Source organism: Hypomesus nipponensis, chromosome 8 (assembly GCF_054491055.1).
Source record: "Hypomesus nipponensis isolate SF chromosome 8, ASM5449105v1, whole genome shotgun sequence".
Taxonomy (NCBI): Eukaryota; Metazoa; Chordata; class Actinopteri; order Osmeriformes; family Osmeridae; genus Hypomesus; species Hypomesus nipponensis.
In genome coordinates, this window is record NC_140368.1 from 10,513,584 (window position 1) to 10,629,916 (window position 116,333).

The following is a 116,333-nucleotide window of genomic DNA, read 5'->3' on the forward strand; positions in this document are numbered from 1 at the left end:
CCAGATTAGTGTGAAACGATAAAATAACTACCCCAAACCATATTTCGAAGTGTTATTATATTTGGGGAGAAGTTAGGGTGGGAAAACACATTCTTAAAAAACGAATTATTTTCCGTGGGTCACACATTCTGACGGCCGTCAGAAATGTTGACCTATGTGGTACAGGCTCTATGATGACTCTAAATCCCGAGAAAATTGCTCCAGATTAGTGTGAAATAACTACCCCAAAGCATCTTTCGAACTTTATATACATATGGGAAGCAGTTTGGGTGGGAACACGCATGCTTAAATCTTTTTGTTTGTGGGTCACACATTCTGACGGCCGTCAGAAATGTTGACCTATGTGGTATTGGGTCTATGATGACTCTAAATCCCGAAGAAATTGCTCCAGATTAGTGTGAAATGATAAAATAACTACCCCAAACCATCTTTTGAAGTGTTAATACATTTGGGAAGCAGTAAGGGTGGGAACACACATTCTTAAAAAAACGATATAATTTTTTGTGGGTCACACATTCTGACGGCCGTCAGAAATGGTGACCTATGTGGTACAGGGTCTATGATGACTCTAAATCCCGAAAAAAATGCTCCAGATTAGTGTGAAACGATAAAATAACTACCCCAAACCATCTTTTGAAGTATTAATACATTTGGGAAGCAGTAAGGGTGGGAACACACATTCTTTAAAAATGAATTATTTTCCGTGGGTCACACATTCTGACGGCCGTCAGAAATGGTGACCTATGTGGTAATGGCTCTATGATGACACTAATTCCGAAAACATGGCTCCAGATTAGTGTGAATTGATAAAATAACTACCCCAACCATCTTGCGAAGTTTTAATACATTTGGGAAGCAGTTAGGGTGGGAACATACATGCTTAAATCCTTTTGTTTGTGGGTCACACATTCTGACGGCCGTCAGAAATGGTGACCTATGTGGTATTGGGTCTATGATGACTCTAAATCCCGAAGAAATTGCTCCAGATTAGTGTGAAATGATAAAATAACTACCCCAAACCATATTTCGAAGTGTTATTATATTTGGGGAGCAGTTAGGGTGGGACCACACATTCTTAAAAAAACGAATTATTTTCCGTGGGTCACACATTCTGACGGCCGTCAGAAATGGTGACCTATGTGGTACAGGGTCTATGATGACTCTAAATCCCGAGAAAATTGCTCCAGATTAGTGTGAAATAACTACCCCAAAGCATCTTTAGAAGTGTTAATACATTTGGGAAGCAGTAAGGGTGGGAAAACACATTCTTAAAAAAACGATATATTTTTTTGTGGGTCACACATTCTGACGGCCGTCAGAAATGGTGACCTATGTGGTAATGGCTCTATGATGACTCTAATTCCGAAAACATGGCTCCAGATTAGTGTGAATTCATGAAATAACTACCCCAACCATTTTTCGAAGTTGTAATACATATGGTAAGCAGTTTGTGTGGGAACACACATGCTTAAATCCTTGTGTTTGTGGGTCACACATTCTGACGGCTGTCAGAAATGGTGACCTATGTGGTACAGGCTCTATGATGACTTTAAATCCCGAAAAAATTGCTCCAGATTAGTGTGAAATAACTATCCCAAAGCATCTTTCGAAGTTTAAATACATATGGGAAGCAGTTTGGGTTGGAACACACATGCTTAAATCCTTTTGTTTGTGGGTCACACATTCTGACGGCCGTCAGAAATGGTGACCTATGTGGTATTGGCTCTATGATGACTCTAAATCCCGAAAAAAATGCTCCAGATTAGTGTGAAATGATAAAATAAGAACCCCAAACCATCTTTCGAAGTGTTAATATATTTGGGAAGCAGTTAGGGTGGGAACACACATTCTTAAAAAAACGAATTATTTTCCGTGGGTCACACATTCTGACGGCCGTCAGAAATGGTGACCTATGTGGTAATGGCTCTATGATGACACTAATTCCGAAAACATGGCTCCAGATTAGTGTGAATTGATAAAATAACTACCACAACCATCTTCCGAAGTTTTAATACATTTGGGAAGCAGTTAGGGTTGGAACAAACAGAAAAAAAACAATGTATTTTTTATGGGTCATACATTCTGACGGCCGTCAGAAATGGTGACCTATGTGGTACAGGGTCTATGATGACTCTAAATCCCGAAAAAAATGCTCCAGATTAGTGTGAAACGATAAAATAACTACCCCAAACCATCTTTTGAAGTATTAATACATTTGGGAAGCAGTAAGGGTGGGAACACACATTCTTTAAAAATGAATTATTTTCCGTGGGTCACACATTCTGACGGCCGTCAGAAATGGTGACCTATGTGGTAATGGCTCTATGATGACACTAATTCCGAAAACATGGCTCCAGATTAGTGTGAATTGATAAAATAACTACCCCAACCATCTTGCGAAGTTTTAATACATTTGGGAAGCAGTTAGGGTGGGAACATACATGCTTAAATCCTTTTGTTTGTGGGTCACACATTCTGACGGCCGTCAGAAATGGTGACCTATGTGGTATTGGGTCTATGATGACTCTAAATCCCGAAGAAATTGCTCCAGATTAGTGTGAAATGATAAAATAACTACCCCAAACCATATTTCGAAGTGTTATTATATTTGGGGAGCAGTTAGGGTGGGACCACACATTCTTAAAAAAACGAATTATTTTCCGTGGGTCACACATTCTGACGGCCGTCAGAAATGGTGACCTATGTGGTACAGGCTCTATGATGACTCTAAATCCCGAGAAAATTGCTCCAGATTAGTGTGAAATAACTACCCCAAAGCATCTTTAGAAGTGTTAATACATTTGGGAAGCAGTAAGGGTGGGAACACACATTCTTAAAAAAACGATATATTTTTTTGTGGGTCACACATTCTGACGGCCGTCAGAAATGGTGACCTATGTGGTAATGGCTCTATGATGACACTAATTCCGAAAACATGGCTCCAGATTAGTGTGAATTGAGAAAATAACTACCCCAACCATCTTGCGAAGTTTTAATACATTTGGGAAGCAGTTAGGGTGGGAACATACATGCTTAAATCCTTTTGTTTGTGGGTCACACATTCTGACGGCCGTCAGAAATGGTGACCTATTTGTATTGGCTCTATGATGACTCTATATCCCGAAAAAAATGCTCCAGATTAGTGTGAAACGATAAAATAACTACCCCAAACCATATTTCGAAGTGTTATTATATTTGGGGAGCAGTTAGGGTGGGAAAACACATTCTTAAAAAACGAATTATTTTCCGTGGGTCACACATTCTGACGGCCGTCAGAAATGTTGACCTATGTGGTACAGGCTCTATGATGACTCTAAATCCCGAGAAAATTGCTCCAGATTAGTGTGAAATAACTACCCCAAAGCATCTTTCGAACTTTATATACATATGGGAAGCAGTTTGGGTGGGAACACGCATGCTTAAATCTTTTTGTTTGTGGGTCACACATTCTGACGGCCGTCAGAAATGTTGACCTATGTGGTATTGGGTCTATGATGACTCTAAATCCCGAAGAAATTGCTCCAGATTAGTGTGAAATGATAAAATAACTACCCCAAACCATCTTTTGAAGTGTTAATACATTTGGGAAGCAGTAAGGGTGGGAACACACATTCTTAAAAAAACGATATAATTTTTTGTGGGTCACACATTCTGACGGCCGTCAGAAATGGTGACCTATGTGGTACAGGGTCTATGATGACTCTAAATCCCGAAAAAAATGCTCCAGATTAGTGTGAAACGATAAAACAACTACCCCAAACCATCTTTTGAAGTATTAATACATTTGGGAAGCAGTAAGGGTGGGAACACACATTCTTTAAAAATGAATTATTTTCCGTGGGTCACACATTCTGACGGCCGTCAGAAATGGTGACCTATGTGGTAATGGCTCTATGATGACACTAATTCCGAAAACATGGCTCCAGATTAGTGTGAATTGATAAAATAACTACCCCAACCATCTTGCGAAGTTTTAATACATTTGGGAAGCAGTTAGGGTGGGAACATACATGCTTAAATCCTTTTGTTTGTGGGTCACACATTCTGACGGCCGTCAGAAATGGTGACCTATGTGGTATTGGGTCTATGATGACTCTAAATCCCGAAGAAATTGCTCCAGATTAGTGTGAAACGATAAAATAACTACCCCAAACCATATTTCGAAGTGTTATTATATTTGGGGAGCAGTTAGGGTGGGAAAACACATTCTTAAAAAACGAATTATTTTCCGTGGGTCACACATTCTGACGGCCGTCAGAAATGTTGACCTATGTGGTACAGGCTCTATGATGACTCTAAATCCCGAGAAAATTGCTCCAGATTAGTGTGAAATAACTACCCCAAAGCATCTTTCGAACTTTATATACATATGGGAAGCAGTTTGGGTGGGAACACGCATGCTTAAATCTTTTTGTTTGTGGGTCACACATTCTGACGGCCGTCAGAAATGTTGACCTATGTGGTATTGGGTCTATGATGACTCTAAATCCCGAAGAAATTGCTCCAGATTAGTGTGAAATGATAAAATAACTACCCCAAACCATCTTTTGAAGTGTTAATACATTTGGGAAGCAGTAAGGGTGGGAACACACATTCTTAAAAAAACGATATAATTTTTTGTGGGTCACACATTCTGACGGCCGTCAGAAATGGTGACCTATGTGGTACAGGGTCTATGATGACTCTAAATCCCGAAAAAAATGCTCCAGATTAGTGTGAAACGATAAAATAACTACCCCAAACCATCTTTTGAAGTATTAATACATTTGGGAAGCAGTAAGGGTGGGAACACACATTCTTTAAAAATGAATTATTTTCCGTGGGTCACACATTCTGACGGCCGTCAGAAATGGTGACCTATGTGGTAATGGCTCTATGATGACACTAATTCCGAAAACATGGCTCCAGATTAGTGTGAATTGATAAAATAACTACCCCAACCATCTTGCGAAGTTTTAATACATTTGGGAAGCAGTTAGGGTGGGAACATACATGCTTAAATCCTTTTGTTTGTGGGTCACACATTCTGACGGCCGTCAGAAATGGTGACCTATGTGGTATTGGGTCTATGATGACTCTAAATCCCGAAGAAATTGCTCCAGATTAGTGTGAAATGATAAAATAACTACCCCAAACCATATTTCGAAGTGTTATTATATTTGGGGAGCAGTTAGGGTGGGACCACACATTCTTAAAAAAACGAATTATTTTCCGTGGGTCACACATTCTGACGGCCGTCAGAAATGGTGACCTATGTGGTACAGGCTCTATGATGACTCTAAATCCCGAGAAAATTGCTCCAGATTAGTGTGAAATAACTACCCCAAAGCATCTTTAGAAGTGTTAATACATTTGGGAAGCAGTAAGGGTGGGAACACACATTCTTAAAAAAACGATATATTTTTTTGTGGGTCACACATTCTGACGGCCGTCAGAAATGGTGACCTATGTGGTAATGGCTCTATGATGACACTAATTCCGAAAACATGGCTCCAGATTAGTGTGAATTGAGAAAATAACTACCCCAACCATCTTGCGAAGTTTTAATACATGTGGGAAGCAGTTAGGGTGGGAACACACATTCTTAAAAAAAACGAATTATTTTTCGTGGGTCACACATTCTGACGGCCGTCAGAAATGGTGACCTATGTGGTACAGGCTCTATGATTACTCTAAATCCCAAAAAAAATGCTCCAGATTAGTGTGAAATAACTATCCCAAAGCATCTTTCGAAGTTTAAATACATATGGGAAGCAGTTTGGGTTGGAACACACATGCTTAAATCCTTTTGTTTGTGGGTCACACATTCTGACGGCCGTCAGAAATGGTGACCTATGTGGTATTGGCTCTATGATGACTCTAAATCCCGAAAAAAATGCTCCAGATTAGTGTGAAATGATAAAATAAGAACCCCAAACCATCTTTCGAAGTGTTAATATATTTGGGAAGCAGTTAAGGTGGGAACACACATTCTTAAAAAATGAATTATTTTCCGTGGGTCACACATTCTGACGGCCGTCAGAAATGGTGACCTATGTGGTACAGGCTCTATGATGACTCTAAATCCCGAAAAAAATGCTCCAGATTAGTGTGAAATAACTACCCCAAAGCATCTTTCGAACTTTATATACATATGGGAAGCAGTTAGGGTGGGAACACGCATGCTTAAATCTTTTTGTTTGTGGGTCACACATTCTGACGGCCGTCAGAAATGGTGACCTATGTGGTATTGGCTCTATGATGACTCTAAATCCAGAAGAAATTGCTCCAGATTAGTGTGAAATGATAAAATAACTACCCCAAACCATCTTGCCAAGTTTTAATACATTTGGGAAGCAGTTAGGGTGGGAAAATACATGCTTAAATCCTTTTGTTTGTGGGTAACACATTCTGACGGCCGTCAGAAATGGTGACCTAATTGGTATTGGCTCTATGATGACTCTAAATCCCCCCAAAAATGCTCCAGATTAGTGTGAAATGATAAAATAACTACCCCAAAACATCTTTTGAAGTGTTAATACATTTGGGAAGCAGTAAGGGTGGGAACACACATTCTTAAAAAACGATATATTTTTTTGTGGGTCACACATTCTGACGGCCGTCAGAAATGGTGACCTATGTGGTAATGGCTCTATGATGACACTAATTCCGAAAACATGGCTCCAGATTAGTGTGAATTGATAAAATAACTACCCCAACCATCTTGCGAAGTTTTAATACATTTGGGAAGCAGTTAGGGTGGGAACATACATGCTTAAATCCTTTTGTTTGTGGGTCACACATTCTGACGGCCGTCAGAAATGGTGACCTATTTGTATTGGCTCTATGATGACTCTATATCCCGAAAAAAATGCTCCAGATTAGTGTGAAACGATAAAATAACTACCCCAAACCATATTTCGAAGTGTTATTATATTTGGGGAGCAGTTAGGGTGGGAAAACACATTCTTAAAAAACGAATTATTTTCCGTGGGTCACACATTCTGACGGCCGTCAGAAATGTTGACCTATGTGGTACAGGCTCTATGATGACTCTAAATCCCGAGAAAATTGCTCCAGATTAGTGTGAAATAACTACCCCAAAGCATCTTTCGAACTTTATATACATATGGGAAGCAGTTTGGGTGGGAACACGCATGCTTAAATCTTTTTGTTTGTGGGTCACACATTCTGACGGCCGTCAGAAATGTTGACCTATGTGGTATTGGGTCTATGATGACTCTAAATCCCGAAGAAATTGCTCCAGATTAGTGTGAAATGATAAAATAACTACCCCAAACCATCTTTTGAAGTGTTAATACATTTGGGAAGCAGTAAGGGTGGGAACACACATTCTTAAAAAAACGATATAATTTTTTGTGGGTCACACATTCTGACGGCCGTCAGAAATGGTGACCTATGTGGTAATGGCTCTATGATGACACTAATTCCGAAAACATGGCTCCAGATTAGTGTGAATTGATAAAATAACTACCCCAACCATCTTGCGAAGTTTTAATACATTTGGGAAGCAGTTAGGGTGGGAACATACATGCTTAAATCCTTTTGTTTGTGGGTCACACATTCTGACGGCCGTCAGAAATGGTGACCTATTTGGTATTGGCTCTATGATGACTCTAAATCCCGAAAAAAATGCTCCAGATTAGTGTGAAACGATAAAATAACTACCCCGAACCATATTTCGAAGTGTTATTATATTTGGGGAGCAGTTAGGGTGGGAACACACATTCTTAAAAACGAATTATTTTCCGTGGGTCACACATTCTGACGGCCGTCAGAAATGGTGACCTATGTGGTACAGGCTCTATGGTGACTCTAAATCCCGAAGAAATTGCTCCAGATTAGTGTGAATTGATAAAATAACTACCCCAACCATCTTCCGAAGTTTTAATACATTTGGGAAGCAGTTAGGGTTGGAACAAACAGAAAAAAACTATATATTTTTTATGGGTCATACATTCTGACGGCCGTCAGAAATGGTGACCTATGTGGTACAGGGTCTATGATGACTCTAAATCCCGAAAAAAATGCTCCAGATTAGTGTGAAACGATAAAATAACTACCCCAAACCATCTTTTGAAGTATTAATACATTTGGGAAGCAGTAAGGGTGGGAACACACATTCTTAAAAAAACGAATTATTTTCCGTGGGTCACACATTCTGACGGCCGTCAGAAATGGTGACCTATGTGGTAATGGCTCTATGATGACACTAATTCCGAAAACATGGCTCCAGATTAGTGTGAATTGATAAAATAACTACCACAACCATCTTGCGAAGTTTTAATACATTTGGGAAGCAGTTAGGGTGGGAACATACATGCTTAAATCCTTTTGTTTGTGGGTCACACATTCTGACGGCCGTCAGAAATGGTGACCTATGTGGTATTGGGTCTATGATGACTCTAAATCCCGAAGAAATTGCTCCAGATTAGTGTGAAATAATAAAATAACTACCCCAAACCATATTTCGAAGTGTTATTATATTTGGGGAGCAGTTAGGGTGGGACCACACATTCTTAAAAAAACGAATTATTTTCCGTGGGTCACACATTCTGACGGCCGTCAGAAATGGTGACCTATGTGGTACAGGCTCTATGATGACTCTAAATCCCGAGAAAATTGCTCCAGATTAGTGTGAAATAACTACCCCAAAGCATCTTTAGAAGTGTTAATACATTTGGGAAGCAGTAAGGGTGGGAACACACATTCTTAAAAAAACGATATATTTTTTTGTGGGTCACACATTCTGACGGCCGTCAGAAATGGTGACCTATGTGGTAATGGCTCTATGATGACACTAATTCCGAAAACATGGCTCCAGATTAGTGTGAATTGAGAAAATAACTACCCCAACCATCTTGCGAAGTTTTAATACATTTGGGAAGCAGTTAGGGTGGGAACATACATGCTTAAATCCTTTTGTTTGTGGGTCACACATTCTGACGGCCGTCAGAAATGGTGACCTATTTGTATTGGCTCTATGATGACTCTATATCCCGAAAAAAATGCTCCAGATTAGTGTGAAACGATAAAATAACTACCCCAAACCATATTTCGAAGTGTTATTATATTTGGGGAGCAGTTAGGGTGGGAACACACATTCTTAAAAAACGAATTATTTTCCGTGGGTCACACATTCTGACGGCGTTCAGAAATGTTGACCTATGTGGTACAGGCTCTATGATGACTCTAAATCCCGAGAAAATTGCTCCAGATTAGTGTGAAATAACTACCCCAAAGCATCTTTCGAACTTTATATACATATGGGAAGCAGTTTGGGTGGGAACACGCATGCTTAAATCTTTTTGTTTGTGGGTCACACATTCTGACGGCCGTCAGAAATGGTGACCTATGTGGTATTGGGTCTATGATGACTCTAAATCCCGAAGAAATTGCTCCAGATTAGTGTGAAATGATAAAATAACTACCCCAAACCATCTTTTGAAGTGTTAATACATTTGGGAAGCAGTTAGGGTGGGAACATACATGCTTAAATCCTTTTGTTTGTGGGTCACACATTCTGACGGCCGTCAGAAATGGTGACCTATGTGGTAATGGCTCTATGATGACTCTAAATCCCGAAAAAAATGCTCCAGATTAGTGTGAAACGATAAAATAACTACCCCGAACCATATTTCGAAGTGTTATTATATTTGGGGAGCAGTTAAGGTGGGAACACACATTCTTAAAAACGAATTATTTTCCGTGGGTCACACATTCTGACGGCCGTCAGAAATGGTGACCTATGTGGTACAGGCTCTATGGTGACTCTAAATCCCGAAGAAATTGCTCCAGATTAGTGTGAATTGATAAAATAACTACCCCAACCATCTTCCGAAGTTTTAATACATTTGGGAAGCAGTTAGGGTTGGAACAAACAGAAAAAAACTATATATTTTTTATGGGTCATACATTCTGACGGCCGTCAGAAATGGTGACCTATGTGGTACAGGGTCTATGATGACTCTAAATCCCGAAAAAAATGCTCCAGATTAGTGTGAAACGATAAAATAACTACCCCAAACCATCTTTTGAAGTATTAATACATTTGGGAAGCAGTAAGGGTGGGAACACACATTCTTTAAAAATGAATTATTTTCCGTGGGTCACACATTCTGACGGCCGTCAGAAATGGTGACCTATGTGGTAATGGCTCTATGATGACACTAATTCCGAAAACATGGCTCCAGATTAGTGTGAATTGATAAAATAACTACCCCAACCATCTTGCGAAGTTTTAATACATTTGGGAAGCAGTTAGGGTGGGAACATACATGCTTAAATCCTTTTGTTTGTGGGTCACACATTCTGACGGCCGTCAGAAATGGTGACCTATGTGGTATTGGGTCTATGATGACTCTAAATCCCGAAGAAATTGCTCCAGATTAGTGTGAAATGATAAAATAACTACCCCAAACCATATTTCGAAGTGTTATTATATTTGGGGAGCAGTTAGGGTGGGACCACACATTCTTAAAAAAACGAATTATTTTCCGTGGGTCACACATTCTGACGGCCGTCAGAAATGGTGACCTATGTGGTACAGGCTCTATGATGACTCTAAATCCCGAGAAAATTGCTCCAGATTAGTGTGAAATAACTACCCCAAAGCATCTTTAGAAGTGTTAATACATTTGGGAAGCAGTAAGGGTGGGAACACACATTCTTAAAAAAACGATATATTTTTTTGTGGGTCACACATTCTGACGGCCATCAGAAATGGTGACCTATGTGGTAATGGCTCTATGATGACACTAATTCCGAAAACATGGCTCCAGATTAGTGTGAATTGAGAAAATAACTACCCCAACCATCTTGCGAAGTTTTAATACATTTGGGAAGCAGTTAGGGTGGGAACATACATGCTTAAATCCTTTTGTTTGTGGGTCACACATTCTGACGGCCGTCAGAAATGGTGACCTATTTGTATTGGCTCTATGATGACTCTATATCCCGAAAAAAATGCTCCAGATTAGTGTGAAACGATAAAATAACTACCCCAAACCATATTTCGAAGTGTTATTATATTTGGGGAGCAGTTAGGGTGGGAACACACATTCTTAAAAAACGAATTATTTTCCGTGGGTCACACATTCTGACGGCCGTCAGAAATGTTGACCTATGTGGTACAGGCTCTATGATGACTCTAAATCCCGAGAAAATTGCTCCAGATTAGTGTGAAATAACTCCCCCAAAGCATCTTTCGAACTTTATATACATATGGGAAGCAGTTTGGGTGGGAACACGCATGCTTAAATCTTTTTGTTTGTGGGTCACACATTCTGACGGCCGTCAGAAATGTTGACCTATGTGGTATTGGGTCTATGATGACTCTAAATCCCGAAGAAATTGCTCCAGATTAGTGTGAAATGATAAAATAACTACCCCAAACCATCTTTTGAAGTGTTAATACATTTGGGAAGCAGTAAGGGTGGGAACACACATTCTTAAAAAAACGATATAATTTTTTGTGGGTCACACATTCTGACGGCCGTCAGAAATGGTGACCTATGTGGTACAGGGTCTATGATGACTCTAAATCCCGAAAAAAATGCTCCAGATTAGTGTGAAACGATAAAATAACTACCCCAAACCATCTTTTGAAGTATTAATACATTTGGGAAGCAGTAAGGGTGGGAACACACATTCTTAAAAAAACGATATATTTTTTTGTGGGTCACACATTCTGACGGCCGTCAGAAATGGTGACCTATGTGGTAATGGCTCTATGAGGACACTAATTCCGAAAACATGGCTCCAGATTAGTGTGAATTGAGAAAATAACTACCCCAACCATCTTGCGAAGTTTTAATACATTTGGGAAGCAGTTAGGGTGGGAACATACATGCTTAAATCCTTTTGTTTGTGGGTCACACATTCTGACGGCCGTCAGAAATGGTGACCTATTTGTATTGGCTCTATGATGACTCTATATCCCGAAAAAAATGCTCCAGATTAGTGTGAAACGATAAAATAACTACCCCAAACCATCTTTTGAAGTATTAATACATTTGGGAAGCAGTAAGGGTGGGAACACACATTCTTTAAAAATGAATTATTTTCCGTGGGTCACACATTCTGACGGCCGTCAGAAATGGTGACCTATGTGGTAATGGCTCTATGATGACACTAATTCCGAAAACATGGCTCCAGATTAGTGTGAATTGATAAAATAACTACCCCAACCATCTTGCGAAGTTTTAATACATTTGGGAAGCAGTTAGGGTGGGAACATACATGCTTAAATCCTTTTGTTTGTGGGTCACACATTCTGACGGCCGTCAGAAATGGTGACCTATGTGGTATTGGGTCTATGATGACTCTAAATCCCGAAGAAATTGCTCCAGATTAGTGTGAAATGATAAGATAACTACCCCAAACCATATTTCGAAGTGTTATTATATTTGGGGAGCAGTTAGGGTGGGACCACACATTCTTAAAAAAACGAATTATTTTCCGTGGGTCACACATTCTGACGGCCGTCAGAAATGGTGACCTATGTGGTACAGGCTCTATGATGACTCTAAATCCCGAGAAAATTGCTCCAGATTAGTGTGAAATAACTACCCCAAAGCATCTTTAGAAGTGTTAATACATTTGGGAAGCAGTAAGGGTGGGAACACACATTCTTAAAAAAACGATATATTCTTTTGTGGGTCACACATTCTGACGGCCGTCAGAAATGGTGACCTATGTGGTAATGGCTCTATGATGACACTAATTCCGAAAACATGGCTCCAGATTAGTGTGAATTGAGAAAATAACTACCCCAACCATCTTGCGAAGTTTTAATACATTTGGGAAGCAGTTAGGGTGGGAACATACATGCTTAAATCCTTTTGTTTGTGGGTCACACATTCTGACGGCCGTCAGAAATGGTGACCTATTTGTATTGGCTCTATGATGACTCTATATCCCGAAAAAAATGCTCCAGATTAGTGTGAAACGATAAAATAACTACCCCAAACCATATTTCGAAGTGTTATTATATTTGGGGAGCAGTTAGGGTGGGAAAACACATTCTTAAAAAACGAATTATTTTCCGTGGGTCACACATTCTGACGGCCGTCAGAAATGGTGACCTATGTGGTACAGGCTCTATGATGACTCTAAATCCCGAGAAAATTGCTCCAGATTAGTGTGAAATAACTACCCCAAAGCATCTTTCGAACTTTATATACATATGGGAAGCAGTTTGGGTGGGAACACGCATGCTTAAATCTTTTTGTTTGTGGGTCACACATTCTGACGGCCGTCAGAAATGGTGACCTATGTGGTATTGGCTCTATGATGACTCTAAATCCCGAAGAAATTGCTCCAGATTAGTGTGAAATGATAAAATAACTACCCCAAACCATCTTTTGAAGTATTAATACATTTGGGAAGCAGTAAGGGTGGGAACACACATTCTTAAAAAAACGATATAATTTTTTGTGGGTCACACATTCTGACGGCCGTCAGAAATGGTGACCTATGTGGTAATGGCTCTATGATGACACTAATTCCGAAAACATGGCTCCAGATTAGTGTGAATTGATAAAATAACTACCCCAACCATCTTGCGAAGTTTTAATACATTTGGGAAGCAGTTAGGGTGGGAACATACATGCTTAAATCCTTTTGTTTGTGGGTCACACATTCTGACGGCCGTCAGAAATGGTGACCTATTTGTATTGGCTCTATGATGACTCTATATCCCGAAAAAAATGCTCCAGATTAGTGTGAAACGATAAAATAACTACCCCAAACCATATTTCGAAGTGTTATTATATTTGGGGAGCAGTTAGGGTGGGAACACACATTCTTAAAAAACGAATTATTTTCCGTGGGTCACACATTCTGACGGCCGTCAGAAATGGTGACCTATGTGGTACAGGCTCTATGATGACTCTAAATCCCGAGAAAATTGCTCCAGATTAGTGTGAAATAACTACCCCAAAGCATCTTTCGAACTTTATATACATATGGGAAGCAGTTTGGGTGGGAACACGCATGCTTAAATCTTTTTGTTTGTGGGTCACACATTCTGACGGCCGTCAGAAATGGTGACCTATGTGGTATTGGCTCTATGATGACTCTAAATCCCGAAGAAATTGCTCCAGATTAGTGTGAAATGATAAAATAACTACCCCAAACCATCTTTTGAAGTGTTAATACATTTGGGAAGCAGTAAGGGTGGGAACACACATTGATGACTCTATATCCCGAAAATCGGAAAAAATGGCTCCAGATTAGTGTGAATCGATGACATAACTACCCCAAACCATCTTTAGAAGTGTCAATACCTTTGGGAAGCAGTTACTGTGGGAAAACACATACTTAAAAATTATTTTTGTTTTGGTGGGTCACACATTCTGACGACAATTTTTGGGCATTCATTTGAGCGCAAAATAGTTTGTTGAGCTCTATGTAAAATAAACCGCTGCTGTTTTCCAATTGGTAAAAACTTTGTCAATGAAGGTGATGTCTTTATCATTTATGGCTCCAAATTGTCGACAGGGGAAGCAGAAACATGCATGTAGCTTGACTGAGTATTCTAACCAAGTTTGAGAGCGATGCCTAGGACCTTGGATGAAAATGCGCATTGGGTACGTTTGCAGAACAGGCCGCATTGGATTCAAACCATGCTCGCCTTCACCCAGCAGCGGTAACGTTGGTACCGAAAGACAGGGAAGTGATTCCACTCGGACCAGCACGCTCTGCCTGCTCTGGAGTATGAGTTTAATATCCCTTGTCGCTGGGGCAGTAGTAGATGGTTTGGGATCAGAAATCGATGCATGATAAAAGGTTTTTCTTTGTAGGTACAAACACGCACGCAAGAATCAATGGCTAACGAAGCTAAAAGAAGCGACCACTGTTAACGTCTTTAATCCGTGTATCTCAAATAAAGATTACAACTGAAACAGAAGTATGACATTCCAGGGTCTAACATTAAACACCAATGCTACACTTTACAATTCGTCAAAAGCCCTCCACAAAAGACCGATTAACAATAACTTCGAGAACAAGTGAGTGGCAAGAGATTCGAGGTTGATTTAACTTTTATCGGTAAACGTGGATGCGGAGCTCTGACATACGTTGCCCATTATAAACCAGACAATCACTGGTAAAAAAAAAGAAGCATATTACTGAAAGCACTGACATACTTTTTCATAGCTTCAACATGTAACCATTTTGGCTGAAGTCAGAAGGAGCTTGGGGGGGGGGCGCGACAGAAATCTGGGGGGGCGCAGCAGAAATCTGGGGGGGCGCACCCCACCCCAGCCCCCCCCCTGGATCCGGCCCCGCAAAGAAGAAACATTTACTAGCTTTGACAGCAAGGGCATCCGTACTAGAAGAATACGGCAGCAAATATAGGCTACTGCATCTTTCATGACCCTGTACAAACCTCCAAAAATCATGTTTGAAAATGATGGCATTTAACTTAGTATAATTTGAGAAAAACATAATCTCAGTATGCCTGCATATTGTCCATTTATTGTATACAGCGAGACAAGTTATACTTTACTTCACAGCGTGAGAAAATAGTATCAAATGAATGTTCGTGTCTCGAAGGCTGACATTTTTACCAAGGAGATCTTGAGTTATTGGGCCAAATATGTTACTAAAAGAAGAAGAATACCATCAAACACAATAGGCTTTCTCTTGAGGAGGAATCCTAATAAAGAGGTGAAACTGGCCCTCAACTGTGTTTGCCCTTCACCAGTGACCCCATTACCTTACATTTCACTGGGCAGAGGTCAGGTGAGCAGAGTTGTGGAGAGAATAAGTGACCAGAGATTAGGAGATGAAGCAGACTGGCTAGGTTGACATAAGGACAGATGTACTGCTGCACAAGTTTACCTATCCAGAAACACACATCTGGCTTACTTTACTAGATCTATACAGCAAGGCACACACACATGCTCAAACACACTCTTAAAACACACAGTGCAGACACACAGTCTCAGGGTACACATACACGCTTGCAACACACACACACACATACACTGATGTTAGATAAAAGCACACTGGAGCACGGTATTTGTAGAGATGTTAGTCTATGATATTTCCAATGCTAATCTTTTGCTGTTTTCGCGTTCAGACAAAGGTTTCTTTGGATTTGACAACTGTGATGTAAGCCACATGCGAGGGGCATGTTTTAGACAGGAAACCAGGCCAAAGGCCAAAATCCTCTACTTAAGAGCCTGCTCCTCCACTCACACATGAAGAACAGCGCTCTGGAGGAGGAAACGATAAGTTTCCAGATAGCGTGTCAGGAATAAACACTAATGAAATGGACCAGGGCAACTATGTCATAACAACTGTCACACAGAGATTAGCTCTTTAGAAGAAGAACATCCATCGGTGTGAAGTAGAGATGCTCCACTGAGACCCAGAGTAGTACTCATATCTATATAAAAACAGCCATATGGTTTAGAGTGTGCTTTGCTCTGTGTGAAAATATCCTCGCATAGTTGTGTAGAATCATGGGTTGAGTCCAAGTACCTCTACAAACACATCATTTTATCCATCAATGTGTCGTCAGCGCCAACTGATAATGTGGTCTCCAAATGTTTATCATAAAGCATCAGTTACCTTCCGAGAAGCCGGCATCATACCAAGGCTTCCATCATTAAGTAAACAAACAGGCTTACAACCCATATGTGGGCCAACACACTTTAGAAACAGACGGCAACATTTTCTCTGTGAGACTCCCTCTCTTTTCCTTTAAGAGGCGAGAGGGGTAGAGGAGGTGAACCATCTGGTAAACCTTCTAAGTTTGGTAGGGAAAGCTGTGCTCAAAGTACACATTCTTTGAAATGTTCAACAACTTCGAATGATTTTGTTCTGTCCAAAATAGCATCAGAAGTCACACCTTAATCATAGAATAGATTTAAAATCATGCTGCAATGCTAAATGACCTAAATACCAATGTTTCAGTAGAAGGTTTAGATGGAGCTGATGTGGTTTCGTTCAGATCGTAATCGTTTGTGACGCAGCAGTGCCACCTAGAGAACAGATCTGAGCAGCATTGGTCTGTGGCAGATGAACATCTTCCGTTTCCCTGCATGGCTGTGATATGAAACATGATATAAGCTACAGTAGAATACATCCACATTCAGCCTAGAAAACTGTCCTCTTGAACTCACTTTGGGAGTGAAAAGGCACTGTGAATGTGGGAATTAGCTATATTGATATGTGAGGGGTCTGTGGGTTTATGCAGAGGTAGCTCTTTGAGGACCTCTGATAGACAAGTGCCATATCCAACCCAGTGGGTTTATGTAACTATTTGACTCTGCTTATGTAACACTGCGTGTTTAAAAGTCCTCTAGGTCTAAACTTTGGGAAAGGATTTAGGTGCTTGCTGTTTACATGACGTTTAACAATTGCTTTTGAACAAGTAAATGATACAAAACTGAGAATGACTTTTGGCAATAATATTTATTTGAATTTCCTCAAGATAGCGACACACAAGACAATTGGATGTTTGACAAGAGACTAGAATCTTTCATAACATGTTAATTCGTTGTTCCATATTCCATATGAACAAATAACTGGTTAGACAGAAGAAAAATATATTTTGTTTTCTTATGGCGCTCATGCTTTGTTACAGAGAAAGAACAGCGTACTTAAGAGGTCATGTGAGAAACTGGATTAGCAGGAGGGTTGAACTGGACAGTTTTCATACTATATTGGATCAAAGTGTAGAGTCTTGCAAAATCAGATGTAAATAATCAACGGGCATGACTAAATCAAAACACTAACATAACACCATGACACAAGTCAACATAATCTCTCAAACCGACGCACAGAACAACAGTGGGTAGCCAAGAAAACGGAAAAGCTCAGAGTCATCGAGATCGACTTGCTACCAAAGAGAGAAAGCCAAAGAGAGTTTATATAGAGCAGGATACAGAAGCGTTTAGAAAGGCATGCTTGGGATCTACACACAGAGGTTAGATATAGTTAACTACAGTCAGAGGGGCCACAGACACAAGCAGAAAGAGATAGATACAATAGAGAAAGAGATAGAAAGTTAGAAGCCCAATAAAGGATTATGCTAGGCAAGATTAGCATGCTTGCAGAGCGAGAAGCAGTAACTTTACGGGACATTGACAATATACAGAACAGTTGTAAAGGCTAGCGACAGTACACTAAACTACGAGCTAAGCTATTGATTGTGGGAGCTAAAGCTAGTAACAAGAGCTACATAGAATGTACAGTATATATATATTGTAGATTGTATTTCACAAGCTGGAGAAGCAAGGCGTTGCATGCACGTGCAAAGGAAGCAAGTTTTAGTATAGTAGCAGCAGCAGCAAGAGAAACAAAATGGCTGACTTTCCATGACTACCACAGTGAGATTCATCTGTTGTTTGTGTCACAGTGTGTTAGTCTATTACAACAGGGAAGGTTTGTATAATGTACTTTAGAAAGACTCTAGGATGGACTCTGTAAATATACGATGAAGTCATAATAACAGGTCATAGAGAAGCTACATCATATCTACAAACTACAAAATTGACAAAACAGCAAAAGCAAGAAGTTTAAAATCAAACCTCGACTTTCTTCTCCAACAGAACCTCAGAAGTTGCAACACACTCAAACTAATTATGTTTTGTGTCTTTTTCTCACCACTTATGAACAACCATTTGACATTGCACGTTATTAGATCATCTTATGCGTATACTCTAAAGTGCACAACCTCGCTTTTGAGGAGAACTAGACAATACTGGCGATCGATACTAAGGCAACACATTTACAGAACACACAAGTACACATTAAATCATACTGTCAAGTATCACATGTGCACAAAAGAACACAGGGCTTCAGTGTGGAAAAGGGCTTTGCATATTCATTTGAAATCCATACCACAGTCGTCAGAATCTGAAATAGTTTTCAAGGTGAATTCAGTTTCATTAACCAAGTGTTAAAGCCAGTCCCTGATCACATTTTTCTTTGAAGTAGCTAGTATGGGCTACACTAATAAAGTCAAGTATCGGACACACACACACACACACACACACAAATAAGCATTGTTGACCAACAGGATGAAAATACAGATATTCCTTGTTGGATAGAGAAAATATTAATAACTTTACCTCACATAATAGTCTCTGGTTAAATGCCTTATATACACATTTGTATACACACACAGATATGTACGTATGACATTTGAAAATTCTATTTACAGTCTATGATTAAAGTGATTGTACACTGATAAACCATGTTGAGCAAATTGTGCTTTTCTAACATGTGTTCTAATGGCAATGCTACAAAACCTCTGCTTGGCAAAACAGGGTTTGCATTACAGACAAATAAATGCCTTTGGCCTTCAATTTCAATCATGTTTGTGACTGACTACTTTCAATTGCTATTGATTCTACAATTTGCAGACTACTTTAAAACTTTTTTAGTAGACAAAATGCCCAAGTTTTCTTAAGAACAGACTTTACTTATTGTTTGTTAGCCATTAGATTGGACCCATATCAAAATATTGCTGGAGAATGAATACATTAGATGCCGTAACTATAGTAATAAGGGATGATCTTCTTTCCCCTGCTGTTTAGTGCAAGTGATGTCAGGTATGGCTGCAAATCTGGTGATGTGTCTAGCCTATACTGTAAACAAAATGCATGTAATTTACCTCCATCTGTAAGTTCTTTGTTATAAATCGACGGCTCAGACAGCTTGACTTTCTACTGCAGGCTTCAGCCCTTGAGCATGACAATAACACTCACAACCCTTAAAGCAGGTGTCTCCAACCCTGCTCCTGGAGAGCTACCTGCTGTAGCTTTCCCTCCAACCCTAATCTAGCACACCTGATTCTAATAATTAGTTGGTGGATTGGGTCATTAGTGTCAAACCAGGACCAATAAGTGTGGTGGGAGCAAAAACCAACATGCAGGTAGCTCTCCAGCCAGAAGGTTGGAGACCCCTGCCTTAAAGGGTAGCTTTGCTGTCTTTAAATATATGATGAGCCTGTCAACCTCCATATCTTCTTATTGACTGTTGACATAAATTTATGGCTCACATTCTATATCTACAATTAGAGACTTCGAAGTGCAATTAAATAATAGCTGAGGCTTTAAAAGCAGGTCATACAACACAAAGTGCATTCATAAAGAACATGAATATGCCTGGTGTGTTGAGGACATGGAACTCCAGGAGCTCCAGGAGCTCAAGTGACCGAGTGAAAATACCTTTTGCTGTAAAGGACTTGTTTCCATATATGATTATCCTTACAATCCCACTTTTTTCCGTATTCAACATTTTACGTTCTCCACTTATACATATTTGGAAACATCAGACACTGGAAAAAATCTATTTGGATTTGTAGACGTCTGATACAGTATCAGCAAATCACTCTTTTAGAGCCAAAAGACCAAGACTATTGAGACTACGGGTTGAAATATGCAATGTAAAGGCAGTTGACTGAGTTGAGGCAAGCTGAAGTGTTATTTTTTAACATAAACGACTACATTGTAGAGTACAATAGCACACAACCACATTTGGCACTTACAATATCTGGCAAATGAGAATGATTAGAAAATAACCTCCTCCTCATCAACCTATTGCACTAGCATCTTATATCACAAAAATACATAGAAATATTACATTGATTGCTCTACTTTATACTAAGAAAGGCAGACAGAAGCACTTTTACAGAGCTCTAGACCTAGTTGGCCCACAACATAGCTACAATACATAAATATGGATATTTCTATAGATCTTTTTCTCAAATATACTTTTTTTTTAATATATACCTTGGGACTTTGAAGGAAAGAAAAATAGTTACCAGTACATTCACGACAAACATTTCATCCGCCTAGAGGAAAATGAGGGGACAATTTGTCTTATAGGTCCTGCCCAAGCCGTTCGATTTCCTCAATTAGAAAGTCGATGTCCTGGAAGGTGGCTGCAGGGTTGGAGATGACCATGCGGAAAAAGTTGACCTTGTCCCCCTGTGGTTGGTAGCTGACCATGGTGGTCCCGTACTCCATCATCCTGGCCTTGATGACTGGAGCCACCTGGACAACACGACACACTTTTACCATTCATCCTCCGAACAAACCACCTGTTTAATTGAAGCTCCACTTAAGATTCATCTATGATGAATGAATGAACCAATCTGTGGATTAATCAATCAGAGCAATTTCTTTTCTGACCTTATTTAGGAACCAGGTTTGTGGGAAATCAAGTCATATTTGTTCAAATGGATCAAACACCTTCCTCAGCCACGGTATCCACAGATGCACCAATTACACTCCCCCATCTGCCCCCCCACACACACACACCTCACCCGCCACCCCCCCCACCACCCCCCTCCACCGTCCCCCCCCGCCACCAAAAAACAGCTTGTGACAGCAAGGGTGACGACTAAATCAAGCGCCAGGGAAGGTTCAGCAGGCACTGGCTGACATTGTAAAGTTGAAAGGTTATCTTGCAAGGAAAGTAATTTATTTTGCTCCCTACTTGGCCCCTTTGGTGGAGTGAAATCTCATCCCTGACGCTTAAAAGCAGATTCAATTACAAGTTTGCAGCCGATAGAGGAAGTGACACTCTGCTGTCATGTTTGTTGGCAGGACCACTCTGTGGCTGTAGAGCAGTTCTACCAGGAACACTATTTCAGCCACAACATGGGCCTTGACATGACTCACAGCTACCCTTTAAGTGTTATCTACCTTAAGTGTTTCTCAAAATAGAATGTAAAATAATTCAGTTGAGGAACTAAATAGTAATGCAGTTGAAACTTAGCTTTTAATAAAAAATAAGAAAGGCATCTATTTATAATGTAAAAGTGAAGTTTTTACCAGCATGTCTTTTTCCTCACAGTGACATTTTGAGTCAAGAATATAAAGATAAGAAGTAATATAGCTAGTGAATTACAAATGCTTTAGCTTCAAAGCTCATGGATATAAATTACTTTAATAACCTAAAGGTCTCGAATAATGTAGAATAGACTTATAGCATATTTGAGGTATTAAGTTCAAGCATGCAAAGAAACTTTTAAAAGTAAAAAATTATAATACTGCTAAGAGTGGCTATGCATACAGAACAAAAACATTTAAGGTTTACTTCGGTCCTTTCACTGTTCAAAGCCCACTGCTGTTGAGATACCCAGTCTGTATTTACAGGGCCAGCAGTGCTTGGCTAGCACAAAAGGCTGCCTACAGCTCTCATCACAATATAATTACAGTCCTTCCACCCCAAATTTGTTGCAGGTGTCCTGCTTCAGTTGGTACTGCTGCAATTATATAGAATAACAATAACTACCAGTAATCAACCTTACATTAAATTGCCCCGATTATATAAGTGCCCTGACAATAATTACACTTTTTTTTTCATTCACTGTTTAGAATATTTAGAATTTAAGATATCGGGTATAAATATAAGGTTTCCCTGCAGTGTTACCTTTTCTCTTTGTGGTCTTAATTGTTCTAAATAGGTATCAAAGGGCAATAATTAATTATGTTGATGTCCATGGAATACTCTGTACTCAGGCATTCTGGCTGATGAGTCTATGACAAGTGAAGCTATGTTTAGATGAATATTGGAAAATATGGAAGAAAGTACATTTATTTGAAAGATGGACGTGGGAGAATGAGAAACAATAAGGCAAAGAAAAATTGAGAAATCAACTGAGAGAGAAAGAGGGAGGAAAAGAGAGCAGGAAAAAAAGAGAGAGAGAGAGAGAGGCTCTTTGTATGTCAGGCACGCACACCATCTGTTTTTCCTAATTGTCGATTAGTGTGCCTTTGCTGCTCTGAGCATTGCTGCCTCTGAATGGCTGCCACGGTTACAGCTGACATCCAATGACTGAAGTCATAACCTCAGTCACCCCCATCCCAGGCCATTGTCATTTGAAAAAATATCTGAGCAAAACACTTACCAACCAACCAACCAAGATATGATGTTCCTAAATCCTTGGGCACACAATTTCAATTACCATCATTTTTTTTTATTTTTTACTTTCCTTCAAAACGACAACAAGCGTCAGCCATTTTGTTCCCGAGGCGAGCACGGGGTGAACGAGCTGCAAGGCCAAACAACACGAGGGTGTGAAGAACAGACGCCAGACTGTCTGTTCTTCACCAGACAGGTCTTCACTTCAGACCAGACGGGCCAGCCCTGTGTTTTTCCGTACCTTGTGCAATCGTTTCTTTTTCTCCTCCTTGTCCTCCAGAAAGCGCATCCCAGGAGGAAGGTACCAGAAACACACGTTGGTGTGCTGGGGCTGAGGAAGCACAGAGTAGACAGATGAGAAATTGTATTGGATAAACATGAAAATCAAAACACTACTAACCACACACACACACAAATGCACACACGTTCACAACCATGACCCCCCACCCACGCACATAGACACAAACACAGCAGGACAGAAAACAAAAGAAATTGATCCGAAAAACCACAGAATGGAAGGCTCTGAAAATAATCCTGCCAGTGTTTCAAGCCATTGTATTTTCTGTTTGCTGAAAAGAAAAAATCACACCCTGAACACATAACTCCATTTGCTGTTTCAGGTGGTCTGGCTAGTATGCCAGAATGCCTCTTAACTCTCTATTCTGGGAGAAAAGGCTGGAATTAGCAAAAGGGAAAAACCTTCAGTATACATGGCTGACTAGCCATGTATAGGACACTCATTTGCACAGCCTGTGTTGAGTCATGGATGACTCTACCAAATGTGACTCTCTTAAAGACAAGGCTAACTAAGCAGTAAGTCAATGCCCCGAGGATTGTTACACAGCATGTCTCTTTCATGGTCCTTGTTTTTGGCTGAGATAAAAAATGTTTTCATAAAAACATACCCATAAAACACACTTAGTAGTCATTCTACATAACTCTGTCCAAGTTCTACATTCACAGAGGTGCTTGGCCTCATAACATAATATCTAAGCCAAAGATAAATGTTTGCCATTGTGGGGGGGGGAGATTCAGTGGGGGACATTTCAGAAACAGGACTATTCATATGTATATGAGCAATTACACAGTCTATTATATGCTATCCATTAAACATGATAGCAGGCATATTATCCTGGCAAGGCATGCAATGGATGAAGCATTCATCCAACACAAAGAACTGGTTTACTTCCTGTCAATCAAGTGGACCATGAATGACACAAAATTTCCCAATAATAAGGACATATGTAAGTGACATACTATATTGAGTATATTATGTCAGTTGCAGGTCATTTTTGTATCTTCCATGTAGAGTATTGCCTAAACAAAGTAAAAAAAGAGGTGAACTTACTTTTCCATCAAAGACCATCTCGTATCCTTCTCTGTCTTTGATCTTGTTGTACAGGTATTCGGACAGCTCCAGACACATGTCAATCTGGGACTCAAACCCAATGGTGCCCTGCCAATCCAAGAGAAAACACTGTTAGCACCAAGGTGCTCACAAGGTGAAGGCAGTACTGATTTACTGTGACTGGTTTAACTGCATGATGACTTGTGGTCTATATCAAGAGAGAGAGAGAGAGGTCAATCGACACTTTTTGAAAAAAATACATATACTGTATGTATGTATGATACTGTATGTATCTATGATGCCACTTCCGTCCTGTTTTGGCCCCTGCATTTGGCTGAAGATACTTCTGTGATGCATCATATTGACAATAGAATCACTTTTTAATAATGCATTCCATCATACGCCTATTGTGTTGAGAAATTGAGTTGAGAAGGTCTAAATTACCATAAAATAAAACCAACACAACTGGCAAATGGCATAGCCATATCCCATATTTGTAGATTTGAAATTAAGCTGAAAAATACATAGTGATATCCAATATGAAACAGTATTTGAATATAAGTACACTGTGGTTCATTTGAAATCCAGAGAAAATTAATACCTTCTAAGTCATTTTACGTTAAATTAAACCATTACATGTTTTGTACACTCCAGCAACATTTTTTGTACACTCCTGCAACCCTTTGTACAAAATATGTCCCCCTCACCTCCCCCAAAAGCAAGGCTGCACCTGTGTCTTTGTGATGTAGGGGCTGTCAATTCCCCATTGTAGCACTTTGATTAGCTATTACCCCCTGGCCCTCAGCTGTCAGGCTGCAGGGGTAAGACCAGCCACCTCCTGCCTGGAAAAGGCCTCACAGACAGGCCTCATTGTCAGGTAGTGTTAGGACTGAGTGCTCTTTGCCTGGAACGCGCAAGCACACTATTTCACAAGAGCCTTTTTTAATGAAAATAGGAAGTGAACATAAGACTTCATCCTACCATAAACATGCTACTCTGGGAGTACTCAAATTCAAACAGTAAGTTTAGGCATCTTCATTTGATAGGAAAACCATGTAGCATAGGCTTGACATTCAAGTTGTACACCCAGGTGGCACATGTTAAGATGTTCCCTTTTACAAACTGTCCAAACATTGAATCACTGACAGGAGAGCCAGGGGAACCCCTCACCTTAGCTCTCCACATGAGCCAGAGCTTGAAGATGTCCACATGGCGACCACACTGCAAGGCCTTGTCCCCAGTGTCGTAGGACAGGTCATAGTGCTTGTCCTGCTGGAACAGGTAGCAGGCATGCATCTGGTTGCAGTTCTGCATCAAACCCTGGGGGGACACAAGGCATACAAGATCCGATCAGACGGCCAGGATTAAGCGGCATATGTTGCACAGACCGATCATATAGTATGTTGAACCTCAATTCATGACACTCTTTTACGATGTAGCCCTCCAAATAATGACCAAGTTCACAAACCTTTTTGAATTTTCACAATAAATGAGAACAATGTTTTTACCTCCTCCCTAACCAGCAAGGCAGAGCACTGGAGAGGAACTGACATCATCTTGTGAGGGTTCCATGTGACCGAGTTGGCCCTGGGATTGGACAGAAGCAGATGCATCAGATTACATACAAGCACACTGGACACAGGCAGGCTGGATTAAATAAATGTTGAGGAGCTGTTGAGAGGTGGAACTGACCTGTCCACTCCATCCAGCTTCCACCTGTGTCTCCTGGACATGAGCAGGCTCCCTCCCCATGCACCCTGGAAATCAAACCACAGTCAGATCAGAAAACCCCCCTTTGGGACACACCTTTGTGAAGTGCTGTACTATATTCGAAACGAATGACATCAGCAACATGACATGACAACGTAGTTCGTAATACTGCTTTAAAGTATTAGAAACCTGTATCTCTTGGAGGCTATACATGTTCCAAGTCCATGTGGGTTCTCATAGATGAATCATACAGAAATATGGTTCGTATAAGTCACAAATCACCCATGAAAAAACATCCCACGTCCGTAAGTATTTGTATCCCTCTCTTCCCTTCCACACAGGAAAAACATCTGACAGGGTATTTATGTTTTGTCACACTGTCCTCTCTGTTGCATTCCTCTCTGTGTCTTAATAGAGGTGTCCCTGTTGCGTGTCACGCCTGAATCACCTCCATTAACAGATAGAGACCTTCAGTCTGGGAAGGCCATGATGGGGAAGTCAGGGGAGAAGATGATTTACAGCCTCTGCTCCAGTTTCCTTAATCTGTGTGAGAGGAAATGGTTGGCTCCTATCTAGGTCAGCTACAGGCTGCGGAGGGGGATCCAGATAGATATGGAACATTTATCAAACTCAGCCGCCTGGTAGAAAGCGATGCCATTTTCCTGTCTGCACTGAAACACCTGTGGCGAAAAAGCTAACGATTTACAATTTACAGAGGTAATGGTAGGCGGAGTTCAACATGGTCTCCAGAAGGAGATGTTTCCTCCTATGCTAACGAAACAGCTAAGCTATTCTCGTCCTGAAGCGGCCTGGGTTTTGAATCTGGCCTTGGCCCTTTGCTGCATGTCTTCACCCCCCCCCCCCCTCCCTCTATATATATATATATTATATATCTCCTGTCAGACTTTACTTACAAACAAAACAAGCTCTTCAAAAAGAAGTGGTGTTGTTACTCACATCCACGTGCATCCAGACGTTGTACTTCTTGCAGATGTCCGAGATGGGGATAAGAGGGTCGAAGGCTCCGTACACCGTGGTGCCAGCAGTGGCACTCACAAAGAACGGCACAAAGTCCTGGAGGGACGGGAACGAGATCATGAACTGGTCAGCAGTCCACACTTTGAATGTCATCGACAATACAGGTTTTCATTCATTCCTGCTGCTTGCTACTGTGCAATTCCGTCCCACAATTCTAGAATGATCTCCATGATCATATTCGATTACATACAGTACATAAATAGGTAAAGCTGACGTCTCGTCTGTGTCATGATGGAGGTAGGGATCTGTCATAGGATTTTACCTTCTGTTTGGCTTCTAGTATTCTCCTTTCAAGGTCAGCTGGGATCATTTTACCACTGCGGGTAGGAGGGAGAAAAAGAAGAAAAAAAACACAGTTTATTGCCGCAATACTTTTGCCATCATGCATGCTCATCAGAGCAGCATGTACAGTTTGATCCTTGAGCAAGCTTCAGTCTAAGCACACAGGGGTTCTGTACCTTTCATCCACTTTGATGCAGATGACACTCTCCGTTCCAATGCCTAAGGCCGCGGCACCCTTTTTGATCGAGAAATGGCTCTGAAATCCAAAGACGAGAACATTTAGAAGGGATAACCTTTTAATAAGCCTACAGGTACATCAGTAGTAGCATTTAACAGCCTGTCTTGTTTTCGTAAAAATATATATATTTTATAGCTTAGTAAAGAAGTTGAGGACAAAGGAGATTTCTGCAATAAAAACAATTTGAATGTTGAATGCTCTAAAAAAGCCAGGGCTTTTGGGACGAAATACCATTTGGACTGTTGCGTCCTGCAGCTTTCAAATCAAATCCTTCAAATCCTCCGAACTGCTGCAGGGGGTGAAATATCACCTAGCATCCTTGCAATGTGCCACACATAATGTCAACGACACTTGGTGTGAGAAGGAAAGTGACATTTCCTACCTACAAACAAGTGGCAGACGCCACTAAGACAACTGCATCAAACTCAGCCCTGATTCTACAAAATCCATCAGTGCAGTAGATGCATAGTTGTGTATTTCAAAATGTTACCAATTAATCAATTAACTAATGTACTCCTACTTAACAAATTGAGCAAACAGCTAACTTAGCAAAACGTTTATTTTAAAAAGGCAAGAAGCCTTGATGGAAAGTAGGGATGGGGTGAGGAGCCTACATGTTCGGACGTGAAGGCCACCAGTCTGGGGACCGATGACATTCCTTTCTCCTTCACTTCAGGAAACATCTTGAAGCGAGCTAGCAGCATGGCGTACATGTTGGAAATAGCACCACCTGGAGGACAGAAGATACCCACAGTTCTCAATCACTTCAGCTGGCGTCCGTAGATTGTTCACTTGCGGGAGAAATATCGCCCCGCACTCCCCTTTTGAAAAGTAATCACACATAGCAAATGTGAAAATTGCCATGCTTGGGTTCTTATTGATAAACAAGGCCATTGAGCACTTTCACAGCGTGTTCAAAGTCAGGGAAATGCTAAATGTCTTTCAACACATGCAAAGGCTTTTCTACAGGAGTCTGGGTTTAAAACGAGTCCAGGCCATTTCCTGCATGTCTTCCCCTATCTTCTCCCTGCCTTTCCTATCACAGTCTCTATCGATAAAGGCTTAAAAAACATATATATATAAAAAATAATTCATTGCAATGCATAGTTGTGCTGTCAGCCACTGCTTTCAATATGAACGCCTGGAATCTCATGAATCTTATCATTCATTGTTCTCTTCTCCTCTGATTGGTGATTATTGCATGTCAACCAGAACTCCTCGAGGGACCATATGAGAGGTTGCTGGAGGTTGCCACAAAAAAAAAGATATGCTAATAAGCTGTGGAAAGTGTTCCATTATATCATCAAAATGCAAATTGACACGGACCAGTAAATGGACCAGACCATTTTCACCGAAGGTGTAGGGGGGAACTGAAAGGCAACATTCACTCACCAGGAGAGAAGATGCCATCCCCTCGTCCATCCTGCCAGCCAATGATCTCCCTCATCTTCTTCAGTGTGACGTATTCCAGCAGCACAAAGACAGGAGCCACCTCATAGGTGAACCTGGATTGCGCAAGTGGCATCACATGTTCAAGGTTACGCAAATAAGGATGTGTCTCAAAAAATAGAAAGAAATGGTCAGACGTCACAGAAACTGTTTTGCAACAGCTTTTCCTGAGCAGGTCTGTTTGTCATTGAAAAGGTTGATCCAGGGTTAAGACATGAGGGACAAGACTTAAGAAACTTTTCTAAGGCAGGGTGGCCTTTTTTTTCTCCTTCCTGTGAAGTTATTCAATGTATAAGGGGTATTTATGGAGGTCAAATTATTTTATTTCACATATCACACAATGTAATATGTAATACTTTGTCATACTTTCGTTGCAAATTACTACATATATTATGTGTTCATTAGAGAGAATTGGGGGCATTTGTGTTAGCATACTGTGAGTTTATTTTTCCTTTCAAGTAGAAGATTTTGTCATATTTATTGAAAGAGCAATAATTACATAAATAAGCATGGTTGTTAATATGAACTGAATGTTATGCAGCTGGCAGATTCCCAGTCCTCTTTCTATGACTCATCCTTGACTTAGGGTCCATTATCTTCCCCAGCTAACCCTCAAATTAACTGTGGATAAGCCTGAATGAAGAGAAATTTTATTCCACAGCTAATTTATCTCCTTGAATCACCACAGGGACATAGGAAAGAGGGAGGTGTGGGTTAAACTTATGTAGTATTGAGTCCTAATTTTCAGTTAAAAGCATAATTTTCATTTGCACCCATTGCTATCATTTTAAGCAAACATGGGGAAATGCATGTGGAAAGGAAGTAGATGTTAAATACGATCAGTGATTTATAATGTAGGAAAAGATACTCACATATTGGTATTGGCGGTGGACGTAAGCCAGTCTGCTGCTAGCCCAACCATGTCTAATCCTGTAGAGAGCTGATTGAAGTACCTGGGATGAGCTATAGACAGAAAGACCCAGAGGGGTAAATTGTGTGAAATAAAATATGGTTAATGTTGTTAATTTCCTTTTTTTGGTGAATAACATTTACACCTTTGAATATTGATTGTGTATGGATGTCTTAATGAACTTGATGTTCATGCCTGACATTGCATGTTAGAAATATAAACTAAGATTTACCACATCATCCTAGCAGGATCATCCACATCATCCTTACATATATATTCCACTCTTTACAGTTAGGTTTGATTGTTTTAAGGATTTTACAACATTATAAACAGCAAATATTTGGCAGGGAACACTGTTTTAGTTAAATTCGTTTTTAAATCGATTTTGGGTGGAGGCAATGAAGTGGGAATGAATTAGGGTTGTGTCATTTTCAATTTGCCCCATAATAGGAATGGCTTTTCTCCTCCAAATAGACGGTCACTAGGGAATAAGGAGGACTTGGCCCATTTAACTGATTATCATCTCGGTGCTTCTCATACCAGGTTTACATCACCTTATCGTAAATTACAGTCTTGACACTAGAAAGCAACGAGAACGGAATCAAAGCAAATCAAACAATTTGACAATAATTTGTTATTTTCGTCCCTTCAAATATAAAATACATTTAGAAATACCAACAAATAATGATATAGTTAATTTAGTCCTCGTAAATCAATACATGTTTTCATTGAAGCAGGTGCATAATAATGATTTACAATTGTACGTTTCCCTTTACAATAAAAAATATAAAAAGATTTGGGCCTAGCATTTTATAGGCTACCTGTTTTGATCGCGTATTTCAGTGTGGCACGACAGCTTATCAAGATATCATCCAGTGTTTCTGGTTCATCCGACAATTCCCAGTTGTTCCTCTGAAGTAATTCATTGGGATAGTGAAAATCAATAACTTTCGTTTCTCTGTCAAAAGATTCCACGATATATGCCAACAAAATATCCACAACTTCTTGAAGAAATGTCATTGTCTTTGTGTCCCCATTCAACGCGGGTAGCAGGTCTGTGGATAAACACGAAAGACAGTTTCAGATATTAGGCCTTGGAGTTTAACCTTGGCAAAAAAGGTGATTTTTTTCGGTCAGAAAATGTAGCATCCTTGTGCTACGCTTTTTGAGTGGATAAACAGACCACACAAATGGGCTAAAATAAATGTACGCTGCACATTTTGAATAAGTTGGTGTAAAAACATACAAATTGGGATTTCTGGCATGTATGAGGAGTGATAAAAAGCTTTTTTTTTTACTAAACGAAATTGATCACGCAATATAGGATGAAGGTGACCTTTAATATTTCTGCGAAATTGTCTATTGAAAATATTTTGTGGTATCATACTTTGCATTGGAATTTGAAAATGAACTCAAACTTGTTTGTACCTGTTGAGTAAAGGTCGGAAAAACCGACAGCCGCCTTGGAACAATTACACGGTTTATTGCAGCCGCAGGTTTCAGCCGTTGTCTCGGGCTCTTTGGCGGACGGTTCGGTGGGTTTCTCGGCTTCTCCAACATTGAGTAGAGCTTTAATCATTTACAGATCATACAATTAAAATGGGTGAATATCATACGAAAACAATGCTGAAATATTTCTAGTTTGCGACTAAATAATAACCCTACAATAATATCAAAGCCTTCCCTCTAACCTACCACACAATTTCGATCCAATGCCACCGGATCCGGATAATTTTTGGGCCGCCGCCTGGCACCAAGCCCTAGCTGAAAGGATCAAGTCAAACAATGATGAATAATAGACTACACGTTCAGGTTGTCTAACTTTAATATGGTAGCCTGTCGAGAGTCTGAAACACGATAAACATAGACAGATGCATGCATTTAGGCTATAGGCTCAATATGATATAAATCATCAGGCTGTTAGGGTACACTCGATTTTCTTTTGATATTTCAGCTGTTTGCTATTTCATGAAAATTTAACACGTCTATCGTTGTCTGAATGAACATATTGTAAAACATAATTTAAAGTAGCCTAGCAAACGCTGTAAAGCCTATACCTGCGTTCTCTATTTTTAGGGTTTAAAACCCAATATACTCACTCGTACTGGGGCTTTGATTGCCTGTATTGTCGCCCGCATTCTCCCCACCAAGAGACCAAAATCCGTGTGATGCCATTGCAAACAGTAGCCAGCAGTTACGAGCTATACAAGAGAAGAAGACAAATAGTGCCCATCCAGACGGAGGTAAACTCGCCGACGGGGAAAAAAGGAGCTATTCAAAGATGTGGTGCTGAATCTGTCCCCTCGAGTCCTTGACTGCAAAACATCCACCCGTACATTCAAGAGAAATTCTGGAAAAGCTGCAAAAACGGAGCACTTCGCAGTGAGTGTTCTCGGCTCGAAGGTGTCCACAGGTACAAAGACAAATGTACGGCTGCAGTTATCCAAGACAATTTGGTAACGGTTACCCAGAGCTCCACGCGATTAAGTGCAGAGCGCAACTACGCACTACTCACTGCTGACTGAGGCTAAAGGAAATATTCTGGGATATTCAGAGGGAGAGAATGAGGAAGACTAAACCTCTACCGAAGAAAAATATTGTTGTTGGACACAAAATATATCTCTTAAATGAACGTGCATATATTAGCCTATTTAAAAAAAATGTTCCAACACTGAAAGATGAGAAGTCTGCTCTACCCTATGGTTTCAATAATATCGAAATAAAAGAAAAATAAACGGGGATTTTGTCCTAGTTTCAAGTTAACATAGTTTTACGTCACTAGACATCGCAATGTGATTCAAATCATGACGAAGTGGGTTGCGTCGAGAGTCGTGACTTTAACCCCCAACTGTTGTCCCCTCCTGTCGCGTGAATCCCAACTCAAGAAACAATCTGAATAACTTTTTTTGTATAGTATAGCCACACTAATTCATCTACTCAGCGCTTGCTTTTCTGGCAGTCTCCTATAATTGCCCCCCTCCGGTTGAGGAAACACGCGGTGTGGAGACATCATTAGTATGAGCGCTTGGGTCCCTCTCTCTCCGCGCGATTTCCAGCCGAGTACTCTGTAGAGCGTGGCGGAAGAATCCGCGGTCCATTTATTTGTGCTCTCTGTCGTTCGCTCACCGCCGCATCAGAATATCTCCCTTGTCACCACAAAACATTAATAAAATGTAGGACATAAGATAGCTCATACATTTATCAACATGTTTTAAGTCTGAAATCATGGAAAATATTCCTGAGAAATGTGGTGAGGTAACAGACACACACAGGCTACACCACAATCTTTTGATTTCCACATGAACGGCACATACATATTCAATCACACTTACAATCAACACAGCAATTAAATATATGAAATAAAATATTATAGTTATTAATGGAAAGATTGACATTTGAGTAAGATGACAAGAACGAGGCTCTTAGGGGATAAAGGCGTGTTTGAGGTCATGTTGGATGATAGACAAATCTTTCGTTTGTGCCGTTATGCGCATTGAGACCACGCGGTTCAGTAACATCCCCTGTGGGCTTTTCTCCTTTAAATGTCACACTTGAAGGTTATGAGTTCAGTTCACTCTTAAGGAAATGGTGCTCGCCGATGGGTTTTTCTAAAGTACAGTCACAATCTTTTACAGACAAACATATGAAGGGGAAATACATTACTGTGTATTGATGGTTTTGCCGGACTCTGCAGTAGGCCCATCTGCAGTTCATATGTCCCCCTTCGTCACAATTCAGACATGTATCACATGGGTCTGATAAATAAAACAGAAAACAGCTGGATTCCCGTAAATTGTGTGTTTAAGACGTCAAAACAACCACATTAAAGCAAGCGAGCGCAATTGGTAATAGAAGACGACAATACAGATACCTTATCTAAACCTAAAAAGCGTTTATTAAACAGTCATTCTACAACAACGTTTCATGCTGAATACATGAATGCACACAAATGGCTTGCTTAGATTTGTAAAGTAACTTCGTATGCTATTACATTGTACAACTACTCTCAGTGCCGGTCCTTCCTATAGGCGACATAGGCAGTCGCCTAGCCCTTAATATTATTTGAGTATTTACATTTACAAGTTAATGGGCCAATCTGGTAAATTGCTGCCTAGACGAAATTGTTCAATTTCAGCTAATGTACAGCATGCTGTACACACCAAAACGTCATAAGCACAGTGAGATGGATGAACTTTCATCGGATTGACACACAACAGAAAGGCAGTTTACCAAGAGCCTAACTTTCACTTCCACAACACACTTCTAGTTGACCTTGTACAATCAGTTTGTCACAAAATTCATGAAACATACTAGAAGCCTATAGTATGTTAGGCTTGAAGGTAAGATTTAATGACAGAGGAAGACATTCAGCACATACACGCTGAATGCACAGGGTATTTACAAATTAATTGATACAGTTTCCTGTTCCCAACACCATGTACCTGAAATATACGTATCCCCTCCAACATGACATACCATCTGTTGAGACATTTTTCATACTTCTGATAATGACATAAGGAGCTGAGACCATTCAGAGACCATTCAGCAGGTTTAAGATGCCTGGTTGACCTAGCTTGGTCGACGTCCGTGGTCATCACTGTATCCCAGATCGTGTCGTTGTAAAGTATCATGGCACATTTTGACAAACGGTGGGTGATGCTGCTGGAAGCCTGCAGGACTTCTGTCAGGTGGCTGTGTGTGTGTGAGGGGGGGTGGTAAAGTCTTGTGTGTGTGTGTGTGTGAGGGGGGGTGGTAAAGTCTTGTGTGTGTGTGTGTGTGCTGGGGGTGGTAAGGTCTTGTGTGTGTGTGTGTGTGTGAGGGGGGGTGGTAAGGTTTTGTGTGTGTGTGTGAGGGGGCGTGGTAAGGTCTTGTGTGTGTGTGTGTGTGTGTGTGAGGGGGGGTGGTAAGGTCTTGTGTGTGTGTGTGTGTGTGTGTGTGTGTGAGGGGGCGTGGTAAGGTCTTGTGTGTGTGTGTGTGTGTGAGGGGGGGTGGTAAGGTCTTGTGTGTGTGTGTGTGTGTGAGGGGGGGTGGTAAGGTCTTGTGTGTGTGTGTGTGTGTGAGGGGGGGTGGTAAGGTCTTGTGTGTGTGTGTGTGTGAGGGGGCGTGGTAAGGTCTTGTGTGTGTGTGTGTGTGTGAGGGGGGGTGGTAAGGTCTTGTGTGTGTGTGTGTGTGTGTGTGTGTGTGTGTGAGGGGGGGTGGTAAGGTCTTGTGTGTGTGTGTGTGTGTGTGTGTGAGGGAAGGTGGTAAGGTCGTGTGTTCAGTAATGCTTGATGAGCCTCCGTCTCTGGGAGGTCTTCCTCAGCAGCCGTCGGTAGTCGTACGGATTGTCCTCCGCCTGGCTCTCGGTGGAGGGCATTCTGGGAACGGAGTGCCTGTCGGCGCGGCGGGGGGAGATAACACGAGACAGAGAGGGGGAGGAAATGAAGGAGAAGACAAAAACAAAGAAAGAGGAAAATAAGAGAAGGAGGAGAGGAATGAGAGCGGGAATGAGAGATGAGGAAGATACAGCAGGGAGGAAAGATATCCTGTGTTTTATTTGCGGTGGTGGCCACATTTATCATTCCTGTCTTAACCAAATGCTTTAAGGGTTAGGCCTTGATTTTCTTTCTTCTAAAAGGTGCTGCGAAATGGGTAAACAGTATCTGTATACATTTCCATTTATTTTGTAGTGTATATGCAAGCGTATACACCCACACACACACACGACACAAAACAAAAAACACAGACTCTGATTATATCACCCAGTGCAATGAAGATATACCGTTTGTCTTTGGCTGGTTTGGGGGACTCGGGTTCAGAAAGGGCCCTCTCTCTCGACAGCCTCCTCTCCATAGACTGCCTCCTCTCGGCCACCTGCCTCTGCTCCGTCAGCTGCCTCCGGTCCCTGGACGGTCTCCTGTCGGTGGAGCGCCGGCGGTCCGTCGAAGGCCTCCTCTCCACAGACGTCTTCCTGGAAGAGGCAGTGGAGGCGCGTCTCTCCTTGGGACTGCTGGAGAGGCCCTGGTAGTACTGGTCATCCACGTCCAGCAGCTTCCCAGGACTAGGCCGCCACCGACAGCAGGGAGGGTGGGGAGAAAAAGGGGAAAAGGGTCAGCCATACAGGCTTGTGTGAACGTACCCATAATGCAACTCCCTTAGGGGAAAACAATGAAGTAGTCCCTCAGCTGTGTTTAGTGCGCCGTTAAACGAGGTCACTGAGGAGTTCCCAACAGGGAGCTGAAGCAGTGTCCATACTGAATGTTGTATAACGTTTCATAGCAGGCTGAACGTGAATATAGACTCCCATTACCTCACTATGCCAGCCCTGAGATGAGCTGAGGAAGTGTATGAGAAGCGTGACCTTACAACCTTTGTTCTCCAGGCGTGGCAGATAGACCCTCTTATAGCTGATAAATCATAGCCTCCCCTCCTCCTTCACTGACAAACTCAGATGGAAATTTCCCCCTCTGTAGGTTTTTTATATCCCTCCTTTTTTATCCATGGGCGTACTGGCTGTGTTACGTAACAGAAAAACAGTAATCTATGGCGCAGGCAAGCCCCACTGCCTACAGACTCCCAAGCGTTCCACCAGTATTATGTCACTGTGTTACACAAACTAAACAAAGGGGATCTGCAGTGTTGACCTGAATCACGGCTAGTGAACGCCTTTACGACAGGAAATAATACAACAGATCTGAGGCTTTATCCATCCCAGGTTCCTACTCTACTTTACAGCGTTCCTCATGGCTTTTCTCTGTCTATTCCCCCCACAGTGTTTTACTGTGCTGATTTCCACCATTGCTTTTCCTTACTGGCACAGTGTCGCTCTCTGTCCTCCTCTTGCCAGCCTGTATGCCCCCCTGCTTCCCTCCCTCCCACCCCCTCGCTCTCCCCCTCATTCTCTGGGCTGTCAGGCCCAGCTGAAAATGCTATCTCTCCTCCTGACCTTCTCGTTCTTAATGATGCATGTAAACTGCTCCTGTCCATCGCTGGCTTTATTTATCTGCTGACGAGTTATTACCCTTGATGTTTAGAGTCTCATCTTGTCAGTAGCTCACAGTGTGTGTGTGTGTGTGTGTGTCTCCAAACTGCGATGACAAAGCACCTGGCCCCCTGCTTGTCCACGAGACCTATCTGTCTACCTGCCTGCCTTTGGGAACACCTGTCATCACCTCTGTAGGTGGGATGCTCCCCTTGTGGCCTGTCCCAACACACACAGACACATATGTACATGCACACACACACACACACTGTATCCAACCCATCCCACGTTGCAACAGCTACACACGTTAAGCACACTACCCCGTAGTCCACACCAGATAAGAAGCAATAATCAATGACTGGCATCTTGACAACTTCAATTCTGTACATCAAATCTTACTTTAACCCTTTTCTATCAACGTCCAATTTCACTGAACAAACCCAGCAAGGAGGGGAAAGATGAGACTAATTAATTCCATCTTAATAGTGTAACGCTACAGGCCGTTAAGTTTAGAACCACACACTATCCTTATGTTGGCCCTCTGCCACGTCCATTACCCGGGGCCACAGTGCCAGCACAAAGCAGATCCAGACTCCCAAAGCCCCTGCCAGAGAGGCGTTCAAACCAGATGAAATACGGGCCGTCAACTCACCCTTGTTTCCTCGGCCGGCGTTTGTCATCCTGGACAGACCTCTGAAGGAAAAAAGACAAAGAACAATCCTGTCATTCCAGTTTGCATGATGTCACACCAGTAGCGATTTTAGAGCCTTTTTAGGGGCGCTCAAGCACCCCTAAATTTCATCTCAGCACCCCTAAAAATTATAATACAAAAATTTAAAGTATTATTGTTTATTATCATTTGATCATTTATTGGTTCATGATCTTTAATAGATGTAGATTGGTAGATTGGTTGATTGATTGATCAGTTGACTTTGTTCATCCCACACTAGGGAAAATTCACCATTACAGCAGCCAATTTCAATAGATAAAAGCTGGCCACAGTGATGAATTGATTAATCGATTTGACTCCTTGACTTCTTGATTAATGATTGGATGATGGGATCAACTGAGTGAGACAGACGTTCTTGGCAGACAAACCTGCTCAGAGAGGGGATCTCCACGACCTACTTTTGCTAGTGTGTGCTGAAAATATCAGGTGAAAATATTTCAACCGACAGTTTAATGTCACCATGAGTCAAGTTCACATTTGCATGTGTATTCAGAGAGTTTTATTAATGGATTTTACTTGTTGTTAACTTGGCAAAACAACACAAAAAAGAGAAACTATTAATATTTAATTAACTTACATCCTAAAAATGCAATCTTATCTAATGCCTAAATCCCTCCTTTAGAACAATGAATTCTCTCATTGACATTCATATTGTGAATGTCAATACAGTAGCTACTATAGATTTTGATATTAGCTCTGGAATGCAAACATCTGTAGTATTTTGGACTGCTAAACTGCTAGACAGAGACTCACGTGAATCAGATTGTAATACGTGGCATCTTCTGGAGTGTTCAGCGTCTTTGGTTGCTGGGTTCTGCGAGGAGTTCTCTGTACCTTCAAATCTACTGAAGAAAAAAGAAAAGGAAACAATTAACTCATTGGTTTTAACTGTTAAAATCAACATCAGTGCATGAATGACACATACACTTTCATTATATATTATATATTCAGTATATATTATCATATATACCCACAGATTATCACAAAAAATATATACTTGAGAATTGATGGGACCATAATAGTGTGGTTGGGTGACTCTTTTCCTTCAACACTTTAGAAAAGGCCTTCTTCTTCTCCTAAAGGAGGCATGGAGAGGTGCTTCAGTCCCTGCTGGGAAACCCCTATTTACCTCCCACTGTTCCGCACAACAGGGACTCTGTGCTGCTCGATTGGTTCATTTAGACTTATAAGGCAGGCAGCTTGCAAATAACAACAGGAAGTGCATCAGAGTTTGCTGCAGCATGTTACAGTGTAACCTGGCATTGACTAACTATCTTAATGAACCATGTTGATGTAACAACAACATTGGGTTACATATTATTTTTAGCAGTTTATTTGGCAACGGCAGTGCAGTTTTATTCTCTTTCCAGACAATGTGCACTATAGCTCTGGTTGCTACAGTATGATTGATGCGCTTCATTACATGTTTCTAGGAAGTTTTACTATGAGCATGTAGCGAATAGAAGGATGGATTGGTGGTTAGGAGAGGGAATGGAGTGTGTAAAGTACCACAGACTGACCTTTTGAGCGCTAGTGTTCCATTGAGCTGGCCTACAGAATTTAACCCCGGGCCTTAACATCGTTTGAATTTTCCGATCCGGGATCAATCAAAACTCCTCTTGCCTGTCAAACACTGTGCCACCTTGGTGACCTACAACTTTCAATTTTCAGTATTGTATTGAGTGTGATGTTAGTGTGTATGTATGTATGTGTGTGTGTGTGTGTGTGTGTGTGTGTGTGTGTGTGTGTGTGTGTGTGTGTAGAAGTGAATGTCCATGCATGTGTGCTCAATTGTTGTGGTTTTACTGTGTGATTGTGTGCATTTTGATGTAGACTGTAGAGGATTATATTTTAGGATGAAGTCTGACTTCACGCTAGCAGCTAATCCAATTTATTCGTCACAAGTGATCATATCATAATATTCACCTCCATGGTTGGAACATCACATATTCCTTTCTTGACAATCAATATCCATCTGCATAACAATGACCTTTGATTCTGTTATTCTTATTCAACCCGTCCCACAGGAAATATAGCACGACAGAAAGTCCCGACAGTGCCTGACTGGCAGAGGGGTGAAAAGTCTGACATTATTGAACGCGTCTATTTAAAGGTCACCAATAATTTTCCTCTCCTGAAATAAGTAAGCTAATTGGAAAGTCCGACATTAATGTGTGCAGCAATTGTGTGAGCATTTCCTTATGAAACCTGATTACATTTTCATGACCTTTTCCACAAGGTGCAATGTGGCGGTGACATATCCCATAACTTTTTCTATTTCATTACCCATGTAACATATTATGATTATGACTGTTATGGTTATATGATAACAAGAAAATCATGATGACAGCTGATTGACTGTGTCTAATCGAAGGAGAAATGATCACGAAAAACAGCGCTGAGAAACGTTTCTGCTCCTTCTTCAGCCTTCAGTTACCTGTCTTCAGGCAACGGGTGGCACTTTAAAGGGCATGCCTGCCTAGGTTCGGGAATTTCATCACGTAAACTGTGTGTATGTCGTGTGTGTGTATGTACAATGCATGGTCAAACATATGTATACACCTGGTTACATGTGCTCGTTAGACACCCCATTCCAACCTCCCCCCCCCCCTTGCTTTAACAGCTTCCTGTCTTCTGGGAAGGATGGCCACAAAACCACAAACTACTGACTATATAATGCAGGCGTGTGTGCGTGCTTTTGAGTAACTATACCCTCCTACCAATGTGGTAGCAGGACGGTTCTCCCCCCCAAAAACCCTCACAGGACAAATAATAAATGTGTGGATGCTATGGTCTCCAGCTTGGAAAGTCATTATGACAAGCTAACCATGGGTGACATCATGATTACATTTTCCCTGGACACCTGGTAAACCCACGAAGATAATATAATTTCATCTGCCAGCTCGATTTGGCACAAAGCGTCGAGACGCCGAACTTTCACTCTGCAGCTTCCCTCGCCTGCCATCCCAAAGCAATTACACATATCACCGGAGAAAATCTAATGAACAAGGGATCCAAGCTGCGGAGAAAACTTTCTGATGACACATTGTTTCAAGCAGCGCCTTCCTGTGTTGACACTTGACATTTCCAGGCTTTTGTGATATAATCAAGTCTCACATGTTGTCCAAAGATAAAGTCGTCACCAGGCACAGCGAGTAAGGAAATAACAAAAGCTCTTCTTGTGTGTTGTTTTACAGAACAAGAGGCACAGCTCTGAGGGGCAGACGGAAATTGAAGTGTTTTTAGGTTTTACCTGATGGCTGTTTGACAGGAAGGCCATTGACTGCGTTTCCCTTCACGAACATGCCGTTGCTATCAGGATTGGACTGATGGGCCAGGATGATCTCGTTTAGCTTCTGCTGGAGGTTCACGTAGTCCTGGGAAACTTTCGTAATCTGTGAGAAGTCAACAATAACAACATGTGTGAATAGGCTCCTCTCACAAAACACAAGGTGGCTGCTAGCTGTAGTCCACGAGACGGGTATTTTCTACTCGTTCACCTCTTTAGAGAAGTCCTCCACCTCCTCCGCCGCTTTCTGAGCGGTGGCCTTGGAGGCTTTCAGGTTCTTCCTGTCTTTGTGGCCTCTGAACTGGCTCTGGATCTTCACGGCGGCCTGCTCCTCCTCGAACCTGTCCCCATCCGTCTGGGACTCACTCTCCCCTTTGTGATCCAGCTGGACGTCGGTGACCTCGAGCGGCTCTTCCTCTTCCCGGTCGTCTTCTGTCGTCGGCTCCTCGGCCACCGGCTCCACCCTCGTCGTCTTCTCCCCTCCTTCCCTCCCCGCCCTCAGCCTCTTTCTGTCTCGGTGGCCTCGGAAGTTGCTCTGAAGCACCGTCGCCGCCTTCTCTTCGTCCACCTCGGCCTGGCCGTCGGCAGGCGCGCCTTCTTGGGGCTCGGGCCCTCCTTCCTCCTCCTCCGGAACGACCTCCACCCTCGGAGGGTCTTGAGAAGCGGCCTCTTTCTTCTTCTTCTTCTTGGGGATCTTTCCTTCCTCCTCGAGCCGCTTGCGCTCCTTGTGGCCTCTGAAGTTGCTCTGTAGGACCACAGCCGCCTTGGCCTCCTCCTCCACCGGCCCCTGCTCTCCTCCGCCCGCCGACATGCCTGGCGTCTCCTCCTCTTTTGTCTTCTCCCCATCAGCTGGGCGCTCTGTCGCGGACTGCTCTCCCTCTCCCGGGGGACTCTTCCCTTTCTGCTTTCTGGCTGGGATCTTCCCTTCCTCCTCCAGCTTCTTCCTCTCTCTGTGACCCCTGAAGTTGCTCTGAAGGACCGTCGCTGCCTTGGCTTCCTGCTCGGGGTGGACCTCTTCCTCTTTGGCCCCCAACTCTTCTTCTTCGCCTCCCTCCCGCTCCCCGTCCTCCTTCTCTGCACCCCCCTCGTCCGCGACGTCTTCGGCGTCCTCGACGTCGATCTCTTCTCCCACCTCCGTGTGTTCCTCGTCGTCCTCGTCTTCCTCGGCCTTCTCCGTGCCGTCGTCGCTGTCGTCCTCCTCCAAGGGCCCTACGGCCCCCGCTCGCTCCTTCCCTTCCACGACGGCGGACGGGTCATCCTCCTCTTCCTCCTCCGGAATAACAGGCTCCTGTCCGCCGGCGTCTCGCTCCGCGTCAGCGGGCGGCGGCAGCACAAACTCATCTCCGCTCCTGGTCTTGTGGCGCTCCCGGAGCTTCTTCCTCTCCTTGTAGCCTCGGTAGTTACTCTGGAGGACCACGGCAGCCTTGGCCTCGTCTTCCTCACCTTCCTCTCCGGCGCCAGGAGCAGAGGGACTCGCCTTTACCTCCTCTTCTACGGCAACCTGGGCCTTCTCTTTCTGTTTAGCCTCCCTGGGAAAAAGTATGTTAGGACTGCAGGCTAATACACAGATTGCTCATTGGAAAGATATCACTGGTATCAATATTGTATGTCATGAATTAGTGTCGTGTAGAACAATTCTGGTTGGTGTTACTTTTTTCTTTTGAAGCTTTTCCTCTCCTTGTGTCCTCTGTAATGAGCCTGGATCTTGGCTGCAGCTTTGTTCTTCTCGTCCACCAGCTGCTTGTAGATCTTTTTAGCGAGGTATCCTCGACAAACTAAGGAATAGGACAATGTGACATTGTAATATCCTCCACTGACATGCAATGTACTCTCATTAGGATGAGTCTGTGGTGGGAAAAGTTTTGCCACACCAGCATGTTCTTACCAGCCTGTAACTGGATGATGAAGGCCTCAAACTTGGCTTTGCTTTTATCATCAGCAACTCTTTTCCGAACTTTATGCCCTCTGTAAGCTGGTGGAGATAGAAGTTCAAAAGAAATAAACACAGGTATAATGTTGCGTGGTTGCCTTTCACCCTGATTGGCAATGTTCTCACAGAGGGATTAGGTATCTGTTGCCATGGGGCTGGATGTACATTAGCTCTGTGGCATAGCTTCAGATTGTGGATCAAAAGGTACCAAGTTCAAATACCGCCTGTATGTTGCGTTGGATGAAATTGTCTGCTAAATGAGACGTTGTTATAATCCCTGCTGACCTGACTGGAGGACCATAGCACTCTGCTCTCTGCTCTCCAGGGTGCGGCGGTACCGCTTGACTCCCATCCAGCCCCGGACGTAAGCCTGAACCAGAACGATGCGATCTGTTGTGTGTCGCACCATCAGGTTTAGGTGTTCCACATGGTAGTATTTTAGGAACACCTGAGATTCGGAAACAATACGTAATTAGAATAAAACGATACACTTTTTCATCTATGCCACAACCATGCATAAGGTTTATTATTGTTTACTCATGATTTATTGTTAGACCTGCAGGAACTAAATTCAACTAACATTCAACTCAATTGAATGTCACCATACCTTTGTTTTGCCCAGGGCCCAGTTCTCTAGCTTTGCTTTCTCCAGGATGGTTGCACATGTCTCTGGGGTGGCAGCCGGCTCCTCATGGGCACGGAAAGCCAAAATGAAGTATCTGTAAAAGTCCAATCATTATTATATCAGGAGTCAATACAATACGAAAAAAAGGTATAATTGTGTGGTCCAATAACAGATGGCAATAACATAAACAGCAATAAACAGGAACACATTTTTTTCATTCGCCAACTCAAATTGATAAAACCACGAACACAAAAAAACTTTTCAAAAAATTCACAGCCCCTTAAATGACTATGTTTGCACAACACACTGACCTCTTGATGAAGTTGGCAAAGACAATACGATGTGAGTATCCTTGTCTGCGGATCTTAGCTGTCTCCAAAACCCCAGTGTAGCGCAGCTGCACCATAACCTTCTCCCGGTCAAACTTGCTTGCCTGCCGGTCGTTGTTGGGTTTGATGCAGCGTACAAAGTGAGGCTGTCCAGCCACCATCTTGGAGAGCAGGTCCATTAGAGAGTACTGGAGAATAGGAAGAAGGGGGAGGAAACCATTCGACATGAGATATCCCTTCATCAAGCTAACCACGAGATCCGGCTACTGTAAGGGGGAAAAACTACAGTTATTTACGTGGAAAGAGGCTGTTTTTGTGTCTTACTCTGAAGTAGGAAGCCACGGTCTGTGTTCGCATGTTGGTGGTCTCTCTAGGATGATGGCTGCTCTCTCCAGGCTCCCCCTGGTACAACCATACACAGCTTATCAACAGGACAGGGAAGACAAACAGCATCATATTGTACATTCTTTTTGGTGTGGCCTTTGGTGGTATGCTTACTGAGTTTGGGTTAATATGTTCGATAGAACATCACCATACAATGCACAGTCACTGATATCAGAAGAAGTATGATATTGAATGATGTATCAATTTGAGAAAGTATGGATGTTTAAAATGAGAGCTTTTAAGAGTCCCATGAATGCCCAGTGTTTACGTAAACTCATTTAAGATTAAATTTGATGTACATAAAAAACAGTTTTAATACATGGTCACGACCACTGTTATCACTGTGTCAAATCAATGAAAAGAAACGTGCGATCTCTTTTTGAAAATCTCCAATCACCATTTGCATATGTATATTGTGCTCAACTGGCACAGCAAGCGTGTGTGTGCGTTCAGAGATGAGCTTTAATTTCCGAGATGAAGGCTGCAAAAGAGATGCATAAAAAGTGTAAACAATCACTTGCCAAATACTGAGCAAAGTCTACATTTGAGAACTTGCTTCGAGCAATCATCCTACAGTACGTATGGTCAATTAGAAAAGAGCTTCAATCTGTAGACGCTTTGACAGATGATAGACATACTTGGAGGGGAGAAAAACTGTGGGGACTGTTTCTCATTTAAAAATAGGCATCGTGAAAAAATATATAATTACAAAATGTTCTCATTTGCAGAGCAATACAGCTGGAGCAAATTAGAAATGGAAATTTATGTTAATCTTGGACACAGACAAATATTAACCTTGAGACACAGCACATGTAAGGAACATTTGGTATAATTTTAACAGGCTTTAGTCACAATGCCAAGTGCAATGCAACTTCTCGAACAAAATACACCTATAAACCAGAGGTCAGATGAAGTTTCCAGGCTGTCGCTTTCACTTTCCAAGTGTCTTTTAAAGACAGACCCTTTGATGTGCTCTTCTGGGTCACATTTTTTAATATGCAGTATAATGGAAAAGCATTCGCAAGCCCCTCAAAGCCAGTATATTGCTGTGAAGTGTACAAATTGCCTCTAGTCTAAACCTTAGTCAAAATGACAATGACTTCAAATTACACTAGTGGCTTTGTATTTTTAGTTCATCTACTTTTGTATACTGTTACTAACGCTAACTTTTATTATTAATAATTGTTGGGTGGAAATGAAAGGGGAATACAAAAAGATAAGAACTGTTGGAAACCTCCTCTGACCATTAGTTCATTCCAAGGGCTTAATGCAAATAAAGCAGACAGTTTTTCTGAGCTTAATCTAATAGCAAAAGACCAGCCAGACACACACACATACGGCTAAAGACGAGTGCTCAAAGTCTCACTGCTTAGACTAATTTACCACTGTAAATAACCAAAGGGCACTAAGGATACTTGGGGTCCAGAGGAGAAACATCTACTGTACGTCTATTCTAGGGTCTTTGCCATCCATTACCTCACTGATTGACATAGAACTAAACAAAGGAAGTACTCCCATCTTTTTATGGAGAAATGCAGAAAGAAAGGACGAGAGAAGAAAGACATGCTTTGTGATTAGACAGGACAGAAAACATCACAATCCATTATGTCAAATACACCTTGGTGCCTGTGTCACAGAATACACACAGGATGTGATATATATCCAACAGTAAGAAAGACATAAAGAGCCAACAAGCAAATTGCTTGTTGGAAGATATTTGAAAGAGTTGAATGAATTCCTTGTTTTCTCCCAGTACCTTGGCAAAATTAATGGTGCGCTGAGGGGTTCGAAGCGTATGGGCTGTGGTCATGGCTTTCCCCTTGGTGTGGGCCAAGTTGCCTGGAAGATGGAGAATGAGAGAGAGCAGATATGAGAATCATTGAAGCGACCATGACAGCTGGCTGGCTTGCTCCAGGTGAAAGATTTGGCTTAATTGAATGTTTTTTACTATGTTTTTTTACTATGTTTTTTAACTATGTTTTAACAACACCAGAATGTATCTGATTTTAAACTAATGAAGCAGAAAATTCTGGGCAATCACATGGGTGTCAACCGCAAATAAATAATATTGTGGGTGAGGGATTTGGGGGAGTGAATATTAGATTACTCCTACTTAGTAGGAGAAGGTAGCAGAAATCAAAGATTGCTCCTGTTAGCAACTGCTAAACCGTAGTCAATATTTGAACATGGAGCATTTGATCATGTTAGCTTTCATGAGGTCAGTTTCATGATGCCCTCAAGGTGCAAGAAGTGGGTCATGGGCCGTTGCTTATCAAAACAGCTTTAGGGGGACATTAAAGGGTTATTAACCAATCATGGCTGACCATTTGATTTCATCACAGTTTGTTAAGTTCTTTGAACACGCCGGTTACTCACGCTGGAAGGGCCAGCTTTTTGCAACAAAAGCCTGGCTTCCAGTAACCTGAGATCGCACTGGAAAGAGCCACAGTCACAATTTTCTCACTCAGCATTGCAGGTAATACAAACTGCTCCCCTAACTTGTCCAGTCACTGGCAATGTCTAAGACAGGCTAACGCAAATTAAGTTAAGTATCTGAAGTAGGAGGTGGAACATTTAACGTTTGCAAGACTACTGAAGTAGGATGTATCATACAAAGTAAATCACTCTTACAAGATTCCGGGGTTCTCAAAGTAGCTAACATATGAATTACTGGAGGTTTGATCTGTTTTGAAATGCTAAACGCTGATTTGCCTCAATGGGTGCTTACCAGTCTTAGTGAGAGGATGGGTGACCAGTTTGCGGATCAGCTCATTTTCTGAGGACCTCAGCAGGAGAACTATATCAGCAGGGAGAGTATCTCTGTTTTTAGCCAGAAAGCCTCCAGCGTTATAAATCACCTGCAAGAATACAACAAAAGTCATTTTGGCTGCCAGTGCAGTGAGGAATGACACTTGATGAGATTTATTTAAAATAACATGTTGTTTCCTTAAGTTATTAGATCAATAATTAATACGTTGAACAAGTCCAACTAGATTTAACATTGAAAAACATGATCATACTCAGTCAGATGTACTTGTGTTTTTGCACTCTGCTTATATATGTCAGGTGGAGACATGTTTGACAGGACAAAATCACCTTTCCAGCATAGTGGTGAATGCCGAAGCCAAGGTCTACTCTCTTTGGTCTCCAGAAGTTTTTGGACTTCAGGTTGTCTTCAAACTTTTCTGCAATAACAAACCCAAGGTCAGGCTGGTTTACTAACTATTCCAAGCAATTCGAGATTCAATGAGTGACAGCTGTGCAGACAGATTTATTTGTAATTTTTCAAATACAATTTCCATTACACAATTTTCATAATAACCTTGAGGTTCTTCTAAATCCTCCACTGAAGTCATTGAGCTAAATAGTTTCATTTAATAAAATGTATGTAAACTAAGATTGTGAAAGACAAGTGTGTCTCCAGGGGCTGTGTATTCAACGCAGGAAAGGCCTTGGTGCGGTTGAGTTTAACCCTGCCTTATGCCATCGTTGCGGTGCTCGATGTTGCACTAGCGTCGATGGTTGTACTGGAGACTTGCCTACGAGCGTCTGGTCGGTGGCCTGAGGGAAGCGGCTCTCCTCGTCCAGCAGAGAGAGCATGCCCATGGGCTTCTGCAGGAACAGATCCAGGAGAGGCCGGTTGTCCTCGTACTCTATCACCCGGGCATCCACATCCTCGTTCAGGTACTCGTCCTGAAGGACACAGAAACCCCCACAGGGTGTGTGTAAGTGTGTGTGTGTGGGGGGACAAGGATGAAGATATGCCCTGCTGAAGAAAAAAAACGCGTTTTCAGATGAGGCCGAGCCCCTGTGAAAGGGTGGACGGTGGGTCAGCAACGCCACAAGACCCGCCCAGACCCTCCCCGGGAATGTGACAAGGGGGACAAGCACCTCAGCCCTGACGGCCACCAGGTTCCCCCGGAACAACCACACGCTGAGGCAGATGTGGCGAGGCGTGGCGAGGCCACAGGAGCAGAGGCCCCACACAGGAGCCGTCTGTGATATTTCTAATCTGGATGGCAGTGCTGCTGAAAGGATTCCCGTCGCTTAATAAATCACAAAACCCCTCGGGCAAACACCAGCGTCTACATGTGGCATCTGCATACAGACCAAATCATTCGATTCAGCAGATGCCTACGTGGATCATGAAAGCACAAAACAGAACATGTACACCGATGACTGTCTTGAAGGGACGAACATTATAGATGATATACTGTCGACAGTAAATGATGCAGTTACAGTAGCCGTTTGAAAAGCCTTCATGCTGACAGAATACAGAACTGTATATATCTGGGCCTCTAGCCAGACTATACCCCAGAGTAAGCGTCAGTCCCACACTAACTGTCTCCAACTTCTAATTGACCCTCATTGCTGATGATTTATGAAGCGTCTCTGTGGGTGAGACTAAAGCATTTAACATAAGCAAACTGTTCTCTGCCCCGGAGGCACGGCACCCCCAGGAGACCAGCGCTGGGGAATTGCAACCCCCTTACTCGGCTTGCCTTCAAAAAAACGGACAAAACGGCAGCACTTCACCCTTGCTGAGTCCTGTAAAGTGGGAGGTGACAAACAATGATGTGTTGTCACCATTCAGATTGAAATTAGGCAGTTGCAAGGTGAAAATGGACTTTGAAACAGGCTACCCAGGTGGTTGTCGCCCATTCAAGACTTTATTCATGGGGTTTTGGAGGCTACGATGTGAAAGACAGGGAGCTGTACCTGCTCCCAGGCGAATATGTGCTGGTTGAAGTAAAACTGGATCTGTTCGTTTGCGATGTTGATGCAGAGCTGCTCGAAAGAATTCTTCTTGAAGTTCTCGAAGCCAAAGATGTCCAGGATGCCAATGTTCAGACCCTTGTCCTCCTCCTCCCTGGTCGAGGTCAGCAAAAAAAAGAAAGCCAAAAGAGGATTTATTATGAGTCACCACTGTTAATGTAGTTATAGCTGGAATGAGGCTCGTTTAGGAGTACGCACACACGCAAAACACTCCCCCCTCGCCCTTCCTCCCAAACGTGACCCCCCCGTCGCCCCCCTCCCCCTCGCTGCCTCACCCCTGCTGGCTGTCGGGTCGCAGCAGGGTGTTGATGCGGTTGACGATCCAGCTGAAGAGGCGTCCGTACAGGGCCTTGCCCATGGCGTCCCTCACCTCGGACGCCTTCTCCACCGTGTTGGGCCGGACGATGGTCTCCCCGCGCGCCACCACGCAGTGGGACGTCAGGGCCTCCTGGAGCTCGTCCGAGCGGATGCACAGCAGGGAGGCCGCTGAGGACACACACGCACAGACGCGCGCGCGCACACACACACGTACACATGCGCACACACACAGACGCATACGCACACACACACATGCACACAGACGTATATGCAGAGACGTGTATGCAAGCACACATACAGATGGACAAACGCACAATACACAATTTAGAGTACATCAACCGTAACATATGCACACATACAGGCAGAGATATACACCCAGGGAGCCATGCTATAAGCACATACGCCCACAGACAGTAATACAACCACCCCTACTACCACGTTCTCCATTATGCTAACTGTCTAAGCCCCCCCTCCCCTTCTCACCTCCCCTTCTCACCTCCCCCCCCCACCTTCCCATCTCACCATTCTCCAGGACAGCGATGTTGGAGATGTTACTCTTGTCGGTTTGGTGCTCAGACACCACGGAGGCAAATTCAATGTCCCCTGAATTCAAGATGGCTGCCAGGGTGCTGTACACGCTGCCCAGTTCCTGAGACATCAAAAGGCAGAGAACAGGTCTCATGACGTATAAGACTGTGGTCGACTGCAGTTAATCCAAACAATGTAATAATACCATATGTCATACAAAGAAGCTCTATGAGAATGCCTGCTAGACGTGGTCACGGTCCACATTATGAAATGATCACAGCCTTTGTGCACTAGTGGAATTTCTGTCACTGTGTCTGTCTGCTTTCTCTGGAGCCCCTGTGCTATGCCATGTCCTATATGTCATTGCACGCTGACGAGTGTCACTAAAACCCAGAATGTCCCTGCTCTCTCTAGAGCCTGCTACGGTGCTAGCACGGTTTAGCATTGATCCTGTCATCAGAGAGGCTTTTAAGATCCACCATGTATTTGTGTGCGTGAGAAGAAGATGATGTACTTAGCTTCACCAGCTAAGTGCCCACTGATCACAGGCATAAGTGTTATTGGGGTGCTCATGTCCAAGGATGACTGTACATGCTCACAACATGACGTCATGGTGACTTACATAAATTTATGGGTGAGCTGTGATTACTGAACTTGAAAATGCATCCATTTTCTTAGAGGGCGTCTGCCTGGCGTCCGACACGCTCATTGCACAGCGTGTATCAGTTCATCAAAATCTATTTTCCTTTGTATTCAAGCATCCCCATTATTTCCCCCTCTCCAAGATGAAGTACTATACATATGGGCCATTTGCGCCTGAAAAAGGAATGTAATTGAACTTGGTCTGTTCATGCAAATGACTATCCGTTCTAAAACAGTAGAGTATTGAATCCACAACCCCAGGGTGCCAGATGTAGCCTGAACCCTAGCTCATAGAAACCGTACAAAACGCTGATCCTGTCACTGATGAAGGCTTTGTGTATAACCGTGTGACAGGGTGTGTAACCTTGATTCCAGACCTATTATGTGGTCTACTAATCAGTAATTGACCCAGTGTTCAGTACCTCCAGAGTGAAACCAATGACTTTGAAACATTGCTCCACAGCATCGAACTGCTCCTTGTAGAAGGTGCTGCTCACAATGTCAGGCCCTAATTTAATATGCTCGTTGCACAGATACCTTGGGGAGATAAGAGAAACAAATGCACAAATAAGGTCAAGATTAGGGGGTGTGCCGGGAAGTCAACGACTATCTAAAACTGGAAGGTGAATTACGGTAGTGAACAGGGACAAGGAAGGAGCTGTCCTCTGCTTACTTGGGGGTTTTGCTGTCAGAGAGCTTGTAGTGGGCTAGCTTCTTCCTCTCAGCCAGACCAGCGTAGACGTAGTTGAAGATGTGGAAGTTCTTCTCCCCCCTGCGTGGATGGACATACACAAACGTCTGTTGTTAGAACATTTCTGAATGTGGAAAATATGAGATTGAGGCCAACATTTGCATAATCTTTCCCTGCCCTCACAAACTCTGTTTGGATTTCAAGGTTTTGGGGGTGCTCTCTGGGATATAAGCCCATTAGTCTCCTATTTTATTTTTTACTTTGACCACAAGAATCATAAGTCCAATAAAGTGCACTAAACCTTTCACCCTCCAGATATTTCGTCATAGTCCCCGCTTTGAAGTCCCCATGAGGAGATTTGCAGGCCTTGAATCTTTGATCAAACAGGAAATAAGCCAGCCCTTTCACTTGACCCTGTGTGCTCCCCTCACCAGGATGAAATACAAGGATGATGAAGTGCACGGAGAAGGCAAATGTCACCCGCCTCGGAAGAACAGACGGAGCACATCACACACACAGAGTAACACTCACTCACTCAAACAGTCATAGAATGTGCAAACAGTCCTACACGCCACACACTGTGAAAACATACACACAAACGCATATGCTTGACCACACAGACTGGGGTAAATATCACACCACACGAGCGATGCCCTTTGAACACAGACATTGAGCAGTACACACAGGTACAGTCGCTCACTGTCAAGTGAAGACCTTGCGACGGCAGTCACTTACACAGCCTGGTGAATCACGCGGGATTTCTCCAGAAGGTATTCCGATATCTGTGCTCCGACGACGGTTCCCCCGCTTGTGAACTTCATCTCCAGGTACTTCCCAAAGCGGCTGGAGTTGTCGTTGATCGCCGTGCAAGCGTTCCCAAAAGCCTCCACCAAGTTGTTGACCAGCAGAATCTTTTCCTGCAAGGTCCTATTGTTGGCCTGTAAATACAAAAGAAACACTGTCAGCACGCAGGCTGAAAATCCACATTCCATGTGAAAGCAACTGACTGCGAGAAACACGTGCATCCCGTCCTTCTTTCCCATCAAGTTCCCAAACTATCATGCGATAAACATTCGGTTTGACACATTGTAAAAACCTTTGGCCTGAGCAACATCTGGTTTGACACAATCGAAGGGCGTGACCTTGCTGCGAGAAACACTGTAATGGAACATTGTCCTGTGTTCTAGACGTGTTCTGCTGCTGATGACTCACCTTGCCCAGCACAGTGAGCTGCTGGACCAGCAGGTGGGCACTCTCTGTCTTCCCTGCTCCACTCTCCCCGCTGATTACGATGCACTGCACCCAGAACAGAGAGAAGACAAAAGGCTGTTACGAACCCCAGCTTGATGTAACACACTCCAAACAAAACAGAGACAAGACACAGAGGTAATAGCTGTTACAAAACCAGACTGATGTAATCACGCTCCAAACAATGAGTTGAAGCCTTTTTTTTTTTACCTGATCTGCATTGTATGTCACCATGGACTGGTAAGCTATGTCTGCAACAGCAAAGATATGTGGAGGGTTGGCTGTGCGCTTGGCCCCTATGTACATCTTAGTGTACTGTGGGGCAAGAGAAGAACACGGTTTAGAACAAGCTGCGGATCTTATGTCGTTACGAGAACAGGCCATGCATTTCGATAAGACGCTGAGTGACGAATCTATCCACCGACCACAATGACTTTCCAGGAACTACAGCCTTATCACTTCCTGTTTCAAAGAGACGACCAGGTAACCATGGTAACACAGAGACAGGGAACACACACCTCGGAGCCGTAGATGTCCATCTTGTGGAAAGGGTTGACAGCGATGAGGATGTCTCCCACATACGTGTAGATGTGGTCCACTGTGTAGCGACCCTGAAGCTGCTCTGTGACTGCGTTCTGAGGGGAAACATACACTTTTAAGAGAGCCTTCCGAGCTCTGATGTATCAATGTCAAAATGCTATGAGAAAAAGTCCTTTCAAAGATACACTTAAATATCTTCCCATTTTTGCACGGTATAAATGGGCCTGGATACTTTTGGTTTATGTGTTGATGTATTATTAATGCATTTGGTAAATGTATTTGTAGTTTTATTTATGAATAACGCGATCAGTACTAAAACGATGAACAATGAATCATGTCCGTCCTACTTCCATCAAACTATGGCTTCATAAATTGTCCCCTCCTCCTTCTGTCAGCTCAGACAGGTACATTAACAAACCCAGCCGTCCCCCTCCTCCCCACCACACACGGCCTGTCTCCCTCCTGAAGGCAAAAATATCCGTTGGCTACCGAGCGATTTGTATCGTTCAATACGTCAATGGAGAACCTGGTATTGATAAATCACCCCACATGCATTTGTGACAAATAAAGCTATTTTCCAATTCAACTCACATCAGAGTGGAACCTTGAGACAATAGAAGCACTGTAACAACCACTGGTGATTTTTATATAGTATATTTTCCATTGCTTATCTTGTTAAGAGCATAGAAGGACAAGAATTGATTGTATTGTATTAAAAGATTGTGTACTTATGTACTTTGTTTTTACCCTCCTTTTAATATTGTGGACACTGTGTGTGCATGTTGTGAAATGATGTGTGTTTCTATTGTTTGCGTTTGTGTTTTAACAAACCGACAAATAGAGTTGAACCTATTCACTATATGAATGACATTTGTACACATGACGTGTCCAATGCTAAGGTATTCAGGAAGCAGGAAGGAACGTATTGGTTTACCTCATCAAGCACCTCCAGGGTCGCAAGGTCGTCCACTTCATTGGGGGTGGGGCTTGATGAATTCATGTAGCTGCCTTTCTTCGTGTGAATACGCTCATGTCTACACAAAGAAATGATAACGAAAATATTTTCTCACACTGAGAAATACATGAAATCTGAAACAGCGAAATGTTAGACAGCTATATGCACTCTTTTGTTTTGGGATGTTAGCATGATCACAATTAGTAATTTTGCACAATGATTTCATCCCTTCTTAACAATCCAAGCTCTCTACATATAATTGCACACTTCCTAAAATCACATCTACTGTAAACAAATCTACTAAAACCTATCAGCATGAAAACCAAATCGATCTAAAACGACTGTAGACCTAATCAGAATACAGTTCCTCCCCTCTGCGTGCTGAGAGGACCTCCGGGCTAACTGTCTGTTTCCTGTTGTTGACCGAAGCTGCACTGACAACACTTGAGCTTCAGTGGATCTTAACCTGTCTTCTTTAAACCGTCACCCTTATTTACAGGTCTCTATTCATACTGTTTATCTGGCCAGACAGCACACAACCATATGTCTTTCCACCTGGACAAGGACAAGCAGCCTTAGCACAGCGTGGTGTAATCCTCCACCTGACCCCAGAGAGAGCTTTGTCTGACTGGGCCTCACCAAGACCAGGACCTAAACTCAAGTCAGATGCTTTTGTGTTGCTGTGGAACCAATGGTTCTGTTAGTGACAGCGTGTTGATTTGTTGCGTTTATGGGAAACCACCTCATATCTATCATCTAATCATGTCCAGCTACAAGGATCCAATCGGAGGTGTGCACGATCAAATGCAGCATGTTAGAACTTTCCTTTGTGAATCAAATGTTCGAATTGGAGTTTGGGTTTGTTATGGTACTGCAGCAATGGGAGGTTAGACCAAACCAAGAGGGCTAAGGGAAGGCTCCCCATCCAACTGATCTAGCTGACAGAACTAACTTCTTCACACAACGGATCTACAGGTCTACACCAGGTCTACAAGGTGGATTAAAGGTGGTAGGGAAATATCTACAAGACTACAGTGAGGAATCTGATTGGAACAAAAAGATGATTAACGTGGCCTATGGCTTTTGCATAGATGTAGACTTCCCATACCTGTCGTTACTGTCTCTTCTGTCTGTTTTTCCATGATGGCTTGAATGACAGAAATAACATTTACATATCATAAACACGAGTTGAAAAGCTCACAGGGAAAACTAGGCCCTGTCATGTATTTTCACTGGACCAGTCTTTGTTTTGGCGGCCATTTTGTTTTAAGACTTTTGACACCCGGACTCTTCCTTGGTTGCAAGGCAGATCTTGGTATATTGCCAGTCTGAAGGTGACAGTGTCACAGACTTGCACAGTACCCAACAGAGAGAGTAATTTGGATTAACGTCCACATCTAGAGTTAAGCTGCTCGATGAGCCAATAAAAGACAGTTGTGCAACAAGCAGGTATTTTCTTTTAGGTTGTGAAAAAGAAGAGAAGCTTTACTCAACTGTAGAAAGATTTATTTCAACTGTAGTAACCATTCATGTTTTGACAGTGTACGACCAAGGAGAATCCAAAGATAAAGAACAATTACAACAGGCAATTCGCTGAAATACGCTGTAATACCCTGAGAACGCCATCTAAAAAAAAGAATCACCTGGCCCATCCATGGGCCGGCTAAGAGGGTCAGGGAGGTACCTTGTTTTCCCAGTGATGCCTATCTGCTGGTTGAGGTCTATGAACTCCATCAGCTGTTTCTGCAGGATCCTCTCTCGGCCAACAATCTGTTTGATGAAGCCATGCTGGAACAGATCTAGGACATTCGGTCTCAGCTCAAAGTCCTTTATCAGACATCTGTGTGTACAAGAGGAGGAGAACAGCTTTCGTAACCATGCTTGGATACATGGTGAAAGTGTGTGATGTGAGGTGTGATGAAGGTACGTTATGGTCCAATGATTCCTGTTTCTAACTTAGGGCTGAGTGGTTTATGTATACATTTAATGCGAAAGGGTAATTGGGTGATTAAGAATGCTGGATGTATTGTGTGTTTACTCGACACAAACGTTTAAGTCATTAAAGGAATGTTCCTTGATTTTCTGTCATCAAGCACATGCACACATTTGTCACATGTTCATCTACATATATGAACATGTGCGTGCGGTTAATGCATGATCCTTGGTGTGACAGACAGACACACACACACACACACACACAGACAGACACACACACACACTACAGTCACCCTGGTCCTCACCTGCAGATTATATATACACACACACACACACACACACACACACACACACACACACACACACACACACACACTACAGTCACCCTGGTCTTCACCTGCAGATTATATACACAAACACACACGAGAGTAACCCTGTTGCTCACTTGCAGATGAAGTCATTAAAGTAATCCGACCACAGCTCAGGTTGGTGGAGGGTGGGTGGTGGATTTCTGTGAGGAGAAAATCGAAAGGTAAATCGAAAGATAAGATGAGATGGAAATTTTGCAGATGCAGGGGAACAAAGGCTAACGCTGAAAGCAAAGATGATGGAGTGAAATCTCAGCCCAGAGGTCATTTTTCATTTTTCATAATATCTCTGCTCACATCATGTGGAGAAATTAACTGTCCACTCCCCACTAGGATCCAACTATGACAATCTTAAAAACGTATTTTCAATCAGTAAGAGCCAATACATGAATACACCTTAAGCATTGACGAAACATGAAACTGTGATAACTTAGAGCAGTGTTTCCCAACCCTGGTCCTCAGGGCACCCCTGTCCTGCATGTTTTAGATGTTTCCCTGCTCCAACACACCTGATTCAAATGAATGGGTCATTATCTAGCTCTGCAGAAGCCTGCTTATGACCATTCATTTGAATCAGGTGTGTTGGAGCAGGGAAACATCTACAACATGCAGGACAGGTGTTCCCTGAGGACCAGGGTTGGGTACCACTGACTTAGATTATGTTTTTTGCACAAACACACATCACAGAACATATCTTCTAAACCATTAACGCCTTGGTAGACGAGCAGCCATCAGAGAAAGCAAAAGTTAGTGCAAGACTACAAGCTAACTTCCTTGTTTAACAAACTCAACCAGACAGAGACAAACACAGCTGAAGGCCCTGTCTGATGAGGCTTCCCAGCTGAGGAAAAACCAACAGCGCCCGTTCGCTGTAATTCCCTGTCTTGTTTTTTAAGTGGCTTTTTACAAGAGGCCGCTTGGAAAAGGGTGCCGATCCCCCGCGCTAATGCACCAGGTCCTCTTCACGTACAAGCTGACAACGATTAATTGCTCTAATGGGGGGGCATACATCTCCCGGTTATCACACTTCACACCCCATATAGACAGCGTGCGTGTGTCAGCCATTTAAATGGAGTCTGTAGCGAAGGTGCTCCGACTATTAAAATGCATTCTTATCTGGATGACAAACAGGTCTTGGAAGGCAGGGCGCAACATTTGCTGTGGGGAGGTGTGTGTGTGTCTGTGTGTGTGTGTGTGTGTCTGTGGGTGGGTGAGTGAGTGGAGGGTGGTGAACAAGGACCCAAAATAGTAAAAAAATTGGACAGTTAAATGAAAGCATTGTCTCATTGTAATTCATGCACTTTGTGTTCAGTGTTGAGTGTGTGCAAGGACAGGCTTAGGGTTGGCTCATTTAGCTAGATGTGTGTGTGTGTGTTTGTATATGTGCCAGGCAGTGCCAGTCAGAGTGCAGGCAAGAACTCTCTCACAGGGATCAAAAGTAATCCGGAGCACCGGATCCAACCTGGCAACCTTCTCCAAGACCAGTTTTGGACACCTCTGTGAGCAGGGGCAGTTCCTGGATCAGGACCCCATTCTGCCCTGGTGTCTGGGTTTGGATGGTGAGTCAGAGGGGTGAATCATAGCAGAAACCAGTGCCTATTTGACTGCATGGATACAGCTCATTTACACACATATCTATACACGCTTCTTTAGTGGAATGTATTTATTTACACTAGTCTGCTGGGGCCGCCGAGGAATAAAGAATGATTGCAAACAAACAAGCGAAAAACTAACAGCTAGCTTAAAAGCTCAACCAGTGAAAAAACACTTTGGCAACTGAAAGAAATAGAAAATAATTGTCCGCAACGAGACTTTTGAGTGCTGGTTCACACCTCTTTTGGAGAACAACCCAAATTAACCCCTAATTGCCAATTATAGAAGCTTTCTCTTGCTCTCTCACATTAAACAGCCGAGTGAAGGAACCATGCATGTTGAGAGAAAGAGAGGAGTGTGTGTACAGTGCCTGCAGCTTTTCTAACAGCAGTCACAAAGATTAGGAGAAGGCTGGGTGATGACTGATTTGGACTGAGCCCCCCCCACCCCGACACCCCTTCAGCAAATACACAAGACTCTGAGGGAATGGCTTGTGTGTGTTTGTGTGTGTGCCTGTGTGTGCCTATGTGTGCCTGTGTGTGTGTGTGTGTGTGTGTCTATAGGATAGGGCTGTGCACATCCGTAGATGGACAAACTGCTGCACCATCAAGATGACAGCAACGATAAGCGTTCATGCAGAATCTCAGCCTGAATTCAATGGCCAACAATTTCCTTTCACCTTCTAACCACGACGGACGCAGAAAGAAAGCGTTTCACGTTAGTCCTCTCTCCTCCCAGCTCTGACCGAATAGGAGAGGGGTTTAGCTAGGATGATGGGAGGACTAAAAGCTTTTCTTCTTTTGACAATACCCAGACCCATGCCCACACGTAACATTGTGTGTGAGAGCAATTCATCTTTCTGGCAGAGAGCAGAAGTGTAGATAGAAAATGATTCGGTAAATTGCACATCTGCTCGCCCTCACTTTGACAATCCATTCCAAAAATCAAATACGCCCCTAAACAAAAATGTGTTGCCTGTGTTTCAAATGAATGTAGTACTATATAAGGGACTGTTTTCATCTGTGTTCGAGATAGGAAACAAGGAATTACTGAGCGAGCAAGGATTAGGACGCCCCAAAAATATCTGATGTTACATTTCTTCATGTAAAGATATATCTAGACCTACATGAAGAGGTTTTTGTTGACATTTGTCAACATTTACCTTATCTAGAGTTGGGTATGGGGTATAATATTAAGTCAGCTCCAACAACATCAGTTAAGTTCCCAATTGGATCCAGTCCTCTATAATCCTGGCCTTACCTCGGGATTTTGAAGAGAGCTCTCATTGGATGGAGGTCAGAAAGGGGCGGATCCCCATCTCCAAGCTCTATGGCTGTGATCCCCAGAGACCAAACATCACAGCGAGCGTCGTAAGTGGAGTCTAGCTGCTGCTCACAGGCGATCACCTGCAACAAGGTCATACAAGCACACACACACACAAACACACACACATACAGATATACACACATACACACACATTGCTGACACCATCAGAGTTTCCATCATCTTCCGCTGCAGGCAAAGTGTGACACACATGGTAATGTACCAACATATCATTCTATCAGGATCGCCAAAAGCTGAAAACACACACACACACACACAAACACACAAACATCCTCCCCAACTACAGTTTCCATCATCAATATCCTCAAGCCATCATGGTATCACGTCAACAAAATGAATCCTTCTCCAAAATCGACAACATCGTAAACCTCGACCTGACACCTCTATCAATATGGCCTGCCTGGGATAGACACCCACAATACATTGGGTCAATCCAAAGACACATGTAAAAGCACAGCACATTCACATCATGCCAAAACACAGGATGTTCCTTCACTCATTTAGATTATTCAGACAGAAGACAGAATCTAAAACTAAAAGCAAAAACACGTCACACAACCAAAGAAAACTTACAAATACGACAAAAGCATTACGAGCTCAACTTTCAACAAACTGAAATAATGGAACTGTCCTTACCCTTTGATATATTTCAACTGACAGTGTCAATCTTCCCTCCACAAACTTATCATCAAAAGACGACCCTTCACCAACGTGTTGAGGTTGCCTCAGCAAAGCCTTCCTACTTCAGACTCCGGCTGCTTGTTCTTCTAACTGTAATGTTGTTGTGTGTGTTTGTGGGTGTTTTATTCTATTCAAATCAGATTAAAATATCCTGAAGCACCATGAGACGTACCTTCATATCCATTTAATTTTAATATGGTCCGTATGCAAATGTCATGGAAAACTTAGAACCACACAACACTACACTACCCACACACACAGAGCCAGCAATAGGTTGGTGATTGTGACCACAGGGAAACAGCACAGATATGCTGTGGTGTAATGTAACCTAAATCATTTAACAGGTGCTTTTAATGCAAACGAGAGAATGAGGGGGGAGATTTGAACCTGGGACCACTTTATTTACAGTCAAATGCTCTAACCACGGAGCTGTACCCACTAACAGTTCCGAGACTTTCGGTCCTCTACATTACCTCGGGCGCCATCCAGAACGGAGTTCCCACCGATGTGTTTCTACGGAGACGAGTGTTGGTCAGCTGGGCGGAGACACCTGTGAGCAAACAGAGTACCCCCCTCCCAGTTAGCCTCAACTAGCAGCTGTCCCCCTGCAGACCAGAGACGTAGCTCTGTTTTGGGAGATAGAGGAGGAGCATGGCTGATGGAGAGGAGGGTTTGTCATGAGATAGATGGTGTCATCCGCCTTCCAGCTGGGAGGTGAACCCACTGATAGCACTGTAGGGGAAGGACACACACGCACGCACACATTCAGGCATACGCCCACACACGCTCCTACTCGCACACATACTGTACACACACACAAATGCAAACACACTCAGTTGATTTGTTATAGCCTTCAACCTTCAGGATGGCTTTAAATTACAAATAATTATGTAAACCCCAGGCAATTTAGCTGAGCATCCATGTTGAACAAGCTTTGGTAAAGGAAAAAGACGACGCTCAGACTTCGTCTATGCAGGCATTCAACACAGGCTGGTGTATTTTTATCAAAGCCAATTTGATAGAAACTATAGACGACTTATAGAAGTCTGACGTATTGTGCTGAGATACAAGTGAAAGCTCACCCAAGTGCATTTGAAAGTAAATATATTTACACTGCATTAGTGCATTAGCAATGGCCACTGTAATGGTTCCCTTTACCAACACATACATCAGACCCTGTGTGTGTGTGTGTGTGTGTGTGTATGTCTGTCAGTGTGTGTGTTTGTGTGGCCTATATTCCAATGTGGAAAAGATCTAGACAAGCAACTGCAGGCCGAGACATAGTCGTGACTCCTGTCTGAACCAATCAGTGTTAACCCGTGGTGGGCGTCACAGCGGCGTAGCAGCGAGGGTCTGGATGTCCTGACGAGCTCCAGAAAATAGCAACACTGGAGGTGCAGAGAAGCCTCAACACAAGCTCCTATGATTCCATTGTGTTGGTGTGTGCAGTGTGTGTCTGTGTGTGTGTCTTAAACATGTACTGGTAGTTCGGCCTTCTTATCTCCGCCAAAAGTGTCCTTCTCAGCCGAGCAGAGCACAGCCCAGCACTCGGACAACCTGGCCCGTGTGTGGTGTGATCATCCTCTCAGACGTGGTGTCGGAGGACGCGCTTGCATTGTGTGTCGGGGGGGTCGGGGGGGGAGGGGGGTCGGTGAGGCCTCCCTGGTTGAAGAGGTTGAAAAGCTGAGCGGAGGGGCCAGGGGGAGGCAACGGCAGATTCTCAATGCTACGGTGGCAAACATCAAAAGGGATTAGGGTAATGTGCGGGGTGGGGGGTGGGGGGGGGTCGTGGGGGGGTTGGGGGGGAGTACACACACAAGGCTGATGCGCACACACGCATGCGTACACAGACTCACACACAAACAGGCGCCCACTAATAGACACACGCACCGTTATAAATAAACCCAGTTTGTATCCATATAACCATATGTGAAGAGTTCACGAATGCACAAAGACGCCTCGTATAAAAAGTCCCCTGGCCATTCTCTTTCCACTACATTACCCAAAGGCAGGCCCGCGGGCCCCACTTAATAATCATCAGAGAGATAACACTGTCAATTAGAATATTCATGAGGAGTCTGAAAAGCCGGCCTCCATTTCTCTCCCTCTCGTCTCCTCCTTTTTGGGTTGTCTTTCCTCTCTCCTGGTGATGGCGATGACTAACTATGGGGTTTTATTTTTTTCAGCTGCTTCCTATAGTGTGCCCCCCCCCCCCACACACACACACACACACACACACTTCCCCATTCCCCCCCACCCCATGTATGATTGCAGAGAACGTCTGTATCCAGAGACGCGTGCCCCTCCGCCCTCATATTCTCCTTCTCTTCAAGCTCCATCCCCCTCTTTTCCTTTTCTTTCCCCACATCGCGTGTCCCTCGCTCTGTCACGTCCCCCCGCCGTCTCTCCCTCTCCCTGTTTGTTTTCTGCCTCCCTCATTATGACTCACTTTTCTAGTTCCACAGTTTTCTTCTTCTGTCCCTCTCAGTTAGTCTCTGCTGTCTCCAGGCCCGCTGACGCCAGTAGTTTGCAAACCTCTAGCCCAGGCCATGAAACTCTATCTTTTTTTTGTATCACATTTAATACAATATTTCAATGACATACTTAAATACAACTTCTTTGTATCAGTTCATTTTATGTATTTATTTGAATGACTAAGGAAGCAATTGAGGAAATACTGTAAAAAGAATCTCCTTGACTAATCGTTTATTGTATCCATCTCCTGTTTTCATATCTAAGAACTCAAGCTGACAATGTTTTCTGGTCAGTACATGATCTTTATCAAACAACACAGACCAAAGGATGTGCATGTCATATAGAGTTGGCCTTGTTTGAGCTTTGTGCGGGTCCCCGCCCCTTACAGCATTCCTAATGTGGCATGTTTTATTAGCATGCCACAGCCAGTGGCCACCTAGTTACATAACAAAGATTGTGGAATAATATATGTGTGTGTGTATATCTGTGTGACCTGAGGGAACTACATAATATGCTAATACAGACATCAACAACAACAAATATGAGAAACCATGAGTACATGTGTAACGTCAGTAAAAGAAGCTTTATGAAGCTTTGAGAGGAAGTGGGTGCACATCCCCAAAAAGCTCCATCATCAAGCTGCTCATGTGGAGGTCGGGAGTTGAGGCGCTCCTCAGCCTTAGGGGAGCAACTTGAGGGAGCTCATTGTGATGGCAGACTTTCTGAAATCGACAAAGCTACACTATGACTTTCTGTTCGCTTCTCTGCTGTCATTTCGACAGAACTGCATTACCTTTGACGCAAGAGTCATTCCAATACTCCCCTTCTTCCTCTCCTTCTTTCTCTTCCTACTCTCCTTCACTCTCTTCCTTCTTTCGTCCCATGGGCCATCACCCCCCTAGCCCCCCCTCTCCTCCACCCCCCCCTCCCCTTTTCCTTCTCCCCACCCCTCATCGCTCTCTCTCCCTCTGCTGAATGTCAGCTTTCCCGTTATCTCTCTACAACCCAGAATCCCCTGGAAGTAATTAGTGTCTTTACGTCGCCTCTGCACTGGGACAGATAGACTTTAGCTCAGGAAGCTGGGGGGCGTTGGGAGGGAGGGGGGGGGGGGGGGGGGGGGGTGAGGGAGGGTGCAGGGTGAGGGATGGGGAAGGCTGGGGGATGAGGGATAGCAAAGAGGGGCTTCGAGGGGGGGGGGGGGGGGGGGGCATGTTGGGCCAGGACAGGATCCAGAGCAGTGAAACTGAAGAGAGGAGGACTCAAAATAAGTGGAGCCTACTCTGACATAAATGTCGTCTGAATGGATATGTTAAACACGGGGGGCCACAAAAGACTAAGATAGAGCAGGAGTTTGGATTTTGAGGCATGTCTATGGGTTCGGACGACGTTTCACGGTAGACCTTACTTTCCAACGAGAGGGGCGGAGCATTGTGCTCACAAACGTAGGTGAAAGCTTTTAAGAGAAGGGGCCACTTAACAGCCTCGATGGAAGCCGGTCCAAAAAAAGAAAGAAGCTCATGTGTTGAGTGGAGATAGCTACAGTAATGAAAAGAGGCAGCCTGGTTTGGACGCCCTCAAGGAACTCTCTGAGTCACTCCAGCGAAAGGTCTGAATCACTCTCCTCATCGCAGGCCTTTCATATCCACCGCTGGTGTGCAGAAAGCCTCATTTGGTTAAGAAAAGCCCAAAAGCAAATCACTGCTAACTCGTAAGAATAACAACAATGTCCACCTCCCCAGCACCAAATGGAAATGTATTAAGGCTTCCCGCCTTCGCAGAATATGTAAACATCTTCCCCTCTCTAAAGAAACTAAGGGGCATATAATTTAAGTGGCAAACCACAGTAGGTAAACCAACGTGAGCCACCCATTTTCATGGTACCACAGCATGTACGCAATCGCTCGTCGCAGCTCTCACGCTCTCTTTCTGTCTCTCACGCGCACGCGCGCACACACGCGCGCACACACACATACACACACGTGCACACATGTGCACACAGACAGAACATACCAAAGTCCACCAGTTTTATTCCTCCTTGTGTGGTGAGCAGGATGTTGTTGCCTTTCACATCACGGTGGATGGTCTTGTTTATATGCAGGTGTTGTAACCCCTGCGGGGGTAGACGCCAACATATGTATATACATATTCAGTATGTACATGTGCAGTACGTATACAATATATACATACACACTGTAATGTCTTTGCATGATATCTTCTCATGACAGTATCTCTCTTCCTTTATCTCAGAGACCACTCTTACCATAAGGGCCTCGTGTAGGATGTAGGCAATAACAGGCTCATCCATCCTGTCCCCTCTCTTCAGCATTCCTTTGGCCAGATCTGTTACCGAGCCTCCATTGCAGAGCTGCAGCAGAACCACACAGAAAAGAACACAACTTTTTTCCTCAGCTTAAACCCTGAGCATGAGTCAGCTATTCGGTTCTGAAAACCAAGACAATGAGCTTCAAATCTTCAATCTTTAGAGAATCTAGACGTGCATAATTTCATATTGTGTAACATTTGATAAAAGCCTGGTATCAGAGCTGAAGATTTCAGAGGGAATCTTCCGGCATGTGTTTGGGGTATTCGATAATGTACTCTTCAATCTTCTGCAGCTTATCTTTCTAAAGCAGCTTAAGGGGAGGTGGGAATCGTGCCCTATAAAATAAAATGCAGATTTTGTGAGGGGGTTTAATCTACTTTGTGGTGACTTAACGGAATATTCATTAAAGATGTGTGAATCATGGCCCCTCAAATCAAGCACATCCTCCTACAGTGTTTGGTAAATCTACTGAGGTCTAGTGCAAGATCTTAAAGCTCTCCTGTAATACATGCCTGAGCCTTGGCCAAATGCATCGAGTGGTCTTGCGGAGTGTCTTCAAAGCAAACCGAATGCTGCATTCATTCATCAGTACAATGACAGATTTTACATGTATTACAGATTGTACGTGTACATGTATCATGTACTGTATCTAGGAGCATGCAGAGTCTAAATGATGGATTTTGTGTGTGTAGAAGTGTGCATCATCAGCTTTGACTTAGCTTTCTTGTCAATGGCAATCCCTCCCAGAAAATTGCTGAAAATTGCCCCAGGTGTTGCCTAGGCAACAACAATACCCTTTCATTTTGGGCTGTTTTGGCATGACCCCCGATAAAAGATAAACAGCATGCTATGGTGTGTCAAACAGTGGGCTATGGTAAAACGTTTTTCAGGCAGAGCAGATTTTGGTGTTTAATATTCAGCATTAATAAAACAAACAATTCTTTTGTTAACACGGTCCTTTAAATGGAACTTGCACTGTTCATGTTTTGCATTTGCAACTCACATTTTCATACGGAATAGCATACTTGAAAGCATTTTGTGTTTCGAGACAAGACATTTCCATTTGTCTAATTATACAGACAACACTTGCACTCCACACACATCCATATCCACAGAGCTCTTTCAGACTTGTGAACTAAAAGCATAATTAGGTATAACATGTTGTTGTGGAAAATCTGAAAAACACTCCTTTGATTGCCTGGCTAGAAATCTTTCACGATTCCATAGGTGGTCTCGCAAATAACGGGGCCTATTTATGTCACACAGGGGTTCCCAAACAGCATGCAAATATCAAAAGATTACAAAGCATACAATGTTTTGTAACATACATTATCCGGATGCTTGAATCAAAACAGTAGCCTACAAACATGACAACACAGGCCTACGGGGAACGTTCCAGCAACGAGGGATCTTTTTGTTTTCTCATTACAGTTCTGCCCACAGCATCTGTCCTTGTAGCATGTGATATCACCTCAGTTGTATTGGCCTACAGATAATTGAGCTAACCACAGGGGCCTGTCAATTGTTCGTTCTAGCCACAGTTCATCAGGCTACTCTATTGAAAAAGAAAGATGAAAAAAAGCAGAAATAGCAGGAAGATAACTGCGATGAAGTGGGTTATTCTAAATTATGCCAGAGACAGAAAGACCTCAAACTTTCCCTGGTTTGACCTTGACAGAGCTTTTCAGCATTTCATCTACACAACTGTCCGTCTATCCAAAATGTATCTTTGCTGTCAAGGTAGGGCTTCATCACTGCCTCGAAGACCCTGCCTCGACCTCCCATTAGACTGGCAGACAAACTGCGGATGAGCAGAGCGTATCGGAGAGCGCTCCCAGACAGAGACTGAGCCCAGCCTGACGTCAGCCATATCACTACCGGGATCACCTGTCATCATTAAATTACACAGGGCGAGAAGGCACACTCATATTAATGGGTGAAGCTCTGTTGCCCTGGCTGGCATTAAACTCGCTAAACGGTAAGCCGCAGTTTTTGGCCTACGTTGTCATGTTCAATGCACGCATTGATGATTTCGGAAGTGTAGATAAGCAGTCACAGTCCCTGCAGACTGGACACGTGTTACATTTCACACTTGTCCTTGCCAACGCTCGCCACACTTGGTCCTGAAGAAGAATTGATTACATCTGATAGACATGACAACATGCCACTATGAGTTTATATTTCATTGATTTCACTAGACAAGACTAGCCTGAAATTGTCATACTCATAATTCTAGTCAGAATATGAGTCTGAAAACTCTTTGTTGGGCTGTGACTATGGGGTGTGTTGCAACCGAACTCGTAAAACAAATGCCTCTTTGCTCAATTGGATAGACCTACAACCAATCAGAGCAACGTAATATGTTGTTTGTTGAAAAACAAATTCAACCAAAGGGCTCTTTTGTGACGTTGTTGATTACGTTACTGTTGATCATCTGTCCATCATCGTATAAAGCCAGCTCTGGCAATTTCATTGGTCCGCCCAGATCTTGGTTTGATATAGTTGTTCCCAATAGGAGACCCTCCAGACCCAACTTCCCAACCACATTTTTTTCTGGGTGGGACGAAGCCTTAGCCTTAGCCAGGCTAAGACAAGACATGACCTACAGGTGAAAATTCCTCATAGTCTAATGTCAGGGATGGGCAAACGTTTTTTAAATCATGCCCATTACCTCTCATTAGCCTCGACAGTGTGGGCACATAATTACTGTCAGCCTCAGACGGCGTCAACATCATTCCTCACGTGGATGTAGATGAGACTCAGGGATAATGCGACTGCCATCACCGACTAGGTTCGTCTTCCAGACTGACTGTGGCTTTAAAAGTATTTTTATCAGTCAGCTATTTATACCCCACTATCAAAAGAGAAGGGATACATTGAAATGCTAATACATGGTGATAGGAGTAGGCTAGTTAAAGGTGTTATATAAATTAGAGGATACAAAGTGGGTGCGACCAGTAAATCTAGCGAATCCCTGGATGATTCAGCATCTTAGTTTATAAACGCCCCCATCGGACAGAGTCCTAATGACGACAATGCTTAGTATGATGCATCAATTTAGGTTTAGCGATATTATGGCTGCAATCAGACATTACTGCCTATAATAGGAAATATAACTAAATCAATTATAATACGAGAAACGGTTCCTCCAGAATCTTGTCTGAACTTCTGCACTTTCCTCGACAGTGGTTTCATAAAATAAGCCAAGGAGGAAAACTCTCCTTGCAGAAGGCGATTGGCTGGAACAGAATTGCTGGAAAATAATTGGTTGGAAAGTAGCGGGCCGTTTCAAAGTTTGCAATTGACATTCCACTGGAACTGAGCTGTTTGTGTTACTAAACAATTCTCAGACGGCCTCATTAACTTCCACAACATGTTTATAGGGGACAGAACTTTTCTTTTTTTGTTCAGAAAAAATGTACCTATTGTACCTTTAAATGAGCTGCAACCAGCCTACACAATGGTATAGGATGTCTTCAAAAAGAACATAGAGTAATTATATTTCAATAAAAAGTCTTCAGATATAATTGGTTGTGGGGAACCAAAAACCAAGGACAGAGCAGGATATTTACCACAGCAGATCAGGTGCATGTTTAGTCATGTAAATTATTGGAACAGATCAAAGACCTGTGGAAGAAATAGATCAAACAAATATAAAGAAGAGTTGAATGGGGATGCCCACTCACTCATACCCAGATTTAAAATGGATATTGGTTAGGGGGAGGTTATCAGCAGAATAGCTTATAAGACTGCCCTAATGTCACACAGGTGCAGTGTTTCATCAAATCTCCAAGTGAATAGACTTTATCCCTCAAACTCAAAGTTAGCCTACCTCCAAAAGTGTGTTTGTGTGCTTGTTTGTGTGTGTGTGTGTGTGTGTGTGTGGTGTGTGTGTGTGTGTGTGTGTGTGTGCACTCATGTATTCTAGGCCCAGTCCAGAGCTAAACTCCCCCTTTGTTTACTGCGACCTTATCGTTCACTCTGGAATGAATGAGGTGTCTACTTTCCTACAGCGGTTAATGAAAGGCCTTTACAAACAATGTCATATTAAACCTCATTGTCAATTGATGATGGTTTGCCTTTGAGGTGTACTGGAGCTGGTCAGGGGAAAGACAGTTGCTTTAGAAGCTTTCAAAAAGATGAGTGGTAAGGGATGTTTTGATTGCCAAATTACACAAAACTGGACAACAACCGTAGTAAAAAAAATAGCTAAAATAATGTGACCTATTTTTGACTTATAGTTCCTCTTCCATCCACCACCATCAGATGTGTTTACTGGGTCGGTTCAAGGAAATAGGGCCACCGCCATCACTGATTAAATGCCACCATCAGGTATTTAAGTGTCCAGCTAATTCATCTACTCTAGTTCATTTCAGTGACTGGACGATTAACTTGGCCTATCATAGTGATTCCTGTCTAAATAACTGTCCTATGTCTTAATATAATGTGTTAATATAATTGAAACAAATATCGCTACAGGTTTCCAACTATTTATCTACATTAAGAGTCTCTAAAGTAATGCCTATACTTTAAAGTGTGACTGGGTTGTGTGATTGGATTATGTTCTCTCAACAGCTGATTAATTACAAATGTCAGGAAGCCGACATTAGGTCTGCACATACTGGTACAAGCCTTTCTAACCACGTCATGTTACAAAATACAGAGGCATGCTTGTTGGTCAAGTCAGCTCCGAGTCACAATTTGCACTGAGACACAGACAAAAACAACCTGGGCTATTTTAACGCATTGTTTGGGTCATTCAACACACTTCACAGGTGGCAGGACAGATGTGTAATGATAGTAAGAAACAAGAAAGTTGAAAAAGTAATCATTTCAAATTTTATACCATGGTCTGGGTGAATACTCGATTCTGATTGGCTGCAGGGGTGTCCATTATCCTGTGATATAGGGACACCTACTACGTAGGCTAGTTGCAGCAAATCAGTCTGTTCACCGTTGTAAATATGTAAAGGATAATGCCCGACTAGGTGTCCAATATCACCTGATAATGGACGATGTGGAGGCGTGAACCATCTGACGTTCTGCAGAGTCCATTATCAGGTGATATTGGACACCTCGAAGGGCATTATCCCACTTATACCATGGTCACTTGCCAACATTTTTTTTTACAAACATTAATTTATGTTTTCAGGCGTTTTGCAAAATAAATCAAACGTTTTTTAACATTAGCCAATATTTTATAGTCCGCTCAGCTCATAGAACCAACACCGGCTTTCCCTTGGCTGAGCTATTAGCCCGAAAGCTGACTTTATGCTAGTTAGAGTCAGAGGCAATAACATTGTGTACGGTTGACAAACAGTAAATGTAATTTTACAGTATGTTTGACAATAAGATTTGCTAGCTAACCAGCAATGTCACTGTCCCAAAATCAATATCAAGATTTTCACAAACAATATCGGCCATACACTAGCTACTAGGCTACACTATGGCCGCAGCCTGTGGACTCATCACTCATTGTTGTAAATACAAGTTAGCTTGTCAAAGTCTTTCAAAATTGTAAATGGAGGCTTTGACTCCGTCACTGTTGTTATGGTTACTTATTTCAGATATTTTGTACAGGCTCCTGTGTAACCAGCGGAATAATTTAGAAAGGTGAAAAGACAGTTTTGCTGCAATGTCCGTTATCACCCGATAATGGAGACCCCTGCAACCAGGATTGAGTATTCACCCAGACAATACGACATGCCTATTATTTTCTTCTTAAAAATCTTGATTTGAATTGGGGACATTGACATGCATGGATAGCTGGATAGTCTTGTTGTTAAACATACTGTCAAATTATAATTACTGTTTGGAGAATATGTAAACTTGATGCGATCATCTCACATCCATTTGCTCTTCAACTCGCTACACAGGCTGCGGCGGTAGCCTAGACTAGAACTAGGCTATGGCCGATAGCTACTTTGTTCGTGAAAATCTGGATATTGATTTTGGGACAGTGACATGGCTGGTTAGCTAGCTAATCCTTTTGTCAAACATAGGTTACTGTAAAATAATATTTACTGTTTGTCAACCGTACACAATGTTATTGCTTTTGAATCTTGCTAGCGTAATGTTAGCTTTTGGGCTACTAGCTCAGCCAAAGGAAAGCCGGTGTTAGTTCTATGAGCTGAGTGGACTAGAAATATCAGTGTTGGCTAACGTAAAAATAAAAAAAACACCTTAGATTTCTATTGCAAAACGCATGAAAACATAAATTAATGTTTGTAAAAAAAAAATTGTTGGCAAGTGACCATAGTATAAGCGGGATAATGCCCTTTGAGGTGTAGCTACCTGGGCGTCCGACAGTTCATGCCTCCGCATCATTCATTATGGAACATTGTACATCTCATCGTGCATTATCCCTTACATAAGGCTAAGGAATAAGCAGATATATCAGAAGTCATGCAAAATATAGGAATGTTGACTGTAGCCAAAAATGACTTAGTTACAGAAGTGACTGAGTTACAGAAGATGACCACAATGCAATTTAGACCTTATTACATAGTTTTCTACTGGTGGCCTATTGATCACAATAAAAAATACAACATTTAAGTGCAACATTTAATCAGCATCAGCAGCAATATACATTTGTGACTAATAAGCTACTGAAAAGGCCATTAGTTTCACACAAAAAATTATATATTGTATACACATGTTTTCATGTTAAAAGGCTGGTTTGCATATTGGAGATGTATATTGCATAATGCATAAAAAAGATACAGAAGTTGTTTTTAAAGACGGAAAGCCATTCCAGATACAGTGCCACTTGTCGCCAAGTTTACCAAGGCCACATGAACCAACAAATCAGAAACCCAGGTCCGTAATTGACACAAGTCTTAATTAGAGTATCACATTGGCGACATCCATGTCATCTTTGAAGTTTCAATACAAGCTTGAGGTCCCTGGACTTCAATGGGCCCAGATTGGGGACCAATAGATGAAAGCTCACTCATCTCAGCCCACATCCGCTAACAGGAAGAAGCACAGCACAAAGATGGGGGCCGTGAGCACAAAGTGGAGGATGCAATTTGTGCGGATCCTCGTCATAATGAGGGAAAGCCACGCACACTGCAGAGAGGGGCTCCTCTGATCAGCACGGCGACATGGAAAATTACTCTTTAGACAGATGGACAGTAACCATGGTGACTCCATCCCAACCGACCACCCCACCCTACCTCTGCTCCCAAACCCACCCTACCTCTTTACACCACCTACACACACACATATGCACGCACACATGCACTTATTACTGATTTTGGTCGGCAATACACATGGTCACAAAAAAAGGCATCTAGCAGCAGGTCTGGAAGGCAGTGATTTCAGCCTGAGGATAAGCCCTCAGATTTGGACAGCTGCCTGAGAACATTTGAATCAAGAGAGTTTGCATACAGATATGCAAAACTCTGGTGAAATAGGAGGTAAACAAACCAGCAAAGCTGGCTGAGAATGCCCAAACACTGGCCCTGCTTCTGAGACTTATATATCAGAATACTTCAGGGAGTCCGACTTTAAACAAAAGTCAGAATTGGTACAGTGCTGCTCCTCAAAGTTGAATTACAATAAAGCCCTTGGTTAGCATGCTTGTTGTTCACACTGTCTGTAAAGGTTTCTTGAATTATCATTCTGTAAATGGTAGAGGCCAGGGAAATGAACTAAGTTAGCTAATATTACAGCCCTTAAAAAGGTCACTGTGAAGGACGTTAAAGAAAGCAGACAGAAACACAAGCTGGCGATGTGAAAAGCTATCCTCCGGGCTTGTGGAACACGAGGGGTGTGGTGGGGCTGGGATGGGGGTGGAGTTCGGATGCTAATGTTGTTGCTGTGTTCTATGTGCTTGGATTACATAAATATGTGAGCTGGGTTCCTCTGCTACCTGACCTTATATTTCAGCTTGTAACACAGGCTAAAGTAATGGAAACAGAACACAGAACATAATAGCATAGATGGCATCAGCACTGGGGACGCAAGCTGAGAGAGCTTCTTCCCCAGGGCACTTTACTGTAGAGGTGACTGCCTGCATGAAGTGGATGTGACTCACAGCGTACACACACCAGAACACGTACAAAAACGCAGAAGTAGACCCACTCGCACACACACGCTTTCACTCTTACGCGGACAGACACTTCCACGCAAACACACACATGTCTATACACCCAACACTGCTGCCGTCTGAGGTCAGGACAGACTCCAGGTGTGATTCTTGGCCTTTTGTGTTTTCCTTTTCCTGCCTGGTGAGGCGGCGGACCAGTCACCAGTCACTTAGATATCTGGACCAGCCTCTCTGTCTTCTCCAGCCAGAGCACAAACAAGAGGGTCAAAGGTCAGGTGGCACAAAGAAAGGAACCCTCTGTGCCTCACCAGACCCCGACAAACACCTTTTGTCGGAGCAGGTTGACCTCTATTACACCTTTTGTCTGGAGGCTGACATTTCAAAGGGCTTTAAGAGGAAATGAAATATGATGGGAGGGCCACATCGTCCTCTCAAATGTAAGGAAACAAAACCAAGGTCCCCTTGAGCTGTGCTTTGAAATATGACCTGGTTCCAGCCATTGCATCATCATGGAATCATTCTTTTCCTTTACCAGGAACGCTAACACCTGATTATTTTCTTGCCCTACATGAGGTGCACTACTTCAGTCATATCAATGACATTGGCTCTCGAGCCGACCAAGAGTGCAACTGAAATCATGCACAGTAACACAATGCTTTTTCAGACACTAGAGTCGATGATGCCAACATCCCAGCAAACACCAGGATCCAAACCAAAAGAGGCGTGTTCTAAAACCCCAGCGTCTTAGAGCCCAGGTCTTAGAATAGTGTCCACGCTCCGCCACACAAGAGCAGCTCTGAAAGAAATCACAGACGTGTGCCAAATCCCCAAAGTGCTTCACTCAGCACGGTGCAGGTAGAGCCAGCGATACCAGACCTTAGGCTCCGACCTGAGGCTAAGTAGCCTCCTACGAACCCAACCAGGGGTCCAGACCCCCTGCTGGGTCTCAGACCGTTGTGTAACGTCCTCCACTTGTTCAGTCACTGACTCCACATGCATGTTGCTTGGCTGTGAGCTAAATGGATCAAATGTATGTGGTCAGACCCAATCAGGGTGAGACGCATGTGGCTCAGGGACTGTCATGTTGATGAGGTTGGTCAGAACGACCAATACCACTAACGGATAGAGGTTTAATGAATGTGTTGCACAGAATACAACGTAAATTGAGCAGCAATCCTAAGGGTGCATTCACAGCAATTGGAAATAGAGAAAAAAAACAGTAAATGAAATGTAAAACTAGACTTATAAACTTCTACTATTGATCTGGCCACATGGTTGTATTGTTTAGGTGAAGTGTCATTGTGTGTCAAATGCCACATGGTTGTATTGATTAGGTGATGTGTCATTGTGTGTCAAATGCCTACCTCCAGTACTAGCCACAACTGGTCGCCATTTTTCAAGTCCTTCATGTAGTACATCCCAAAGAACTTGACCACATTCGCATGGTCTGAGAGGGCCTTGAGGATGTTGTACTCTGCTTCAATCTCCTCATCTATATCCTGCAAAACAAGGGGATTGCTGTTACGTGTTACTGTGGAAATACTTTTTGAAGCCAGATATTGGCAACAGTGGCAATGTTGTATTCTTAGAAGTAGTACATAGGGTCATTTGAAGGTGAACATCACTGCACTAAAACATGTGTCCTCTGTCCTTGATCAGGTCAGCTGTTTAGATGGCACTCAGAATGACACAGACAAAACAACATTCCGGGCTGGAGAGAAAGCTTCCTCAAATACTGAAGCCTAACTGTTTGAAAGAGATAAACGGGCTGGTTTGAGATGCAGAATCCCACTACAGATCTGTGCCTGGTGAATCACCCGACTGAAGTTTCAACAGAATTACTGGTTCCTCCTGCAGAAGCCGATCAACCGATTGATTAAAACAATTTTTCTTTTAGAGAGCCCGTAGATGATTATGCCTTAATGATGAGAAAAAGGAGCAAGCTCTTTCATGTCTAATGAGACGATGATTATGATGAGGTTCCAATTTAATGGATGAAAATGTATCCTAATTAAAACAGTCTAGGTGACTGGTGCAGTTCATTTTACCTTAAAAAAAAACCCAGACATGATATTGAATGTACCATGATGGTCTGTCAACACATGTTTATTTAAACTTAAGTCATGGCTTATGCTTTGTAAATGGACGGAATACCGAAAAATGGAAAGGCTGCAACATTGTTAGTCTTTTAGATCATTTCAGACGTTACAGTAAATGGGTCCTAAGAAATGGCAGACAATGGTTGAATGCTAAAGATTGCTGGGTAACAAGACCTAATTTGATATGATTACAATGACCTTGATGCGTTCATTGAGAGAGGCTACAGAGGGATGGATGAACAGAGAGATGCAACGAGAGGGATGCAGAAAGAGGGATGGAGAGAAAGGAACACAGAAAGACAGAGAGCGAGAGAGAGAGAGAGAGAGAGAGAGAGAGAGAGAGAGAGAGAGAGAGAGAGAGAAGAGAGAGAGAGAGAGAGAGAGAGAGAGAGAGAGAGAGAGAAAAAGAAAAAGAGAGAGAGAGAGAGAGAGAGAGAGAGAGAGAGAGAGAGAGAGAGAGAGAGAGAAAAAGAAAAAGAAAGAGAGAGAGAGAGAGAGAGAAAAAGAAAAAGAAAAGAGAGAGAGAGAGAGAGAGAGAGAGAGAGAGAGAGAGAGAGAGGGGGGAAGACAGTGATAGCAGGGAGGAGGTGTACGATTGCACAGTCCCAGAGTAGCCATTTCTCTTTCTCATCAGGTGTCAGCTCTGTGGCCTAAAGGTATGGCAAGTTTTTGGGTTGCAAAGGATTTATAAACCCTCACAGGGAAAAGGATGTCACTCACAAACTGATAAGACTGACATTCACTGAGTACCAAAATGCCACACGTCTTACATGGATGGGGTCTAGGATCTTGACGGCCGCTTTGCTCCCATCGATCTTGTTCAGCACCTTGTAGACTTTCCCATAAGTCCCTTTCCCGATAGTCTCGATGATCTCCCAGGTGTCGGACGGGTCTGGGAAGTTGTCGAAGACGATGGATTTCCCTGATTGTGGAAACATCTTCATCAGAGATCTCCTGAGGAGGTAGAACAGACACACTGGATGACAGGAAGTACTGGCGATAGTTCTGAATAAACAGTGCAGTAACGTTGCAGATGTTATGTCACACTCCTCTGCAAACCTTTCCCCCGAGGATGCTTGCAGTGTGTACTGGGTATTCTGTTCAAGTACAAACTGTGTACATCAGCCAAGAACTTTATTTTGTGTTGGAAGTTTATTTGAATGCCAATTCATGAGTAATAAGCAAGACACCTGGTTTGAGAAACACCTATGCAGACTTTTGCAACACAAACTACCAGAAAGCCAAAAACCAGCAGTTTCTCTGAAACTCTGTAATGTCTTTCTTTTGAAAAGCTTTCTTGCATTTTGGCAAGTCACATTAAATCTACAAAGGACTTTGATAAAACGGACATGAAGGCACAAAGAGGATGAAGAAGACGCTAAGAAGCGTGTCCACATCCTTGAGGCGTTCTCCCACCAGCACACACACACACACGTGTGAAGTGAACAAAGTAATAACAGAGCACCCTGGCGGCTCACTGGATGAGTATGCATACCATATATTCTATCACCTCAGCCTTGAATCCAGCCCAGGCACTTTTGTGCTCGCTCTCTCCCTTACATTTCCTTTCACTCTACACTGACACTTGGAAAAATAATAATGGCAGCAATGCCCCACAAAATATATAATACAAAAAGAAAAGTAGTCACATGCAGATAACCGGTTGGAGAGTTCACAGAAAGGTTTCTAATCAACAAGACGGGAATGGAATAAAGCTGCAGAGGTAATCAAAATGTGGTTATCAGAAAAACTGCAAAAGACATTTTACTTCATTCCAAAACCAAAATTATATTACAGAACGTTATATGCCAGGACTAGAAGACTAAAAGTTTATTGGATGTCACATATTATTCACTAGATGAGAAGACCTGAAATATAATCACTGGATGAGTTAGCGTCTTTTGGATACTGGATGGATGATTTTTGAATATGTGAAGAAAAACAAGACGTTGTATAGGTCATCTTTCAAAAGTGTCCCATCACCTCACTAACAACGATCAGGAAGGTCCACGGTATACGTTTAGTAATATCAAATCAATTGGCTGCAACACAGTATATGGCCCTCAACCATCCCAAGACGGTGGTCATGTCCTCCTCAGTCGCAGGGTACTGCTGATAACCCTTGTCGTACTTTGAACTGTAACGAGGCACTATGAGCAAGAAGTCAGACGACAATACTTACACAACTTTTTTCTTGGTGTAATATTCCTATAAAAAGTCTGCTTAGGTTTATGTCAACGTCGTAAAATACTTAAATACATGACAAAAAAGACAAAAGAGGCTTTTAAATGGAGCGGGAAGGATAATAACAATTAATTTTGATGGCAGGGCCAACCCACAGGGGAACCAAGAGTTTACATACACATGGGATTTGGGATTTTTATGGGATCCACAAAATTGCTGTGCAACTGTGCATGCATGAGCAGGATAAGCTTCATGAGGCTAACGTGGATATGTACTGCTTTAGAGGGCTTCCAAGCAGCAATAACCCAGTCCATAATATACATTAGATTGCTAACTAGAGGTGGAATTACAGGGGAACTCTTCAATCACTGTAAAAAGCAGAAAAATATATCACAACCACTCTATTAGACGTTCCAATTGATGGAGCAATTACTTATTGCTTCAAAACACACCATATTGAGAGGAAAACGTCTTGGCAATAAATGTCAATGCCTTTTACGTAGGTTACTGTATAAGAACAGGACATTAAGTATTCTGAAAAAGTGGGTGAAGAGGTGAGCATTCCTGTTCTGTACGCTCGCTCTGCATCCAGCAACATGGGGCCGGGGAAGTATGTGCATTAACTTGCACCTGTAAGAGGCTCAGAACCACCCAATGATATGCATGAAAAGTTCTGTCAGATTATTTGTTGACTGAGTCACACCATTCGGGCCCAAGGATATACCCTGTCAAGCCCTCACACCCTGCTCTGTCTGGCCCATTAGACTATCTACCCATCGACCAACACTACAACAACACAAACAAAAGAAAATAACTTACATTGTTTTCTCAATGTGCCTGGGGACATTTTGGCGGAGGGGTTAATCCATTTATGTGAAAACGGGAGGCATGGAAGGAGTGAGAGGAGAGTTAGCAGCCAGAGTAAACAGTGGAGGAGGAGCTAACGCTGGCTAATCTCACCAGCAATCCCTCTGCCTCATGCTTGCCTCATGCCTGCCATTGGAAACAATCTGTAAGTAGTAGGAGATATGTCAGGATTAAAAAGAATTAGCAGCTGTTGCGCCATCAGCCTTTCCCTATATAGACTCCCATTCACGGACTAAAGCTGGTTAGAAGCACTGAGGGTACAGAACTGGGGAGAGGTGCACTGCCATCCCTTGCTTTTGAGAGGGGAATCATACTTATGCATAATTCACGTTCGAACAATTCTTTCTACTTTGGGTAAATCTTTCACTTGGAAGGAACCTGCTTAGCACTGTAACCAAAGCTTTCACTTTACTGTAAGCGTATGTCTTCAACATAAGTTTTCTCCAATGTTTCAAGGTTGCAGACATGCACCTAGTTCAAAACCTTTTCACCCTGTCAGATAAAGCCACTACAAGAAAAAGTAATAACCTTGCATGTATCACTTTGATATGACCAAAAATCCAGTTTATGTTTGTATACTGCATATTTTTGTCAATTGAACATAGCGACAAGGTGAGACTTGTTAACCCTGATTGCGCAAATTATTTTACAGAGAAATAGTCATTGCCTATGCAGACCAATTAGAACCCTATACAGGAGTCCCACAGAGCAGGTAATTGTGCTCATGTTCTTCTAATGTATAAGACCTAGTAACCTGCAGACCTGCTCAATAATGAATCAGCTCTTCTATATGTGACAACACGCTGTGATACAGGAGCTGCGGTTGAAACCTTAGGACCTGTGCTGGTCAACCCCAACTCAAACACATGCTGCAAGGGAGTCTTCATGTGTGTGTGTGTGTGTGTGTGTGTGTGTGTGTGTGTGTGTGCGTGCGTGTGTGTGTGCGTGTGTGTGTGCGTGCGTGTGTGTACGTGTGTGTGTACGTGTGTGTGTGTGCGCACGTGTGAGTGAGTGAGAGTATGTCTGTATTGCGGTATGTGTGTGTGTGTATGTACGTTGTGTGTGCGTAGAGTTACCTAACCCGGAGCAATGGCTACCTGTCACATGTGGTTAGGTGCTCAAGGATGTTGCTTTAGGGCAGTCTGTTAACACAGATGCAAATACTAAACCACAGAACTGAATTTCATGTTTACAAGCTGTGGCTTTGGTGACATTTTTACTTTGTAAGGTCACACAGGCATGAAAGTGCATCTTTTGAAAGTCGAAAAAGGTTCTAGAAAGTATGTAAAACATCCTTGCGAAGTTGAGACTCAATTATTATGTTTCTGTGATACAGCAACCTCTATGATTCACTTTACCTTAGATTATCTAGCCAGACATGTTGAATTAAAAAGAGAGATCTAGTCCTTTCCCAAAGAGTGGCATTACAAAAGGGGGGTGTTCTATCTAAGCTGGGTTTCAGTGAGACACAAGTTTGGCCACTTGAGGTCCTTAGGGGTAACTGGAGACCCATTAGACTGGAGGGTAAAACGGAGCCGGTCTAATCCGACCTTTATGAGGGTTAAATTTCGGATTAACCTTGGCACAGGCAAGCAGCTGGCACAGATGCCAGGATAATCTACCTGTTTTGGGCACATCAAAGTCAGCAGATTTGGCTTTTGTGTTTTGCTGACTCAGTCATGGTGCAGCTTTGAGGTATTGAGTGATTTCCAGTGCCAATGCCAATCCACACACACTAAACATCTTCATGTTACAGGAATGTCAAAACTGTGTGGCTAAATGATGTGCGTAGCGAGTAACAGTGGAATATACTGTACTCTAACTGCACATGGTCCTCAGTGAACTGGAATGAGGATAACCCACAGTTTAGGTGTGTTGACAAACACAATTTAGTATGTTCACAAATATGCATGGAGATTCCAATGCAATTACGTAAACCACTAATAGGTAAAGCAGTAAGTGTTCCATTGATGCAAAGCAATACACGTGCAATTTTATCTCTTGATCTAAAATATGCATTAGGATGATAGATTGGTATGATAGATGCCATTGTTACAATGCCACATACCCAGTCTCAGCTTGCAGTAAATACAAAACAAAGATTGACTGACCTTCTTTGGTGAGGAAGACCAACAGAGATAGTGACAAGAGATACCAAAATACAATGAAAAGACTCATGCACACCCATGCACACCCATGCTCCCAAGCACACACACACACACACTCACTCACACACACACACACTGACCCACATGCACACACTTCTTGCAAATCATTCTGGTCTAATACAAGCCAACCTTGCTTTCATTTGTTTAGCAAAGGTTACAAACAAAAGCAGGCCAGGACGTCACACAAGTTATCATGAACTTACTGTATAGCTGTGAAGGTGCATCAGCATGCTTAGGTCTCAATCTTGATACCAACGCTAAGTGAGAGCAGTCGCTACCAACAGGGCTCACCTTCTTCAACCATTTATTATTAACAGCAAGAAAAAGAAACATAATATTGCCAAGTATATCAAAGTCAGAAAGGCTGGGTCATTAGTGTAATGGTCATACTCATGGAGGTGGTAGGATATCCGCTAGCTGTTAGCGGACGAGGCTGATACAGACATAAATAACAGCAGAGATGACAGGTTAGCATCAGGCAACAGAACAGACACCTAGATGGCCGCTGGGTGTGACAGGCCATGACTTCACTCAGGTCCTCACAGAACCTCCAGGAAGTGTCGTCTTACAATGCTCTTGCACACTGTTGTGACTTTGCAAGGGAGCACTTCAACTGAAAACCAAATGGGTAGTTTGGGAAAGGGCTGTTTTGTACTCTAGGCCTCAGCCCAACTTTATATATTTAGGCATCTGTCGTTTTCCAACTGAGGACATTTACATTTATTCATTTGGTAGACACTTTTATCCAAAGCAACGTCCAAGAGAGAGCTTTACAAAAGTGCATAGGTCAATGATCATTAACAACGAGATAGCCTGAAAAACATTGCGGGTAACCAAAACATGAAGCATACATTGTGAAAAGCAAATAAGTGCCAATGGGAAGAAACATAAGAGCATGTAGTTAAACAAATTACAAATTAAACAACATTAAGTGCCAGAGCATTTAGCTTACACATTCTGCAAAAAGGAAATCGTATTTTGCATTGGGGTGGTCAATTAATTTATTGATTGAGCTCAGCATCCTTAACAGCAGGATTTTGAGAGGATATTCTAATGAGTGACGCAGATGGTCGCTTGATAGCTGAATGAAATAGCTATAGCCTTTGAGTTTGTGAGACTCAAAGGCATTGATCCATCATGCTGTTCATAGATGGCATGACTGATGGCATTTCAAATATCATGACTCAGCATTTATTGCAAGGTGGTTACAGTGATTTCCTTAGCCTGGCCATTTCCTTTCAGCTATTTTGATCAATTGAACTAGAGAAAAATGACTTTTGTCAACCTATTCAAGCTTGGTTCACAATAGTCTTGATGGAGGGCAACGAAGCTTAAAATGAGCTATTGATTCATCCCTAGACACTGCATGCTTCAATTTAAATCAAGGTGTACAACAGTGGACAGAATATTCAAACTGACTTTGAGCAAAGGACCACCCTGGAGATCTTTCTCCGCTTCCTTTTAAACATAGTGGCCCAGTGCAGTGATCTCACCAGACAGGCCAAATATACCACCGGTGTGTAACCAAGTCCTATTAAACATTTGTCACAGTTTGCTTCTGGTCTATGGGGAGTTTATGTTCAGAGTTTAGTTTAACTTTCTATGAGAAGAGAGTATGCTTCATATGATCCAGAAAGTCACATCCATTCAACCTATCATTCATCTCAACTGTACAACAGTGTATCACTGGGATCTGAAGTCATTCCCGCCCAATCATCTTTCTCTCTGGACTACGGAGTAAATTGGTCCCATGGTTTATGTATGTGTGTCATGACAGGATGCACTTGATTTGGCAGTGTCTCACACTGAAGGTGAAATATTGATGACAACTTCTCAATTTCTCTTTTGTTATCAACGACACCCTTCCTTTCTTTCCAGCAGACTAGGGTTTCACTAGTGGAGATTCTGTAGAAAGATTTTGTTCCTTTTACCTGAACGGAAAAAAAATCATGTTCATATACTCTCAAAGAATATACTCCCCACAGAACTGCGCACTACATCAGACAGATGAAGCTGGAACCATCATCATCACAGAGCCTGAAGCATGAGTTAGGACTGGCACCTCAACCCCACCATACAGGCACATTAATCAGCAATGCAGGGAAGCCAGGGAGACCACTAATAAAGACTTTGGAGTCCCTGATGTCTTTGTCTCCACGGTGAGTTCTGGAATGTAAATCACAATGGCAGGTTGCTTCCGCCCACTGACCCCCACAGCCGGAATCTTTAAAAGGATCTGGCTTGATCAGGTCTTAAGTGATGCTTCTCCAACTGGATCCTCCAGGCTCGCGTTACCTTCGCAAACTGGCCTCATTTCCTGGTCCGCTGCATTACAAACGGCTGGCTGGACGCTGAATGGAGACCGTGGGCAGTGAGATATGCCGGTGGCCATAATGACCGTGTGATTAGGGCCGGGACAGGGCCAGACTGGATACACCTTCTGTAGGCTCACTGTCAGTCATGGCTGCAGGTCAAAGTGATCTAGCTTCATAGAAAGCAGGAAATACATTAGACTGTGCGCAGAAACTTGTAGATGTGGTGACTCAAAAAGCTCATAGAACCTTTTTATTAGCTGCGATCGAGATTTGAGTTAGGAGACTGACTCACTGCAAAATGTCGATGTTAAATTAAAAGAAAAAGAAGTGGCACCACTGTCCCAAGGCTAGCTGTCTTGAGTCCTAAATGTACAACGTCAAAATGCCTTGAATCATCATCACATGCCTCATAACATAAACCTGAGAGAGACCAGTTATGTTGAATGTAAGTGACATCTTATGTAAGTAGGGAACAGACTTAATTCCCTGACAGGTAGCCTAGATAGATAACACTCTGACGCAGAGCTTGATTCTCGCCCCCACATTAGTTTTTAAACGTTACAGCACAACGTGTCTTTGAGTCTTCCACACCGCCAAAACATGTTCACATCTTCTAAGTGAAAATAAATAAAAAACAATAAATACAATTTGTCTGGAACATGTACAACATGTTTTTTCAGGCGCAACATTTTCAAATATGAACATAATAGCTTGTTATCTCTGAAGGTTGATCAGTTGTCCATTTTTTCAAATAATTATTGATTCATTAAATCATCTTAAACAATCTTGAATTCTGCAAAGGATTAATTGTTTTCTCATTTACATTACACATCCTTTCATACCACCCCCCCCCTCGCCCCCCCCCCCCCTCTCTGTCACTCTCTGTCTCTGTCAACACACACCAACTTCTTCCTTCTCTTTCTGCAATCGCTCAATCTCAGCTAGAGATATTTGGTATTTACATACAACCCATTATTGATTTCCATCAACATGCAAACACAGTTCCTGCCGGAGCAGAAGTAGGAACCCAGTCAGGGACAGGTCATCAGAACCAGCTTCCTGTGATGAAGGGTCAAAGGTTAAGACAGAGATATTGAGTCGCATGAGATGACGATGATGATGAACTGGGATGAACACAAATCAGGAATTGTCAGGCACAGTGTTTGACAACAAGGAGCCTTACCATAAGTGAATGCGGCTGTCTTCCATGTATGATACTAACTACAGGCTGTAGGAAGGAAGAAGAGTATGATGTGTGGTGATTCACAACTGCATGATGAGTCTCAATGCAATTATCCCACTGAGAGTGAAGAGGCCAGGGTGGGTGAGGGTGTTTGATGTTTCAGCTAGTCCACTCTAGCCCACACGATAAACTCGGCTTTCATTTTCAGTTCATGTTTTGTTTGTGTCTGTTCATGTCAAATACAGTATGTGTTGGAATAGCTGGTGCTGCTTAGAGTTCAGGAAAATTGAATCAATTTGGTTACATATAAATTGTACACAAGTCTTTGTTAAAAAGGGACTGAGGGAGTTCTATCAGGGTTGTCAGCGGTTCTCTTAGTACCCTTGAATGACATTGTTCTAAAAATGGAGAAACAGATGTCAGAGAGCTGTGAACATGTCCGACAAAGCTAATCTATTCAGAGTGACCTTCATTTTAATTGTAAATAACAATTATGATTCTGCGTTCAGTTCATTTTCTTAATTAATAACCTGGTCGAGATGATGAATTTGATCATGACATCCTTTGATTTGAACTGCTAATTATGGAATAAAACAAGAGACATACTTAAAAGAGGGTTTGCCCTTAGCTATTGTTGGTTTGTGCACACATTTGATCCCAGTTTGACCGGATGTGTGACACAAATGCCTGAAGGACATGCAACAGTGTAAAGGTTGATTGACTATTTGAGACATTGATTGACATCTATTGTGTGTGTGTTTGTTTGTGTTTGGCTTCATCGGGTGTCTGTGTGTGTGCAAGTGTGCCCTGGTGTCCGTCAGTGCATTTGTGAATCGATCAAACCCTCTATATGTCCCAGGCCAATTCGAATGTGTTGCACCAATCAACCTTCACATTAAATCAGAAGTCTGGAGTATCTCAACATTAGCTCTCTAAGTGCTGTTCTAACGCCTTCCTCTGTCAGCTCGATCCATATTTACTTCACATGAAATGCATCATTACAGTATTTCACAAGTAAACAGGGACTCACGACTACAGGGTTTAGTTGTACTCGTTCTCCATGGGTTATCTTTGGGCTGAGAATAGATTTATTACTGAAAGGTTATCTCGCTATCCCGCCTTCCAAACACAAGCCCATGCCAAACAGTTATAAAGTGAATCCAAATCCCAATTTCCTCCTAACGGTGTAACAATCACTTCTTCTGCATGATTGAAGGGGTGAGCACAGAAGGCTCACTATGCCATGGGATTTCCAATCATGTCAACCCAATCTCATCGAATCTGCGATGACTCAAAGGAGACACAGGAAACGTGCACATTTTTGGATGTGACTTCGAGGAACGGAATCTTACGTTTACGGTCTGTCTAGCTGTGCGGAGTTCATCTGCTGCCCCTTCGAAGGTTGATTGACGGAGGCCGCTGATTGTTGTGGCCAAAGGTACATGGTGTGAATGCCTGACTGGTCGGGTGCTGGCGTCGATGCCTGGACGCCATTGTGAAGAGCCAGTGGGCCGTGACTTCAACAGCTGTGGCGGTGATGACAGACCGTATGCCACTGGTGAGGTAGGTTGGGTTAGCCCGTTAGGGTAGAGCACAGACACTCTCTACTTAAGGAAACTGTCATGGTACTACCACCTTTATTATCACATGGTACTACCACCTTTATTATCATATGGTATTTCTGGGTGAGTAAAGGTGGTACTGTCACATGTTCTTATTTCTGGATAGTAGCCTAAAAATCTGGTATTTTTGTGTTCAGGAAGGGAATGTTCTCAAACTAAACTACCACAGGGTTCAAAGTGAAAAAGTTTGTTCCTGAAGATCAATCTCAGAATAGATTTGTAATCATTTTTTGGTTATGGTTGAAGATACATAGGATGAGTTGAGATAAATAAAATCAATTTTTTTTTTTTTTTTTTTTTACTTCATCCTAATGTACCGCACGTCATAAGTCATAACATGATGTGACGGATGAGCTGAAGAGAGATAATTATAATCATGGAAATAATCCCTATCACAGTATTGAGTTTCTATAGAGCAGCTTTGCATGCAATGTTATTGAATTTATCATTTTGATGTGGCTTGTTTCATGTCATTCAGGCTCTGATTGATTCTGTATTTATAGCTCTCTTTGATGTCCAAATGGCATCCTCAATTAGATTTCCATTCTAACATAGTTTATTATTCCACACGAAGCCCTTGGAACTCAAACCATGTTTTCCTTGTTTTTCCGTGAAGGACCCGTGGACTTGATTCAAGATACTGACATGTAATTCATTCATGGGTTTATTTGAAACACATGGACTATGTTTAAGGGGCCGATCATAACGCGACACGCTGTAACGAGGTGCAGGGAGGACCCAGGAGACAGATGAGGCAGTATGCAGGAACACAAAAGGTTTACTAACAAAGGTGGAGACAGCAGGGATAAACAGGGACAAGAAATATATTACGAGAAACATCCCACAAGAAACACGCTACAACAACTGACAAAGACTGAACAAACAATAGGAACTTAAATACCAATCTAAAGCAGACACAGGTGAACGCAACAACACTAACGAGACCATAGACAGACACTCAGCAGGACACAGGTGCACCTGATGAACACAGAACACAGGGACACACCAAACACAGACACAGGTTTGGCTGTGTGCGTGACACATCTGGAAACAGAGATCCATTTAAAAAGAACTTTCCACAACTGAGAAGTTGTTTTGTGAAAAATTTAGCAGAGCTGGAGCATTCGGTAATAGGTAGTAACAAAACATCATTTGTGCTCTGGCTAAAGGAAAACAACTCTTTATCTCCTCAGCATACTGTATGTCCATCCCACATTAACAGAATTAGATGCTTAAAGTGATGGTTATGGCCCTCAAACAGAGTGATGGTGAAATGACTCATCATTAGAGAGAGCCAACCCCAGCTGGGTGATAGTTCTGGAGACTAACATTGTCCTCCCTCGCTTTCCCATAAGTGTGTGTGTGTGTGTGTGTGTGTGTGTGTGTCTGTGTACAGTACTGAAGTGTTTGTGTTTTTGTTTTTTTCAACCATAGTGGTTAATTGAAAACCGTGGTAATTGTCAGTTGCGTGTTAGGTAGGACTCCATTTTTGAAGGAGAACATTATTGGAATCCTATATTCAATAATAGATCATGCATAAATGGACTTCCTGGAATGGGTGGAGTTGCTTCAGCTCTACCGGCCTGAAGGCATGGTTTTCCTTATCCAGTATTCGGTGATCACTGGTGTTGACGTGTGCAGCCTTCATCACAACCCTTCTGGGCAAATCAACTCTTTCTGTCTTAACTGGATTTGAGGTCTCAGCATGTGTGAAGTCCCAAGAACATAGACAGGGATTTATTTGAGCCAGATCATATATGATTCAGAAACCATTTCTTTTGAAAATAGAATCATTTTATAAATTCACAAGCTATAAGAGATTCCCCAGATTCATGGATTCCATAACATAAGACGCAAAAAAAACCACTATATTTGACCCTTCATGTTGACCCTCAGACCCAAACAGTGTTCTGACCGTGTGCAGAACGGGGGAGGGAGAGAGGGACATGGATGAAAAGACCCAGCCTGCCTAAACAACAGACACACACACACACACACCGAGGTTCATTGGGAAACCCAGCACTGTGTAATTAACATCTGTTATCATAATGGAGGTCAGCGTAGGAAGGGAGCACCGAGGACCAGCCGAGCATCCAGTCCTACAGGGTTTCACAGGGAGTCTGAAAAGAGAAGCCCGGTCATGGTCACAGATACATTTTTGTTTCTTAGTTTGATTTGGGGCGTAGGTGTGACTCTGGGAATTTTGCTGCAGACCCCGCAAACACACACACACGCGTGCACACACACACACTCCCAAACAGGCACTTCTCTGACGGTGTTTATTGTGTGCCGTGGTATGACACGACACAGCGCCGCCGTCTCCCATGGTAACTACTCATCTATCTGTGTTTGGTGGTAATATGACAGCTCTGATTGGCTACTATTAGTCTGCAGTCTTTTTTGTCATTTTCCCTCCTTTTTCCATCAGCGCTGACCGAGGGGCCTGAAGCACCACGTCAGCCCCATGCCATTAAAAACACAAGCAATAACACACAAACAGAATCCGTTTTATTGCCAAGTCAGTTTACACGTACGAGGAATTTGCTTTGCTTGGTTGGTGCATAACAATAAACATAGTAAGTAGAATCATAAAGGCATGAGATAAAATACAAACATTTACAATAAGATACAATCAAATTCGAATAAAGAATAATATAAAACGTGTACAAACAGGGATACATAACGCGTACCACCAACAAAAACAGCATTGGGGTTACGCAATGTCATGATCTGGCCGGTAACCAAAGCTGTCTCTGGTTATTTTGCTCCATGAAAAGACAAAGAATAGGCTCATGGGACTCAGCACGCCATGTCCACATTCAAACACACAGTAAAACCAGATCTTCCTCCCTGTAGAACATCTGGATTGTGTGCTCCGTGCTGCGTGTACACACGGGGGCGGAGGAGGAAGGGGGCGGGGCCCAAATAACGTCTCTGCGCGTCAGATGTCCTCCGAGCCTTTTCCCTCTGCGTTCCAAGACGTCAGCATGTCCCCACGTCACTCCACGTGTGGTCGTCAGGACCAAAGGATGACGCGCTCCGCACTCCTTTTTGTCGTCTGTTTCGTACGCACCATGATCTCTCTGTCCTCCGGTGCTGAGCTTTGCACTTGTCTATCTCCCCCTCACTCCATTCCTTTCTCTCTCCATTCCTTTCTCTCTCCAGAGGGCAAGCCATCCAGAGTGCTCCAACCACAGGCCACTCAAATAATAACAGTGCTCCAACTGCCCCTTTCAAAGCTACTGAACATTATGCTTTCACTCATCTTAGTCATGAGTGCGCTCTCTTGGGGGACCGGTGCTGGTTGCAGGAAAGCTGGGGGACAAAGTGTTTGACCCTGAAAACACAGCGGCCCCTTCACATCTTCTGGTAGTGAAATAAAAGAAAATTATAGGACTGTTTCAAGAAGCACGTGGCTCTATGAGTGAGTGTGTCAAGATTTTCTAGCGGAATGTAAAGCCTCACAATGAAGGTGAATTGGGAGCCGTGAAAGTAACAGGCACATTGTTTCCTGTGGTGAATGACTGCTGCAGCTAGATGGGCTTCAGAGACTCTGACAGCAGCCATCTTGTTTCCTTGAGAATTAAATCGCTCCCGAGTGAATCATGACTCTGGCAGTGAGAAGCCCCCCCCTCCCTGCAGCTGGTCTGAAAGTGCTGTCTGTGTATCGGAGAGAAAGAAAGAGAGAGAGAGAGAGAGGGGGGGGGGGAGGGGGGAGAGATAGATAGAGAAATGGAAAGGGGGAAGAGAGAAAGAGAGAGGGGGGAAGAGAGAGAAAGGGAGAAAGGGAAGGGGGGAAGGGAGAGAAAGAGAGAGAGAAAGGGAGAGAGAGACTGAGCTAGCTAGCCAGGGCTCCTTTTCTCATCCAGAATACATTATGCTCCCCGCTTTTAAGCTGGGGAGACTATTACCCAGAAGCCCCTTGGAAGTTCTTATCAGTGACAGCCAGATGGAGAGCACAGGAGCAATGTCAATACCACTAGACTTGTTGATTGAGCAGCCACGCCAGAAAAACTGCTATTGAGGAGAGACTGAACTGAATGTCTGCAGATTGGCATCTATTTCAATCAGCCAAAGAAATCAAATTAATGACTATAATTTGATTTACTTAAATGTATATTCTGTGATTTTCGATGGGGGTGTTTAGTTTGGTTGGATGTATTTGTGTGTGTGTGTGTGTGTGTGTGTGTGTGTGCATAGCTAGGGCCTTTTTCAGATTTTGCATCTGTCAATTTAGGTATTTTTCATTCATGCACTCCTTTTCTGTGTTCATCTTTAATTTGTATGTTAGTACACTGGGAATTGTGTCTCCTCTCATAGACAGATTTTATAAGGCTTTCAGCGGTTGCAGCACCATACCATTATGCTCTTAATGGGCAGACACAATGTATTCTCCATAAAACCCCTCAGACTGAATCTAATATGCTGCTGTAGGGCTGTGCATCCAGGTATATCTGAATGTGTCTGGCCAAAGGACAATACAGCAGTCTGGTGGGTGCCACACTGCCCTCTAGTGTCTGGATTGAATACAGCAGGGATGCAAGCTTACAAGAGGCCCAGGGGAGGTACCAGAGCAGGCTTGAATTAGCAGAGGTTGACAGGACTGTTCTGACCCTGGCTGGAGGAGATAGATAAGACAGTGGGCGGGAGAGGGCAGCCTGGTGTTCACCGACCAACACTGGCCCTGTCTGAAGACACACAGATGACTTGCCCCTTCACACGCTGTTGCCAGGAGGGAGAGGCAGATACAGTAGAACACTGTCCAGTTTATGGATTCACCGAGGGGCTAAATACCCACAATGCACTGCGTGCACTTTTGAGTTCGCTTTTGGCCTTGCCTTGGTGTTCTGACCCACTTGCAGCAGAGGGAGTGTTATTTTAAGCGATCAGCGATGGCAAACGGACGCCCCCAGGCCAGATGAAAGGTAGAGAGGCAGGTCCATCACAGGCACACGCTGAGGCAGGTCCATCACAGGCACACGCTGAGGCAGGTCCATCACAGGCACACGCTGAGGCAGGTCCATCACAGGCACACGCTCACACCAACCGTCCGGTCGAAAATCATAAGACACTGCAACATGACCAGAGTGATTTAAAAATTATAGGTTTGAAATATGTTTCCAATAAATCCTGTCTGGGTGACCCAGCAGTCAACTCCTAGGTGGAAATGAAATCTGTAGTATCTCCATGACCTTTGCAAATCAATGCTATAATTAATGTGGTCTTCTTTGAAAGTCAAGGGAGCTTGTGGCTGATAAGCTATTATACAGACAGTCATGCACCCCCTATGTGCGAAGATTGATCTCTTATTTAGTTTAAAGAGCAATGAAGACAACAACCGCACCAGACCTTTCTAATCATGGCTGAGACCCTTGATCGTTACTTTGAGAGAACTTATGAGATAATCAGCTTGTGTTTCATTTTCAGAAAACGGATCAATGCCATAAATAAGCATTGCAGGATGCAATTTGAAGATAGACTCAATTACAACTTCATTTTGATATAAAAGGACATAAAGCTAACAGCTACCCACAGAGAGTGCAAGCAGATGCTCTCTTTTCAGGCTCTGTGTAGATGGGCGGTTGTCCCAAAACAGATTGCTGGAGGGGGACATCAACACCGAAGCAGCCAGGCTCTTGGACTCTAGACTGTGCAGTCGCACCTGCTGCCACACAATCTGGGGCCACGAAAAGAAAGAAAAAAACACAAAACAAAATGGCTTCCCAGCTGCATGTAGGCCACAGTGAGTCAGAAGGGGAAGAGGGGGGAAGAAGAGGGGGGGGGGGTGCTTTCAGGCACCATTAGGCCCACATCCTCGCTCAATCTCCAGGCATGATGTCCTCCACCACCCTCAGTCATTAGGCCAGCAGCAGACACACAGCTGTCTCTCCAGGGAGCTGGCAGGTGGACATGCTTCACGTCGCCTCCCGTCGGCTCAATTGAGCGACTCATGAACGAACACCACTCTAATACTTGGAGCCCACAGAATCTAACTCCTTGTATTATTTTTCTTGGTTTTTATTCCACTTGAATTGAAACCATGATGTCCCTCCCCCCACCCCTTTCTGAAGCAGACACTGGTGACATTTCTGTCCCTGAGGACGTGAGGAGAGATCTGAGCTGGCAGGGCTGCATGCCCACCCCTCCCCTGCCTTCCTGACACTCCGCCTACCAGCATGCACCTGTCCCCCCAGGTGACACAGCGAGGGGAAGGGGGGAGGGGGGATGTCACGCTCCCTTCTGGAGGCCCCCCGCTGGCTGGACCGTGACGCGTGGCTGGCCACAGCAGAGCGGCATCACCTCCTCCAGGCCTTACAGCGCTCAGCCATCATGGAGATAAGAGGGAGGGAGGGAAATGGAGAGGAAGATGGAGGGATGGAGAGAGAGACGGAGGGAGATAAAGGGAGGGAGATGGAAGGAAAGGAGTAAGGTTGCAAGACAAAACAAAAGCAAGAAAAGTCTCACGGGGAGAAGAAACAAGGAGAGGAGGAGATGAGACACAACAAAGGAGAGGAGACAGTGATCAGGGGAAAACAGGAGCCAATTACACGGAAGAGACAATCAAAAACATGGACAAGAAGAGAGAAACAGAGGAGGGACAGTGACACAGGCAGAGAGAGCGGGATGTTGGAGATAAGCAGTGTGAGAATGAGTGACACTGACAAAGTGCTATGCTAAGATAAACAGTTAGTGTATGGACCCGTAATGGCTTTCCACTAGTCATTTGTCACTCCATGTGAAAAGCAAACAGCAGGGAAGGCAATGGCGACTCTTTGCTCTGCCACTAACCTTCGCCCAAGAATGTCTTACCAAGCAGGCCCATCTGTCTATGCAACTGCTGCATTTTCCTGGTTGAGGGAGGTACTAAAAATGTGGAGCTGTCCAGACTGCTGTGCTGCGATGGGTGAGCTGAAGAGCTTGAAGTGCCTGACAAATGTACACGCGCAGCGGGACTGTGAAATGACAGTGACATTTCATGTCAATGTAACATGATGAGTCACATGATGAAAACATGAGTTTGATGGTAGTGATTTTTTATTGGACAATACTAGGGACAGTCATGCATACACATAGGGGAAATTAACAGTAGCCATAACTGCATCACAAACAAAACAATATACGTTTTGTGAAATAATGCATCAGAATAAAAGACTAATGTGATTTTGTTTTTAATAGCATGACTGCGATGCTAACACATCATCTTGCCACATCAACATGATTAGTGTCCACAATTTTTTAAAGAAAATCTTTTGGAAAAAAAAGGTATGATATTTAGAAAAACTGTTAAAAAAAGGTCATTAGCGCCATCTTGTGGGCATATAAACAACCACATTTCAAGTAAAGATTTGCTAATAATAGAGAATTATAATTTTTAAAAATCTACCTAAACAAGACATACAGAATGTATTTGTCTAAGCAACAGCAACAGTTTCTCTGTGGGATCAAATAAGACATGTCAAGATATTAAACAATATAGAAAAATATTGAAAAACACACAACTTTAACAAATGCAGAAACCGGAATGGAATGAACAGCTCTTGTTTCTTGCTCCCAATTTAGTGTTGGTTGGGCGCTACAATATCTGCTACCGTTTCTGTCCTAGAACGACATATAATTCACAGATGATAATCACGACTTGCACATTACTCCCTGGTGAATTTGAATTTGTCTCAGACAACACCCAATCTACTGTACGTGACTACAACTACAAACCCATCTGAGAGAAATGTCCAGAACAGTCCTGTCAAACCAACAGCAGGCTCTCTGCGGCTCCCCCTAGTGGCTGCTGTAAGGACTGCATCAACCTGGACTTCTTCACCGTGATCGGCAAGAGCTCCCCGTCGGACTTCATCTGCTCGATCTTCCTCGCCAGCCCTGCGTCCGTGTCGATGACCATGGCGCATTTCTGGGCGTAGCTCACCAGGGTCTCCTCGCGTGGCCGGAACGTTCCCACCAGTGCCACCGTGTCCTTGGCCGCCAGGTGCAGCTCGGCGATGGACGCCGTGTTGGCAATGGTGTTCCTGTCGATGCCATAGTGCCGGAAGGCGCCGCTCATGCTCTTCTTCTTGTTGAAGGCCGAGAGCACCTGCTGGTAGCGGTGGATGACGTACTGGACACCGGTGGCTGACGGGGGGAGAGGAGGAGCAGCAGGGGAGGAGAGAAGGGAAATTCATCAACAGGAGGAGTGCGTTTGACTTTTCATGGCGGAATGATATTAGACTGCAGACTTCTTAGTCGCAGTCATTACAACATAGTCGTAGTCATTGCGACACAGTACAAGGCATAGTCCCCCAAAAAATACCTCTTTTCCGGGTGTAGTCTTTAACCTTCCTCCCTTTCCTCCTCTCTTTGTGGTGTCGCCTTCTCTTGTTCTCGCTCGACACTGCAGACATCGCCGTGGAGACAGACACCTCGGAGCCGCAGTCGCTGCTGAGGGAGGAGATGGAGGAGGCCCGTTCTCTCCTCCTCGCTCTGGGCTCTGAATACGCCTTGCTGGCCTTGGAAGCTGCACAGGGTTGCGAAGCGCACAGACGACAAAACCATGAATTCAGCAACCACTTCACACACACATTTCTAACCCTAGTTCTACGAAGTTGTTTATGTCTTGGGGGCGGGGGGGGGAGGGTTGTTGCTCGAATGCTCTTTCTTAAAATGCCGAACAACACCAAGAGCCAAAAAAACCACCGGCCGCTCCGGAGACTCACCCTCGGGGGCGGGCGTGAACGTGGCGAGGGAGCGCGAGCTGGTCAGGTTCTCGATCTGGGTCCTCAGGAACTTGCGGTCCTGCAGCAGGTCCTCCACCTGTCTCTCTAACGCCGCGATGCGCTCCTGTTTACTGTCCAGCATGCACTGCAGCTTGGTGATGGTCATCATCACCCGGGGAGGAAGATCTGGCGGAGACGCAGCTACGGATGAAGACAGTAGACACGTCACTATGGTGATGGGAGTCACTGGAAGTACATGATACGATTAGATTGCGTGAGGGCCGAATCACTAAGTTAATCAGTGATGAAATATGTAGGAGACGCATATATATTTCAACACCTATTAAATATTGAAATGTACGTATTAAATTAAATTAATCTTATTTATTATGCTGTCGCTTTGTGTAGCTAAAAGACCCATCAAAAAATAACAGTTAAGAGCAAGTAAGACACACAGTGGACTATTTAAGCAGAAACAACCCCAACAAAGTTTCAGTTCTTACTGGACACTGCACTGCTAGGCGTGTTGTCTTGCTCCACGTCACTTGTGGCTCCGGAGGTCATGGTCTCCCACTTGATGATGTCCAGGTCATGGTGCTCTTGTTTAGGCCAGTGCTGGGCCTGGGTGCTCGACCGGTTCTTCCGTCTCATGGTGCTAGAGTCAATCTCGACGCAAGATGAGTAGACTGGAGGATCCTGCTGCCACAATGAGGACATCTCTCTGCTATTCCCAGGGACACAGACATATGGATAAGGATTTTCAACAGGACAATTTTAAAATACAATAAATATAATTAATTTTGTTTAAACATTAACAATATTCGGTATGTATGAATTTATATGGAAGAATTGTTTTTAATTTGAGTGTTTTTTCATGTTCATAAATTGGCCATGATCTTTAAAAATGGCATGTGGCGTGACGGTGAATTATTAAAAATGTTTACATATTTCCTTAACCTATTTACAGTTATTTTACAAGTTCTCAACAATATGAAGTCTGTAGAAAAATTATTTGGATTTCTTCTGAAATTCTATAGTTGTTGATATTTGTTTTTGTTCTATAACATCACAGTCACCTACCTACATGTATTTAACATACACATTTTCCCTGTGAATTGCACAAAATTGAAAAAGATGTATAAACAATATAATTCCTTCAGCATTCTTGGTCAGAAATTAATATTTTAGCCTCAGAAATTATATATTGCATTTTTTTTAATAGTTATTGGCATTTCTGGTCGCATCACATGATGGGGCAACCATATATTGTCAAAAATCAATAGATTAACAAGCAATACATTACATGCAAAAATCTAAAACAGATTTTTCAGTGAAAGCAAACATTTCATTTTCATTTCCACAACATACCATTTTCATAAAATAAAATAAAATCACAAACCACTTAAGAGAATATTTAGCTACATCAAGCACAACTGGCGGGATGTTGTCCATAGATGGCGGTGTGAGGTCTAATACAGCATTCGCCAACCTTTTCCTATCCCTATAGGAACTGGATGCAGCCCTCCATTTCTCTCTCTGCTTCTTTTTCTCTCTACCAGGCAGCTCACTTGACTTAACATAGTAAATCTTTCCCTGCTGTTTTCTTCTCTGGTAGCTGAAACAAATATAGTGTCATGTCAAATCTATGGCGTAGTGTTTTATTTTAGTCAAATGACAGTAGATTAATGTTTTAATGCAAAAATGCATGTCCTCCACACAAGAGTAAAATGTATTTCATGTTGCTTTTCAATTTATTGTCTTCATTTTCTGCATTTTACAACAAACCTTTCTTTTCTCCTGGCAAGGTACTCTGCTCTTGCTGCAGGGTTGGAATTGACACGTTCCCTGTGGCGAGCAGTCTTTACCTTACTTGGCAGCGGCATCTAATAAAATGTATTAAAATAATACATTATAATTATTACAATTTAATTGTAAAAATTCTGTATTTTTGTCATTATATTGTACAAATACTAATCATGAACCGATGTCTCTGAAATATATTTTGAAAAATCGTGAAAAGCCTTAAAATCTTGTTTATAGAATATTACAATTAATTACTATTTGTATATAAACTATCAAAAGAATAGAAGAGCACAAAACCTGTCGATATCGGATATATATGTCAGTCTTGGAAGGCATGATTCAATGGTCGCACCACATGATTTTTATTTATTTAGTCAATTTACAGGCACAGCATTGGCCACCTAAATAAAGCTAGCTAGTTTTGTGGCACTATGACATTTTCTATCAAAATATCAATGTGTTAATATAAATGAACATTTATTGTCATATTACATGACATCCAAAAGTGGAAACTACATACCAGCCATTCAAAAAGTTATTTTCTTCAAAATATGAGAGGGTTACAAACCTGCTTGTTCCTTTCAAGGGTCCTTTGCAAAATGATGTATGATAAAACTTCCTGTCTTTCAGTGGGATTCAAAATAAAAGCTCCAAAATGGTAATTGATGGTCGCACTGCATGATATTTCATAACATTTTGGTTTGTTGTATATGACAGAAATATCAATACAAGAACACTGTAACTTAATATTAAACTACAAAACACTCTTTGGAAATTAAGCCAAACAGGGCACAAAATCAATTTTAATCAACTATGAGCAAATTTCCAGAAGTTTCCAAAATAGCAGTCATGTCTGACCGGTCGCACCACATGATATTTTGACACTTTCAGTAACAAAAACATGAGAAATTACATGATTTTTTAAAAACGAATATGGTTACATAAGGGGAGAGCAGAGAATAAATTGTGTTTTTCTCTATAAATCTAGACGATCTATAAAAAAATATATATATTCGACATAAAAAGATCAGGGTAGCATGCACTCACCAACTCAGTTTATGTTTACCGATTTATGGTCACCAAACAATGCATGGAAACGTTTCGCCAGAATTACTTAATAGTTACCAACATTACTTTATCGTTTTTATCACTTTGGTCTATGAACAACAATTATATATCACTAATAACCCTCCTCGAGGATCCTCATCACATCGAACAAGAGAATGTGTGTTATGTGTGTAAAGAAAACTTGCAACTGGAAAAAACACGTTGGCAACGTATAGATTGCAAGCTTTGCAGAGCTGGGATAGCCTATTTCAACCCTCTGCAATTTGCAGGCAAATGCAATGCTTATTTTCCTTATTTTAGCGGTCCATAGAATATTTATGTTTCAAGATGGTTGCAAATGGCTGCCAGCCAAGCAGTAGAAAGGGAAATTCAACTAAGAGACCCTTCCACAAGGTACGCTAGTTTACAACTGCATGCACCACATACCGTACCTCTAATGGCGTTAACGCTGTTTTCGTTCCTTTGCAGGTGGTCAGACGGTCCGTCATAAAAACAGTTTGTCTGAAAGAATATTTACGCCTGCCGATACTATGTGCATTGTTATTATTGCTTTGTTTTCGTTTGAATCGTTGTTCTCATGTTTCGAAGCTTGGAGCGATCACATAGCCTAGTGTTCCGTGCGGTGACACGAAGAACTGCATTTTAAGTGAACTGGAGTGTGTTTCTCGTTAACACTACATGCTACATCTTTTATATTTCTCTATCAAGGGAAGCGACAAGTCATTTTGGATGGATCTAATTGGCCTGGACCAGGTACACAATTGTGTGCTCTGCTAATTGTCCAGCCACATGTTGTCCAAGTGTAATGCTTTACTTTAACATCTTCATAGACACGTCTGGACCAACTTGAAAGATGACTTGGATGTTGATCATGAAGTTCACAATTCTACTGATGTGTTTGGGGATGGCTGTACACTGGGCCACTGAAAACAACAGTCACAGCCACAAATAAAAAACAACTGAATACATTTTGTAGTTTACATGAATGAATGAATGAATGAATGAATGAATGAATGACAAGTGATCCAGGCAGAGGAGTCAGGATGTGGTGGATGGGTGTTACAGTCTCAACTGGGCTATCTGGAGATTTACATTTACATTTATGCATTTAGCAGACGCTTTTATTCCAAAAGAGAGCTTTACAAAAGTGCATAGGTCACTGATTATAACAACGAGATAGCCCCAAACATGAGGGGTAGCCAAAACATGAAGCATACACTGTGAAACCAAATAAGTCCCAAAGGGAAGAACCATAAGAGCACGTAGTTGAACAAGTTACAATTAAACAATTTAACAACATGAACCTCAAAAAAGTGCAAGGGTGTACCTGTGGAAAAAAAGTACAGTAGTTTTAAGTCAGTTACAACTGACTAACAAAAGCAACAAGTCTCTCAATAAGAGTCATTGTGATCCTGGAGGAAACATCAGGTCCAGCCAATCATTCCTAAGTACCGTTGTACTCCTGGTTTACCTATTCAATCAAAGAGGGGGTGAGATTCCAAGTAAGAAGGAATTACAAGTGACAAGTACTAGCTAGTCAGCTATTGACTGGATTTAACTGTATAGTGTTTAACTGATGTGAAATAGGTGTGTAATTGAGGTGATTGGCTGATGGTCCTAAAATGTGTTTCTTTTTCTCCCAAGCCTCAGTTGAATCTAACTAAATGTTTGTTATTTTCAGTAATATGCTGTTCAAATATGATGCCATTAACAACGGTCAGAATGTGTAAATCCGCCATTGTTGCTGTCAGACATATTTGATTATATTACCGTAACTCGCGTCAAAATATCCAAAACTATGTTCCCCAAAAAACATTTTCCAAAAAGATTTTTTTCCAGAAATAACAATTTAATCATAAATGAACTGAGCTACTTAGGGAGGGAGGGTGTTGGAGTGGGCTAAGGATGAAGTGAGGTAGGGTCTAGGGGAAGGAGGTTCAGGACTTAAACTCTCACAACACAAATCAAGAGGAAATTTGGGCTTTCTAACACACCTCTTCAGTTTATGAAGGTCATTTTCAAATGGAAATGCCGAGATAGTCTCCAAACAACCATGCACATGGGTGTTATCAACTCAAATCAAAACAACAGTACCTTTTTGAACTGATAGTGGCAGCAAGTTGCTGCTTGATGTTTATGAAGTGTGTTGTGTTTATGAAGTTTATGAAGAAAACTTTTTAAGCACCTAATTATTTAATATTTTAGCAGCGGGACTTCTCGGCAGTTCTCCATTGAATTGAATGCCATCCCCGGTAAGACGGAAATGCCATTACAACGGAAGTGCTAAAAGATGAAAAAGTGGGCGGGGCAGAATAAGGTGGAATAAGTTCACTGTTTCCTTGTGTGAGTGCTATGTGCATATGGACTCACAACCTTAAAATATGAGGGGAGAAAAACACAGAGAAACAGTGCATAGGTCTACGGGGGGGAATTAAAATCTTTATTTTTCATCAATTTAGTTTTTGTACAGGGATATTCTTTGGCTACACTGAGGTAAATGGTCCCTGTTTCACAGACCATAGCAGGTCTGCTTAGGCTGGTCCATATGCCACCAATACTGTATTCCCCTCACCAGCTCTGGATAAGAGCGTCTGCTAAATGTAAATGTCAAGTTGTTTAGTTGAGATAGAATATTTGGGACTGGAAGAGGTTATCCGATATGTTAACAACAAAGCTGCCATAACAGGGACACACTTGACTATTGTTCATGTCATAAAAACAGAATCAGATTATGCTTCTCTACAGCTTTCCTGTAAATACGTAACATATCAAGTGTTGCATTTAATAGGTAACACTGTAGTGCACTAAATAGGGGTTAAAACGTTTACACAGTCTTTTGTTAGTTCAGAAATACAAAAATACTTGACTTGAGGAATGTTCACTGTAGATGTATCAAGGCAGACTCCCTAATGAGGATAAGGAGTTAACACAGCCTCATTTAGTCAATTCATAGTTTCCGATTGCTATAACATACACATTTGTCAGACAATATAGTTATAATGTTAAAAACAATTCTAGGCTTTCTTCGTTATATTTCCGGAGTGTGATCATTTCTCAAATCTTTCTTTGCAACGTAACATTCCTTTCTTCGTCTTCTATATCCCATAACTTCCATTCATGAAGACACTTTCGAAATATCCTTCATTATATAATAGCTCCAATACAGTTTGCATATATTATCAAAGGCATTAAAATCCTGGGAGTTTAACTCAGGGGGGAGAAGGACTGTGAAGGGTAAGATACTGACCCTTGGATATTTCAAATCTATCATTTCTAACTGATGTAGAAAAATGTCTGCTTCAGAATGATACAGTGAAGTCCTGTGACTGGTCTTTACAAATGCCCTTTGTTTGCAGGTGGTTGTGCTGCCAAACTCTGAACCACCTGATTCCACTAAGCAGTGATTGAGTACATTTGACTCCAGCACAGAATGTCTTTGAAATTTGAGACCTGATTTCAGCTGTATCTATTTCAACACAGGATCAATGGATCAGGGCCATGGTACCATCACCAACACCATGTTTGCAAACATGACCATATTCCTCGATTAAAACAATAACAAAACATTGATTGGCTTGACCAACAACTGCCCAGGTTAAATAGGCAAAACCGTTGAGTCATAACCTTTGAACATACAGTTAATATTACAATGCAGCCGTGCATATTGAAAATGACACAGTGTGTTGTGGTTAAAATTACAAATATTTAGCAAATCAGAGGTGAAAGATGTTGTGTCTCTCTTCCCCATCCCTGCTCCAGCAAAGACTCGCACTAGTCCGGGGACAGTAGGACCCATTGTAAGTTATGTTAGTTAGAAAGCAGCAGGGCCTTGGTCCAGTTAGGGCACTGCTTTTTCTGCATCCTCTCTCTCCCCCCCCACCCCCACTTCTCTCTCTCCCCCTTCTCCCTCTCCCCCTCCCTCAATGGCAGATTGCCAGGAGGAGACGTTTGAAGTCCCCACCACATTCTGAGCTCAAAGCATCCTTCAGGGAGACGTCATACTTCTCCAAGTACATGTCTTTAATGGTCTCCAGATCAATCTGGAAAACACAAAAGACAGCATGCATTATCATTCGACAATCGCCATGGTTTCTTTTCCAAACCGTGCGAAGGCAAAACATATTCTGTGCAATGTAAATACATGGGTATAGGGGTACTGGATGTTTTTGTGATGGTGTACTGGTTTCCCCCTTGCATCGTGGACAGATTCCACCAGCGCTGTGAGACTGTTTACCTCTGAGCGGCACACAATGATGCGGATGAGGGTATCCTCGTCCGTGCCCGCCCCCTTCATAGCCTTGTTCAGGCGCCGGGCGAAGTACAGCTGGGGGTTTTTGGCCACCCTCACTGGAGAGAGAAAATTGAATTTCAGCCAAAACAGAAAAGATCCAACTTTGATTGCCGGCCCTGAGGACCAGTGGACAGGTCCCAGTGCTCAACAACTGTTTAAAAGACACTTGTTCATGGTCACATCCTCTACTCCTGTACATCCTTTTTTGTCTTCACCACTCACACACACACAGTCACATGACAAGTGTCTCACACACACACACCCAGTGCGATGTAGCAGTCCTTCAGCGTTCCAGAGGTCTCAGTCTCCAGTGCGTCCAGGATCTCGGTTCCAGAAAGCTGACAGAGAGGAATGAATGCACATGAACCTCTATATTTATCACTTTAAAACTGAAAACAAAGTAGAAGTACTTGCTAAAAGGATAATATGAACTGACAGCTCATAAAAAATACACAAGCTATTTTACTATAACAGCGTAAATGACTATTTTAGCCAGGTGAGATCTTGAAGAGGTGACCTCACCTGCTCATAGATCTTGAAAGTGGCCTGAAGTTGTAGGTAGTTCCTATTGGCCAGGATGAAGCTCAAGGTCGACTCATCCGTTCCAAAGCGACCCTCCCCAGCCTGGATCAGAGGTATGGCATGGTTGAAGATAAACAGTTTAGGTTTCAGCCAAGCATGGAAAATATCAAACTTTCACAATGTTTTAAACTGACCCATACCTCAAACAGTGCAACAGCATCTTGTTCGGCCAGACCTTCGTCCACAATCTCACTCTCGTCTCTGGTGCCCTGCAAGAGAGAAAGTTTGGACGTGACTTTTGTGGTTAAATGAGATGCAGTCTCTTGGTCTGGCTTGTGCAATTGTATCCGGGCTCCATTTTACTAATGAAAGGAGCTGGGTCTGGAATCAAGCCAGAGTTGGTGTGTGTCTCTGTGTGAGTGTGTGCATGTGTATCTAGGGTAGGAGTGAGGCCAGGCAATCCAGTGACCTGGATTTCAGTCCAAAGACGGCATGGGGAATTCAGTTACAGTACATGGCAGGAATCCATGTAGAGGAGCATTTCTCAAACCCAGGTGCGTAAACTGTTGACCCAAAGAGCAGGGGCTTTCACTATAGCTCACACTATATTATTTATTAGTCCGACAAACTTGCTTAAAAAATGCTTTTGTTGCTTTAAAAAAAGTTTACTAGTAAGGGTATAAAAGTAGTAGCTAGTCCTGAGCCATGACTGACTTAAACCAAAAGGAGAAGCCTGTAATTATCAATTATCATTGTCAGTTCAAAACAAAACATTTACTCAGAAGTTAACTGTACCAAAAAAAGTGCAAAGAAACATCGACATTCTCAGAAGGGTAAGGTCATATACCTTTCAAAAACGAGAAGCGTGGACTGAGAGTAAAAGTGTCACAAGGCTACTCACTTGCAAAAGAGCAGTGAGCAGGTTTCTCACGTCTCCGCTTGTATCTCCTTCGATGTCCGACTCCAGGTCTCTATCATGCACTAGAAACAGAGAGTCAAGCATGACATGACGACACAGCTCGGATTCAGACTACATTGCATGTTTGTCCTTAGGACTTGGTGGAACACAAACAGGGTGAGAAAGACTAGGGGAAGAAACCCTTAAATAATGAGATGTTTTGTAATTCCAATCCAAAATCAAATATGAAGCAACAATGTGCGGGAAACCACAACAGGATGGGCAAACTTTGGTTCAGATAAAGAGTGTGGAGGTATAGCATATCTCTGGTTACTGGAGGTCAAGGAAACTGTGTCTCCCAGCTCTAAACTGGAAAACAGAATTTTCTCCTGTCTTCTCACTATGAGGAAATACTTGAAGAGTGTGAAACAGCTCGACGAAAGGGTGATGTAGGGGCTTACCCTGAAAATAGCACTCCTTGTACATAGCAAGTTCCTAAATTAAAAGAAAAGAACAATAAACCAGAAGTTGTCCATTACAACACTTTGTAAAAAAAACAAAGAAATATTAATGGATCTTGAAAGCCACTGTGGGAGGAATGGAATGATTTACCATATGTCTATATTAGTCACAATCTGTAGAACAAGTGGTTCTTTATGAGCAAAAGCTAGAGAGGGGTCTTCCATGTCTTGGATCTATTAATAATTATTGACTGGTGTTTCTCTCTCTCTCACCGCTCAGCTGACTAAGACTAACCAAGACCAAAGTCTGCCATTGGTAGATACAGACCATTTTTATTTTTATTCCACACGACAAATGTCAGTAGTGATGGGCTACTTTGCCAAACCGCTATGATGCTATAGTGTCTCCTTGACAGGGATGTACGTAGGTTTGTTTTCAAATGTGGGTGGGACAGCTTTTTTCATGACTGAGGATGTGCTCGTTAGGTATGAAACAAAGCCTTGCACCTTACTCTTCTTCTGTGAGTGTGTGTGTGTGTGTGTGTGTGGGGGGGGGGTTGACGCAGGTTAAAACTCACAGCGTTGGTGGAGGTACAGAGGATCTCCACCAGCACGTCCTCGTCGGTGCCTGCTCCCTTCATGGCCTTCCTCAGCTCCTTCACTGCATAGATGTGTGGAGGGTCCAACATGGCGATGACGGCATTCTCAAAGTTCCCCGTCAGCTCGCTTTTAAGCACGTCAACCAACTCCTGAGAGAGAGAGAGTGAGAGAGACGGAGAGAGAGAGAGACAGACAGAGAACTGATTATGGGTGTTACTGCACTTGTAGCTGCACCTGGGCACAGGAGGTCACATTTTGATAGATGTCGTCAGAATATGTGACATCCCTGTTACATGGCTAAAAATGTGTGACACACCGACCACACCATCTCAGGTGACTAATCTGTCCTTGCCATGTATAACCTGAAGACGATCACTCATCTGGTTAAATCAACAACACACTTTTGACAGGTTATGGTAGGAGATTTTAAACACTCACATCGTCATATTTGTCAAAATAGGCTTGTTTAATCTCCATACGCTGGGCTGCACTGCGGTTAGCCAGGATCTCAATGATAGCTTTCTCATCAGTTCCTAAACAAACAGAACACATTACACAAAACAGTTCCTCCTAACCAATAATTCTGTGTAACCATTTATGTATGTTCACTTTCTTGGTAACTACAACTCGAGGGCATCAACTGGCCTATGGTAATATTTGACCACAGGCATCTTTGGAATGCCGTGAAAATCAATTTACTAAATGTGTACTCACCGAATCCTTTGCACGCTTTGCGGATTGCCTTTATATCATCGACAACATCAAACTCCTCATATGGCACGATTGTGGGCTAAATCAAAAGAAAATAAATGTTATGACAGTGTATAAAATGTGAACAAGACCAACGTCCTAGGAGTCATGAGCATATTAAAGTTAAATTGATCAGATAGTGCGCAGTTGGTTGATTGTCTATGTATACCACTACACTAGCTTTTAACAAGCTTGGGGTGGGGGAGGCCTGTGTATGAACTTCAATAAGCAGAAACTGGAATTCGGCCGCAGCTGTCTTAACTAAACAAACAGAGGGGGGCACAGGAAGGGCTCTGCTGAAATCAGACTTTGAGCCCCCACCCATCCGAATACTACCCGTCCCCTCTGATTCACTCATTCATTGTTTATGTCTATCTAACGGGATTATGACGAATTCCGCAGAGGAGTGGCTGCTTCCTCTGCGTTTCCCAGACACCCTTGTCACATGCAATGGTGCTGGCATTTAAAGAGATAATGTACATTTCAGAATCACAAAACACTGCATAAAGATGGATTGACCCAATAGTATCAAACAAACACTGCAGATAAAATAAACCCGTAGTGGATGATATTATTACGAATAGAATAACGATATCACTTCGAAGTTCAGTCATACGTTGTGAATTTAATTCTCAATCAGAACAAGTCAAAAGTAGGCAAGACCATCGAAACACTTATATTTGGCTGAACTGTTACATTTAACTAGCATAAATAAGCTAGTGAAATGTCCTTCAAACACGTATTGGTTCAATGGATCAAGCCGCATTCACATCCCCCAACCATAAAACCGTGACAAAACGCCGCAAGACTACGCTTATAGTGCGTAAAAACATTGAGCATTTTACTTACTTGACAGTTGCCCATATTTTAAATGTTCGTTGCGCTGTCTTCAGTTTGCTGATCAAGCCAAAAGTCGTAGGTTGCGTTTTCAGCTTAGTTTGCAAGGGCCCTGGTGATGAACTGATCTACCGAACTCTGACGTCAGTGTGCAGCTAACGGAATTGAGAAGGTAACTGGGTTGGCTTAACCATTTACATGCTTCATGTGAGAAGTCGAGATAGTGAACATTCCATCGGACAACGAGTTTTAACATATGGAAAAGATGTGTTCGTGGTGCAGATCTATAAAACAATAAGTCCAACATTTTATATATGTAAGCGTTTGTGCCCTGTCCTTTTCCCTAAAAAAGTATTTCATCATATCTCCATTTGCAATAAGACTATTTGAGACTATACCCTGCTTGGCTATTGACTCAGAAGTATTGAGCAAGTAGTACTGAGCAAGTAGTACTGAGCAACTTACACTAGTGGTCCAACTAAAACATCTGAATCACAAAATATAATACTTAATAGATGACAACCATCCCTGCTTTGGGTCATTGTAATAACATCACGTAATGCTTGCTAGAACTTGGTTGGAACTTTATAGTCAACTTCCTACAAGCCTGCTGAAATGACACATACAATCAGTCAGGTATCCATATAGCATTGATAAAGAGATTATTTTTTGCATATTACACAGGAGATTGGCAGTGGTAATCACTTACCCTGCAGCCTACACTTGAATCACAGCTCTTTCACTGGTCTTTATAATTGTCCCTGTGATAATTACCCACCCACTGAAGGAAAAGAATGCTGTTGCCTACTCAAACGAAACCCACATGGCCTGTTAAACCTCACAGACATGTAACAGTCTCAATTAAAATAACCTCACGCCACAAGTCCATGCAATTAGAGAATGACTCACACTTCTCCTGTCAGCCGCTTGAACATAAACTCACAGGCTACCTGAAAGAACTTTGTGATAAACACTCCTGAAACTGTTTTAAACCCTCATTGAAATGAGTGTGTGTAATCCTGTATGCTTATGATTTGTGTCTGAGCCAAACTAACTTTGGTAAATTACAAAAGGTACCATAGCTGATTTAGAGGCAGTCAATGTCCATTCATTTACATTTAGTCATTTAGCAGACGCTCTTATCCAGAGCGACTTACAGTAAGTACAGGGACATTCCCCCAGAGGCAAGTAGGGTGAAGTGCCTTGCTCAAGGACACAACGTCATTAAACACGCCCGGGAATCAAACCGGCAACCTTCTGATTGGTAGCCCAATTCCCTAACTGCTCAGCCATCTGACCCCCCAGCCAAAACACTACTTAAGCTAAAGTCAGACACGAACGGTACTTGGCCCACTGCACAACAATAGTTTAATGACATCAGCAGTCTGGTCTTCTGGTCTGGGCTGAAGGGGGACGGGGGAGATGGCGTTCACTTCACACCCACACGAAATGGGGTCCCAGAGAAGCCTGTGCTGCGAAGCTGGGGATGGAACAAAGAGGGCATTCAGACGACCAGACGAGGAAATAGGATCTACATTCACCTCCAAGGACCAGGATCCACACTCTTGTTAGGACCTCAAACGAGGCTTTCACGGACTAGAGGCATTCCCTGGTGTTACCATAGCATCCCCTGGTGTTACCATAGCGTCCCCTGGTGTTACCATAGCATCCCCTGGTGTTACCATAGCATCCCCTGGTGTTACGTTTCAGCTGTTGACCGTCATACAGGGAAAATGGTACTTCATACATTTACACTTTACTTTGTGTAAAGTAGCTTGCTTTTTTTCTTTTCCTGCAGATGCTTTTCTACAAAGTGACATACTACAGTGTAGTATAAAAGATAATCAAGTGTACAGTTTTCTGCTGTGATTTCTATATGTAATCTGTATGTTGATTTGGATAAAACCGTCTGCTGAAACCTGCTGTTGAGTCTACCTGCTCCTGGGGTATGATCCCTGTGGAACTGAACCTGGTCCTTCTCACAGAGTTAAGCTGGTAGTTTGGGGCTCCACTCCCTGGCTTCCCCCAAATACACAACTGCATGGTCTTATTGTGCTGGGAGAACAAGTGCAACAGGAGGAAGAATTCCACAACTTCAAATCACAAGATGAACTGTTACAATGGAAACGTGTGACTTAAGGGCGAGTAGTTGTGAATTGCTCATGTTAGATACTGGCTCTAACCTGACCATCCAACCATCTCTTTCGTTTTACAGGCATGACTCACCTCACGGTTGGCCAAAGCAGTTTTCTTTCTCTCTCTCTCCCTGTCCTGTCTCTTCTCTTCCACCTGCTGGCACAGATCCTTGTAGTAGCATCTCTTTCTCTCCTGAATAACACACAGAGAGACATGCTGTACAGCTTACACTGGATCATAGTGTTACTCCAAATACCTGTAATTGTGTCTGTAATTGTGATGAGCTGTCTAAAATGAGACACATGCCTTCATGATGATGTTCGAGGTCTTCCTGACTACAGATGGCATATTAATTGCAGCTTCCTTAGAAGAGCAGGATGAGGCGTTCCCCTGGGATGATATATTGATTAGTAACTTTGGAGCTTTCCTCTGGGATTTCATAGAAAAGCATTTACACGTTGCATCTGTCAAATGTGGATAAACACTGCCATCTAGTGTTCACAGTAATTCAGACAATATTGATATAACAAATTAATGTTTCAGTTTTTGTTTTTGACTAAATATTTCATTGTCTTCACCAGCTTGTTAACGGAACAACCCTGTTTCAATGAAGGTATACCTTAGTTGCAGATTCATTCACCTTAGTGCTTGTGAATGAAGGAGTAGAAGACAAGGTGCTGTTGCTCCCTTCACGGCTGGGTATACTGTCTTTAAGCCTCATCCACGGACTATCATCTAGAATGTAGGATACAGACATATGTAGACTATCCAGGCTGTCAAATGTCAAATTGTTGCATGTCTTTCTTGAATTGTCTGTCATTATCATGCTAGAGTGTGTGATCTTTACCTTGAGTCTTTCTGATCTCTGTGGTCCGGAAAAGTTCCTTTCTCTGAGAGAGCACAAGCCAACACAAAAATTCTGCTTAACGCATGTGTGCCTATGCTGGTGTGTGCACTAATGTCTGTTGTGCTACTCACATTAATTCTCCTTAATGTGGGTACATTGGACGCATGCCACACCGGAAGACACGGTCTGAAAAACTGGCTTTGATTGGAGCCACACCTAACTGAAAATATATCCAGTTTAAAAAATATAAAGACCCCAACTTGTTCACATCAAAACAGATAATCATCCTTAATTAGAAGGCCTATATGACCACATAAATTAAGTATTGACATGAACATGAAAATTATTACAGCAAGAAACAAAGCCCATCGATATCCTGAGCTTTTTAATCCGTTCTGTGACTTTCCATTTCCTGTTCCCTAATCACTGACTCACCAGGAGGCTTTCCTATCGCATCAGTGACTGTGTAATCTAACACATGCTTGGTTTTCCTGTACAGTTTGTCCCTCAGGCTTTCCGTAGGGGAGGACACAGGGGGGGGCTCTGATTGTCTGCCAAGCCCCTGCACTGGCAAACCTAGGAAGTAAATATCATCATGAAACATTGCAGAATTGCAGGTAGAATTACAAAGGGGAAAATTCCAGCTTTTAAACAGCATCATTTATCTCCATTTAATCAGGAGGCATTCAGTTTATCATTCTTTTTATGGGGGTGAGAGAACGATATATAATCAGTGTGACTGTGCATGATAACTGAGTCAGCCCTCATGATGCTGATTGAATAACACAAGTCCCATGCCACCATCAATCATCATCATCATCATCTTATTGCATCATCACATCATTTTGATGTATGGTGACGAACCATGGCAGGGTGTTACATTTCAGAATTAGGTAAATATAGAACAAGAAAGGCTAAATCATCTCACTTTTAAGGAAAGCTGCTTCATATCCATTGCACAGTGGGCTGGAAGGCCACTAAAACCACATAGAGAAAGGGTGTCATAACCCATGTTATGTAAAGCTTATAACAGGTACCTAAAAAGCTGATGAGACGTCAATGAATGTCATCATTCACAGCAAATAACATTGTGCTTGAGGTCACCACCACGACCCACGCTCATAGTCTGGCCTTGAGTCAATCCCGGCAAAGCGCCGTGACTCACCAGTCTCCACGCGCAGTCTTTCATTCCAGTCGTTCGTCTTTCAGCCACGCACATCCCTGACAAAAGAGACGGTCGTGCTTTTTTAAATGACACAATTGGACTGTCGTCGGGGTTTTTCAGACGGCGTGCGCTGTGGAGTACGCACACCCATGACAGCTGTACAAGTGCAGTTCTATTGTCGGGCACATACTGTGAGCGTTTCCCTGTGTTTCCTTCTCCGCCGCTGTTTCACAGTTCTGTTATGAAAACAAAGAGTTATTTGATCAAAGTTGTACAATATTCTTCAGTAGTGACATAAACAGATGATTCTGTTCTGTATGTTCATGTGTTCTGTACAGTTTAATGCTTGGATCTTGGTCGTGTTGTGCACTTACCAGGGACGAAGTCGACTCCTCCCTGGCAGGAGAGTCTGTGAATGTGGAAACTAAATCAGAAAGCCAGTTAATACAGGGAGAAAAGCATGATTATACTACCACCTACTTAAAGTAATAAACCGGTGAGGTGTCCATGCAGTGTGGTTTTCCTGGTTGTCTCTGCCCTCTGATCTTGGCGTGTATACCTCCTCATCCTCCTCGGTCACGGTACTAAAACAGTCATGTTGGGTGATTCAATTGGTAGATTAAAATAATGTAGTGTTGTTTTTCTGTTGGAGGTGACCGTCACCCACCTATGCAGATAGTCTCTTCCTGGACAGCGGTCAGTGGTGCGTCGGCTCCTGGACAGACTGGATCTTCGTGTGGTCACACTCATACCGGCTTCTCTCTCCTTGGGACAGTACTCCTCCACAACCTTTTTGACCTCCAGACTTTGCCGGCGCTATGAGGATCCAATCCACACGGCACAATATGTATGTTTTCCTTTTTTTACACAATGATTTTCTGAAAGTTTAAATACCCTTTCCAAAAACACACTGCTTTAACCACTAGGGCAGATAATCATGGTTAAGGTTAGAAGGCTGACTTACCAATGCTGACGCAGGTGGGCTAGGGATTTCCCCAGGCATTGGTGGCAACTCAACCACAGGACTCTCACTGTTTTATCCTTCAACTGCGGAGTTTAAACACCACTTGTTTGTGAATGAGAAAAATAAGAAATTCTCAACAGCTCACCCAAATCTAGCAGAGGGGAGAGAAGATCAGAGAGGGGACGGGGAAGCAGGCGCAGAGACAAAGAGCAAGCAAGGATTTGACGCGCTTTGAACCAAAATTAGTCAATATTGTTTTCTATGAGGCTACGTCATAATTGTCAGAGGTTAGGACAATTGTGACAATGCGCGTGCTTGTTGATCTTAATAGAAGAGCTTTTCACCTTCTTGATTGTTCAGATGGCAGTGTAAGCACGGAAATACACGAATCAATACTTTTTTCGCAGCTGCACAGACCTAATGCCAACCCCATGGTTGCAATTTTGGCTGATATGGAAGTGAGAATGTTATTTGGAAAATAACGTACTCGGTGGATGAGTGTTACCGGAAGTAATCAAATCAACACAGATTTTTATGGGGATTGAGGCAATTTTAAAAAAAGTTTTAAAAAATAACGTATTTTCCGCGCTCTATATATTCAAGAAGTGGTGGCAATACCCACAACTGTACACAGTGGTGGATATGTTTTGCAGTAGGAAACCATCAGACAGTGCCATTTGTGTCCACGAGGAGACACTGCGCAACCGATGGTTTCATAACTGTTTTTCGATCAAGCAACACGCACCTATAGGTAAACACCAAATGCATCTTTTGCGCAGCATTCCACTCAGTCACAATTTGCACTCTCAATTTGCAGTTTTTATCCACGCGTTTCCAGTTTGGCGTCTGTTTTCAGAAATATTGAACGCTTGGCTTGACCATGCCATTAATACAACAGCTTCCGAAGACAAAAGCTACGCGTAGCCTACTGTACAAGACTGCAGTACTTATACACTTACTATTGATGTGGATGGAAACGGGGTGTTCTTTCTTCTGTATTCTGACAGGTCCACGCACACACAGTGGAGTTTCTCTTCACGAGGTTGCAGAGGCCTCTTTTAATTGGGACAAAAGGTTTCACTGAGGCCTGTAGTTAATCATAGCAAAGAGTAGAAAGACAACCAGGGTAGATCATTTGGTAAACAGCCTTCAGTCAATGAGGAATGTATTGTAAGTGTTTTCTCGTTGATCTGAGGATATCCATGACCTCACAATTTCTATTCAGAAACTCATTTGTGAGTTTATTTAGACCTAATTGGAAACCTAAACCTTCAAATTGGCAATTCAAATTGTAACCTATTTCGTATATAATTTATGGACAAACAGTAGAATACCAGTATCTGCAGTTGTAAAATATAATGATTATTAGCTCTATACCTATAGCTCTAAGACCTCCATTTTATGCTTTAATTGAATTCAGCATGGTATTAAAATATATTTACATAAGAGTGCAGTTCAGTAAAACCCATTGTTTGGGCACTTACTGTACAATTGCAAATGTGTCATTGAATGCAGTTTGAATGTGGCACACTGCACCTGTTTTCTCTTGAGAATGCAGCATGTTTAGTGGTCCGAATAAGCAAGTTCTCACAGTAGCACCAACGAATAGAAATGATATCATAGGCTACATGTTCATCCAAGTGTGGCTTATTACAATACCTGGCTCTCAGCTGGGGGACTGTCAAACTGTGTAATTTCTATAAAACCATAATAATGAGTCTTCCTGAAAAGGTGTTTTCAATGAAACTATGAATAATTATTCAAGCATTATAAGCATTCTACCTTGTTTGTTACCTCAAAATATTAATGAATGTGAATCCTTTTTTCCCACTGTGAGACTTACTGGAACTGAGTGCCGAGTCTACTAAAATGATTTCTTCAGAGTATTTCTTCATAAACAGGACGAAATGATGAAATGATGAAAAATTCAAAAAACACTGATGCCATATGATTCGCTATTGTGATACAATTTAATATGAGCTTCACAGTTCCAAGCCATCAGCAGTGTTGGATCCACACATCCATCGAGCACATCACTAATGGAACTGACGTGCGTACAGTGGGGTCCTTTCAAAATGAGTTTGACCTACCGCACCATGCAGTCACCGTGAACGTCACCAGATGACTGTGCTGTTTCCTGACACAAGCCAGTAAATGCAACACGTGTACCAACAGGTTGATGTGACACTTACCACACACATCCATTTACAGCCGTTTCTTTCATTTAACAACCTGATGAAACCTTGACAGGGATATATAATAGGGAGATAGATGACACATCCATTACCCGGGCAAAGGCGGTTGCGTCTCCTGGTTGCCGTCGTTGGTCGTCAGCCAGAGCCCGAGGAGGCGATGGCAGGAGTGCTGAACGAGGACGCTTGGTGAGTCATGGCTGTACCCCTATACACACACACACACACACACACCGCCATCCCTCCCAACCTCACACACCCCCAGGGCCCCAACCTCACACACCCCCAGGGCCCCATCTCTCACACGCACTCCCCACCTCCCTAACCTTACTTACACACACACAGCACTGGGACCCTCTAATGACAACACTAAGGGGTCTGAACATGCTGTCCAGACCTGAGTTGGCTTTTGTGGAATATAGGCAGTCTTTGAGTAGTCTTTGTGGGTGGCTACCCACTGGCTGTGCTGGCAGGAGCAAATGCTGTGAATTTCCATGGAGATGATCACATAACTATGAGACGTGAAAGTCCCGGGCGTTATGTGGGAACTCGAAAGAGATTGATATTGAAATCAAAGTTGTATAATACAGTCCAGAGTGTATGTCTGTTGGTTGAGTGAAGTGAAACTGGACCATGCTGTGTATGTGTGTGTGTATGTGTGTGTGTGTGTGTGTGTGTAACACCTCCCTGCCAGGTGGCACCCACACACGGAGACTGTGGTCATGACTCATAATCCAGCTTTGAGACATGTCATGACCTCATTGCCATGCCCCCTCAACGCCCACCCAGCCCTCGCCCCCCCCCCCCTCTGCCCTTCCCTGACAACCCCCCCACCCTTCCCTGACAACCGCCTCCATCCATCCCTGACAACCCCCCCACCCTTCCCTGACAACCTCCTCCATCCATCCCTGCATGTGAAAGGATGATGAGTCAGTGACAGACCATGTTGCCTTGTGCAGAGTGATCAGCATTCTCCTGTCTCCTAGCTCTCCCTCCTCCTCCTACACACACACACACACACACACACACACACACACACACACACACACACCCCACAACAAAGGCCTATGATTCATCTGGACACACCGATCATCGTCTAAGGTTTAAAAATAAGACTAGTTTGATGTGTCCCCGTACAAAGGAAACAACAAACAAAGACACAAGCACATGGAGTAGCTACTTCTGAATTTGTGCACAAAGGTGGATGAAATGATGGAAGGGAATGTTTTTGTTGTTGTACTGCAGTCAAATCGACTGCATTTTGTCAAAGAAGTGAAGATGAAAATGACAACAAAAACACCTTCTCCCGGCTAAACACAAACATGAAAAGAGGATGGGAGCAGAAGATAGAGGTCGGTGTAGATGTGTGACCATAAGTTTTGGCAATGACAAATGTTGTGTTTTGCAAAGTTTGCTGGTTCAGTATTTGAGGAAAATGTTTTCACATGTTTCTATAGAATACTGGAATACAATAAGGCACATTTCATATCTTTTAAAGATTTGGGGGGGCAAAAATTTCTATATATGCAAATAGTCCCCTCTTTTACCGCAGTCAATCTGCTCTTAAAATCCAATCAGAATGATAGTGATTTCACCTGCCTAGAACTAGTTCACACTTTCCCCTGTGCTGATGATATGACTTACTGAAATTATGCTAGCAGTCATTTTATCCCAAGGCCCAGCAAGCTTTGCATACACCAAATGTGTGTCGCTCCCAATACTTTTGGCAATGGCTGTAGAGGTGTGCTCCTAAAATTATGGTGGGTCAAACATCAAGAGGAAGTGCTGCCTAAAACAAAAGAGCATGTTACCAGACGAGACCTTTTGGTGTTTCAGGATGAAAGAGTGACCGGTTAGCCGCTACCTCCGTAGCGTGTGTGTCAAGGTTCCTCTAATCAAGAGAAGCGGCATACTCCAGGCCAACAAGTCATGTATGACTCATGTATCATGTTGCTGTGTGTCTGCACTCACATTGTTGTGCTGTAACACTGTGGAGACTGTGAATTAACACAGAAGCTTGCACACATTGCAAACACACAAAAGTATTTATTTTTGTATATATTTGGATTATAATAACATTTCTAAACTAAAGTAATTTATTTTACCACAGCAGTCCATTTGAACCTGACACAAAAAAATATTAATGTAATTAGTGTATTTTCTTAGAAGTTGAGTGACCTTAACAACATTTGAATTAGACATTGATTTAAATACCCAATAGAGTTTACAAGTCATTTTTCATTGTTGACTTTATTCCCCAACCAATATTTCTGGACCCCTGTCCAGCAGCTAAGCAGTCATCTTGTAATGATCCTCTGGTCATTAGAACGATTCACAGAGTGCTCTAGTAAAAATAAATCAATGCTAAAATGGTTTGTTTGTACTCTTTCATTGTGCTTTTAGATTGCATTACAGCTCATATTTTTTGATTGACATTGAATGAAAGTTCTAATACATTGGCGCCAAATTGCCAGCATAGTTTGGTTTGATGTGATTTACAGTTCAATATTCTTACATTAAATTAAAGCAAGCATGCAGATTAACTTTTGGAGAAATACTTTTAGCTGGATTACTTGACAGATTCAGGTTTCAATCATTGGAGATGAGTAATGAAATACCTTTTGACTGAACTTTAGACAACAAATGTGTCTGGGAAACCAATAGAAAACCTCTGAAACCAAACCGCTACAGCAGTCTGACCTGTGCAATACTTATACTCTGATATCATCTGAGCCTTCCTTTTCCTGCTTGTTTCCCAATGGTCTCTGTCCAAAGGACCTCAACATCTCATAAAAGCATTTCAGGACTGGAGCCAAGACGCACATACACGTATTAGTGGTTGGGATGCCGGGGGCTTTAAAATGCTTGCTTCTCTGAGTCTGGAGCCCTGACTCACTAAACCTGAGACAAGGAAAATGTCTGCCAAGGCACAAATGCATCCTGCCTTGCTGTGGTGCCAGAACTAATGCTGTACTGTCTGCTGAAGTTTTTTTTTTTCCAATACAAAGTATGAATTATTATTTTGAATTATAATTATAAAACATTACCTTAAACTTTATCTTTGATTCTCTGACTGGAAAGGAACATTGGCACCCATTTATTTTTTAAATAAGGTTAAAATCATAAACGGAAGCACACAGTTGAGTTTCATATAAATATTTATTGCAGAGGAGGTATCTTTTATGTACATGCTATCACAATGTAACACAATATAAATCTACCAAATATTCCCATATAAGGATGCTATTAGCTTGTCATAGAGCAATAGGTATAGCAAGTACATAATACAGTGGTTTTTGGATACACTATCACTCACTATACAACTTGTAACAGTCCATAAAAGATCAATGTTTTATTTTTTGTTCTATCAAGGGCAGTGAAACATCGGTCCTACTAATTTCTTGATATCATGCAGAAGCCACAAGAGCAATTGTTACAACGTTACAGCATTGAGTAGTAGTAGTAGTAGTAGTAGTAGCAGTAGTAGTATTTGCCATCAGATTACTTGGTTTGGTCACAAGTCTGGTTGAAATAAAATGAGGCAACAAACAAAAACCACCATGGTAAAAGTAACAACAGGACAAATGGTTATCAATGTTGAAAAGGTTACTGGTAAGGTTACTCAACAATGGGCAAAGTTCTCACACCCAAATATATGGAGGTTTACCAATGGAGGCGAAGTTTTTAACTCTAAACATTCATATATAAATATACTGCTGCATTACATGGACCATTTCCAGAAAGACAGACAAAAAGACAGGTTGATGCACATTTTGTTACAGAGCGATGAGCTGAACGTTTGCTCCCTAATCGCAACCTAAATCCTTTAACCAGCAAAGACATATGAGATCGTTTTTTTAAGTCTATAAATAAGTGTAAAACCCAGCCATGGAATTTTCTGCATTCAATAAACTATGCAATAAGCTACAGTATGGAATTTAATAAATTAATAAAAACACCATTATTTTTCTGTTATATTATAGGTTTCTAGGGGGTCGTTAACAAAAATCCCAAGACCCAATGATATCAGTTTGTACTTCTGTCAAGTACAATCAAAAGTTGGGGGATGA

At 42.7% G+C, this 116,333-nt stretch overlaps 5 protein-coding genes and 1 long non-coding RNA gene across 15 annotated transcripts; 1 reads left to right on the forward strand and 5 right to left on the reverse strand.

The window, feature by feature from the left end:
* Nucleotides 1-20,572: 20,572 nt before the first annotated feature.
* gad2 (glutamate decarboxylase 2) lies at nucleotides 20,573-32,043 on the reverse strand. The gene is made up of 16 exons (XM_084702601.1): nucleotides 31,968-32,043; nucleotides 31,564-31,632; nucleotides 31,297-31,437; nucleotides 30,690-30,923; nucleotides 29,831-29,921; nucleotides 28,902-29,014; nucleotides 28,124-28,239; nucleotides 27,448-27,527; nucleotides 27,252-27,306; nucleotides 26,909-27,025; nucleotides 25,934-25,998; nucleotides 25,750-25,828; nucleotides 25,412-25,561; nucleotides 24,242-24,349; nucleotides 23,135-23,224; nucleotides 20,573-21,017 (listed from the first exon to the last, which is right to left on the reverse strand). Exons 1-16 carry the CDS (start codon nucleotides 32,041-32,043, stop codon nucleotides 20,844-20,846), a joined length of 1,758 nt encoding a protein of 585 aa, XP_084558727.1. The 3' UTR covers nucleotides 20,573-20,843.
* Nucleotides 32,044-35,125: 3,082 nt separating this feature from the next.
* Nucleotides 35,126-75,632, reverse strand: myo3a (myosin IIIA). Of its 3 annotated transcripts, XM_084702912.1 has the most exons (39): nucleotides 75,456-75,632; nucleotides 73,951-74,085; nucleotides 64,471-64,575; nucleotides 64,221-64,320; nucleotides 60,209-60,285; nucleotides 58,971-59,116; nucleotides 58,282-58,308; nucleotides 56,195-56,341; nucleotides 55,499-55,654; nucleotides 54,923-54,961; nucleotides 53,794-53,893; nucleotides 52,838-52,954; nucleotides 52,530-52,634; nucleotides 52,284-52,367; nucleotides 51,807-52,009; nucleotides 51,054-51,152; nucleotides 50,803-50,917; nucleotides 49,733-49,859; nucleotides 49,168-49,378; nucleotides 48,836-48,986; nucleotides 47,656-47,809; nucleotides 47,213-47,301; nucleotides 46,845-46,974; nucleotides 45,873-45,955; nucleotides 44,956-44,958; nucleotides 44,057-44,134; nucleotides 43,715-43,920; nucleotides 43,386-43,497; nucleotides 43,064-43,226; nucleotides 42,734-42,820; nucleotides 42,500-42,623; nucleotides 41,929-42,377; nucleotides 41,060-41,868; nucleotides 40,813-40,954; nucleotides 38,313-38,404; nucleotides 37,482-37,522; nucleotides 35,732-35,908; nucleotides 35,630-35,692; nucleotides 35,126-35,240 (listed from the first exon to the last, which is right to left on the reverse strand). In XM_084702912.1, exons 1-39 carry the CDS (start codon nucleotides 75,627-75,629, stop codon nucleotides 35,126-35,128), a joined length of 5,535 nt encoding a protein of 1,844 aa, XP_084559038.1. In that variant the 5' UTR covers nucleotides 75,630-75,632. The 3 variants fall into 3 exon arrangements, with proteins under 3 accessions (XP_084559038.1, XP_084559037.1, XP_084559036.1); XM_084702911.1 differs by lacking the exons at nucleotides 44,956-44,958; nucleotides 58,282-58,308 and adding an exon at nucleotides 45,593-45,634 and having other exon boundaries at nucleotides 35,630-35,908; nucleotides 41,060-42,377; nucleotides 56,195-56,260; XM_084702910.1 differs by lacking the exons at nucleotides 44,956-44,958; nucleotides 58,282-58,308 and adding an exon at nucleotides 45,593-45,634 and having other exon boundaries at nucleotides 35,630-35,908; nucleotides 38,313-38,401; nucleotides 41,060-42,377; nucleotides 56,195-56,260; nucleotides 75,456-75,623.
* A 16,419-nt stretch (nucleotides 75,633-92,051) lies between these two features.
* LOC146275113 (coiled-coil domain-containing protein 106-like) lies at nucleotides 92,052-97,216 on the reverse strand. Of its 4 annotated transcripts, none has more exons than XM_084702415.1 (7): nucleotides 97,032-97,216; nucleotides 95,515-95,612; nucleotides 95,219-95,344; nucleotides 94,233-94,453; nucleotides 93,730-93,930; nucleotides 93,327-93,530; nucleotides 92,052-93,148 (listed from the first exon to the last, which is right to left on the reverse strand). In XM_084702415.1, exons 1-7 carry the CDS (start codon nucleotides 97,086-97,088, stop codon nucleotides 92,769-92,771), a joined length of 1,287 nt encoding a protein of 428 aa, XP_084558541.1. In that variant the 5' UTR covers nucleotides 97,089-97,216; the 3' UTR covers nucleotides 92,052-92,768. The 4 variants fall into 4 exon arrangements, with proteins under 4 accessions (XP_084558541.1, XP_084558542.1, XP_084558543.1 ...); XM_084702416.1 differs by lacking the exon at nucleotides 97,032-97,216 and adding an exon at nucleotides 96,101-96,183; XM_084702417.1 differs by lacking the exons at nucleotides 95,219-95,344; nucleotides 95,515-95,612 and having other exon boundaries at nucleotides 97,032-97,185.
* LOC146275114 (uncharacterized) lies at nucleotides 96,235-97,565 on the forward strand. Its single transcript, XR_014766234.1, has 3 exons — nucleotides 96,235-96,993; nucleotides 97,069-97,353; nucleotides 97,431-97,565. It is a non-coding gene; the product is annotated as an uncharacterized LOC146275114 (long non-coding RNA).
* A 2,924-nt stretch (nucleotides 97,566-100,489) lies between these two features.
* anxa13 (annexin A13) lies at nucleotides 100,490-105,127 on the reverse strand. 2 transcript variants are annotated; one of them, XM_084703361.1, is made up of 11 exons: nucleotides 104,972-105,127; nucleotides 104,087-104,162; nucleotides 103,811-103,905; nucleotides 103,351-103,518; nucleotides 102,773-102,806; nucleotides 102,315-102,394; nucleotides 101,614-101,682; nucleotides 101,414-101,515; nucleotides 101,154-101,229; nucleotides 100,835-100,947; nucleotides 100,490-100,640 (listed from the first exon to the last, which is right to left on the reverse strand). In XM_084703361.1, the coding sequence occupies exons 1-11, from the start codon at nucleotides 104,984-104,986 to the stop codon at nucleotides 100,521-100,523; spliced, it is 948 nt and encodes a 315-aa protein (XP_084559487.1). In that variant the 5' UTR covers nucleotides 104,987-105,127; the 3' UTR covers nucleotides 100,490-100,520. The 2 variants fall into 2 exon arrangements, with proteins under 2 accessions (XP_084559487.1, XP_084559486.1); XM_084703360.1 differs by having other exon boundaries at nucleotides 103,351-103,521; nucleotides 104,972-105,122.
* A 1,145-nt stretch (nucleotides 105,128-106,272) lies between these two features.
* Nucleotides 106,273-110,474, reverse strand: LOC146275116 (uncharacterized). 4 transcript variants are annotated; one of them, XM_084703114.1, is made up of 17 exons: nucleotides 110,416-110,474; nucleotides 110,072-110,154; nucleotides 109,775-109,923; nucleotides 109,588-109,691; nucleotides 109,482-109,516; nucleotides 109,298-109,343; nucleotides 109,108-109,163; nucleotides 108,871-108,919; nucleotides 108,378-108,518; nucleotides 108,074-108,162; nucleotides 107,943-107,985; nucleotides 107,715-107,830; nucleotides 107,402-107,485; nucleotides 107,186-107,287; nucleotides 106,895-107,014; nucleotides 106,579-106,669; nucleotides 106,273-106,439 (listed from the first exon to the last, which is right to left on the reverse strand). In XM_084703114.1, exons 2-17 carry the CDS (start codon nucleotides 110,108-110,110, stop codon nucleotides 106,288-106,290), a joined length of 1,416 nt encoding a protein of 471 aa, XP_084559240.1. In that variant the 5' UTR covers nucleotides 110,111-110,154; nucleotides 110,416-110,474; the 3' UTR covers nucleotides 106,273-106,287. The 4 variants fall into 4 exon arrangements, with proteins under 4 accessions (XP_084559240.1, XP_084559241.1, XP_084559239.1 ...); XM_084703115.1 differs by lacking the exon at nucleotides 110,416-110,474 and having other exon boundaries at nucleotides 107,736-107,830; nucleotides 110,072-110,296; XM_084703113.1 differs by lacking the exon at nucleotides 110,416-110,474 and having other exon boundaries at nucleotides 110,072-110,296.
* Nucleotides 110,475-116,333: the final 5,859 nt, after the last annotated feature.

Bases quoted from the DNA above. Each gene is read 5' to 3' on its own strand.
- anxa13 (XM_084703360.1), bottom strand. The intron at 102,807-103,350 runs GTGAGTTTTAAC...CTTTTAATTTAG, and splicing joins TCTGTACCTCCACCAACGCT to GAACTTGCTATGTACAAGGA. The intron at 102,395-102,772 runs GTAAGCCCCTAC...CTCTGTTTCTAG, and splicing joins CAAGGAGTGCTATTTTCAGG to TGCATGATAGAGACCTGGAG.
- LOC146275113 (XM_084702415.1), bottom strand. From the start codon at position 97,088: ATGACGGACCGTCTGACCACCTGCAAAGGAACGAAAACAGCGTTAACG. The intron at 94,454-95,218 runs GTTGGCGAATGC...CCCTGGGAATAG, and splicing joins TCCTATAGGGATAGGAAAAG to CAGAGAGATGTCCTCATTGT. The intron at 93,931-94,232 runs GTAAGAACTGAA...CTTCATCCGTAG, and splicing joins GCCTAGCAGTGCAGTGTCCA to CTGCGTCTCCGCCAGATCTT.
- gad2 (XM_084702601.1), bottom strand. From the start codon at position 32,043: ATGGCATCACACGGATTTTGGTCTCTTGGTGGGGAGAATGCGGGCGAC. The intron at 29,015-29,830 runs GTGAGTATCTTT...TGCGCAATCCAG, and splicing joins TCCACCGCCAATACCAATAT to GTTCACCTATGAGGTGGCTC. The intron at 25,562-25,749 runs GTAAAAACATTG...GTGTCCCCCCAG, and splicing joins CCTTGCTGGTTAGGGAGGAG to GGTTTGATGCAGAACTGCAA.
- LOC146275116 (XM_084703114.1), bottom strand. From the start codon at position 110,110: ATGCCTGGGGAAATCCCTAGCCCACCTGCGTCAGCATTG. The intron at 109,692-109,774 runs GTGGGTGACGGT...TGACTGTTTTAG, and splicing joins GGAAGAGACTATCTGCATAG to TACCGTGACCGAGGAGGATG. The intron at 107,486-107,714 runs GTATACCTTCAT...ATATCATCCCAG, and splicing joins TGAATGAATCTGCAACTAAG to GGGAACGCCTCATCCTGCTC.
- myo3a (XM_084702911.1), bottom strand. From the start codon at position 75,629: ATGAAGATGTTTCCACAATCAGGGAAATCCATCGTCTTCGACAACTTC. The intron at 47,810-48,835 runs GTACAGCTCCCT...TGTGTCCTTCAG, and splicing joins ACATATTCGCCTGGGAGCAG to GACGAGTACCTGAACGAGGA. The intron at 38,405-40,812 runs GTAAAACCTAAA...TTTTTTCTTCAG, and splicing joins TCCTGTCAAACAGCCATCAG to TAGATTTGAAGGTACAGAGA.